Source organism: Nannobrachium achirus, assembly GCF_963921795.1.
Source record: "Nannobrachium achirus genome assembly, chromosome: 8".
In the NCBI taxonomy this organism is placed as follows: domain Eukaryota; kingdom Metazoa; phylum Chordata; class Actinopteri; order Myctophiformes; family Myctophidae; genus Nannobrachium; species Nannobrachium achirus.
Window position 1 is genome coordinate 117,501 of NC_137817.1, and position 110,000 is coordinate 227,500.

The window sequence follows — 110,000 nt, forward strand, 5'->3', positions numbered from 1 at the left end:
AATATATAATAATATAATAATTATATATAATAGCCTAATATATAACAGTAGGCTAATGCCACATTTTTATCCAGATGTACTTGGTTCTTCTCTCTCTCTCTCTCTCTCTCTCTCTCTCTCTCTCTCTCACACACACACACACACACACACACACACACAGTGATGGCTGCTCCAGTCTCGTAGGGAAGGCAGTTCATTCTCTCCCAGTCATTCTGGATGGAGAGGAGAACACAGAACAGATTCATACATCATCAGTAGATTAGATTCATAAATCATCTGCAGGATTGTTTCTATTCTTATAATTTAATGATGCTTGTTGGAGATCTGCTGTGAGGATCCATGTCGATGCAACATGCAGCCTCCGCCGAGGAAGGTGAGTGTGTGTGTGCGTGCGTGCGTGCGTGTGTGTGCACGCGTGTGCTGCTGTGATCAATGTGAAGCCATGCATCTGCAGCAGCATCAGTCTGTTTACAGTACATAATGGGCTAAACGGCGCGTGTGTGTGTGTGTGTGTGTGTGTGTGTGTGTGTGTGTGTGTGTGTGTGTGTGTGTGTGTGTGTGTGTGTGTGTGTGCGCGTGCGTGCGTGCGTGCGTGTGTTCAGCAACGGTTAGCTTGAATAGCATCATAACACCTGCAGATGTTTGTTGTTGTCAATGTGAAGCTGCTAGCCGTTAGCAACATCTGGAGACACAGCAGCAGTGTGTGTGTGTGTGTGTGTGTGTGTGTGTGTGTGTGTGTGTGTGTGTGTGTGTGTGTGTGTGTGTGTGTGTGTGTGTGTGTGCGCGCGTGTGCGTGACAATAGGTGTAAATGACAGAATGAATGAGTCCATCCTGTAGCATCCATGCTAGTGATGCTAATGATAGATGTATAGACCCTCACTGGCTAGATCTGTAGACCCTCGCTGTGTGTGTGTGTGTGTGTGCGTGCGTGTGTGTATGCGTGCTTGTGTGTGTGTACGTACGTGCGTTCGTTCGTGTGATGACAACATAACATAAGTGATTCCTTTCGGCCAGAGCCTTGTATAAAGAGTTCTGCCATCGCATGGTCAGAAACAGCGCCAGTCACTTTCCCCTCATTGACTCCAATGCATTGTGGAAACTGGATTGCACCAGTAAGACTCCCTAATCTGGAGATAAGCGGCGCAGCGTGATTTTAGAGTAAAATATGTAGGAGCAGTGTCCTAAAAAGTGTTTGAAAAAATCTGCCTGATGGTGGCGCTATATTGGAGAGATGCATGATTTTAGGGCAAAATCTGTAGGAGCAAAAATGTTTTTTGCAAGAATCGGCCTCATGGTGGCGCTAGAAGAGGGGCATGTGAGAATTGATGGGGTTGTGGATTGGCAGGCAAGGAGTGTGTGTGCAAAATTTGGCATGGATCGGGGCAATGCTTGCAGAGATATGAGCAGGGCAAAAGTGTGACGTGTGACAGACTGACAGCCGGTGGAGGTTTTGATAGTAACTGCAACTGTCGCAATCAATCACCCTGTAGGTTCATTATAACATCACCTGGTCCTGTAGGTTCACCTGGTCCTGTAGGTTCACTATAACATCACATGGTCCTGTAGGTTCACTATAACATCACCTGGTCCTGTAGGTTCACTATAACATCACCTGGTCCTGTAGGTTCATTATAACATCACCTGGTCCTGTAGGTTCACTATAACATCACCTGGTCATGTAGGTTCACCTGGTCCTGTAGGTTCACTATAACATCACATGGTCCTGTAGGTTCACTATAACATCACCTGGTCCTGTAGGTTCACTATAACATCACATGGTCCTGTAGGTTCACTATAACATCACCTGGTCCTGTAGGTTCACTATAACATCACCTGGTCATGTAGGTTCACCTGGTCCTGTAGGTTCACTATAACATCACATGGTCCTGTAGGTTCACTATAACATCACCTGGTCATGTAGGTTCACCTGGTCCTGTAGGTTCACTATAACATCACCTGGTCCTGTAGGTTCACTATAACATCACCTGGTCCTGTAGGTTCACTATAACATCACCTGGTCCTGTAGGTTCACTATAACATCACCTGGTCCTGTAGGTTCATTATAACATCACCTGGTCCTGTAGGTTCACTATAACATCACCTGGTCCTGTAAGTTCACTATAACATCACCTGGTCCTGTAGGTTCACTCTCCATAACATCAGTAGAATCAGACCCTTCCTCACCCAGGAGGCCCAGCTCCTCATTCAGACATCTGTCTAACTCGGTTATATTGTGAAAATAGCAGATCTACATGCACACAACGCCTCGCAACGCGAGGCGTTGTGAGCATGTAGATCTGCTATTTTCACAAATTCTGCGTCTAATATATGCCAATTTGGCCCATGTTTAATTTGTCATTTTAGAAGTATTAAAAAGTCCTTAAATTGTCACTTTAGAAATGTGCAGATACCCTCTATACACTTGACTGGTTTGTTTACTGTTGAGTGAGAAAACAGTGTTGCACATTAAGCTAATCTTCTGGAGACCCCCCAAAATAATCCATACCTCCAAAACCTGATCAACCCCTACACCCCCACCCGTTCACTTAGATCAGCCAACACAGGGATGCTGACAGAACCCTCGCTAAAAACCCCAGGACAAAAAAACACTCCTTGCTCCCAAACTGTGGAATAAACTCCCTGTCGCACTCAGAACTACAGACTCACTCCCTAGCTTCCATTAGAACTACAGACTCACTCCCTAGCTTCCATTAGAACTACAGACTCACTCCCTAGCTTCCATTAGAACTCACTCCCTAGCTTCCATTAGAACTACAGACTCACTCCCTAGCTTCCATTAGACCAGTGCTCCTCAAGGTGTGGTCTAGACTCTCCGTTAGAGGGCTCTGCTTTAGACCAGTGCTTCTCAAGGTGTGGTCTGGACTCTCCGTTAGAGGGCTCTGCTTTAGACCAGTGCTTCTCAAGGTGTGGTCTGGGGACCTAAAAAACCAGGAACAAATGGAAACAATACTTGGTGAAATGCTAACCTGCCGACGCTGGTGAATGCTAACCTGATCCAGCTAACAGGAGGTTGTCTCCACCTTAGCCTCGGAAACCCAGGCTTCGTTTAGCGATCGGAAGAAAAAGAAGCCTGGGCGATCGCGTTATCATCACTGTTGGAGGAAGTGTCTCGCGGAGAGATTGGCCACGCCCGTCCATCTGCATACAGAAACTGTCTGCGTTGGGTTAGACCGTCTAACCCAACGCAGACAGTTAGACCGTTAGAGTGTCTCCACCTTAACCCTGCGTTGGGTTAGAGCAGTGGTCCTCAACCTTTTCAGGCTGTGACCCCCAAAATAATCATATTTTAACTGGGGACCCCCCCATCCTGACAAGCATTAAGAGTTGAGGCATTACATTTTGTATAACTCGGTTATATTGTGAAAATAGCAGATCTACATGCACACAACGCCTCGCAACGCGAGGCGTTGTGAGCATGTAGATCTGCTATTTTCACAAATTCTGCGTCTAATATATGCCAATTTGGCCCATGTTTAATTTGTCATTTTAGAAGTATTAAAAAGTCCTTAAATTGTCACTTTAGAAATGTGCAGATACCCTCTATACACTTGACTGGTTTGTTTACTGTTGAGTGAGAAAACAGTGTTGCACATTAAGCTAATCTTCTGGAGACCCCCCAAAATAATTTGGGGACCCCCCTGGGGGTCCCGACCCCCAGGTTGAGAACCACTGGGTTAGAGTGTCTCCACCTTAACCCTGCGTTGGGTTAGAGTGTCTCCACCTTAACCCTGCGTTGGGTTAGAGTGTCTCCACCTTAACCCTGTGTTGGGTTAGAGTCTCTCCACCTTAACCCTGTGTTGGGTTAGAGTCTCTCCACCTTAACCCTGTGTTGGGTTAGAGTGTCTCCACCTTAACCCTGTGTTGGGTTAGAGTCTCTCCATCTTAACCCTGCGTTGGGTTAGAGTCTCTCCACCTTAACCCTGTGTTGGGTTAGAGTCTCTCCACCTTAACCCTGCGTTGGGTTAGAGTCTCTCCACCTTAACCCTGCGTTGGGTTAGAGTCTCTCCACCTTAACCCTGCGTTGGGTTAGAGTCTCTCCACCTTAACCCTGCGTTGGGTTGGGTTAGAGTCTCTCCACCTTAACCCTGTGTTGGGTTAGAGTGTCTCCACCTTAACCCCACTGAAAGACCTGCGAAAAATACTCTCCCTCTCCGCTCCCTGCACTGGCTGCTGGTTGCAGGATGTTGTGTTAATGTGTTGTGTATTTTCAGGTGAAACTCACACAGGAAGTGAAGAACAGCCACACAGAGCAGATGAACAGACTGCACTGCAAACACCAGACAGAATGTGACCTTCTGGAGGATATGAGGTAATAGCACCTCCTAGTGGATGATATGAGGTAATAGCACCTCTAGTGGATGATATGAGGTAATAGCACCTCTAGTGGAGGATATGAGGTAATAGCACCTCTAGTGGAGGAAATGAGGTAATAGCACCTCTAGTGAATGATATGAGGTAATAGCACCTCCTAGTGGATGATATGAGGTAATAGCACCTCCTAGTGGATGATATGAGGTAATAGCACCTCTAGTGGATGATATGAGGTAATAGCACCTCTAGTGGAGGAAATGAGGTAATAGCACCTCTAGTGGATGATATGAGGTAATAGCACCTCTAGTGGAGGATATGAGGTAATAGCACATCCTAGTGGATGATATGAGGTAATAGCACCTCTAGTGGATGATATGAGGTAATAGCACCTCTAGTGGATGATATGAGGTAATAGCACCTCTAGTGGAGGATATGAGGTAATAGCACCTCCTAGTGGATGATATGAGGTAATAGCACCTCTAGTGGAGGATATGAGGTAATAGCACCTCTAGTGGATGATATGAGGTAATAGCACCTCCTAGTGATGATATGAGGTACTGCACCCTGTTACCATCTCTAATTTTTAGACTTTCTATTTTGAGGACATTCAAGCTTAGACTGTTTGATTAGAGTTTGTAATAGAGTATATGTAATAGAGTATATGTAATAGAGTATATGTAATAGAGTATGTAATAGAGTATATGTCCCAGGACTCTAAACTAGCTAAAGTAATGCCCCTGCACAAAAAAGGTAGTAAACTCGACCCTGGAAACTACCGCCCCGTTTCCATTCTTAGCTCCATATCCAAAGTCATGGAGAAAATAGTCTACGAACAGATTGCAAGATATCTCGATGAGAATAATCAGATTTATGAGTTCCAATCTGGATTCAGAAAATCTCATTCCACTGACACATGCCTTCTCTATTTGACTGACCAAATCAAACGCAAAACAGACTTGGGCAAATATAGCGGCATGGTCATGATGGACCTCCAGAAGGCATTTGACACCGTAAATCTCTATTCTGATTGTCTGTCTGTGTGTGTGTGTGTGTGTGTGTGTGTGTGTGTGTGTGTGTGTGTGTGTGTGTGTGTGTGTGTGTGTGTGTGTCTACAGGACATACAGTCTGAAGAAGGGACAGCTGGAGAGAGACTACGCACAGGTGAGACACACACACACACACACACACACCCTAACCCAACAGGCTATTAACCCTTCACAGGCTACAACAGGCTATTAACCCTTCACAGGCTACAACAGGCTATTAACCCTTCACAGGCTGCAACAGCGTGTCTGGTATGTCCTGGAAGCATGTCGGGACCATTCACTAAAAAAAATGTTTTTTTTGAAGCGGCCGAAACGGGCGCTTTTGGATAGAGACCATAAGCCTGTTTTAGCAGTGGGGACTATTCTACAGATCTCAGAACAGGGGCAGAAATTAGACATATCAACCTAACCAGGTAAGAACATCTGTGGAAACATTAACATGGTCTGTATTACTCCTTTAACCTCAACTTCCAAGGTGAGTTTGCGCGCGTGTGCGTGTGTGTGTGTGTGTGTGTGTGTGTGTGTGTGTGTGTGTGTGTGTGTGTGTGTGTGTGTGTGTGTGTGTGTGTGTGTGTGTGTGTGTGTGTGTGTTCTGGTTGGAGGTTGATGTTCTGCTTCATTAACTGTTGTTTTATTAATGAGGGCTTAAACACACACACACACACACACACACACACACACACACACACACACACACACACACAAACACACACACACACACACACACACACACACACACACACACACACACACACACACACAGTGCTCCAGTAACACACTGACCCAGTACACTCGTTGTAGAGTCACATGACGTAACACAAAACACAAAACAGAACTCTTTCTCAGTGTCATTTATTTCACCATAGACTGTAAGAATATATGGTTTGAGCAGTGATGGGCAGTATGTGTGATAGGTATATAGGTAGATATATAGGTAGGTAGGTAGGTAGATAGGTAGGTATATAGGTAGATATATAGGTAGGTAGGTAGGTAGGTAGATATATAGGTAGGTAGGTAGGTATATAGGTAGGTATATAGGTAGATATATAGGTAGGTAGGTAGGTAGGTAGGTATATAGGTAGGTATATAGGTAGATATATAGGTAGGTAGGTAGGTAGGTATATAGGTAGATATATAGGTAGGTAGGTAGGTAGGTAGTTGGGCTCATTCATTCAACGAACCTCATCTGTATAGAGAGAAGCGACTAAAGTGAGTCACTTCACCCCGCAACGACGCGGAAGTGTACATAACAGAGAACGTCTGAGTGAGAACAACTGACATACAAGCTCACATCGCGTTGCAAATGCCAACATTGCGAGTTTGTATATCTCCGGGGGCGGAGCATAAATCAGGCTTCAGCCAGAGATGGTCAGTAATCGACCCGAGTACTTGACAGCACACAAGTCAGTGCACTCTTTTGTCCACAGCTAACTAATGACAGTGAAGTGGCAATTTAAGGACATTTTAGACATTTTTAATACCTAAAAAAATATAAATAAAAGACCAAAACTGCATCAAAAGTTATCAACTATAAAAACTGGTCAAACATTGGCCAAATTGACAAATTATAGTAAAAGAGGCACAAAGAAGCTCGAAACGCCTTGTGTTCCGAGGCGTTGTGAGCTTGTAGATCTGCTATTTTCACAATATTTATCGGTGGAACAGAGTGAAACTAAATGTAATGCCACAACTCCTAATTCCAATTGCTTGTCAGGGTGGGGTCCCCAGTTTCAAATAGGATTTTGTTGGGGGGTCACAGCCTGAAAAGGTACACATTTAATTTAAAAAGTAAATGAAAGGATGACACAAAAAGCCAGACATGAGGCTTGTTTACAGTTTTATAATAATCAATCGAACTTGATCATGAAGTTGATAAAAAAAAGTAGCTTTGTTGTAGTAAGCTACTTTTGCCGTGTAGCTTGTAGCCTGCTTTGCTACATTTTCTGTGGGTAGCTTCGTTGTAGCTTAAGCTATATTTCATCAAGAGTAGCTTGTAGCTTAGCTTACTACATTGTCCAAGTAGCTTGCCCATCACTGGGGTTGAGCCAACATAGACATACTATAGATATTATACCAGGTAGTTATTACTATGTGTAGATGTATATTATTAGTGTGGTTGCCCAACAGGGCAACACACTATAGTTGTGGACTCGCTGGAGGCGAGTCCACCTTGTTCTACCCCAGTTTATATTTATGTCGACTTTCAAACTTCCAAGGTTCCCCCCACTTTCTTCGTCCTCCTACTACAACACACTTTGTGCTAGAAACTTCGTTCCAACTTCAACATGTTCAGCTTTCTACAGTGATGTGTGCTTAAATGTTTCTTTTCAAAATATTTCATATTTTTGGAAATATTTAACTTTTAAACTTTTATTTTTCCTCCTTATAATGGGAGTCTATGTAGAAAAGTGCCCACTTTTCTGGCGCACATTCTTTGTGCTCTTATATCTCTTTCATACTTTCACATAAAAACCTCGTTCCAACTTTGAAATGTTCAGCGAGGTTTGAAGTTTCATTGTTGTTTTCGAAATTATTTAAAAGTTTATACTGTTTGAAATATTTAACTTTATTCATAAATCTTTCATCCCATAGAGAATGAATGGGATCTGACTTTCAAATTTCACTTTTTCACAAAACTTTACAAAACTTTATAGCCTCATTACATACTTTTACGTAGGAACGCGATTCAAACTTGAAAAACGCTCACACGCTTTTGGACTTCTTCATGGTTCAAACGGTATTCAAAAACGTCATACCGTTCTTCCACAATCGCAGTCCAAAGGTAGAGTGGTTTGGGGTATTTTGGGGGGTATTTTTGGCGGGAAAACCATTCCTAGAGTGTGGCTAGAGTGGAGGAGATTTTTTGTTGTTCCCAGATTTACTGTGAATGTATTGTCCTCACGGCCAAAATATTCAAAATTTATGCATGTTTTTTGGCACGTTTGTAGCCACGCTCGTCGTGTTTCGTAAAGTGCGACTAAAATAAAACAGAGACTTACAGAATTTCATCTATGGCCTGGGACCTGGGGGTCCCTGGGGCTCCGGGGGCTCCGGGGGTCCTTGGAGGTTGTAGTTTGGCAGGCAAGGAGTGTGTGTGTAAAATCTGGCAAGGATCGGGTCAACGGGTGCGGAGATATAAGCAGGGCAAAAGTGTGACTGACGCACAGACAGCCCGTGGAGGTTTTGGTAGTAAATGCGAAAATGCAAAATGCAAAAATATATATTTTTAAAATTGTATGGTCAGGGTTAGGGTTAGCTAATTTAAATAACATTATTTATCATGATTATTATCATCAGCTGTGTAAGGTTGGGAAGAAAGAGAGAGATCGAAAAACAAAAGTCTCCAGCGTCTATTCTCGTATATTCTCTTCATAAACAACTTTAGAGCTTTTTCATCATTTGTTCTCTGGTGACAAGGCTGTGGACATTTGTACGAGTTATTAAGTGTGCCTGCCATGCAATGGCAAAACACTTATTGTAATCCGCCATACTTAAGTCAGTAAGTCATGTTCTTGCAAATTTCTGCTCGTAATAACTGCCGCACAATTTACGCCACCGCCGCAATATATACATCAAAACGTGCGGCTCGGCCGGGGGAATGGTGTGCTATTACTTTTCTTTCCGATCCGCGTTACCATTGCGACGTAATTCGCAAAAAACGACGCCAAAAAACCCCATTCACTTAGAATGGGGGAAATTTCGGCACGTAATAACTGCCGCACGACTTACGCCACCCCCGCAATATATACATCAAATGTGCGGCTCGGCCGGGAATGGTGTGCTATTACTTTTCTTTCCGATCCGCGATACGATTGCGATGTAATTCGCAAAAAACGACGCCCAAAAACCCCATTGACTTAGAATGGGGGACTCCGAAAAAAACCCAGAAACTTAACGTGATTTAAACTTTAAAATGCACACACAACTTTGGTCTTTTTCCGGCCAATAGGGATGAGCTGTAATTGATTAAGCCCCGCCCCCTCTGTAACAGGAAGTGTCCTTCGCCAAACAGGAAGTGCCTCTATAACTCATGAACCGTTTGTCGTACAGACTCGCGGCTGGTGTCATATTTTTTTTTTTCTCAAATTTTTTTTTTCTCAAAAATTTTTTTTCTCAAATTTTTTATTCTCAAAAAAATAAATTTCTCAATTTTTTTTTTCTCAAAAATTTTTTTTCTCAATTTTTTTTTCTCAAAATTTTTTTTTTCTCAAATAAAATTTTTTTCTCAAAAATTTTTTTTTCTCAAAAAAAACTCAAAAAGGTTTTTTTCTCAAATTTTTTTTTTCTCAAAAAACTTTTTTTTTCTCAAAAAACTTTTTTTTTCTCAAAAAACTTTTTTCTCACAAAACAATTTTTTCTCAAAAAAATGTCGTTAAAGTGCGACCCGTGATAACGGCCAAAAATGCGCCAAAACGCCACTAATTAGTCGAAATGGCTGTGGGTGGTGTCATATGAAGAACCATAATGTTAAAGCTTATGCAAAAAATGCTAATGTTAAAAAATGTAACGCTAATGCTAACACCAACCGCTACACAAGGTTGCACAGACTTAGCGAGCTGCAGGCACACTTAAAATTTCTTGGAAATTTTCTTTTCTAGTTAAGTGTGCCTGCCATGCAATGGCAAAACACTTATTGTACTCCCCCATACTTAATTAATTAAGTGTGCCTGCCATGCAATGGCAAAACACTTATTGTAATCCGCCATACTTAATTAATTAATTAATTAATGATAATGATCCCACAAATTTGGTGCGCTAATAACTGCCGCACAATTTACACGACCGCCGCAATATATACATCAAAACGTGCGGCTCGGCCGGGAATGGTGTGCTATTACTTTTCTAAGAGAAAAGTTGTATCGTTTAATTGATATTAATTTATTAGTGAATTAATTTTACCCATTGACTTATAATGGGAATCGCAAAAACTCACATTCAATATTTTTTTCCTCAAAACTTGGAGAGGAGATTTATAATGATATCAAGGATTAAATAAAAAATAATTTCGTCAGTTGGCCTCATGGTGGCGCTATAACAGTCCACTTTACCTTTCGGCCTGTAACTCTTGAACTGTGGGTCGGAAAATTAAAATTCCTTTTTCCCTGGATTCCTTGGGTCATGACGCATCTCCTCATATAGGCCACGCCCATTTGCGTCAGGATAGATTTTCCGCCATTTTGAATTTTCTTCAAAACACACTTTTTGCTCCTTTTCCTACATATTTTCTCCAAATGTCACAAAAATCAATACACACGATCTATGGACTCATGCGATAAACATATTTAAACGATATTTTGATAGTCCAAACCGTTCTTCCGTAACAGGGTTCCAAAGTTAGCGGGAGGAGCCCGTTTTGTAAGAAGTAGCCATAAATCACAAACGAAACATCCAGTCAACACCAAATTTTAACCACAAGTGGGGGGCGCTATACTGAACATATACCCAAAAGCATTTCCACTTCGACCCATAGGGGGCACCACAAACGTGCAAAACGTAACCGTTTCATGCCAAAACGCGTTTTTCAGGGGGAACGACCCTCTCAAAACGAAACACAAACGATCTCGGGAGCGACGGGACAACGTAATCGCCTTGCGGAACTTGTGGGAGGAGCCTAAAACAAGAAACCATATTGCTAATGCTAACACATGCTAATGCTAACAAATGCTAATGCTAACAAAGATGCTAATGTTAACACATACAAGGTTGCACACACTTAGCGAGCTGCAGGCACACTTAAAATTTCTTCGAAATTTTTCTTTTCTAGTTAAGTGTGCCTGCCATGCAATGGCAAAACACTTATTGTAATCCCCCATACTTAATTAATAATAATGATCCCACAAATTCGGAGCCGTAATAACTGCCGCACGATTTACACCACCACCGCAATATATACATCAAAACGTGCGGCTCGGCCGGGAATGGTGTGCTATTACTTTTCTAAGAGAAAAGTTGTATCGTTTAATTGATATTAATTTATTAGTGAATGAATTTTACCCATTGACTTATAATGGGAATCGCAAAAACTCACATTCAATATTTCTTTTCTCGCAAACCATAGGGGCTACAGTTTCAAAACTTGTAGAGGAGATTTATAATGATATCAAGGATTAAATAAAAAATCATTTCGTCATTTGGCCTCATGGTGGCGCTATAACAGTCCACTTTACCTTTCGGCCTGTAACTCTTGAACCGTGGGTCGGAAAATTAAAATTCCCTTTTCCCTGGATTCCTTGGGTCATGACGCATCTCCTCATATAGGCCACGCCCATTTGCGTCAGGATAGATTTTCCGCCATTTTGAATTTTCTTCAAAACACACTTTTTGCTCCTTTTCCTACATATTTTCTCCAAATGTCACAAAAATCGATACACACAATCTATGGACTCATGCGATAAACATATTTAAACGATATTTTGATAGTCCATACCGTTCTTCCGTAACAGGGTTCCAAAGTTAGCGGGAGGAGCCCGTTTTGTTAGCCTGATTTCAGACTCAGCTCACGCTTTAGTCTGAAACTGTGCTCCATTCTGAGCGATTTACGGGGGACTTTTTTGCGAGCATGCACGCGCGTGTCCGCGCGCGAGTGATCGCGACGCACGGTGATCGAGACGCACGGTGGACGCGACGCACCGTCGGGGAGTGTGTGTGTGATTGTGTGTGTGTCTCTGTCTGTGCCAGTGACTGCTTCCACACAGAACTGCGACCAGAAACTTGTAATCAACATTAAACAGCTTGGTGAAATCAGTGTGCTCGTGCGTGTGTGTGTGTGTGTGCCTTCCTCAGCCTGCCTGTGTGTGTGTGTGTGTGTGTGAACTTCGTTTGAATCGTTTCAACTGCTGCGCGGATTGGATATTCGTTAGACCCACCCCACCCCCACCCCCACCCTGCGCGCTCATTGGACAGCCGAAAATAAAAACCGATTCATGTACTAAGCTCCAGACCAGAGAAAGAGTCCACTCTGAGAGTGGGCGGGGTCTCTGGTCTGGAAGCAGGCTACCGTTTTGTAAGAAGTAGCCATAAATCACAAACGAAACATCCAGTCAACACCAAATTTTAACCACAAGTGGGGGCGCTATACTGAACATATACCCAAAAGCATTTCCACTTCGACCCATAGGGGGCACCACAACCGCACAAAACGTAACCGTTTCATGCCAAAACGTGTTTTTCAGGGGGAACGACCCTCTCAAAACGAAACACAAACGATCTCGGGAGCGACGGGACAACGTAATCGCCTTGCGGAACTTGTGGGAGGAGCCTATTTCTTAAAAACAAGAAACCATATCCTTACTTCAGGAACGCAGGATCCGACCGGCACCTTTTCTAATCGCGCGTCGCACGGCCCCCCACTTCCCAACACGTTACCGGTCTCTAACTCGGTGGGTAGTCCCACAGTCCCAACGGCTAACCGCTAATGCTAATGCTAACAAATGCTAATGCTAACAAATGCTAAAGCTAACACATGCTAATGCTAACAAATATGCTAATGTTAACACATACAAGGTTGCACACACTTAGCGAGCTGCAGGCACACTTAAAATTTCTTAGAAATTTTCTTTTCTAGTTTTCTTTAGCCGGTGGTTCTGTTACGAGCGGCTCTGTTGCGTTTGCTCAGCAACAGATGGCTACGGCTAGCTGCGTTCGTTGTCTCCTGCCCAGAGACGAGCCTGCGGCGTGCATGTGCGCGTGCTTACTGTATGTGCGTGCTCAAAGCGCGAGAGACGGCGAGAGAGCGGCTGCCGCGCAGTGCACTGTGGGATAGCTGAGCTCAAGCCGGCTAAAGTAGTGACCATCGAATGCTCACTGGAAATCCAAATGCATTGTGGGATACTTCAGTACACTATATTATGGTACAAAAATGCTCACTATACATTCGGACACTAGTTCAAAATGGCGGAGCCCCATTTTAGTACACTACATTAGTGAATAGGGTGGATTTCGGACACAGCCAATGTGTTTTCAACTTTTCGTGTTTCCGGGAGAGCGATCAGTTCGTACACTTGCGCTCCCTATTCAAACCAATGGATATGGCCCATATCTTGAACAAACAGTTCTACAGCTTTAATTACAGTGCTGAGTCAGTGGTCTCACATGATTTACAAGCTCACAATAAGTTGCACTGTGTAACTTTGTGAGCTTGTAGATCGGCTATTTATCTGGTTCTCAAAGTGTGGTCCAGGGAACACATGGACACACACACAAACACACACACACACACACACACACACACACACACACACACACACACACACACACACACACACACACACACACACACAGTCACTTCCACATGATTGGTAGATCCAATTCTAAAACCAGTCCCATCCCCATGATTTTTAAATCTAATTCCATCGGCAGTTCCATACCATAATTTGTAGCTCTAAATCCATCCAATCCATCCACATGATTTGTAGATCTAATTCTAAAACCAGTCACATCCACATGATTTGTAGATCTAATTCTAAAACCAGTCCCATCCCCATGATTTGTAGATCTAATTCAATCGGCAGTTCCATACCATAATTTGTAGCTCTAAATCCATCACCTGTCTCATCCACATGATTTGTAGATCTAATTCTAAAACCAGTCACATCCACATGATTTGTAGATCTAATTCTAAAACCAGTCCAATACCCATGATTTGTAGATCTAAATTCCATCTGCAGTTCCATACCATAATTTTTAGCTCTAAATCCATCACCTGTCACATCCACATGATTTGTAGATCTAATTCTAAAACCAGTCACATCCACATGATTTGTAGATCTAATTCTAAAACCAGTCCCATCCCCATGATTTGTAGATCTAATTCAATCGGCAGTTCCATACCATAATTTGTAGCTCTAAATCCATCACCTGTCTCATCCACATGATTTGTAGATCTAATTCTAAAACCAGTCACATCCACATGATTTGTAGATCTAATTCTAAAACCAGTCCCATCCCCATGATTTGTAGATCTAATTCCATCGGCAGTTCCATACCAACTTTTTTTTTTTCAAAAAAACTTTTTTTTTCAAAACATTTTTTTCAAAAAACTTTTTTTTTAACCTTTTTTTTTTTAATCTTTTTTTCAAAAAACTTTTTTTTTTTTTTTTCAAAAAACTTTTTTTTCAAAAAACTTTTTTTTCAAAAAACTTTTTTTTTTCAAAAAACTTTTTTTTCTTCAAAAAACTTTTTTTTTTCAAAAAACTTTTTTTTCAAAAAACTTTTTTTTTTCAAAAAACTTTTTTTTTTCAAAAAACTTTTTTTTACACCCTTGCGCTTAAATGCATTTTCTACTATTACTTCATAACAGTTTCGAGTGAGCCCACGCAGTTTCTGCAGGAACTGCTTTTCTAGTTCTAGGGAAACTTTATTATTCTAGGGTAACCAAAAGTTTGTCCGCCTACTCCTCCCACAGTTTTTGCACCACACACTCGCGCCATATGTCAAATCAACCGGCTTAATCGGGAATCGTGTGCTTGCATTTTGCTAAGAGAAAGGTTGTATCGTTTAATTGATATTAATTTATTAAGTGTGCCTGCTATGCAATAGCAGAAAACTTATTGTAATCCGCCATACTTAAGTCAGTAAGTCATGTTCTTGCAAATTTCTGCTCGTAATAACTGCCGCACAATTTACGCCACCCACGCAATATATACATCAAAACGTGCGGCTCGGCCGGGAATGGTGTGCTATTACTTTTCTTTCCGATCCGCGTTACCATTGCGACGTAATTCGCAAAAAACGACGCCAAAAAACCCCATTGACTTAGAATGGGGGAAACTTCGGCACGTAATAACTGCCGCACGATTTACGCCACCCCCGCAATATATACATCAAAATGTGCGGCTCGGCCGGGAATGGTGTGCTATTACTTTTCTTTCCGATCCGCGATACGATTGCGATGTAATTCGCAAAAAACGACGCCCAAAAACCCCATTGACTTAGAATGGGGGACTCCGAAAAAAAAACAGAAACTTTGGCTTTTTTGATTGATTGAAGACTTTATTAGAAGTTTGCATAGGAAAAGGTACAGTTTCATGACGGTACAGTTCACTGGTACAAGGTCTACTAAAAGGAGATCCATGAAAAGACTAAGCTTATTTCCACTGGAAACCATTGAAGTATCTCATATAACATTGAATGACAGACAGATAGAACACAGTACTATGCAGTAGATATGTAAAGAAAAACAAAACAAAGACAGTAATTCTTAAACAAACAGTATATACAAAGAAGGGGCAGGGGAGGGTAGGGTTGGGGCTAGGTTCATTATTACCAGTTGCGAACGGCTGCTGCCTGTAAGTGGCTTTTCAGGGCAATTTTAAAGGATGCAAGTGATCCACACTCCTTTATGGCCTTCGGTAAGGCTTTCCACATTTTGGTGGTATAGCAGAAAAAAGAGTTTGACCCTTTGTTGGTTTTGACTCTGGGTTGAAAGTGATCTGTGGCGCTGCCTCTGGTGTTGTAATTATGGACATCCTTAATGTTTATAAAGTATTTTGACAGGTACTTGGGTATCATAGTGGTGTAGTGTATCTTGTACACCAGGCCCATTGCAAGCTGCTGTACTCTGTCATCTACTCTGAGCCACCCCACTCTTAATTGGTGAGTAGCGGTGAGGTGAGTCTGATAGGGAAGGCTAAGCAGGACCCTAATTAGTTTATTTTGGGCTGTTTGGAGTTTAGTTTTCAGGGCTTGTGGGGCGTCACGATACCATACGTGGACTCCGTAGTCAAAGAGGGGCTGGATTATTGCACCAGCTATGGTCTTCAGTGTGTTGGAATTGACCATCGGGGCGATCCTCTGTAGGAAACGAGTTCGTTGGTTGATTTTATTTATTACTTTAGAAGTCATCTTTTCACTGGAAAGATTAGCTTCAAGGATACATCCTAAGTAAGAGATTTCGTTTTTTCGTGTTATGACCTTGTCACCCACTTTGATTGTGAAGTTATCAACTTTTTTGAGGTTATGATTTGATCCAAAGAGGATGGACTCTGTTTTACCCAGGTGAATTGATAATTTGTTGTCGTTAAGCCATGTGCAGATCTTACTTAGTTCAGAGTTAAGTGTCTTCTCAACCTGCAAGTGGTCCTTGCCCGAGACTAGGAGAGCCGAGTCATCCGCGAACAGGAACAGGTTGCAGTCACAAGCAGATGCCATGTCGTTCACGTATATTAGGAACAACAGAGGTCCCAGTATGCTACCTTGAGGAACACCACAGTTTACCGGGAGGGGGGGGGACAGGGTACCGTTAATCTCCACCACCTGTTCCCTCCCCACCAGGTAAGACTGCATCCACCTCACTGCTGCGCTGTCAAGACCGATGGCTTTTAGTTTCTCAATCAGAATAGAATGATTTACGGTGTCAAATGCCTTCTGGAGGTCCATCATGACCATGCCGCTATATTTGCCGTCATCCGCTTCGCGTTTGATTTGGTCAGTCAAATAGAGAAGGCATGTGTCAGTGGAATGAGATTTTCTGAATCCAGATTGGAACTCGTAAATCAGATTATTCTCATCGAGATATCTTGCTATCTGTTCGTAGACTATTTTCTCCATGACTTTGGATATGGAGCTAAGAATGGAAACGGGACGGTAGTTTCCAGGGTCTAGTTTGCTACCTTTTTTATGCAGGGGGGTTACTTTTGCTAGTTTGAAGTCCTGTGGGACATGACCCTGTTCGATGGAAAGGTTAATTATGTGGGTAATTATTGGAGCAATGGTGGCGGCTGAATCTCTGAGAAATCTAGCTGGAATTTTATCAAGGCCAGTGGCCTTGTGTTGAGGTAGGGCACTCAGTTTTTTAAACACTTCATCAGTTGTCACTGTGGCAAGTTTAAAACTGTCTTTTCTGACGCCCAGTTTATTGTAGAATTTCTTAACAAATTTTACACCATACCGCCCAGATGGGGCGACCAGTTTTTCAACCAGCGAACGGGCCACGGTGGTAAAGGTTTCGTTAAGATGGGTAGCCACTTCACATTTGTCAGAAATGAGAGCGGTGTCCGTTTTGATGTTTATGCTGTGGCCTATGGTTTTAGGTTTTAAGCCTAATGTGTTGTTAAGCAACTTCCATAGGTCTCGTGGTTTGTTTTTGAATTCGTCGATTTTTTCATCAATGTAGTTTTTTTGGGCGGCTCTAATATAGGCAGTTGTCTGGTTTCTAAGCTTCTTGCACTGAGCAGTAAGATGCTTGATTTGGATATTGAGGTCAGGGTTGAATTTTTTTTTTTTAAGTTTTTTGCAGCACTTACGTTTTTCATCGTACTTTTTGTCTCTGAGTTTAGCTGATTCAGCAATATCTGAGTTATACCATGGCTCTTGGCGGGCTTTAACCCTGGTGGTATTCAAGGGGGCCACGATGTCTAGAGCATCGGTCAATTTGGTTTTAAAACCACACCATGCTCCTTCGACATTTGTACACTGCAGTTCAGAGGAAAAGTCTGTATTCGCTAGAGTGTTATTTAAAGCCTCACTGGAGTAGTTTTTGAGGCTTCTAGCTACAACTGTTTTGTGGCCACTAGCCTTGGGTTTGTGTATTTTACGCGTACAGTAGATCATGTAATGATCACTAAGACCGCATACAATAGCCCCGCTAGCGGTGACTTTTGATTTGTCTGTGGTTACGATGAGATCTATGAGGGTTTGGGAGTGCTCCGTCACCCTAGTGGGCACAGTAACAAGCTGAGTGAGGCCATATTGATCACATAACCCATTAAAGGACTTGAACAGGGGTGCTTCTTTACGTAAAGCATCACAATTAAAGTCGCCCAGAGCGTAGTACTCAATACCGTCCACCTTAGCTAAGCTCTCATCAAACAGCTCAAAGAAATCATTCTGGTCAGGGGGTCTATAGACAGCACATATTAGTATATTTTTAGCATGTTCAAAAATTATCTCGACCCATACAGTTTCAAGAGAGCTGTGGTGTAGGTCTGGGCGAATGATAAAATTTAAATCATTGTGAATATACATGCAAACACCACCTCCTTTCCTGTTCCTATCATTCCTAATGACAGTGTAATTGGCTATTTCAATTCTAGCATCTGAGAATGAGTCATCGAGTTTAGTTTCTGAGAAGGTTAAAATTTGGACCTTACCATCAAAAAACATAACTCTGCCATACTTTTGCCTAGCAACGTGATTTAAACACACACAACTTTGGTCTTTTTCCGGCCAATAGGGATGAGCTGTAATTGATTAAGCCCCGCCCCCTCTGTAACAGGAAGTGTCCTTCGCCAAACAGGAAGTGCCTCTATAACTCATGAACCGTTTGTCGTACAGACTCGCGGCTGGTGTCATAAATTTTTTTTTTCTCAATTTTTTTTTTCTCAATTTTTTTTTTCTCAAATTTTTTTTTTCTCAAAAATTTTTTTTTCTCAAAAAATTTTTTTTCTCAAATTTTTTTTTTCCTCAAAAAAATTTTTTTTCTCAATTTTTTTTTTCTCAGAAATTTTTTTTTTCTCAAAAATATTTTTTTTCCTCAAATTTTTTTTTTCTCAAAGATTTTTTTTTTCTCAAAAAAGTTTTTTTCTCAATTTTTTTTTCTCAAAAATTTTTTTTCTCAAAAAAATCTCAAAAAACTATTTTTTTCTCAAAAAACCTTTTTTTTTTCTCAAAAAACTTTTTTTCTCAAAACTATTTTTTCTCAAAAAAACTTGATACCCGTGATACCGGCCAAAAATGCGCCAAAACGCCACTAATTAGTCGAAATGGCTGTGGGTGGTGTCATATGAAGAACCATAATGTTAAAGCTTATGCAAAAAATGCTAATGTTAAAAAATGTAACGCTAATGCTAACACCAACCGCTACACAAGGTTGCACAGACTTAGCGAGCTGCAGGCACACTTAAAATGTCTTGGAAATTTTCTTTTCTAGTTGGTGAATTAATTTCCCCCATTGACTTATAATGGAAATCACAAAAACTCACATTCATGTATTTTTCTCTCGCAAACCATAGGTTCTACAGTTTCAAAACTTGGAGAGGAGATTTATAATAATTGTAAGAATTAATCAAAAAATAATTACATCAGTCGGCCACATGGTGGCACTATAACACCCCCTTTACGTTTTGCTCTATAACTCTTGAACCGTAGGTCGGAAAATTAAAATTCCTTTTTCCCTGGATGCCTTGGGTCATGACGCATCTCCCTATATAGGCCCCGCCCATTTGCGTCAGGATAGATTTTCCGCCATTTTGAATGTTCTTCAAAACACACCTTTTGCTCCTTTTCCTACATATTTTCTCCAAATGTCACAAACATCAGTACACATGATCTCTGGACCCATGCGATGAACATATTCAAGCGATATTTTGATAGTCCATACCGTTCGTCCGTAACAGGCTTCCAAAGTTAGCGGGAGGTGCCCGTTTCGCAAAAAATAGCCATAAATCACGAACGAAACATCCAGTCAACACCAAATTTTAACCAAGTCACGGGTGGTATAATCAGCGAATCCCCAAAAGCATTTCCACTTCGACCCTTAGGGGGCGCCACAAATCCGCAAAACGTAACCGTTTCATGCCAAAACGCATTTTTCAGGGGGAACAACCCTCTCAAAACGAAACACAAATGATATCGGGAGTGACGCGACAACACAATCGTCTTGCAAAACTTGTGGGAGGAGCCTATTTCTTTAAAACAAGAAACCATATCCTTACATCAAGAACGCAGGATCCCAACGGCACCTTTTCGAATCGCGCGTCGCACGGCCCCGACGGTATCCGTCCTACATCCTCTCCCTCGGGCCCCGGCGTTTTGATCGGGGTCCCGGAGGCGCATCCCCGCCGCTCGCGCCGGGGCGGGGCGGGCAACCACACTCGCAATTTCACAAATTGCAAATGTTCTAGTTATATTATATAATATATAGTATATTATACTACATGTATAGATATATTATTATATTATATAATATATAGTATATTACATAGACATAATATAGATATTACTCACTCTCTCTCTCTCACACACACACACACACACACACACACACACACACACACACACACACACACACACACACACACACAGGGGGGGGGGGGGGTTGGTGGGTCAGCAGGACAGCAAGTATGTATTGAGAGGCACTCTAACCCTAACCCTTTCGTAAGAGAATCGTCGTCAATTGCAAGATATTTAAAAGTTATTTGGGGCCATGATGATTTAACCTCTTCTTCCCACTACTAGACTAAGGATTCATATTGTCTGTGTTATTGTTTACAACCACAATTATTCACGTGTGGCAAGATCGCGGTTCCACTAGTTTTACTAGTAGGTAGGCTTAGAAGCCTTTTCAGAAGTTAATTTAATGTTTTCCATTTCATGATTTCCGGTCGCTTATTTGACCCATAAGTACTGCAACCCCCGCTGCACCCACCCAGTAGTGCTGTTGCACAGCCTCCACGACCACCGCTCAGTTCACACGGGTGTGATTTTTAACTACAGAATGCATTCGAATACACGTTGGATAACCAGGAAATATGTTAAAATCTGGTTTGGCTGGGAGTGAGTTAATGATATTAAATTATATTAAATGTTATTAAATGATATTAAATGTTATTAAATGATATTAAATGATATTAAATGTTATTAAATGATATTAAATGATATTAAATGTTATTAAATGATATCAAATGTGTCTCCAGGCTCTCCAGAAGCTGTCCAGTCAGTATCTGAAGAGAGACTGGCCTGGAATCAGTCCTGAAGACACCAGAACTGACTACAGGTCTGTCTGTCTGTCTGTCTGTCTGTCTGTCTGTCTGTCTGTCTGTCTGTCTGCCTGCCTGCCTGCCTGCCTGCCTGCCTGCCTGCCTGCCTGCCTGCCTGCCTGCCTGTCTGTCTGCCTGCCTGCCTGCCTGCCTGCCTGCCTGCCTGCCTTGTCTGTCTGTCTGTCTGTCTGTCTGTCTGTCTGTCTGTCTGTCTGTCTGTCTGTCTGTCTGTCTGTCTGTCTGTCTGTCTGTCTGTCTTGGAGGTCATATCTTGAAGGGATGGTCCAGTTCTATAATAATATTATTATTCATATTGTTATTCATATTGTTATTATATTCATAGGAATGTGTATGCTGTGTGGAGGTCCTATCTTGAAGGGATGGTCCAGTTGTATAATATTATTATTCATATTATTATTCATATTGTTATTATATTCATAGGAATGTGTATGCTGTGTGGAGGTCGTATCTTGAAGGGATGGTGCAGGTCAGTCAGTCCAGACTCAACGTGTGTGAAAACTACAAGAACCAAATATCTGACCCTGCAAAGACCCTGAGACTCTACAAGGAACAACAGCTGAAGAAGGTACCTTACCTACCTATATATCTATCTATATACTTACCTACCTACCTACCTATATATCTATCTATCTATCTATCTATCTATCTATCTATCTATCTATCTATCTATCTATCTATCTATCTATCTATCTATCTATCTATCTATCTACCTCTACTTACCTACCTACCTACCTACCTATCACACATACCTACGTACCTATATTAAATATCTGACCCTGCAAAGACCCTGAGACTCTACAAGGAACAACAGCTGAAGAAGGTACCTTACCTACCTATATATCTACCTATATACCTACCTACCTAATTACACACCTCTACCACATCTATCTATCTACCTATATACCTATCACACCTACCTACTTACCTACCTACCTATTTATCTAACGATATACCTATCACACGTACCTACCTCTATTAAATATCTGACCCTGCCAAGACCCTGAGACTTTACAAGGAACAACAGCTGAAGAAGGTACCTTACCTACCTATCTATCTACCTACTTACCTATCTACCTACCTACCTACCTACCTACCTACCTACCTACCTACCTACCTACCTACCTACCTATATACCTACCTACCTATCTATCTATCTACACACCTACCTATATTAAATATCTGACCCTGCAAAGACCCTGAGACTCTACAAGGAACAACAGCTGAAGAAGGTACCTAAACACACCTACCTATCTATCTACCTACCTACTTACCTACTTACCTATATATGTACCTATCTACCTCTACCTACCTACTTACCTACCTACCTACCTACCTACCTACCTACCTACCTACCTACCTATCACACATACCTACCTACCTATATACCTACCTATCTATCTATCTATCTACCTACCTCTACCTATATACCTATCACACATACCTACCTATATTAAATATCTGACCCTGCAAAGACCCTACGACTCTACAAGGAACAACAGCTGAAGAAGGTACCTAAACACACCTACCTACTTACCTACTTACCTACCTACCTATATATCTACCTATATACCTATCACACATACCTAGGAGACACTCGGCTGCGCTACGTGTCTCCCTACGCCTCTCAGCCGGTGTAAAATACCAGGTAACCACTCGCCTCTTATGGCTTATTGCTTCAATCTACCTACCTCCTATCTGTCTACCATATCCTTACCACTCTACAAGGAACAACAACTGAAGAACCTAATATTCCCAACTTTGCATAGACAGATTGATATGAGCCAATCAGGTGCTCTGAACCTTTGATTAGACATATTGATATGAGCCAATCAGGTGCTCTGAACCTTTGATTAGACAGATTGATATGAGCCAATCAGGTGCTCTGAACCTTTGATTAGACAGATTGATATGAGCCAATCAGGTGCTCTGAACCTTTGATTAGACAGATTGATATGAGCCAATCAGGTGCTCTGAACCTTTGATTAGACATATTGAAATGAGCCAATCAGGTGCTCTGAACCTTTGATTAGACAGATTGATATGAGCCAATCAGGTGCTCTGAACCTTTGATTAGACAGATTGATATGAGCCAATCAGGTGCTCTGAACCTTTGATTAGACAGATTGATATGAGCCAATCAGGTGCTCTGAACCTTTGATTAGACAGATTGATATGAGCCAATCAGGTGCTCTGAACCTTTGATTAGACATATTGATATGAACCAATCAGGTGCTCTGAACCTTTGATTAGACAGATTGATATCAGCGTCTCCTCCCGGACAGCTGCGAGTGGCGCTAACGCTCCCGTTAGTGCCAGCCGTATCCAGGAAAATCGCGGGGATCCCGCGATGCGAATAAATGTGTTCTCATTCGTGGTTAAACTGTTCTTTTTGGCTCCCAGTCTGCTGTTGTTGGTTGTAGCTCTGGTGGTAGACATTTGTAGGTGTTGTTGGTAGGAAGCACTTTTTAGACTTTTTTTAGACACTTTTTAGATATTTTTTGACACTTTTTAGACTTTTTTTTTAGACTTTTTTAGACACTTTTTAGACTTTTTTTAGACACTTTTATACACTTTTTAGAACTTTTTAGACACTTTTTAGACACTTTTTATATATTTTTTGACACTTTTTAGACTTTTTTTTTGACTTTTTTAGACACTCATTAGACTTTTTTTAGACACTTTTAGACACTTTTTAGACTTTTTTTGGTTGTAGCTCTGGTGGTAGACATGTGTAGGTGTTGTTGGTTGCACACTATAACGTTGGAACTGGGGATGAGCTGGACTGCAAACAAGTTAGAAGTGAACAACTTTCTCTCAAATAGGTAAGACATGCTTTATAATAAAGATGCAGTGCCTCTATGTCTCTCTATGTCTCTCTCTCTCTCTCTCTCTCTCTCTCTCTCTCTCTCTCTCTCTCTCTCTCTCTCTCTCTCTATGTCTCTCTCTCAGACCATCGACCAGCTGAGTGTCATCCAATCAGAGGTTCAGGATTCGGTGAAGGAAGTGACGAAGACCAAGAAGAGATACTCAGAGAGCGAGCAGCTCGCCCAGGCAGTGAGAGAGAAGAGTGAGCTGGAGGCCAAGTAGGGAGTATACCCTATACTATACCCTATACCCTATACTATACCCTATACCCTATACCCTATACTATACCCTATACCCTATACCCTATACTATACCCTATACCCTATACCCTATACTCTTCTCTCTCACTGCCCAGGCAGTGAGAGAGAAGAGTGAGCTGGAGGCCAAGTAGGGAGTATACCCTATACTATACCCTATACCCTATACTATACCCTATACCCTATACTCTTCTCTCTCACTGCCCAGGCAGTGAGAGAGAAGAGTGAGCTGGAGGCCAAGTAGGGAGTATACCCTATACTATACCCTATACCCTATACTCTTCTCTCTCACTGCCCAGGCAGTGAGAGAGAAGAGTGAGCTAGAGGCCAAGTAGGTTACACTCTGTGTCCCCTAGGGAGTATACCCTATACTATACCCTATACTATACCCTATACTCTTCTCTCTCACTGCCCAGGCAGTGAGAGAGAAGAGTGAGCTAGAGGCCAAGTAGGGAGTATACCCTATACCCTATACCCTATACCCTATACTCTTCTCTCTCACTGCCCAGGCAGTGAGAGCGTGCGTGCGTGCGTGCGCGCGCGCTTGCGTCCCCAACCCGCGATCAACCCGGTCAAAGGGCGAAAGTTGGTGAAAGGGCCTTTCTGTGTGGAGTTTGCATGTTCTCCCTGTGTCCCCTAGGGCAGTGGTTCTCAACCTATGGGTCCCCAAATAATTTTGGGTGGTCCCCAGATGATTAACTTAATGTGCAACATTGTTTTCTCACTCAACAGTAAACAAACCAACATAAAGTTTTAGTGTTTAGAGGGTATCTGCACATTTATAAAGTGACAATTTCCATCCATCCATCTTCAACAGCTTATCCAGAATCGGGTTCCAACTGAGACCTCCATATTTCCTTATCCCGAGCAACTTCCTCCACTCCCTCAGGGAGTATACCGAGGCGTTCCCAAGCCAGTTTGGAGATATAATCCTTCCATCTGGTCTTTGGTCTGCCACGGGGTCTCCTCCCAGTGGGACGTGCATCGAGGACCTTCCTAGGAAGGCGCTCGGGGGGCATCCGTACTAGATGCCCCAACCACCTAAGCTGATTTTTAACAACTCTAAAATGACAACTTAAACATTGGATAAATTGTCAAATATGAGAGGCAGAAATTGTGAAAATAGATGGAGGGGAAAAGAACTGGTTGGAATAACGTGTTCCTTCTACGTCCAGCCGGGGAAACTCCCCCCTGTCAGGTGATAAGAAGTGGCTTGGACTCCTCATGCATAGAAGAAAGCATGAGGTCAGTCCGTTGCTCTCCCCAGGTTGGCAGAGGGAGTGTAGCATATCGTCACTGTCGGGCAAAAACCTCGTATCTCCAAGTTTCAAGTTTGTACATTTGTTCGCAAAGTAAAAGCCCTGCTTCATCACAAAAGTAGTGAAAACAGCAGATCTACAAGCACACAACACCTCGCGATGCGAGGCGTTGTGTGCTTTTGTTATAGTAATTTTCTGATCATACTACTGAATACAATATATAAATTTAATTTCCACAAGGTAGAGTGACAATGAATACAATATGTTTATTAACAACAAAGTTAAGAACTCTGAGGCAACACGCATGCTAGTGTCCTCTCATTCTCTGGGCAGTTTCTCATTTATACAAGACAGTGACAAGAATATCTGCAGGGTTTCTACTGTCTACTAAACATTTATACAAGACAGTGACAAGAATATCTGCAGGGTGTCTACTGTCTACTAAACATTTATACAAGACAGTGTGACAAGAACATCTGCAGGCGTGTCTACTGTCTACTAAACATTTATACAAGACAGTGACAAGAACATCTGCAGGCGTGTCTACTGTCTACTAAACATTTATACAAGACAGTGACAAGAATATCTGCAGGGTGTCTACTGTCTACTAAACATTTATACAAGACAGTGACAAGAATATCTGCAGGGTGTCTACTGTCTACTAAACATTTATACAAGACAGTGACAAGAATATCTGCAGGGTTTCTACTGTCTACTAAACATTTATACAAGACAGTTACAAGAATATCTGCAGGGTTTCTACTGTCTACTAAACATTTATACAAGAGAGTGACAAGAATATCTGCAGGGTTTCTACTGTCTACTAAACATTTATACAAGACAGTGACAAGAATATCTGCAGGGTTTCTACTGTCTACTAAACATTTATACAAGACAGTGACAAGAATATCTGCAGGGTTTCTACTGTCTACTAAACATTTATACAAGACAGTGTGACCAGAATATCTGCAGGGTGTCTACTGTCTACTAAACATTTATACAAGAGAGTGACAAGAATATCTGCAGGGTTTCTACTGTCTACTAAACATTTATACAAGACAGTGACAAGAATATCTGCAGGGTTTCTACTGTCTACTAAACATTTATACAAGACAGTGACAAGAATATCTGCAGGGTTTGTACTGTCTACTAAACATTTATACAAGACAGTGTGACCAGAATATCTGCAGGGTGTCTACTGTCTACTAAACATTTATACAAGACAGTGACAAGAATATCTGCAGGGTGTCTACTGTCTACTAAACATTTATACAAGACAGTGACAAGAATATCTGCAGGGTTTCTACTGTCTACTAAACATTTATACAAGACAGTTACAAGAATATCTGCAGGGTTTCTACTGTCTACTAAACATTTATACAAGAGAGTGACAAGAATATCTGCAGGGTTTCTACTGTCTACTAAACATTTATACAAGACAGTGACAAGAATATCTGCAGGGTTTCTACTGTCTACTAAACATTTATACAAGAAAGTGACAAGAATATCTGCAGGGTTTCTACTGTCTACTAAACATTTATACAAGACAGTGACAAGAATATCTGCAGGGTTTCTACTGTCTACTAAACATTTATACAAGACAGTGTGACCAGAATATCTGCAGGCGTGTCTACTGTCTACTAAACATTTATACAAGACAGTGACAAGAATATCTGCAGGGTGTCTACTGTCTACTAAACATTTATACAAGACAGTGACAAGAATATCTGCAAGGTTTCTACTGTCTACTAAACATTTATACAAGACAGTGTGACAAGAATATCTGCAGGGTTTCTACTGTCTACTAAACATTTATACAAGACAGTGACAAGAATATCTGCAGGGTTTCTACTGTCTACTAAACATTTATACAAGACAGTGTGACAAGAATATCTGCAGGGTTTCTACTGTCTACTAAACAGAGTCTAAAGATACAATTCAGTTGTGAAGAGTCTTCCGTTTATGGACTGGTGACGTAGGAGCCAGTCAGCATTTGGCAGCTGTTCGTATCCCAGCTGTTCGTATCACAGCTGTTCGTATCACAGCTGTTCATATCCCAGCTGTTCATATCACAGCTGTTCATATCCCAGCTGTTCGTATCCCAGCTGTTCGTATCCCAGCTGTTCGTATCACAGCTGTTCGTATCACAGCTGTTCATATCCCAGCTGTTCATATCACAGCTGCTGTGGAGTTGGTCTTGTGTGGAAGGTGACTCATCATACAGTAAGTTTGGGAAATACACAATATTACATATTGACAGTCGTATAAATAATTTCTACTACAGCTTGTAGATCTGCTGTTTTCACTAGTTTAATTCATTTTTAAAATGATAAATGCAAAACAAACGGTTTTGGACATACAAGGTTTCCACCGGACAACGACGATATGCAAGCTTGTAGATCTGCAACATTTTGTGCAAGTCTTTGAATCTGTTTGACCCGATTCTATAAATGTCTTCTAAATCAGTGGTTCTCAAACCTTTTCATGTCAAGGACCCCCAGAATTACATGTGTTTTGCCGTGGACCCCCATCTCAAAACCTGTTGCTCCAGGGACCCCCTTCCCCCAGAAGCAAATATTTGAGTTACAAATGTTCGCTTTTAAAAAGATATATTCAAAGACTTCACACGATTTTTCAAAAATAGCAGATCTACAAGCTCGCTGTGAGCTTGTAGATCTGCTATTTTTGAATAGTTAAAACATGAAATAATTCTAGGCCTGAATGGGTTAAAACGGTATAAATTGTAGATGAGAGATTTTCAACAGAACGTCATCTGAGAACGTCTTCTCTCTCACTGCCCAGGCAGTGAGAGAGAAGAGTGAGCTGGAGGCCAAGTAGGGAGTATACCCTATACTATACCCTATACCCTATACTCTTCTCTCTCACTGCCCAGGCAGTGAGAGAGAAGAGTGAGCTAGAGGCCAAGTAGGTTACACTCTGTGTCCCCTAGGGAGTATACCCTATACTATACCCTATACTATACCCTATACTCTTCTCTCTCACTGCCCAGGCAGTGAGAGAGAAGAGTGAGCTAGAGGCCAAGTAGGGAGTATACCCTATACCCTATACCCTATACCCTATACTCTTCTCTCTCACTGCCCAGGCAGTGAGAGCGTGCGTGCGTGCGTGCGCGCGCGCTTGCGTCCCCAACCCGCGATCAACCCGGTCAAAGGGCGAAAGTTGGTGAAAGGGCCTTTCTGTGTGGAGTTTGCATGTTCTCCCTGTGTCCCCTAGGGCAGTGGTTCTCAACCTATGGGTCCCCAAATAATTTTGGGTGGTCCCCAGATGATTAACTTAATGTGCAACATTGTTTTCTCACTCAACAGTAAACAAACCAACATAAAGTTTTAGTGTTTAGAGGGTATCTGCACATTTATAAAGTGACAATTTCCATCCATCCATCTTCAACAGCTTATCCAGAATCGGGTTCCAACTGAGACCTCCATATTTCCTTATCCCGAGCAACTTCCTCCACTCCCTCAGGGAGTATACCGAGGCGTTCCCAAGCCAGTTTGGAGATATAATCCTTCCATCTGGTCTTTGGTCTGCCACGGGGTCTCCTCCCAGTGGGACGTGCATCGAGGACCTTCCTAGGAAGGCGCTCGGGGGGCATCCGTACTAGATGCCCCAACCACCTAAGCTGATTTTTAACAACTCTAAAATGACAACTTAAACATTGGATAAATTGTCAAATATGAGAGGCAGAAATTGTGAAAATAGATGGAGGGGAAAAGAACTGGTTGGAATAACGTGTTCCTTCTACGTCCAGCCGGGGAAACTCCCCCCTGTCAGGTGATAAGAAGTGGCTTGGACTCCTCATGCATAGAAGAAAGCATGAGGTCAGTCCGTTGCTCTCCCCAGGTTGGCAGAGGGAGTGTAGCATATCGTCACTGTCGGGCAAAAACCTCGTATCTCCAAGTTTCAAGTTTGTACATTTGTTCGCAAAGTAAAAGCCCTGCTTCATCACAAAAGTAGTGAAAACAGCAGATCTACAAGCACACAACACCTCGCGATGCGAGGCGTTGTGTGCTTTTGTTATAGTAATTTTCTGATCATACTACTGAATACAATATATAAATTTAATTTCCACAAGGTAGAGTGACAATGAATACAATATGTTTATTAACAACAAAGTTAAGAACTCTGAGGCAACACGCATGCTAGTGTCCTCTCATTCTCTGGGCAGTTTCTCATTTATACAAGACAGTGACAAGAATATCTGCAGGGTTTCTACTGTCTACTAAACATTTATACAAGACAGTGACAAGAATATCTGCAGGGTGTCTACTGTCTACTAAACATTTATACAAGACAGTGTGACAAGAACATCTGCAGGCGTGTCTACTGTCTACTAAACATTTATACAAGACAGTGACAAGAACATCTGCAGGCGTGTCTACTGTCTACTAAACATTTATACAAGACAGTGACAAGAATATCTGCAGGGTGTCTACTGTCTACTAAACATTTATACAAGACAGTGACAAGAATATCTGCAGGGTGTCTACTGTCTACTAAACATTTATACAAGACAGTGACAAGAATATCTGCAGGGTTTCTACTGTCTACTAAACATTTATACAAGACAGTTACAAGAATATCTGCAGGGTTTCTACTGTCTACTAAACATTTATACAAGAGAGTGACAAGAATATCTGCAGGGTTTCTACTGTCTACTAAACATTTATACAAGACAGTGACAAGAATATCTGCAGGGTTTCTACTGTCTACTAAACATTTATACAAGACAGTGACAAGAATATCTGCAGGGTTTCTACTGTCTACTAAACATTTATACAAGACAGTGTGACCAGAATATCTGCAGGGTGTCTACTGTCTACTAAACATTTATACAAGAGAGTGACAAGAATATCTGCAGGGTTTCTACTGTCTACTAAACATTTATACAAGACAGTGACAAGAATATCTGCAGGGTTTCTACTGTCTACTAAACATTTATACAAGACAGTGACAAGAATATCTGCAGGGTTTGTACTGTCTACTAAACATTTATACAAGACAGTGTGACCAGAATATCTGCAGGGTGTCTACTGTCTACTAAACATTTATACAAGACAGTGACAAGAATATCTGCAGGGTGTCTACTGTCTACTAAACATTTATACAAGACAGTGACAAGAATATCTGCAGGGTTTCTACTGTCTACTAAACATTTATACAAGACAGTTACAAGAATATCTGCAGGGTTTCTACTGTCTACTAAACATTTATACAAGAGAGTGACAAGAATATCTGCAGGGTTTCTACTGTCTACTAAACATTTATACAAGACAGTGACAAGAATATCTGCAGGGTTTCTACTGTCTACTAAACATTTATACAAGAAAGTGACAAGAATATCTGCAGGGTTTCTACTGTCTACTAAACATTTATACAAGACAGTGACAAGAATATCTGCAGGGTTTCTACTGTCTACTAAACATTTATACAAGACAGTGTGACCAGAATATCTGCAGGCGTGTCTACTGTCTACTAAACATTTATACAAGACAGTGACAAGAATATCTGCAGGGTGTCTACTGTCTACTAAACATTTATACAAGACAGTGACAAGAATATCTGCAAGGTTTCTACTGTCTACTAAACATTTATACAAGACAGTGTGACAAGAATATCTGCAGGGTTTCTACTGTCTACTAAACATTTATACAAGACAGTGACAAGAATATCTGCAGGGTTTCTACTGTCTACTAAACATTTATACAAGACAGTGTGACAAGAATATCTGCAGGGTTTCTACTGTCTACTAAACAGAGTCTAAAGATACAATTCAGTTGTGAAGAGTCTTCCGTTTATGGACTGGTGACGTAGGAGCCAGTCAGCATTTGGCAGCTGTTAGTATCCCAGCTGTTCGTATCACAGCTGTTCGTATCACAGCTGTTCATATCCCAGCTGTTCATATCACAGCTGTTCATATCCCAGCTGTTCGTATCCCAGCTGTTCGTATCCCAGCTGTTCGTATCACAGCTGTTCGTATCACAGCTGTTCATATCCCAGCTGTTCATATCACAGCTGCTGTGGAGTTGGTCTTGTGTGGAAGGTGACTCATCATACAGTAAGTTTGGGAAATACACAATATTACATATTGACAGTCGTATAAATAATTTCTACTACAGCTTGTAGATCTGCTGTTTTCACTAGTTTAATTCATTTTTAAAATGATAAATGCAAAACAAACGGTTTTGGACATACAAGGTTTCCACCGGACAACGACGATATGCAAGCTTGTAGATCTGCAACATTTTGTGCAAGTCTTTGAATCTGTTTGACCCGATTCTATAAATGTCTTCTAAATCAGTGGTTCTCAAACCTTTTCATGTCAAGGACCCCCAGAATTACATGTGTTTTGCCGTGGACCCCCATCTCAAAACCTGTTGCTCCAGGGACCCCCTTCCCCCAGAAGCAAATATTTGAGTTACAAATGTTCGCTTTTAAAAAGATATATTCAAAGACTTCACACGATTTTTCAAAAATAGCAGATCTACAAGCTCGCTGTGAGCTTGTAGATCTGCTATTTTTGAATAGTTAAAACATGAAATAATTCTAGGCCTGAATGGGTTAAAACGGTATAAATTGTAGATGAGAGATTTTCAACAGAACGTCATCTGAGTGAACAGGATGGATTTTATGATTAATTAAAAAAACACCCGAACTATTCAATATTTATACACTTTATGATCCAAATGCCCGCAGCAGTGTGTGTGTGTGTGTGTGTGTGTGTGTGTGTGTGTGTGTGCGTGTGTGCACGTGGATGGTCAGGTTCATTTCCCCTCCACTCCACAAGGAGGCGCTACAGTGGCTCAGAGCCCAAACGTGTTGGCGTTGGTTTGTTTGTGTGGAAATACTTTGTTGTTGTTGTTGTTGTTGCTGTTGTTGTGTCAGGAGATGTGTTATCTTTTTACTGTAATGATAATGGTGTGTTCAGTGTTGGAGAAGTTAAAGTTACATGTAACTGAGTTACGTAACTAAGTTACATTTTGCTGTAACTTGCTGCTAACTGAGTTACATTCATATTTCTGTAACTCGTCAAGTAACTGAGATAATTTTTGGGCTCAAGTTACAAGTTACAAGAAGTTATAATTTTATATAATTACATAATTTGTATAATTAGATTTGACGATCAAATGTCCTCAACAGATCATACTTTTCTTATGTATATATATATATATATATATATATATATATATATATATATATATATATATACATATATATATATATTACTTTATTTTAGGAACACAGATGTTTACTAAAGAAAATGTCAACCTTTTTTAAATAAAACTCAGTTGAGAGGCATATTTCTGCTGGCATGTGACTTTCTTTTAGGATATTATATTTTGTTCCATGAACACCAAATGTACATTCTCAATTTAACGCTGAAATAAAAAGTAACTCAAGTTACTCAAGTTAATTTTTCTATGTAACTTGAAACTTTATAAGTTACATTTCTCCAGGGCTATAACTTTAACTTGATCAAGTTACTGCCATGGTGAGTTACTTGTAACTGTACAAGTTACTGCCATGGTGAGTTACTTGTAACTGTACAAGTTACTGCCATGGTGAGTTACTTGTAACTGTACAAGTTACGCTTTTAGTAAGTAACTTCCTGAACACTGGGTTTGTTTGTTTTCTGTTTGTTTTCCCAGGTCTAAACTTGGATTGTTTCAATCAAGAATTAGTTTACAGAAAGCTAGTGTGAAGGTGAGACACACACACACACACACACACACACACACACACACACACACACACACACACACACACACACACACACACACATACATACGCACACTAAGGTTGTTCGATATGGCCAAAAAATTAAATCTCGATTATTTTCTCTGAAATCCCGATTTTCGATTTCGATTTCGATTTTTTGTTAAAAGAATAATACATTGTTTCAACTATTTTGTTTTCATTAAAAAAATGCAAGGATTTTTTTTTTTTTTTCATTATTGTTTCATTTTTTGATTTTTTTTATATAGCCAAATAGCAAAATGCAATAAAACAATAAGGGTATTAATAATAATAACTTTAGTTGCGCAACAATCACATACAGAAGTTAAATTAGCGTCCTTAGTGTTTCATTATCAATAGTGAGTGACAAAACAGCCAAAACAAGCCAGCTCTTGGAGGCTGGTGAAACGGGTGAAAAAATAGCTAAGGCCACCCCTGAATTTTGGCTGGCATTTCGCCTACCAAAATGTAATTCCTGGCTACGCCCCTGCCCTGCACCACTCATGCACGGAGATGTTGACTGATTGTAAACGGAGGCGAAGCGCTTCGCTTCCCGACGCAAAATTAACACAGTGACAGGGACAGTAGGAGACTACAGTCAGTAGGTGGGTAACACAGAATTAATAAGCTTCTTTCAAACTACAACAAGAAGTAAGTTTACCAGCTCAGCAGCGTTTTGTTCTGTTTTCTGCTTGAACCATCGCGAGTGAGCGCAGTGCGGTGGTGAACTCTGCTCAGTCTGACGTGCGCTAAACGCGCATCAAAGAAATGACACATCAGAGAGAAAGTAGTATTAATTTGGTGTCGGACCTTGTCGTCCTGCTTTAGGAGGACGGGGCTGTGTACTTTTTGCGCGTGCAAGGCTCCAATGAGTAAGAATTTCCCTAATTAAAGTGAAAATCGATTTTACGATTTCCATTTTTTTAAATCGTCCAAAAGAAAAAAACCGGGTTACGATTAAAAATCGATTAATAGAACAACCCTAACGCACACACACACACACACACACACACACACACACACACACATACGCACACACACACACACACACACACACACACACACACACACACACACACACACACACACACACACACACACGCGCGCGCACACACCCACACACTATTCGACGTTGTTCACCGAAGTCGAATATTCACTTTTTACTTTTTATTATTTTTTATTGTTTCCTCTTTAAAAAATATATAGTTTATAAAGCTTGGCTAGATAGGAAGGCCTTTTTAGGCCGTGACCCCCAAAATAAACATATTTGAACTGAAGTTGGGACCCCCACCTGGCTCATCATTGGCTCTCGGACAATGTCGTCTCAAGCAGTTAGTGCCCCCCCCCCCTCCTCCTCCTCCTCCTGGGCTCTACTCTCTCCCTGTCTGTATTTCTCCACAGCCCAAGTTTTGAGGAAGTAATCTCTACATTATATTGTCCTTTAATTGTAAATATGGGCATATAAAATACATGTGTCCATTCAAATATCTTATTTACATCAATATCCTTCATATCAAGTAGTCTGTTTATGCTTTGGTGAAATAATTAAAATCGCTATTGTATCGCATTGTATTTGAGCACTGCTCCCCGGGTTACAGAGCTCCGCGGCAGCTCCCTCCTCTGTGTCCAAGCAGGCGAGCACAGTGCACTGCTCGCCTCCCCCCTCCTTACCGACACTGTCAGAGCACAGTGCACCGTTCCCCGGTAACAGCTCAGTGAGACACTAGGCTATGTCTTTGTAACAGCACAGTGCACCGTTCCCCGGTAACAGCTCAGTGAGACACTAGGCTATGTCTTTGTAACAGCACAGTGCACCGTTCCCCGGTAACAGCTCAGTGAGACACTAGGCTATGTCTTTGTAACAGCACAGTGCACCGTTCCCCGGTAACAGCTCAGTGAGACACTAGGCTATGTCTTTGCTGTGTCGGAATGGAGGGAGCCCCCCCACACACCCAATGGCATGGGCCAGCGAGCAGAGAGTAAAACGCTATGATAAGAAGTTTTTCTGGAACGTTACCGCGGCGCGGGCGGTCTAAATTGAACTCCGCGAAGGTACATAATGTAACCACAAGGCTCCGGTAATGTATCGTCCCCGGGGTAAGAAAAAACACCCGCGCCTGGGGCTCGGCTCGTATTTTGAACACAATTCACCGCTGAGCCTCTGTAGCTGCCATGGTTGGTTCTGTGTGTGAGTGTCTGTGTCCTGTGTCTTGTGCGAAAGCAACGAAAATGCGAGCACGCACCCGATCCACATTGAAACTGCAACACGCATCTCTCAGTGTGTTGAAGGGGCGGCCGCAGATCTGTAAGTGCGTGCGCATGCGTATGTGTGCGTGCGTGTGTGTGTGTGTGTGTGTGTGTGTGTGTGTGTGGCCACTGGGTCGGGACCATAGTTTGGGAACCGCTGGCCTATAAGGGCTGAAGTGATTGATAATCAAAATCTACAAAGTTACTAGTAACTAAAGCCTCCAAATGATTGTAGTGGAGTCGGAGAGATAAAGTGCATTTGCCTCTGAGATGTAGTGGAGTAGAAGTATAAGAATTGAAAATTGGAAATACTCAAGTAAAGTACAAATACTCAAAATTGTACTCAAGTACATGTAGTTAGTTACTGCACCATACTAATAGAATGAGTGGGAGAGAGAGGCTCCCCTGGTGGTGAATATAAAGTATTTCAGGTGACAGACCTTTTTTCAACAGGGCCCATAAAAGAAAGCTACCACAGCTCCATGGAGTGGATTTTCAAGTTTAAACATTTTAAAACATGTTTTTAGGACCAGGGCAAAGACTTTTATGATTGGTAAAAACAGAATGTCATTTGACCTTTAAAGGAGCTATAGTCAACTTTTTCTTGAAAAACGGTTGCTAAAATAAAAATAATGTTTCGAAAATATTTTATAAAAAAATAAGCTTCATATATGTGTTTCTAAACAAAAATTACCACAAAAAGCGTAAAATAATGATAAAATAATAATTTTGGCCATTGTCAGACCGACACTTTGTTTACATTCTAGTCTATAGACTAGGATGTAAACAAAGTGTCGGCCCTACAATGAAAAAGTTGACTATAGCTCCTTTAATGTTGGATTAAATGCAGTAAAAAATAAATCAGTCGTATCTTGTCATTGGTAGTTAGTAAGTTAAGGACCTAATCTTGACCCTCTTTCTCTCTCTCTCTCTCTCTCTCTCTCTCTCTCTCTCTCTCTCTCTCTCTCTCTCTCTCTCTCTCCAGTTAAAAGCAAAGAGAAGTGATTGTAACTCCAAGGCGACTCAGGCCAGGAATGATTACCTGCTAACGCTAGCAGCTGCTAACGCTCACCATGACCGCTACTATACTACTGATCTACTGAGCTGTATACAGGTAACTATGCTACGCTACGCTATGCTATGCTATGCTATGCTATGCTATGCTACGCTATGCTATGCTACGCTACACTATACAATGCTACTGATCTACTGAGCTGTATACAGGTAACTATGCTACGCTACGCTATGCTACGCTATGCTATGCTACGCTACACTATACTATACTACTGATCTACTGAAGTGTATACAGGTAACCTTCGTTCACAACAGGCCGTTTGGTTTCCGCCTAAAGCGCGGAAACCACTAGAAGAAGGGGCGTCGCTTTGATTTGGTTCCCTCCGTTTGTTTCACTTTTAAAATGCTCCAGTAGCCTAGTCTAGTCTTGCCAGTCGCTAACAGTTGAACTAAAAGATGCATATTACATTACAAGCCCGAAAAGTGAAGTGATCCCAGACTAGTAGCCTATACAGGTAACTAAAGCTAGCTCCATGCTGGGGACTAGCCTCCATGCTAATAATATAATGAGAGTCTCAGTGAATAATAAATATAAAAGACAGAAGGACAGGACCTCAGGCCACACACACACACGCACGCACGCACGCACGCACGCACGCACACACGCACACACACACACACACACACACACACACACACACACACGCACGCACGCACGCACGCACGCACGCACGCACGCACGCACGCACGCACGCACACACGCACACACACACACACACACACACACACACACACACACACACACACAGAAAGAGGGACATGTCTTGAGGCGACCAATCTGCTCATGTGATCTCTGTGTCCTCCTTCAATCATATTTTAATCAGATTACATATTATGAACATAATGTAAAATACCTACATAATGTACATATGAACATAATGTAAAATACCTACATAATGTACATATGAACATAATGTAAAATACCTACATAATGTACATATGAACATAATGTAAAATACCTACATAATGTACATATGAACATAATGTAAAATACCTACATAATGTACATATGAACATAATGTAAAATACCTACATAATGTACATATGTACATAATGCATCCATAACGTACATAGCGTTGAGTGAGGCAAACTTTTAGATCCTAGTCTTCATCAAAAATAGCAGATCTACAAGCTCACAACTTGTCTTGCTGTGAGCTTGTAGATTGGCTAGGGAGTGAGTCTGTTGTTGTTTATCAGGTGGTAAATGGAGGTGTATGTAAACATGACTCTCTGTCTCCCCCTGTAGGTGTTGGATGGAGGTTTATTTAAACATGACTCCGTCTGGATGGAGGTGTATTTAAACATGACTCTCTGTCTCCCCCTGTAGGTGTTGGATGGAGGTTTATTTAAACATGACTCTGTCTGGATGGAGGTGTATTTAAACATGACTCTCTGTCTCCCCCTGTAGGTGTTGGATGGAGGTGTATTTAAACATGACTCTGTGTCTCCCCCTGTAGGTTCTGGATGGAGGTGTATTTAAACATGACTCTCTGTCTCCCCCTGTAGGTGTTGGATGGAGGTGTATTTAAACATGACTCTGTGTCTCCCCCTGTAGGTTCTGGATGGAGGTGTATTTGAACATGTTAAAGACTACCTGGTCTCTTTGTGTCGCACTGAGCTGGAGGCGTTCCAGACAACGCACTCCACCTTCCAGTTCCTATTGGACAAGAGCACCAGGGTAACACACACACACACGCACGCACGCACGCACGCACACACACACACACACGCACACGCACGTGCACGGGGAGCGCTTCGCTGTTACTACATATCATCTGTTGCACACCCTTAGGGTCGTTTCTTACTCTTATAAGGAGCCTAACTAATTTCGTTTCGGGAGGGCTCCCCGACCCCAAATTATTTAAGTTCGGGGGGAGTCCATTCATACTTTTTTTTCCTTTTTTTTAAGATTTGTTTTTTGGGCTTTTGCCTTTATTGATAGGACAGTAGACAGGAAATGGGGAGAGAGACAGGGAATGACATGCGGCAAAGGTCGTCCGGGTCGGGAATCGAACCGGCGACGCCGCGGCAACCATGCCTATGTGGCGGTGCCCATGTGGTATGCGCCTTGACCAGTAGGCCACCAGACGCCCCATTCATACTTTATTAACTGCTTGTGCCGAAGTCGCTAGTAAATATTGGAGGTCCATGGCATGACAACGTTTGTGGCCGATGAATGAGCGTTGCAGGGCGGATACATATCTGACTGGCCCTCGCGCTGCACGCTGAATGACTGGAGGTCCATTGAGTAGCTGCTCCAGCAGGCAGCAGCACCAGTGACCGTCTCTTTTCTCTCTCTCACTCACACTCACAAACGCTCAAGCTCTGTCAAAACATTTAATCTACAAGCTCACATTATAGACGTGCCGCCTCTCTTGCTGCATGCATGTCATCACGCAGTCACAACTCGTCAACACGGAACATTAGCAAAGTTGTGTTTAAGCTTTTCTTTTCTCTTTAAAACGGTCGGCGACTAGCGAGACATGCACCAAAGCTCTCTCTCTGTGTGTGTGTGTGTGTGTGTGTGTGTGTGTGTGTGTTTGTGTGTGTGTGTGTGTGTGTGTGTGTGTGTGTGTGTGTGTGTGTGTGTGTGTGTGTGTGTGTGTGTGTGTGTGTGTGTGTGTGTGTGTGTGTGTGTGTGTGTGTGTGTGTGTGTGTGTGTGTGTGTGTGTCGCGCGCGCCTCCCAGTCCATCACTCTCGTCTCCTGCCAGAGCGAGAACCAGCTGACAATACACGTCCTGCGTGTCTCCCTCCCAAACGACCGCTGTTTCCTTGGCTTCAGAGCCGAAAATATTAAATTGGAGCCGGGCTGAATGAATGAGAAGACACTGCTGAGCACCGAAATTAAGTCGGGATGTCACAACATTTCGGCAGCACCGTGGAGCCGAGTTTAGTCGGTTGACGCCCCCCCGAACCGGGGACGACGACCCATATTTGGGTCTGGCCAGTGCCGAACCGAAATAAGTTAGGCTCTTTATTAGAGTGTCGAACTGGCGGTCGTTCGAAAGAGGGAGATTTCCCCGCGTGCATGCATGCACACAATGTGTTTTATGGTTCAAATGGAGTTTGAAGTTACAATGGGTTTGTATAGGAAGGGGGCGTGGCTGTGCATGTTGTGTAATCTGAAGATTTAAAAATGGAGGTCGCAAAACTACTTGGAAGAGTCAAACATCACTACAGAGTCAATACAAAGACTCTCTCTCTCTCTCTCTCTCTCTCTCTCTCTCTCTCTCTCTCTCTCATTGTGTGTGAATGTCTCTCGTCCAGGTGGTACAGGAGTTCAACCAGCAGCTTTTTATGACAGAAAATCCAGTTTTTCACAAAACACAAGAATTCTACTTCCTGCCGTCGGAGACCGACATGGTGAGACACGCACACGCACGCACGCACGCACGCACGCACGCACGCACGCACACACACGCACGCACGCACGCACGCACGCACGCACGCACGCACATGCACGCACGCACGCACGCACGCACGCACGCACGCACACATGCACACACTAGAGTTCCCAAATTAGTTTATCAGAGTGTCAGTAGTTATAGTTTAGATTAACAGTAGTTTATCACAGTGTCAGTAGTTATAGTTTAGATTAACAGTAGTTTATCACAGTGTCAGTAGTTATAGTTTAGATTGACAGTAGTTTATCAGTGTCAGTAGTTATAGTTTAGATTGACAGTAGTTTATCACAGTGTCAGTAGTTATTGCGACCGTAGGTCGCATTTACTACCAAAACCTCCACCGGCTGTCTGTGAGTGAGTGAGTGAGTGAGTGAGTCAGTGAGTCCGTCACACTTTTGCCCTGCTCATATCTCCACAACCGTTGCCCCCATCCATGCCAAATTTTGCACACACACTCCTTGACTGCCAAACTACAACCTCCAAGGACCCCCGGAGCCCCAGGGACCCCCAGGTCCCTGGGGGACCCCCAGATGTAAAAAATGACCAAATGTGCTCACACGTCACACTTTTTCCCTGCTTATATCTCTGCACCCGTTGACCCGATCCATGCCAGATTTTACACACACACACTCCTTGCCTGCCAAACTACAACCTCCAAGGACCCCCGGAGCCCCAGGGACCTGGGGGTCCCTGGGGGACCCCCAGATGTAAAAAATTACCAAATGTGCAAAAATGACCAAATGACCACCCCAACGGGGCTGCTCACAGGGAATTCCCGGGGACCACCCAATCCTGGTGCTCCAGAACGGATGCAAAAGTGGTGGCGCCCCCAGTGGAGGACCCCCTGCCACTGCAGCGCACATAAAATGCCGTAACTCGGCCTAGGAGCGTCCGGGAGAGCCGGGGCCGGTACCTATTCGTCCGCCAAGGCAACGCGGAGACCCCACCCCTCATTTCTCACATGGCCCTATTCTAGCGCCACCTTCAGGACGATTTTTAAAACACATTTTTGGACACTGCTCCTACAGTTTTTGCCCTAAAATCACAAATATCACTACACAGCATGTCTACACTCATGTCATCAACATGGATCAGGAAGATTTTGGAAAAACACATTTTTGCCCTATTTGTGGAGATAAGCCACCTACGGTCGCTTATCTCCCGATTAGGGAGTCTTACTGGTAGTTTAGATTGATCAGTGTCAGTAGCTTCAGGCTGTGATGTTATTTTAAAAGACAGCAGGCAGTTTAGTTTCACATCTTTGTAATGCGTTTTGCATCAAGAAAAGTACATTGAAAGCAGGACAAACCTGGATATTTTGTCAAGGACTTCCAGTCATCCGTTTTGTGGCAGCAGGGTTTTTATTGTGTCTAAAAATACATTTGTAACAACTTGTACGCAACGCCTGCTCCCAACCAGTGAAATCACAACCATTGAAGGGCTGTTCAGACCAACTCTGTGATTCGCAGTCTAAACGATATTTCTGTGCTCCTCCAGTCTGCGGCGGCTGTTGTCGGATCACTTCCCTTTCAATCACCCCAGAGCCACACCTACACTAGCCTCTACACTAGCCTCGCGTAGCCAGGCTCTCATCTGCCAAGAGAAAAGCCTGGTCGACCATAGGCTGAAACGGTGCTTCCTTCGCCGGGAGAATTTCACAGGATGTTATTGTTTTTTCATATTCCTCGCTGGCGAAAAAAAACAGTTCTACTTCTCCTGACCCATCGGTTGCGCTCGTAATAAACAATATACAAACAAAAACATGGATTCTGACCAAAGGACACCTATTAAGAGTGAGTTAAGAGCTACAATCTTTTTGTAAACAGACTGCAACAGCACTTCCTCCACCTCCGGTGTCTGTAGGTTCATGTGTCTGTAGGTGTCTGTAGGTGTCTGTAGGTTCATGTGTCTGTAGGTGTCTGTAGGTGTCTGTAGGTTCATGTGTCTGTAGGTGTCTGTAGGTTCATGTGTCTGTAGGTGTCTGTAGGTGTCTGTAGGTTCATGTGTCTGTAGGTGTCTGTAGGTTCATGTGTCTGTAGGTGTCTGTAGGTTCATGTGTCTGTAGGTGTCTGTAGGTGTCTGTAGGTTCATGTGTCTGTAGGTGTCTGTAGGTTAATGCTGTTTACATCGGCTATTCTGACCAGGGTGCACCTACACTCAGAGCAGCTCTGCTTTCATTGGCTCACATAGCTGTCAATCACCCCAGAGCCACGCCTACACACAGAACAGCTCTGCTTTCATTGGCTTAGAGCATCTTAGAGCATCTTAGAGCATCTTAGAGCATCTTGGAGCATCAATCACGCACAAGATCTGAATAAAGGTTGATGAACTTCATTCAGATCAGAATGTCCTGTCAGTCCGTCAGACGCGGCACATCAGTGAGAACTTTGCCGTATCGTAGTAGACGGACCGTCACGCATCATGATGTGTGCGTTCACACACACAACACAGAGCTGGTCTGAATGGCTTCACACATGCACACATAAGTACCCTTTTGCATGTGTGTGTGTGTGTGTGTGTGTGTGTGTGTGTGTGTGTGTGTGTGTGTGTGTGTGTGTGATATATATGTGCGTGTGTGTGTGTGTGTGTGTGTGTGTGTGTGTGTGATATATGTGTATGTGTATGTGTATGTGCGTGTGTGTGTGTGTGTGTGTGTGTGTGTGTGTGTGTGTGTGTGTGTGTGTGTGTGTGTGTGTGTGTGTGAGTGTGTGTGTGTGTGTGTGTGTGTGTTTTTTCTTTCTTTCTTTCTTTCTTTCTTTCTTTCTTTCTTTCTTTCTTTCTTTCTTTCTTTCTTTCTTTCTTTGTTTGTTTGTTTGTTTGTTTGTTTGTTTCTTTCAGTGTCTTTCCTTCCTTGTTTGATCCTTTGACCTTTGATAACAACTTTCTCCCTGAACTGTTTTTCTACTAACTCTCAGTGTGTGTGTGTGTGTGTGTGTGTGTGTGTGTGTGTGTGTGTGTGTGTGTGTGTGTGTGTGTGTGTGTGTTTGTGTGTGTGTGTGTGTGTGTGTGTGTGTGTGTGTGTGTGCGTGCGTGTGTGCATGCGTGTCAGACTCTGACCTCGGTACAGAAGTTGGTGGACATCGAGCCTTCGCCCGTCAGCGCCATGAGAATGACCCTGGCACAGGTACTTAATACTAATTAATACTGATTAATACTGATTTATACCATGTTAATTATAGGTATTACATATTTATCATCATGAGAATGACCCTCGCACAGGTACTTAATACTAATTAATACTGATTAATACTAGATAATACTAATTAATACTAATTAATACTAATTAATACGAATTAATACCATGTTAATTATAGTTATTACATATTTATCATAATGAGAATGACCCTGGCACAGGTACTTAATAGTGATTAATACTGATTAATACTAATTAATACTAATTAATACTAATTAATACCATGTTAATTATAGGTATTACAATGACCCTGGCACAGGTAATTAATACTAATCAATACTGATTAATACCATGTTAATTATAGTTAATACATACCAGGTACTGAGTAAGGGATAACATCTGGCTCAGCTGTAATTATGGAGTGATAGCAGACTGACAGGTTGGGAGGTGACATATCAACCCTCTTATTACTATGCTACTTATTACTTATTACTTATTACTTATTACTTATTACTATGCTACTCAATACAATTAATAATTTGACTCAAAAGTAGTATTTCCTTGTTTACAGACGGCTGAAAGTGTTGCGCGGAAGGTCGGCGACTCGGGCGCCCTCGTTAAATCATTAGAGCAAGCCCTGTGGGGTGATTGACAGGGAAGTGATCTGACAGAGTGACTGTCAATCAACAACAGCCGTCGTGGACTGGAGGCGCACATAATGTTCCAGTTTATTCTGTACATCAACCTTTGTGTGTGTGTGTGTGTGTGTGTGTGTGTGTGTGTGTGTGTGTGTGTGTGTGTCTGTGTCTGTGTGTGTGTGTGTGTGTGTGTGTGTGTGTAGAGTCGTCAGTTGGAGTCAGATTCGGGCAGCTCTGAAGAACACAGTCTGAACAAGGAGGCCAGGAAATGGGCCTCGCGAGTCGCCAGAGAACACAAGAACATCGTTCACTATAAGAGAGTAAGTTACTACCTTACCCTTACCATAACCCATAAACCCTAACCCTAACCCTAACCCAGAGAACACAAGAATATAGTTCACTATAAGAGAGTAAGTTACTACCTTACCCTTACCATAACCCATAAACCCTAACCCTAACCCTAACCCAGAGAACACAAGAATATAGTTCACTATAAGAGAGTAAGTTACTACCTTACCCTTACCATAACCCATAAACCCTAACCCTAACCCAGAGAACACAAGAATATAGTTCACTATAAGAGAGTAAGTTACTACCTTACCCTTACCATAACCCATAAACCCTAACCCTAACCCTAACCCTAACCCTAACCCAGAGAACACAAGAATATAGTTCACTATAAGAAGATACACCCTAACCCTCACTTGGTCTTAACTCACACACAACATGTGACATTATGATTCACAGTAGAACAATGATGACCAGTTTGTGAGAGAACTTGAACGTTCTTCTCTGTTTTTGGACCTAAAACAACGTAAGGTCCCCTGGCATGTGGCTGGATCCTACTGTAGCTTCCTAGGATCCTAGGATCCTAGCTTCCTAGGATCCTAGCTTCCTAGGATCCTAGGATCCTAGCTTCCTAGGATCCTAGCTTCCTAGGATCCTAGGATCCTAGCTTCCTAGCTTCAAGAGGAAGCTTAGTGGAAAGCTGGACGGTCACTCTCCCGGTCAGACTGGCTGGACTTAAGGGACAACTTTGTTTTTTTACAACAAGGGTTCATATTTTAGATTGTAATTGTAAATGTAAAGAAAAAAAAAGATCAGTGTTAAAATGTTTTCATTCACTGCTTTCTATTGTTTTAGCCATTTTACCGACTTAGATTTCAGTGGGTGGGGGGGGTGGGGGCATGCGTACAAGTGATTAAATATGTATTTTTAGACAGAATAAGAGGGTGATTTCCTTATTACTATTCACAGTAACACGACTAGCCCACATACGTCACATCTGCCCATGAAAGATTACAGTGCATCTTGGGAATGGACTTTTGGTGTGTAAAAGAGCCACTTGTACGCATGCCCCCACCCACTGAAATGAACATCATTAAAATGGCTAAAACAATAGAAAGCAGTAAATGAAAACATTTTAGCACTCATCTTTTATTTTGTAAAATATGAACCCTTGTTGTAAAAAAACAAAGTTGTCCTTTAAACCATCTGTTCTGCCCGACATGCAATTTGTGACCGTCTGTTTTCCAACTATGAGACTGCACTGGTTTTGTTGATGTCCTTTGGGTTAGGGTTAGGGTTAGTTGTTAGTTGGTTGTTGATGTCCTTTGGGTTAGGGTTAGGGTTAGTTGTTAGTTGGTTGTTGATGTCCTTTGTACAAAGCATTGTTGTACTCTTTTTGAGCGGTGGTCACAACGCTCCTATACGTGGCCGTGTGTGTGGGTATGTCTGTCTGTCTGCGTGTCTGTCTGTCTGTCTGTCTGTCTGTCTGTCTGTAGCCTGCAGTAAACTTTTCTGACCACACATGTTAAGGGAGGGGCGCTGTTGTTCAGGCCAGGCCAGACCAGGCACACACACACACACACACACACACACGCACACACACACACACACACACACACACACACACACACACACACACACACAGGGGGGAAGGGGGGGGGGGAACCACCGCTCAGTTCACACGGGTGTGATTTTTTTTTATTATTATTATTTTTATCACACAATTTTGCAACCCATTTTTCACCCAGTGACAATTGCCTATGTAATCCTGGGCTCTGCTCTCCCTCTGCCGCGCCTGGGGAGAGAACGGACTGACCTCATGCTTCCTTCTATGCATGAGCAGTCCAAGTTGTTTCTTTTCACCTGTCAGGGGGGATTTCTCCGGTTTGGACATAGCACGTGGAAGGAACACGTTATTCCAACCAGTTCCTTTCCACTCCATCAGGCGCCCCGGCTGGCCAGGGGGAGGCAGTATAGAGACCAGGATTACTGCATGTTTTTGTGAGGGTATCAACCCTAGAAGACACAGGGAGAACATGCAAACTCCACACAGAAAGGCCCTTTCACCAACCCCACCTTGTTGTACTCTTTATGTGGACATAAATTAACGTGTGTGTGTGTGTGTGTGTGTGTGTGTGTGTGTGTGTGTGTGTGTGTGTGTGTGTGTGTGTGTGTGTGTGTGCGTGTGTGTGCTTGCGTGTGTGTGTGTGTGTGTGTGTGTGCATCAGTCTCTAGAACAGTGTGAGTCGTTAAGCTCCTCCCAGTCAGAGCAGAGCAGAGCAGATCTGGAGATGAAGATGGAAAACACCAAAGAACACATCCGTAGAGCTGAGGTACACACACACACACACACACACACACACACACACACACACACACACACACACACACACACACACACCAAAGAACACATCCGTAGAGCTGAGGTACACACACACACACACACACACACACACACCAAAGAACACATCCGTAGAGCTGAGGTACACACACGCACGCACGCACGCACGCACGTGTAACGGAGGTGATCCGAACCTCCCCACCCGGCTTCGCACCCGGGTCTCCCACGCAAAAGTCCAATATCTTAACCACTTGACCAAAGAGACATCTCTTTGGTACGGGGGAGATACTAGACTTTTGAGGGTTCAAGGCTGGGGCTGCGACTCTCTCCGTCACACACGCACGCACGCATGCACACCTCAGTCTCTCTCTCTCTCTCTCTCTCTCTCTCTCTCTCTCTCTCTCATGGTCTTGGTGCCCCCTGGTGTCTGTGTGGAGAAAAACAAGTGGTTTTCTGTGATGATACAGAAGGTTTACTGAGGGGCCTTAGTGGAGTGTAGGGTGGGGCTAAGGTGAGTTTTCAGGGCAGTTTTGAAGGATGCCAGCGAGCTACATGTTTTAAAGGTAGTCAAGGCATTCCACACCTGGGTGTCAGTGTTGTAGAAGGAGAATTTACTCATAATTGTCGTATGGGTTTGTGTTATCAGATCATTGTGTTGCTCCCTCTGGTGTTGTCGCTGTGGGTGTCGCTAACGTTTTGGAGATGTTTGGTCAGATATGAGGGTACTGAGAGGATGGAGGGCAGATATGAGGGTACTGAGAGGATGGAGGGCAGATATGAGGGTACTGAGAGGATGGAGGGCAGATATGAGGGTACTGAGGAGATGGAGGGCAGATATGAGGGTACTGAGGATGGAGGGCAGATATGAGGGTACTGAGAGGATGGAGGGCAGATATGAGGGTACTGAGAGGATGGAGGGCAGATATGAGGGTACTGAGGGGATGGAGGGCAGATATGAGGGTACTGAGAGGATGGAGGGCAGATATGAGGGTACTGAGAGGATGGAGGGCAGATATGAGGGTACTGAGGGCAGATATGAGGGTACTGAGAGGATGGAGGGCAGATATGAGGGTACTGAGAGGATGGAGGGCAGATATGAGGGTACTGAGAGGATGGAGGGCAGATATGAGGGTACTGAGAGGATGGAGGGCAGATATGAGGGTACTGAGGAGATGGAGGGCAGATATGAGGGTACTGAGGGGATGGAGGGCAGATATGAGGGTACTGAGAGGATGGAGGGCAGATGTTTATTTTATTTTATTTTGGATCCCCATTAGCTGTTACACCTGGCAACAGCTATTCTTCCTGGGGTCCACAGAAAATAATGTACATACAAAAAAGTAAATGAAATCATGTTTACAAATATCACAGAAAAATATATAATCAAATAAAATACTCTACAGCATAAAAACGCGGTTAGTGCATTCAGATAATGTTACATGGTATACAGTGAATATTATATACATAATTACAATTAATCCGAATGTATGAGAAACTGCTTTAGTCTGTTCTTAAAATGCCTTTTACTGTTAATTGATGTAATACATACTGGTAGAGAGTTCCAAAAAGTCATTGCCCTGTACATGACTTTATTCTTCATTGCATTAGTTCTTGGCTGTACATGACTGTATTCTTCATTGCATCAGTTCTTGGCTGTACATGACTGTATTCTTCATTGCATTAGTTCTTGGCTTAAGTGCTGTAAATCTACCCTTCGCTACATGTCTGGTATTATATTGGTGTCTATTGCTGGTATAATGAATGTTTTTATATAAGCATTTAGGTTTTTTATTTAAACAAATATTCCTAAAAAATACAGCCAGACTAGCAGTTAGTCTCTGTTCCACCAACAGCCATGACAGATTCTGATGAATAGATAGTATATTGGATCGAATGTTGCACTTAAGAGCAAGACGAGCTGCCTTATTCTGGGCTATTTGTAGTTTATGCAGGTCCTTTTTAGCTGCATTGGACCACACACCTGGACAGTAGTCAAGATGGGATATGACTAGTGCCTGGATAACCTGAACAACAGATGTTGGAGTTAAAAACTCAGCACATCGCCTTATCATGGACAAACCCCCTCCCATTTCTTTGTTATATTATCAATGTGAGAAGACCATGTTAGATGACTGTCCAATGTTACACCAAGTAGTTTTGTTTCATCCACCTGCTCAATTTCTAAATCCCTCAGATGCAAATGTAGTTGGGGTTTTGACTTTAGCATGTACTGTGATCCAAATATAATGGATTTTGTCTTTGAGATGTTCAGGACCATCCTATTGTTCACCACCCACTCTGATATGTATTGTAGCTCCTTGTTAAGAGCTACAGACAGGTCCTCTACATTAGTATCAGACATATACAGAGTGGTATCGTCAGAGTACATGGCTATATTGGCCCTGTCTAAGACCAGTGGCATGTCGTTTGTAAATATGGTGAACAACAAGGGACCTAAACAGCTCCCTTGTGGAATTCCACAATGAATGTGTTTAATATCTGAGAGACTCCCGTTGTAAAATACTCTCTGCGATCTGTTGGACAAATAGCTTTTTATCCACCTTACCGCAGATGCATTAAAACCATAACAAGAAAGTTTGTCAAGCAGCAGATTGTGATCAATTATATCAAACGCAGCACTATAATCCAACATTACAGACCCCACTAGTCTCTTAGTATCTGCATACATTAGACAGTCATCTATTAGCTGTGTCAGTGCTGTACATGTTGAATGCCCATCTTTATAGGCATGTTGAAAGTCTGTATTTAATTCATTCTCAGAGAAATATGATTGAATTTGGTTGAAGACAAATTTTTCCATCAATTTAGCAAGAACTGGCAGAATGCTTATGGGGCGGCTGTTATCCCCTGTGATGTTTATTTTTGAATTTTTGGGTATTGGAATAACTTTAGCTTCCTTCCATACTTGTGGACACACATCCCACTTAAGGCTCTGATTAAAAATGTGAGTAATAGGTTTAGTTACTAGGTGTACAGCGATCTTCAGTAACTTGCCATCCAGGTTGTCCAGGCCTGCAGACTTCTCAGAGTGTATTGAAAGTAAATGTTTCTCCACCTCCTCAAAGCTAATAGGTTCACAACTAAACATACAGACCTTATTCTTCATAATTTTGTCTGCTATAGAGGAAGCAAAATGCACATCATTACGAGATACATCATTTCTTAACCTGTCTACTTTACTGGTGAAGAAACCATTAAAGTACTGGGCTATATCATACGGTTTAGTAATAAAAGCCCCATCAACTTCAATGAAGGAGGAAGCCCTATTAGAACCCCTGCCCAAAGCATTGTTAAATGTTTTCCACAGCAGTTTACTGTCAGTTCCTATTTCATTTATTCTTGTTTGATAATAGCATTTCTTTTTCTTTCTATTCATTTTTGTCACATTATTCCTTAATTTACAGTATATCTGCCAGTCAGCCTGACTGCCAGATTCACTTGCCTTTTGCTTAGCACCATTTCTTAAAGCCATGCAGTTCTTAATTTCATTATCAATCCAAGGTGCTCTTACAGATTTAACAGTTTGTTTTCTAATTGGAGCGTGCTTGTCAGCTATTGATACAAATAACTGCATAAACAAATTCAAAGCCAGCTCTGGATTCTCCTCTTCACTTACAGTATGCCATGGTACGTTTTTCAGTTCTTCTAAAAATGAGCCCTCTTTGAAGTTCTTGTAAAATCTCTTGTAGATTACCTTTGGAACCGCTTTTGGAATTTTTGCCTTTCTAGTAAAAGCCACTATGTTGTGGTCCGTGCACCCAAATGCAACTGAAATCGCCTTTGAGCATAGATCAGCTGCATTTGTAAAGATATGATCAATACAGGTAGAGGAGATGCCTTGTATTGTTGTTTGAGTTCTGGTTGGCTGGTTAACCAACTGTGTTAAATTACATGTATTTGCAGTAGCTTGGAGGGTTTTCTTAAGAGAGCATGTTGGAGAGAACCAATTAATATTCATATCTCCCATTATATACAATTCCTTGTTGCTATCTGATGCTCTGTCCACCATTTCACATACAGTGTTTAAGTACTGAGCATTTGAATCAGGTGGTCTGTAACAGCAACACATTAATATAGGTTTAATGTTAGGCAAATGGACTTGTAACCATAGAGCTTCAATGTCATCAATCATAAGGTCTTCCCTCATCTTTACTGGAATATCATTTAAAATATAAAAAGCTACACCCCCACCATAAATATTTCTGTCTTTCCTATAGATATTATACCCATTTACAGTTAATGCCTTATCAAATGTTTCATCTACATGTGTCTCAGATATAGCAAGTATGTGAACATTGTTAGACATCAGCAATTCCTCAATTTCATGCACTTTATTACGAAGACTGCAGATATTAATATGTGCAATCCTTAACCCCTTCCTAGGTAACTTTGTTAAAAGTGACATGGTTTATATGTATAAGACAGTGATTCACATTCCTAAAAATAATTCCTTCCTAATTTTGTTCAGTGTTACCTCCATCTCTTCATGGCCGTGTTGGTGGGTGAGAGATAAGTTTGTCATAGCGGAGATAGGCAATGTCCCCCCTCTCCCTAGCAGCTCTCATGGCTGGCAACAGTTCCCTTCGTTTCTGCCGCACAGCCTCTGGAAAGTCTTCATTCAAATAGATGTTGGTACCTTTCAGTTGTTTTGCCCTCTGCAGTACAGCCTCCCTGTCCTTAAACCTAAGGAATTTGACCACAATTGTACGTGGCCTGGTGTTAGTGGTGTCCTCAGTCGACGTCCTCGGTTTCCCAATTCTATGCACTCGCTCCAGACAGATTTCACTCTCGTCTAGATCTAGCTTCTCTTTAATCATTTGTCTCACTTTTTCTTCAGAGTCTGACCATTTTTCATTGGGAGACTCTGGAATGCCATCCACCACAATGTTATTTCGTCTGAGTTGGCTCTCTAGATAGTCTGATTTTGAATCTATTGTCTGTATAGTTTCAGACAATTTGTGGGTATCCTTTTCATTAGACCCACCATCAGAAGAGAGCTTTTTGCAGGCCAATTTCAAATCATCCACCTCCTTTTGAGTGAATTGGAGGCTAGATTTTAGATCATGTACTTCCTTCATGAGTTCATCTACTCGCTGGTTTGCAGTATTCATGATTATTTGTGTAAAGTTTTTATAACTGGTTTCCTGTTGCTGCATTAGTTCTTTATAGTGCATTGTTTGCTGTTCAAGCATTTCACGCACCTGCTGCATAGAGACAAGGTCCTCATTTATGTTGCTCCTATTCCGAGTCGGCATGGTGGCTGGTTGCTCCTTTGCCTGGCCTGGTGGATAGCTTCTGCCTGGTGATGGCTTTCTACTGCCAGGTGGTGGTTGGCTACTCCTGGGCCTGGCCTGGTAGCCAGCCGCTTGCTGCTGCCCGGTGGTGGTGGCTGGCCTGGTGGCTAGCTGCTTGCTGCTGCCCGGTGGTGGTGGCTGGCCTGGTGGCTAGCTGCTTGCTGCTGCCCGGTGGTGGTGGCTGGCCTGGTGGCTAGCTGCTTGCTGCTGCCCGGTGGTGGTGGCTGGCCTGGTGGCTAGCTGCTTGCTGCTGAAATATAAATGTAAATGCCTCTGCCATTAACCAGAGTGTCAGAGTGTGTGTTCCTGGTTATGAGGGTACTGAGAGGATGGAGGGCAGATATGAGGGTACTGAGGGGATGGAGGGCAGATATGAGGGTACTGAGAGGATGGAGGGCAGATATGAGGGTACTGAGAGGATGGAGGGCAGATATGAGGGTACTGAGAGGATGGAGGGCAGATATGAGGGTACTGAGAGGATGGAGGGCAGATATGAGGGTACTGAGGGGATGGAGGGCAGATATGAGGGTACTGAGAGGATGGAGGGCAGATATGAGGGTACTGAGAGGATGGAGGGCAGATATGAGGGTACTGAGAGGATGGAGGGCAGATATGAGGGTACTGAGGGGATGGAGGGCAGATATGAGGGTACTGAGAGGATGGAGGGCAGATATGAGGGTACTGAGGGGATGGAGGGCAGATATGAGGGTACTGAGAGGATGGAGGGCAGATATGAGGGTACTGAGAGGATGGAGGGCAGATATGAGGGTACTGAGAGGATGGAGGGCAGATATGAGGGTACTGAGGAGATGGAGGGCAGATATCAGGGTACTGAGAGGATGGAGGGCAGATATGAGGGTACTGAGAGGATGGAGGGCAGATATGAGGGTACTGAGGAGATGGAGGGCAGATATGAGGGTACTGAGGAGATGGAGGGCAGATATGAGGGTACTGAGAGGATGGAGGGCAGATATGAGGGTACTGAGAGGATGGAGGGCAGATTTACGTTGACTATTTTGAAAGTCAATCCCATTTTTAGTTGTTTAACCCTGTCTTCAACACTGAGCCAACTTAAGCTAGCAAAATGTGTGGGAGAAACATGGGTCATGACCCCAGGTGGAGAAGTAGCAGAATCACTTTGTTTTGAGAGGTTTGGAGCTTAGTCTTTATAAGTGGCTTTTTATGTTGGAGAACCAGGAGGTGCAAACGTAGTCAAAGATGGACTGAATGAGGACTCCAGCAAGAGTCCTGAGGGCACTGCATAGGAATCTCTCTCTCTCTCTCTCTCTCTCTCTCTCTCTCTCTCTCTCTCTCTCTCACTCTCTCTCTGTAGTAACTATGTCTCTCTACCATACAGACGGTGAAGTTAAAAGCTGAGGCCAGATTGGACCTCCTCCGACAAGTGGGCGTGGCCGTGGACACCTGGCTGAAGAGCTCCATGAACCAGGTAGAGAGACATAGACTTACTATGGAGAGAGAGAGAACCAGGTAGAGAGACATAGACTTACTATGGAGAGAGAGAACCAGGTAGAGAGACATAGACTTACTATGGAGAGAGAGAGAACCATGTAGAGAGACATAGACTTACTATGGAGAGAGAGAGAACCAGGTAGAGAGACATAGACTTACTATGGAGATAGAGAGAGAGAGAGAGAGAGAGAGAGAGAGCTCCGTGAAACTAGGATAAAAAGGAAGGATAGTGCAGAAGGGGCGTGTATCAACATTGCGGGGGTATTTATTGCACATGCTCAGTGTAACTGGAGCTGCCATGGTGGAGTGTTCCAGCAGAGGCGCTAGAGAACAAAGATCATGATCCGTTATCAGTAGAGCGAGGTGTGTGTTTGTTTGGTTCTCTCCTGGTTTCTCTCTCCACTCACCTAAACAGCTGCAGGTTTGTAATTCTCATCCACAACACAGAATAATTGACACAGTAAATAAGGAACAGTGAAAGTGAGAAACACGTAAACAAGTAAACAGTCACACATTACCTCAAACATGTATCAACAATTATACATACTGTATGGTTACAAGACAAAGAAATTAAGAAAACATTCCATAATTATTTCCCCCACACTCCATTCCTAAGATTTTTTTTTAAATCACTTGGCCTTTTGGCATACTTTTAAATACTATTATGATTGTGTAGTTCCATACTAAAACCTCATAGCCTTCTTGTGTTACCTACAGCTAGTTAAAAAACACAATGTAATTGTGATAGCAGAAAAAACTAGAAAAGAAAATTTCTAAGAAATTTTAAGTGTGCCTGCAGCTCGCTAAGTCTGTGCAACCTTGTGTAGCGGTTGGTGTTAGCATTAGCGTTACATTTTTTAACATTAGCATTTTTTGCATAAGCTTTAACATTATGGTTCTTCATATGACACCACCCACATGTCTGTACGACAAACAGATCACGAGATAAAGGGTCACTTCCTGTTTGGTGAGGGGCACTTCCTGTTTGGCAAAATAGGCCCCAATTAAGGTTAAAGGAGTAGTTCACCCCCAAAATGACTTTTTTTCTATTGATTACTCACGCCATGGAGAGTAGAGTTCAATAATATTTTTTGGTTTTTGTCACATTCCTAAGACAAAAATGTGATAACGATAAATGTACCCCCATTCATTCCGGATGGTGACCCGTTTCGAAACGGGTCACCATCCGGAATCAATGGGGGTAAATTTACTCTAATTAAATTTTTGTCTTAGGAATGTGACAAAAACCAAAAAATATTATTGAACTCTACTCTCCATGGCGTGAGTAATCAATAGAAAAAAAGTCATTTTGGGGGTGAACTACTCCTTTAAGGACTCTTAATCAAGTCATTTCACACCACCCGCGCGTCTGCACGACAAACGGTTCACGAGATAAAGGGTCACTTCCTGTTTGGTAAGGGGCACTTCCTGTTTGGCGAAATAGGCCCTAATTAAGGTTAATGACTCTTATTCTTGTCATTTGACGCAACCCGCGCATCTGTACGACAAATGGTTCACGAGATCAAGGGTCACTTCCTGTTTGGTGAAGGGCACTTCCTGTTTGGCGAAATAGGCCCCAATTAAGGTTAAGGACTCTTAATCAAGTCATTTGATGCCATCTACGCGTCTGTACGACAAACGGTTCACGAGGTAAAGGGTCACTTCCTGTTTGGTGAGGGGCACTTCCTGTTTGGCGAAATAGGCCCCAATTAAGGTCATGGACGATTAATGAATTAAAGCTGCAAGCAGCGATGACCGGGCCCTCGCAGCTCTACCCACGTCACAAGGCCAGCAGCCAATCAGAAACCAAACAGGAAGTCAGCCATTTCAACTAATTAGTGGCGTTTTGGCACATTTTTGGCCGTTATCACGGGTCGCACTTTAACGACAGTTTTTTGAGAAAAAATTGTTTTGTGAGAAAAAAAAAGTTTTTTGAGAAAAAAAAACATTTTTGAGAAAAAAAAATTTGAGAAAAAAAAATTTGAGAAAAAAAAAAATTTGAGAAAAAAGAAATTTCAGAAAAAAAGTTTTTTGAGAGAAAAAAACTTTTTGAGAAAAAAATAATTTTTGAGAGAAAAAAAACATTTTTGAGAAATAAAACATTTTTGAGAAAAAAAAATTTGAGAAAAAAAAATTTTGAGAAAAAAAATTTTTTTGAGAAAAAAAAATGTATGACACCAGCTGCGAGTCTGTACGACAAACGGTTCATGAGTTATAGAGGCACTTCCTGTTTGGTGAAGGGCACTTCCTGTTTGGCGAAGGAAGCGTCAATTAAGGTTAAGGACTCTTAATCAAGTCATATGATACCAGCCACAACTCTGTACGATAAACGGTTCATGAGATGTAGAGGCACTTCCTGTTTGGCAAAAGGCACTTCCTGTTATAGAGGGGGCGGGGCTTAATATTGGCTGGAAAAAGACCAAAGTTGTGTGTGCATTTTAAAGTTTAAATCACGTTGCTAGGCAAAAGTATGGCAGAGTTATGTGGCGCCAAAGTTTCTAGTTTTGTCCCCCATTCAAAGTCAATGGGGGTTTTTGAGCGTAGTTTTTTGCGAATTACGTTGCCATGGTAACGCGGATCGGAAAGAAAAGTAATAGCACACCATTCCCGGCCGAGCCGCACATTTTGATGTATATATTGCGTGGGTGGCGTAAATCGTGCGGCAGTTATTACGTGCAGAAATTTGCAAGAACATGACTGACTTACTGACTTAAGTATGGCGGATTACAATAAGTGTTTTGCCATTGCATTGCATGGCAGGCACACTTAATTATGTTCCACAAGGATGAAGGATTTGAAGAATTGATAAAGATTTATTCAAAAAGGCAAAACGATGAGTCTCAGCATTCCAGCCTCCTGGCCTCTCCTATCACAAGCCTTTCTCTGTCTCATTCTGCTCTCATTGGAACAGAGATGCTGTTCTAAACATGCTCTTATAAGGACATGTACTGAACATAAAGCAACTTAGAAACACTTACACAAATAAAGATTTGCTGACAGACTGAGGAGTAAGCATGGGGGAGTTGAGTTGGATTAGCACATGCACTGTGAAAGCTACTTCACAAATGACTCCAATGGAGGGCCAAGCATATGTTTATTAAGTGTGCCTGCCATGCAATGCAATGGCAAAACACTTATTGTAATCCGCCATACTTAATAATAATAATAACTAGAAAAGAAAATTTCTAAGAAATTTTAAGTGTGCCTGCAGCTCGCTAAGTCTGTGCAACCTTGTGTAGCGGTTGGTGTTAGCATTAGCGTTACATTTTTTAACATTAGCATTTTTTGCATAAGCTTTAACATTATGGTTCTTCATATGACACCACCCACATGTCTGTACGACAAACAGATCACGAGATAAAGGGTCACTTCCTGTTTGGTGAGGGGCACTTCCTGTTTGGCGAAATAGGCCCCAATTAAGGTTAATGACTCTTAATCAAGTCATTTGATGACACCCACGCGTCTGTACGACAAACAATTCATGAGATATAGGGTGACATCCTGTTTGGTGAGGGGCACTTCCTGTTTGGCAAAATAGGCCCCAATTAAGGTTAAGGACTCTTAATCAAGTCATTTCACACCACCCGCGCGTCTGCACGACAAACGGTTCACGAGATAAAGGGTCACTTCCTGTTTGGTAAGGGGCACTTCCTGTTTGGCGAAATAGGCCCTAATTAAGGTTAATGACTCTTATTCTTGTCATTTGACGCAACCCGCGCATCTGTACGACAAATGGTTCACGAGATCAAGGGTCACTTCCTGTTTGGCGAAATAGGCCCCAATTAAGGTTAAGGACTCTTAATCAAGTCATTTGATGCCATCTACGCGTCTGTACGACAAACGGTTCACGAGGTAAAGGGTCACTTCCTGTTTGGTGAGGGGCACTTCCTGTTTGGCGAAATAGGCCCCAATTAAGGTCATGGACGATTAATGAATTAAAGCTGCAAGCAGCGATGACCGGGCCCTCGCAGCTCTACCCACATCACAAGGCCAGCAGCCAATCAGAAACCAAACAGGAAGTCAGCCATTTCGACTAATTAGTGGCGTTTTGGCACATTTTTGGCCGTTATCACGGGTCGCACTTTAACGACAGTTTTTTGAGAAAAAATTGTTTTGTGAGAAAAAAAAAGTTTTGAGAAAAAAAAGTTTTTTGAGAAAAAAAAATTTTTGAGAGAAAAAAAAAATTTGAGAAAAAAAAAAATTTGAGAAAAAAAAAATTTTGAGAAAAAAAATGTTTTTGAGAAAAAAGAATTTTGAGAAAAAAAAATTTTTGAGAAAAAAAAGTTTTTTGAGAAAAAAAAGTTTTTTGAGAAAAAAAAAGTTTTTTGAGAGAAAAAAAGTTTTTTGAGAAAAAAAAAACATTTTTGAGAAAAAAACATTTTTTGAGAAAAAAATGTTTTGAGAAAAAAAAAGTTTCTTGAGAAAAAAAAAGTTTTTTGAGAAAAAAAAAGTTTTTTGAGAGAAAAAAAGTTTTTTGAGAAAAAAAAAACATTTTTGAGAAAAAAACATTTTTTGAGAAAAAAAATGTTTTGAGAAAAAAAGTTTCTTGAGAAAAAAAAAGTTTTTTGAGAAAAAAAAAGTTTTTTGAGAAAAAAAAAGTTTTTTGAGAAAAAAAAGTTTTTTGAGAAAAAAAAATGTTTTGAGAAAAAAAAATGTATGACACCAGCCGCGAGTCTGTACGACAAACGGTTAATGAGTTATAGAGGCACTTCCTGTTTGGTGAAGGGCACTTCCTGTTTGGCGAAGGAAGCGTCAATTAAGGTTAATGACTCTTATTCTTGTCATTTGACGCAACCCGCGCATCTGTACGACAAATGGTTCACGAGATCAAGGGTCACTTCCTGTTTGGTGAGGGGCACTTCCTGTTTGGCGAAATAGGCCCCAATTAAGGTTAAGGACTCTTAATCAAGTCATTTGATGCCATCTACGCGTCTGTACGACAAACGGTTCACGAGGTAAAGGGTCACTTCCTGTTTGGTGAGGGGCACTTCCTGTTTGGCGAAATAGGCCCCAATTAAGGTCATGGACGATTAATGAATTAAAGCTGCAAGCAGCGATGACCGGGCCCTCGCAGCTCTACCCACATCACAAGGCCAGCAGCCAATCAGAAACCAAACAGGAAGTCAGCCATTTCGACTAATTAGTGGCGTTTTGGCACATTTTTGGCCGTTATCACGGGTCGCACTTTAACGACAGTTTTTTGAGAAAAAATTGTTTTGTGAGAAAAAAAAAGTTTTTTGAGAAAAAAAAGTTTTTTGAGAAAAAAAAAATTGAGAGAAAAAAAAAATTTGAGAAAAAAAAAAATTTGAGAAAAAAAAAATTTTGAGAAAAAAAATGTTTTTGAGAAAAAAGAATTTTGAGAAAAAAAAATTTTTGAGAAAAAAAAGTTTTTTGAGAAAAAAAAAGTTTTTTGAGAGAAAAAAAGTTTTTTGAGAAAAAAAAAACATTTTTGAGAAAAAAACATTTTTTGAGAAAAAAATGTTTTGAGAAAAAAAAAGTTTCTTGAGAAAAAAAAAGTTTTTTGAGAAAAAAAAAGTTTTTTGAGAGAAAAAAAGTTTTTTGAGAAAAAAAAAACATTTTTGAGAAAAAAACATTTTTTGAGAAAAAAAATGTTTTAAGAAAAAAAGTTTCTTGAGAAAAAAAAAGTTTTTTGAGAAAAAAAAAGTTTTTTGAGAAAAAAAAAGTTTTTTGAGAAAAAAAAGTTTTTTGAGAAAAAAAAATGTTTTGAGAAAAAAAAATGTATGACACCAGCCGCGAGTCTGTACGACAAACGGTTAATGAGTTATAGAGGCACTTCCTGTTTGGTGAAGGGCACTTCCTGTTTGGCGAAGGAAGCGTCAATTAAGGTTAAGGACTCTTAATCAAGTCATATGATACCAGCCACAACTCTGTACGATAAACGGTTCATGAGATGTAGAGGCACTTCCTGTTTGGCAAAGGGCACTTCCTGTTATAGAGGGGGCGGGGCTTAATCAATTACAGCTCATCCCTATTGGCTGGAAAAAGACCAAAGTTGTGTGTGCATTTTAAAGTTTAAATCACGTTGCTAGGCAAAAGTATGGCAGAGTTATGTGGCGCCAAAGTTTCTAGTTTTTTTTCGGAGTCCCCCATTCAAAGTCAATGGGGGTTTTTGAGCGTAGTTTTTTGCGAATTACGTTGCCATGGTAACGCGGATCGGAAAGAAAAGTAATAGCACACCATTCCCGGCCGAGCCGCACATTTTGATGTATATATTGCGGGGGTGGCGTAAATCTTGCGGCAGTTATTACGTGCCGAAATTTCCCCCATTCTAAGTCAATGGGGTTTTTGGGCGTCGTTTTTTGCGAATTACGTCGCCATGGTAACGCGGATCGGAAAGAAAAGTAATAGCAACCTATTCCCGGCCAAGCCGCACGTTTTGATGTATATATTGCGTGGGTGGCGTAAATTGTGCGGCAGTTATTACGTGCAGAAATTTGCAAGAACATGACTGACTGACTTACTTAAGAATGGCGGATTACAATAAGTGTTTTGCCATTGCATTGCATGGCAGGCACACTTAATTAAGTGTGCCTGCCATGCAACGCAATGGCAGAACACTTATTGTAATCCGCCATACTTAATAAAAATAATAATGACGATCCCACAAATTTCGGCACGTAATAACTGCCGATAATATATACATCAAAACGTGCGGCTCGGCCGGGAATGGGGTGCTATTACTTTTCTTTCCGATCCGCGTTACCATTGCGACGTAATTCGCAAAAAACAACGCCAAAAAACCCCATTGACTTAGAATGGGGGAAATTTCGGCACGTAATAACTGCCGCACGATTTACGCCACCGCCGCAATATATACATCAAAATGTGCGGCTCGGCCGGGAATGGTGTGCTATTTATTTTCTTTCCGATCCGCGTTACCATGGCAACGTAATTCGTAAAAAACGACGCACAAAAACCCCCATTGACTTTGAATGGGGGACTCGGTAAAAAACCCAGAAACTTTGGCGCCACATAACTCTGCCATACTTTTGCCTAGCAACGTGATTTAAACTTTAAAATGCACACACAACTTTGGTCTTTTTCCGGCCAATAGAGATGAGCTGTAATTGATTAAGCCCCGCCCCCTCTGTATTCCTATTGGCTGGGCTTTAAACAGCCACTACTCCAGTTCACAGCATGGTACCGTCTTGAAACTTGGTGTCTGGACTTAAACGGCCAATAGGGATTTATTACTTAAGCCCCGCCCCCTCTTAAGCCCCGCCCCTATCTTCCTATTGGCTTAGCTTTAAACAGCTTTATCTCCAGTTTGCAGCAAGGTAACTTGTTGGCACGTAACAACTGCCGCACGATTTACGCCACCCCCGCAATATATACATCAAAATGTGCGGCTCGGCCGGGAATGGTGTGCTATTACTTTTCTTTCCGATCCGCGTTACCATGGCAACGTAATTCGTAAAAAACTTTGTGCAAAAACCCCCATTGCCTCGCGGCTGGTGTCATACATTTTTTTTTTCTCAAAATTATTTTTTTCTCAATTTTTTTTTCTCAAAATCTTTTTTTCTCAAAAAACTTTTTTTCTCTAAAATTTTTTTTTTCTCAAAAAACTTTTCTCAAAAAAAATTTTTTCTCAAATTTTTTTTTTCTCAAAAAATTGTTTTTTCTCAAATTTTTTTTTTCTCAAAACATTTTTTTTTCTCTCAATTTTTTTTTCTCAAAAAACTTTTTTTTTTTCTCAAAAAACTTTTTTTTCTCACAAAACAATTTTTTCTCAAAAAACTGTCGTTAAAGTGCGACCCGTGATAACGGCCAAAAATAGATAGATAGATACCTTTATTATCCCAAGGGGGAAATTTAGTTGTCCAGTAGTAGCACAGCAGTATACAGTTATTTACAAAGTTACAGAGACGTAAGAAAGATAGATAAGAGGGGAAAAAAACAAAACAAAGACAAGAGCAGTACAGTACCAATAAGGAGAAGGTGCATCAATAGAGGGAGCGAATAATATATAAGAATATATACATAAAGTGTCTTGCAAAAGAGACCATAGCAGTCAATGCTAGTTAGTGCAAACAAGTATCTCACTGTCAATGTTAAACAAAGCAAAAATACTCAGAAACTACCAACACTAACAACCTAATAGTGCAGTGTCAAAAATCAGTGCGAAAGAAAAAAGAAGAAACTAGGAAGCGTGTCACCGCAAGGCGCACATGAGCACTCTTCCTGGAAGGTCCTTAGAGGTCAAAGTCAATACAGCAATTGTTCCTTAGAGGTCAAAGTCAATACAGCAATGGTTCCGTAAGTCTAAGTTAGGAAGGGAGACCTTTTCAAGCGTCCGTTATGTGTCTCGTTGTACAGCTTAAGGGCAGCCGGTACAAAAGAATTTCCTAATCTCTCACATCTCCGTACTGGGTAGGTAAAGCGGTCGTTTCCTCTCTTACTCCAGTAACTGGTGATCTCTAGATGGAGGGGGTGGGAGGAGTTCTCCAAGATGGAATCTAGCTTCCTCGCAGTGCGCACCCTGGTTACTTCCTCCACCCCCTGCAGAGAGGCCCCAACGACAGAGCCTGCTTTCTTCACCAGTCTGTTTAGGTTAGACGTGTCACCTGCTCTGTTGTTGCCACCCCAGCATGTTATGCCAAAAAAGAGGACACTTGCCATGACAGACTGATAGAACATCTGTAGCATCCTATTGCACACCCCAAACGATCTCAGTCTTCTCAGGAGGAATAGCCTGCTTTTCCCCTTGCTGTGAATCGCCTGCGCGTTGTCCGACCAGTCCAGTGAACTATTCAGGTGTACTCCGAGGAATTTGTAGTTATCCACAAGCTCAACCACCTCACCGTTAATGGTGCTTGGCACCGGGGGGACTCTCTTGGAGGTGCGGAAGTCCACCACCATCTCCTTAGTCTTGCTTGCGTTGAGCTTGAGATGGTTGTCCTCGCTCCACTGCACAAAGTCTCTAACCACACCATCGTGCTCAGCCGTGTTGTCACCCGAGATCTTGCTGATCACTACGGTATCATCTGAGAACTTCTGCAGATGACAGGTCTTGGAGTTGAAGCGGAAGTCCGATGTATAGAGAGTGAACAGGAAGGGTGAGAGCACAGTTCCTTGAGGGGCCCCCGTGTTGCTCACCAGCACATCGGACCGACAGCCCTGCAGTCTCACAGACTGTGGTCTTTCTGAAAGGTAGTCTGTGATCCATGCCACAAAGCCCTTGTCCACCCCCATCAGCGTAAGCTTCTCCGCAAGCAGAGACGGTTGGATAGTGTTGAAAGCACTGGAGAAGTCAAACGGTGTGCCAAAACGCCACTAATTAGTCGAAATGGCTGACTTCCTGTTTGGTTTCTGATTGGCTGCTGGCCTTGTGACGTGGGTAGAGCTGCGAGGGCCCGGTCATCGCTGCTTGCAGCTTTAATTCATTAATCGTCCATGACCTTAATTGGGGCCTATTTCGCCAAACAGGAAGTGCCCCTCACCAAACAGGAAGTGACCCTTTACCTCGTGAACCGTTTGTCGTACAGACGCGTAGATGGCATCAAATGACTTGATTAAGAGTCCTTAACCTTAATTGGGGCCTATTTCGCCAAACAGGAAGTGCCCCTCACCAAACAGGAAGTGACCCTTGATCTCGTGAACCATTTGTCGTACAGATGCGCGGGTTGCGTCAAATGACAAGAATAAGAGTCCTTAACCTTAATTAGGGCCTATTTCGCCAAACAGGAAGTGCCCCTTACCAAACAGGAAGTGACCCTTTATCTCGTGAACCGTTTGTCGTGCAGACGCGCGGGTGGTGTGAAATGACTTGATTAAGAGTCATTAACCTTAATTGGGGCCTATTTCGCCAAACAGGAAGTGTCCCTCACCAAACAGGAAGTGACCCTTTATCTCGTGATCTGTTTGTCGTACAGACATGTGGGTGGTGTCATATGAAGAACCATAATGTTAAAGCTTATGCAAAAAATGCTAATGTTAAAAAATGTAACGCTAATGCTAACACCAACCGCTACACAAGGTTGCACAGATTTAGCGAGCTGCAGGCACACTTGCGGCTCGGCCGGGAATAGGTTGCTATTACTTTTCTAAGAGAAAAGTTGTATCGTTTAATTGATATTAATTTATTAGTGAATTAATTTTACCCATTGACTTATAATGGGAATCGCAAAAACTCACATTCAATATTCTTTTTCTTGCAAACCATAGGGGCTACAGTTTCAAAACTTGGAGAGGAGATTTATAATGATATCAAGGATTAAATAAAAAATAATTTCATCAGTTGGCCTCATGGTGGCGCTATAACAGTCCACTTTACCTTTCGGCCTGTAACTCTTGAACCGTAGGTCGGAAAATTAAAATTCCTTTTTCCCTGGATTCCTTGGGTCATGATGCATCTCCTCATATAGGCCACGCCCATTTGCGTCAGGATAGATTTTCCACCATTTTGAATTTTCTTCAAAACACACTTTTTGCTCCTTTTCCTACATATTTTCTCCAAATGTCACAAAAATCGATACACACGATCTATGGACTCATGCGATAAACATATTTAAACAATATTTTGATAGTCCATACCGTTCTTCCGTAACAGGGTTCCAAAGTTAGCGGGAGGAGCCCGTTTTGTAAGAAGTAGCCATAAATCACAAACGAAACATCCAGTCAACACCAAATTTTAACCACAAGTGGGGGGCGCTATACTGAAAATATACCCAAAAGCATTTCCACTTCGACCCATAGGGGGCACCACAAACGCGCAAAACGTAACCGTTTCATGCCAAAACGTGTTTTTCAGGGGGAACGACCCTCTCAAAACGAAACACTAACACCAACCGCTACACAAGGTTGCACAGACTTAGCGAGCTGCAGGCACACTTAAAATTTCTTAGAAATTTTCTTTTCTAGTATATATATAACATTAACAAGCATCAACAAGGTTCAGCTGAGTCTACAGTATATAACATTAACGAGCATCAACAAGGTTCAGCTGAGTCTACAGTATATAACATTAACAGTATTAACTGTATATAACATTAACAAGCATCAACAAGGTTCAGCTGGGTCTACAGTATATAACATTAACAGTATTAACTGTATATAACATTAACAAGCATCAACAAGGTTCAGCTGAGTCTACAGTATATAACATTAACAGTATTAACTGTATATAACATTAACAGTATTAACTGTATATAACATTAACGAGCATCAACGAGGTTCAGCTGGGTCTACAGTATATAACATTAACAGTATTAACTGTATATAACATTAACGAGCATCAACGAGGTTCAGCTGGGTCTACAGTATATAACATTAACAGTATTAACTGTATATAACATTAACGAGCATCAACGAGGTTCAGCTGGGTCTACAGTATATAACATTAACAGTATTAACTGTATATAACATTAACGAGCATCAACAAGGTTCAGCTGGGTCTACAGTATATAACATTAACAGTATTAACTCATCTAGTGCCATTCGCGAGATGTCTCGCGAAATGTACTCGAGTATCTGTAGTGCCATTCACGGGATATCTCGGGAAAAGTAATAGATTACTGTAACGGCGAGTACATTACCGAGAAGAATCGCCGGCGGTCCGGAGACGAAATCCGTCGCTGATTTCGCATCATCACGGCTCCACGAGCACAAAATAGTCCCATCCATAACATTGAGTTGGACGGGGGATCTCATCTTTAATGTCCATTATCTCAAAACTACACTTTAGAAGCTAGGATGGAGGCAGATGCTCGCTTATGTTACACAGTTATAAACGCTCCCGGTCGGCCATTACACAACTCCACGTGGACACGGATCGGTTCCGGTGCACGATCCGATGACGTCAGACCGGAAGTGATTGCGCGGTGGACTTCTGGCCTTCAAAATAAGACAACGCAAGTGAATGGGACCTGAAGGAGGCACTTTGGACATTATAATCCGTTATGTCTGGGGCTCTGAATGAGTTAACTGTATATAACATTAACAGTATTAACTGTATATAACATTAACGAGCATCAACGAGGTTCAGCTGGGTGTGTCTCATTTCTCTCCAAAAGCCTTTGATTATTTTATTTCCCATCATTAAATTGGAATATCATTAATGAGTACTGTGATTATCTCACACACACACACACACACACACACACACACACACACACACACACACACACACACACACACACACACACACACACACACATACATAAAAGCATAGCATCAGCTGCTGTAGATGCTACAGATAGAGACATAGCATCAGCTGCTGTAGATGCTACAGATAGAGACATAGCATCAGCTGCTGTAGATGCTACAGATAGAGACATAGCATCAGCTGCTGTAGAGATGCTATTTTACAACATTTCTGAAAAATGTAATAAAGTTTGTAAACATTTCAATCATTTGTGTCCCAGCACCCCCAGCAGCCAGTCATTTTCATTTTTTTCATTTTCATTTTTTCATTTCATTTGAAAGCTGGGGATCATAGCTACAAAATGATATATTGGTTGTGGAGATTGACCCAACAGTTTTGAAGATATGGCTTATAGAATGATGCCATGCTGAAATAGGACTTTTGAGATATTCAAGTTTTAAATAAATTTCTAACCTGCAATGACCTGACTCCGCCACATGGGGAGCAATCTTCAATTCAATCTTCAATTCAAAGAAGCTTTATTGGCATGAGAACACAAACGTTTACACAGTGGTGGAAAAAGTACCAACATTTTATAATTAAGTAAAAGTATCAATTCTGCAATGTAGAATCACTCTGTTACAAGTAAAAGTCCAGAATTAAAAATGTACTTGAGTAAAAGTACAAAAGTATTGGTATCCAAATGTACTTAAAGTACCAAAAGTAAAAGTACAAAATGTTTGAAAATAGCAGATCTACAAGCTCACAACGCGTCGCACCGCAATGCGTTGTGAGCTTGTAGACCGGCTATTTTCAAATAGCCTTGGTATAACATAGGGCTAAAGTGGTTTATGTATGTTTTAAAATGTAGTTATTGCTCTCTAAAAAGATAATGCCACAACAGCATCTCAAGCATTATTGGGCTAAATGTAAAGACGCTACGCTGCGCCAACCGTGAATTCAACACAATCTGCTGTTACGCAGTTTAACCAATTTGCTACATACGTCTACACAAACGGTCAGATTACAAAGATAAATTGCTTATTGAAGGCTCACAGATGTCACCATAGGGTACGCTCCAGCAGGATGTCCCGTAATGATCGTATTATTTAATGAGGAGCATTTTAATCCGATCGGTCGTCGTTTCCTTAAAAAGGTATTAATGTATCTAAGTGCAGTACACCTCGCAACCGATGGGGTCGCATGGCTGAAAAACAACAGAAAATGGCATCTGATCGGATTAAAATGCAGTTTATTAAACAATACGAAAGATACGGGTAATTCTGCTTGAGCGTACCATACTGTGACATCTGTGAGACTTCAGTAAGCACGTTATATTTGAAATATGAAGGTTTTTGTAGACGTACGTAGCAAATAGGATTAACTGCTCAACACGAGGTTGAAGTGAATGTATTACGTGCGCAACAGGGCTAACTGTGCTAAATGTAGCATAATCAGTGTTTGTGTAACTTTAGTCAGAAGGATTATCTGACCTGATAATAAAACACAATCTACAGGCTTAACCGCCTCGCGTTGTGAGCTTGTAGAAGAGAGCAACAATAGAGTTGGGTCACGTTTTATTTGTTTATAGCCTGCAGCTAGCGCTGCAGCTAGCGCTAGCTAACGCTAGCTAGCGTTAGCCGTTAGCCACTCATAGCCAGTCAACCAGAATAGTCTACTCTAAAGTCAACTTTCCGACGGCGAGTGAACGATTGCATTCCATCCATGTTTTCTTGGCTGTCAATTTATTGTCCAAAAAAACAAACGCCCTGAACGTTAGAATTAGATAGTTTAGGACGACACTGATCTATTGCCATACCCAATGCTAAGCTAACTCAGTGACAAAGGAAGCTTCCGCACGCATACGTCACAGACGTCTCCAGGCCGCTCCAGGCAGGAACGGATCATTCACCAGCGTAGAAGAAGAAACAGCGGAAGAACGGCGGAAGAATAATAAATAAAATAATACACTAAATCATACATTACGTGGTTAATAATTGTTCATTTGGAACACACGTGGCATTAAATTAATGGGATAAATACTGTGGGTTGCATCGCTAAGTAATGGAGTCCCGATATTACCGCATTTGGCTACAAACGGCTAACAAAGGCTGGCTAGTTAGCATTTTAGCTAATATAAACTGGGAGGACTAACAGAATTATGTACCGATCTCTCACATTAATTAAAAAAAGTCTTATTTACATGCAGAGTTAAGCTCTGGCGTTTAAGTGAAATGTAGCCTAGATATTATGAGATGCTGTTGTGGCATTATCTTTTTAGAGAGCAAAAAAAAATAAAAAATCATTTTGGCTGTAGGGAATAATGACAGTCCCCGAGATGACTGGCTGCTGGGGGCGCTGGGCCACATTTATGTATGTATTTATTTATTTATTTATTTATTTATTTATTTATTTATTTATTTATTTTTAAAGGTGATGGAAGAACTGGAGAACGAACGCTGGGCAAACTACACTACCCATGATCCTTCACTGTCGGTAACTACACTACCCATGATCCTTCACTGTCGGTAACTACACTACCCATGATCCTTCACTGTGGGTGAGAGCTCACTAACTACACTACCCATGATCCTTCACTGTCGGTGAGACCTCACTAACTACACTACCCATGATCCTTCACTGTGGGTGAGACCTCACTAACTACACTACCCATGATCCTTCACTGTGGGTGAGACCTCACTAACTACACTACCCATGATCCTTCACTGTGGGTGAGACCTCACTAACTACACTACCCATGATCCTTCACTGTGGGTGAGACCTCACTAACTACACTACCCATGATCCTTCACTGTAGGTGTATAGAGGGTATCTGCACATTTCTAAAGAGACAATTTAAGGACTTAAAGTTCAAATCTGGTTGTTTGGGGTTCGTGGCCTGAGAAGGTTGAGGACAACTAGTAGACCTGAGGTCTGTGAAGTCTGTTAGAGTTGTAGACCCACCTTCTAATGAAGGTTACACAACTTGATGTGAAAACATCAAATCTATTGAAGTGACTTTAGTTAATAAAACATATGTTTCATTAGTAAACCTTACTGTATATAACAATAGATTAATAAAACATGTTTCATTATTAAACCTTACTGTATATAACAATAGTTTAATAAAACATGTTTCATTATTAAACCTTACTGTATTTGACAATAGATTAATAAAACATATGTTTCTGTACTCTTTATGACACAACAGTTTACAGTAGATCTACAAGCTCACCTGGTGACAGCTTCCTGTCAACTTGTACATCATCTATTTTTGAACAGTTTGATGAATGTTGAATAATTTACAACCAGGACTCTTTAAGAGCTTTAAGAGTTAAAAAAAAACTCTCAATAGTTTTTATATAACTGCTCACATTTGGACTTTGACACGAACGCACTAACACGCACGCACGCACGCACGCACGCACGCACGCACGCACGCACGCACGCACGCACGCACACACACACACACACACACACACACACACACACACACACAACACACACACTCTTTGGCATTGAGTTTACTGTGTCAACATGGATCTGATGACTCAACTGTTATCAGTCACACAATGACTTTCACACACACACACACACACACACACACACACACACACACACACACACACACACACACATGCTTTTGTCCAGTAGAAGTTTCTCCCAGCTTGCTTGGATCAGGTGACTGACAGGTGTGTTAGCCAATCACATTCCCAGGGGAGAGAGCGAGGGGTATGTGTGTGTGTGTGTGTGTGTGTGTGTGTGTGTGTGTGTGTGTGTGTGTGTGTGTGTGTGTGTGTGTGTGTGTGTGTGTGTGTGTGTGTGTGTGTACAGTAAGGTATACAGTAACCAGTGACAGACAGTAAAAGCTAGTAGAACCAAATCACAGAGCTTTTACAGACAGACAGACAGACAGACAGACAGACAGACAGACAGACAGACAGACGTTTTAAAACCAGCCACCAGATCTACCAGACCACACAGGGTTTGGAAGCATTAGAGTGTGAGTTACATTTATTTATACATCAGCTTGCAGATCTGCTGTTTTTTGGTAAAGAGCTTTGGTGTAGAAGTTGTCCAGTTTACCAAGTTTAAAGGCTTTTAAATGTTTAAATAAGAGTACAATATTTATAGTGTTTGTTCAGTAACAGTGTTAAATAGCTCTATATTGTGACAGTAATCATTGCTATAGAGTGTTCAGTAACAGTGTTAAATAGCTCCGTAGCTCTACTCAGCCCAAAAGTAGTAAGACATCATATTTACTTTAAGATTTGTCTCAAGATATATTGTTGTTAATGTACTGACATATTATCTTGTTTATTATAGTGATGTGTATTACCTGCTTATTGTAAGTAGCTTTGGATTAAAAGTGTCTGCTAAATGCCTAAACTGTAACTGTAAACCTGTTAAATTTGTTCTCCTGCTAACGCCTTACCGAAGGCCTTAAAGATGCAGTGCCATGATTTGTTTTCCCTAAAACATGATTATCAGGTATTATGATTAATTATACTAGAGGGAAATTTTTTTTACAGAAAGAGTTAAAATGATGTTTTATGTGGCCAACAGAAACAGTGGAGAGTGGGGGGGGGGGGGGGGGGGTTCAGCCAAAGCTCTTAATTGCTCCCTTTGAACTTCAAAGGGGGTTGTGCACACCTCGTTAGCATCAAAGACAACGACCTGTTTGATGCCTGTCATAGAGGGGGGGAGGGGAGGGGAGAATGTTTTGTGTACACAAGTCAAACACAACCCCTCCCACCAGATCTCTTGTGATTGGGAATTTCACATTTCAAATCCCCTCCTCTTTGAAATATCTTGTCAATGGGACAATGTCAGACTCAAGCCTAACCCTAACCCTAACCCTAAGGGGACAATGTCAGACTCAAGCCTAACCCTAACCCTAATGGGACAATGTCAGACTCAAGCCTAACCCTAACCCTAACTCTAATGGGACAATGTCAGACTCAACCCTCCCTAACCCTAATGGGACAATGTCAGACTCAAGCCTAACCCTAACCCTAATGGGACAATGTCAGACTCAAGCCTAACCCTAACCCTAATGGGACAATGTCAGACTCAAGCCTAACCCTAACCCTAATCGGACAATGTCAGACTCCAGCTCAGCGCAGAGTCTGAAATCAGGCTAGGAAACTGGATCCTTTCCACTGTAAATACCATTGATTTATTATTTGTTTTCAGTCTTTTGATGACACATTTTATTATTTATCTGTCATTTAATGTTAAGGATTGTTGGGATTTAAACAATCCCAAAAGCTTTCTTGTGGTGTTTATCCTTTTAGTTGAACTTGTACCAGTGAACTGTACTGTCATGTAACTTTTTTTCCTACGTAAACTGACAACCAATCAATCAATCAATCAATCAATCAATCAATCAATCAATCAATCAATCAATCAATCAATCAATTCATATTTACAATAAAGATTTTCTTTGAAAGACATTAAGTGTGTGAGTGTGTGTGTGTGTGTGTGTGTGTGTGTGTGTGTGTGTGTGTGTGTGTGTGTGTGTGTGTGTGTGTGTGTGTGTGTGTGTGTGTGTGTGTGTGTGTGCAGTGTCCGTCAGAAGGGGAGGAGCTTGAAGACAACATGGAGGTTTTTGATGACAGCAGCTCCAGTCCTTCAGGGACCCTGAGGTCATACCCTTTGACCTGTAAGGTCATCTACTCCTATAAGGTAACCCTGAGGTCATACCCACTGACCTGCAAGGTCATCTACTCCTATAAGGTAACCGTTGACCTTTGACCTGCAAGGTCATCTACTACTATAAGGTAACCGTTGACCTTTGACCTGCAAGGTCATCTACTCCTATAAGGTAACATCTGACCTCTGACCTGTAAGGTCATCTACTCCTATAAGGTAACCCTGAGGTCGTACCCTTTGACCTGTAAGGTCATCATACTTCCTAACTTAACTAACCAATCGCTGCCAGGTATTAATTATCTCATTAAGTTTCATGAGTTTAAATTAATTAGATTTGATTAAAAACAATCCGCTGAGCCTGAGTTCCCCAAAGACAGCACTTCCTGTTTGGAACAGGAACTGCATTTATTTTGTGACCACTTCCTGTTCCATTTACTTCCTGGTTCCACACGAGGAGAAGGAGGAGAAGACGTTCAGTGACCACGGCGGCGCCACTCATTATGACACTTTGAGTGGCAAACTTGCACCGGAAGTTCCATGAATAATATTGGAGTCTATGAAAGCCAGCTCATGAAAAAAAAAAAAAAAACATTCTGAACGACTGAGACCTTTGTTGTATAATCGCTCCAGGAATATAAAAGAAGACACATCACAGGTATTTTTTACAATCACTTGCTTTTCGATGTGCACGGTACATAATGTTGTTGAGGCAGCTAAACAGCGGCAAGTATAGTTTCTGTCTCGGAGATATCGCGAGATTTGGATTCCAGACAGGGAATGGTGGAGAATCTCGCGATACTATCTAGTTCAGAAATGTACTTTGTGCTCTTTAGATGCCTCTATAATGTTATACAGGGTTAGGGTTAGGGTCTTTAGATGCCTCTATAATGTTATACAGGGTTAGGGTTAGGGTCTTTAGATGCCTCTATAATGTTATACAGTGTTAGGGTTAGGGTTAGGGTTAGGGTCTTTAGATGCCTCTATAATGTTATACAGACGACACACCCAAAAGCTGTGACATGTCTTCTTTTATATTCCTGAGCTGAGTATTTTATAAAGGTCTCTATCGTTCAGAATGATTGTTTTGTTCATGAGCTGTCCAGCCGCCTCTCATAGACTCTAATGTTATTCATCCAACCTCCGCTGAGAGTTTTGCCACAGAGGGTGTCATGGCTGCTTAGCCGTGGTGTCTCTTCCTTATCTGATCCTCCTTGTTCCACATCAGTAGTTGACTATAGATGTCTTGTCTCTGTCTCTCTCACTGTGTGTCTATGTCTCTCTCTCTCTCTCTCTCTCTCTCTCTCTCTCTCTCTCTCTCTCTCTCTCTCTCTCTCTCTCTGTGTCTCTATGTCTCTCTCCCAGGCCAGTCAACCAGATGAGTTAACTATAGATGAACATGAGATGTTGGAGGTGATTGAGGATGGAGACATGGAGGACTGGGTGAAGGTTGGTTACTGTACCTTCTGTACTTACTGTACTTAGTGTACTTACTGTACTTACTGTACTTACTGTACCCAATGTACCTACTGTACCCTACTGTACTAACTGTACTACCCTACCAACCCTGTAATGGTTTAGGCTGAAAGGAAATGGTGTGGGGTCTCAGCCAGGGATTTCACCTGACAACATGTTAAAACCAATTGAAACAAGGCTGCATATCTCAGACCACCCTCTGCTCTGGGTTCACCCTAAACCTAGACCTAAACCTAAACCTAACAATAAGGTTTAGTTTAACTCTATGGGTTCAGTAACAATAAGGTTTAGTTTAACTCTATGGGTTCAGTAACAACAAGGTTTAGTTTAACTCTATGGGTTCAGTAACAATAAGGTTTAGTTTAACTCTATGGGTTCAGTAACAATAAGGTTTAGTTTAACTCTATGGGTTCAGTAACAATAAGGTTTAGTTTAACTCTATGGGTTCAGTAACAACAAGGTTTAGTTTAACTATCTGGGTTCAGTAACAATAAGGTTTATTTTAACTCTATGGGTTCAGTAACAATAAGGTTTAGTTTAACTCTATGGGTTCAGTAACAATAAGGTTTAGTTTAACTCTATGGGTTCAGTAACAACAAGGTTTAGTTTAACTCTCTGGGTTCAGTAACAATAAGGTTTAGTTTAACTCTATGGGTTCAGTAACAATAAGGTTTAGTTTAACTCTATGGGTTCAGTAACAATAAGGTTTAGTTTAACTCTATGGGTTCAGTAACAATAAGGTTTAGTTTAACTCTATGGGTTCAGTAACAATAAGGTTTAGTTTAACTCTCTGGGTTCAGTAACAATAAGGTTTAGTTTAAAAAGAGAGATATTGATTATTAGGGGGCACGGTGGCGCAGTGGTTAGCGCTTCGTCTCACAGCTAGAAGGTCCTGGGTTCGATTCCCGCCGGGGGACGCTGTGGGCGCTGGGGGCGTGTTCTCTCCTCCGCGTCATCAGCGCCCACACCCTAGGTGGGGTCGGCGATAGGGCCTTTCTGTGTGGAGTTTGCATGTTCTCCCCGTGTCTCCTAGGGTTGATACCCTCACAAAAACATGCAGTTATCCTGGTCTCTATAATGCCTCCCCCTGGCCAGCCGGGGCGCTTGATGGAGGGGAAAGGAACTGGTTGGAATAACGTGTTCCTTCCACGCGCTACGTCCAAACCAGGGAAATCTCCACTGTCAGGTGAAAAGAAACAACTTGGACTCCTCATGCAATGAAGGAAGCATGAGGTCAGTCCGTTGTCTCCCCAGGCGCAGCAGAGGGAGAGCAGAGCCCAGGATTACATAGGCAATTGGCACTGTGTGAAAATGCGTTACAAAATCGTGGGATAAAAATTATACACATTTATTTTTAAAAAGAGAGATATTGAAGGTTCAGTGTACAGAATATCCACAGTTCAGTTTCACATCCCAGTTCTCCCTCAACCCGACAGTTTGCTATGAAGCACGTTGTATAAAGAAAGCCCTCTCCTTGTTTGTGCATGTGTGTGTGTGCGTGTGTGTGTGTGTGTGTGTGTGTGTGTGTGTGTGTGTGTGTGTGTGTGTGTGTGTGTGTGTGTGCATGTGTGTGTGTGTGTGTGTGTGTGTGTGTGTGTGTGTGTGTGTGTGTGTGTGTGTGTGTGTGTGTGTGTGTGCGTGCGTGCGTGCGTGTGTGTGTGTGTGCGTGCGTGCGTGCGTGTGTGTGTGTGCATGTGTGTGTGTGTGTGCATGTGTGTGTGTGTGCGCGTCTCTCTCAGGCTCGTAATAAGAGCGGCAGTGTTGGCTACGTTCCAGAGAAGTATCTCCAGTTCCCCGCCAGCAGCTCTCTACTGAGCGTGCTCAGTTCCCTAGCGGCGCTGGACGCTCGCTCTCACACCTCGTCCAACTCCACCGAACCCGAGATCAGCCTGAACGCTGTGTGTGTTAATGGAGAAATACCCCCACCCAGTGGTAAGAATAAGAACTGAACGCTGTGTGTGTTAATGGAGAATTACCCCCACCCAGTGGTAAGATACTGAACTGAACTCTGTGTGTGTTAATGGAGAAATAAGCCACAAGAGGCCTCTGGTATTTTATAACGGCTGAGAGGCATGTGGTTACCTGGTATTTTATAACAGCTGAGAGGCATGTGATTACCTGGTATTTTATAACGGCTGAGAGGCATGTGGTTACCTGGTATTTTATAACGGCTGAGAGGCATGTGGTTACCTGGTATTTTATAACAGTGAGAGGCATGTTGGTTACCTGGTATTTTATAACAGTGAGAGGCATGTTGGTTACCTGGTATTTTATAACAGTGAGAGGCATGTGGTTACCTGGTATTTTATAACAGTGAGAGGCATGTGGTTACCTGGTATTTTATAACGGTTGAGAGGCATGTGGTTACCTGGTATTTTATAACGGTTGAGAGGCATGTGGTTACCTGGTATTTTATAACGGCTGAGAGGCATGTGGTTACCTGGTATTTTATAACGGCTGAGAGGCATGTGGTTACCTGGTATTTTATAACAGTGAGAGGCATGTTGGTTACCTGGTATTTTATAACAGTGAGAGGCATGTTGGTTACCTGGTATTTTATAACAGTGAGAGGCATGTGGTTACCTGGTATTTTATAACAGTGAGAGGCATGTGGTTACCTGGTATTTTATAACGGTTGAGAGGCATGTGGTTACCTGGTATTTTATAACAACTGAGAGGCATGTGGTTACCTGGTATTTTATAACGGCTGAGAGGCATGTGGTTACCTGGTATTTTATAACGGCTGAGAGGCATGTGGTTACCTGGTATTTTATAACGGTTGAGAGGCATGGTGAGACACGAGGCGAAGCCTATTGTATTTTACTTCAGATTTATTTCAAAACTGTTACTAGTTACTTTGCAGATATAAATTATAATATTATAAACCATACTTTTACTTAAGTGAAAAATGTGAGAACTTTTTCCACCACTTGCAGCAGGCAGCCACACATAGATGAGATACGGCTCATGTTTTTTCATGAAGCAATGAAATGTCTTCAACAGTGTTGCTACGATTATTATTGATTATCTCTCTCTCTCTCTCTCTCTCTCTCCCCCCGGTAGTGCATGTACGTGCGCTGTACTCCTACTCAGCTCAGACAGAGGAAGAACTCAGTTTCCCAGAAGGCTCTGTGATTCGTGTCCTGAGCAGAGACAACCAATCAGACGACGGCTTCTGGGAGGGTGAGCTGAACGGACGCACCGGCGTCTTCCCCTCGCTGCTGGTGGAGGAGCTGAGCCAGAACGGAGACAGCAGCGCCCCCGCTGGCCTGGGGGGCTCACTGCTGGAAACCCAGGCCAGTTCACTTTGGTTTTGTTTTACATCTAACAACTTTGAAAAGATTTCTCCGTCGTAATAAAATCAAGGCGAGTCGCTCCCGTGATTCGGTCGTTACTCAATCGTCAGGTGTGAGGTAGCGGTCCGACTTGATTTTTACCCTGACGTGAGACCCTGATTCTGTTAGGAGAATGTCAAACTGGTTTTATATTTTCACAAATCAGGGCTGAGTCTGAATGAATACAATGACGTAACAACCAAAACAGAACGACGCTTAGTGAGCCAAAAGCCATTAATTCCCCAAGACGCTGAGCTGCCAGCCTGGTCGCCACTATAGTTGTTGGTGCGACTACAACAGCCCTTTATTAGTTATTTCACCGCATATCACAATAGTACATTGTTCCAAACACTCTAAGTTGATATTAAGTTGATATGATCAATCAGAGGAGAGGAGAGAACAAGATAGGGCTGAGGGTGGAGGGCGGAGCTCGGTGAGCACTTAGCCCTGGTACAGACGAAATGACTAGACCAGGATTTCTCTGCCCCTACGAGGGTTAGGGTCAAAATAAACAAAACTACTTCACTACTCACCAAACCAAGGGCAGTTTTGTGTTGTTGAAAGACTATTCACCGTGGTGGGAAACCTCTCAGCACCCACTGTGTAAAATACACTATTTAACCTCTCAACACCCACTCTGTAAAATACACTATTTTAAACCTCTCAGCACCCACTGTGTAAAATACATTATTTAACCTCTCAACACCCACTCTGTAAAATACACTATTTTAAACCTCTCAGCACCCACTCTGTAAAACACATTATTTTTGTCATGAAATAAAACACATCTTATTTCCGGGTTGTGAACCGTTGTGTCTGCGGTGGCCGCCGTGTGGCTCGAGGTGGGTGCGTTTTATTCATTATTTATTCATTATTATTGTTTATTTATTTTATTTCATTATTTATTTCAGTGACCACTCTAGACCAGAGCTAGGTTAAGACTAGCTCTGGTCCATAGCGTTAGTGGAGTTCTCCCTAACGCTATGGACCAGAGCTAGTTTAAAGGACCTACACCATGAATTTTCACTTTTTCTATTTTAAAACCTTTTTTTGGGGTCCCACTGGCACCTTCTATCCTCACAAAGTCCTATTTCTGTACATTGTGTCTTTCTCTGGTTTTGGGAAGACAGAGATGAAAAGCTTTCCACGGGTTCTCAGAACAGTGCTGTTCTGAGAGTTGACGCATGTGACGTCACACGCGTTTCCCGTTTTTTTTTTAGTCAATAAATTTTTTTTTTTTTTTTTTTTTTTCAAAACATTTTTTTCAAAATTCTTTTTTTTTCAAAACTTTTTTTTTTAATTTTTTTACTTTTTTTTCAAAAAAAAAATGTTTTCAAAAACTTTTTTTTTCAAAAACTTTTTTTTTCAAAAAACTTTTTTTTTTAAAAACTTTTTTTCAAAAACTTTTTTTTTAAAAAAAAACTTCTTTTTTTCAAAAAACTTCTTTTTTTTCTGGAAAAACCCCACTAGATGCGCCCCTGAGCAAACAGAGGCCGTTTTGGTATTGCAGCTGGAGAGCCTCATTATAGTAGAGCTAGAACAAACAAAAAGAATGGTCAGAGTGTTTGTTGAGGGTTAAAACCTGTCTAAGACTCAATTTTGAGCATATATTTATACAAAAAATATAGTTTTAAAAGCATGGTGTAGGCCCTTTAAGACTAGCTCTGGTCTATAGCGTTAGTGGAGTTCTCCCTAACGCTATGGTGTAAGACTGGTTTTCATATCATAAACATTAACTTTAACTAAAAGCTTGTGTACAATCCATGTGGTGTCTGTTTACTGTTTACATCTGGATCATGCTCTCCCCCCCCCCCCCTCTCTCTCTCTCTCTCTCTCTCTCTCTCTCTCTCTCTCTCTCTCTTGACTGTTATGGTTACTGGACACTGTACTATTTTGATAGTTGTGCTTAAGGACACTTTATGTATATATTTATATATTATTCGCTCACTCTCTGATGTACCTTGCTCTTTACTGTACTCTGTTCTTGTTTTTTTATTTTTTATTCTTACTTCTCTGTATCTTTGTAAATAACCTTATACTGCTGTGCTGCCTCTGGGCAACTGATTTTCCCCCTTGGGATAATAAAGGTCTCTCTCTCTCTCTCTCTCTCTCTCTCTCTCTCTCTCTCTCTCTCTCTCTCTGTAGTAACTCTATGTCTCTCTCTCTCTCTCTCTCTCTCTCTCTCTCTCATGTAAACAGAAGGCAGCCTTGTTGCCCCTCCCCCTCTATGACCAGCCTCCAACTCCCATGATGCCGTTCACCTCTCAGCCTCCAACTCCCATGATGCCGTTCACCTCGCCAGAGCTCTGCAGCCCGCCGCCCCTCCCCCGCTCGCAATCCACCAATCAGAATGGAGAACACAAGCCCCTCCCACTGCCAGTCCCGGCGCCTCACAGTAAGAAACACACACACACACACACACACACGCACGCACGCACGCACGCACGCACGCACGCACGCACACACACACACACACACACACACACACACACACACACACTCACACTCACACTCACACTCACACTCACACACGTACACTCACAGACATTTTAATTCTTTATATGAATCCAGAAATTACAATGAATGTACAGGGACGCAAATGTAACAGGGTTGATCTAACAGGGTTGACTGTCACATGTGTGGATGTCTCTCTCTCTCTCTCTCGCTCTCTCTCTCTCTCTCTCTCTCTCTCTCTCTCTCTCTCTCATTATGTGTGGATGTCTCTCTCTCATCAGGTCGTAGTCCAGTGTCTCCAGGATTGGCTCCGCCTCTTCTCTTCACCCCAGATGGAGGACCCGCCCCCGGGAAACTGAGACCTGTAATTAATTAATTAATACATATATAATCATTAATATGATAATTAAATCATTCAGTTTACATGACAATGTTAGCCTGCTTCCTGAAGCTTGAGACAGTGATTACAAAGTACTGTAAAGTACATACTAAAGTACATACTTTACAGTAAAGTACAGTAAAGTACATACTTTACTGTGGTCCTTTAGCCACTCCCATTAAAACATATGCTCAGGTGCTTCAGGATCTGGTGACGTCTCAATGGAGAAATAAGGCAGCGCCGGACCGTACCGCACATTCCCAAACATAAACAAACGTGGCGTCGGCAGCCGCGGTAACATGCGATCGTATCGATCTCGCTATGAAACATCAGTAGCAGACATGTTTTACCGTGTTTGATTACTAGTTCGTAGCGCTCCTATTCTGCCAGTTTTCATTGGTTAGCAAGGAGCAACATGTTAGCCAGCCACATAGCGACACCAATAAGGGTCGCTTAACAACAACGTCATCTGCTTTGCTGCGGTTGTGATTGATCAGGCGGTGAACCAATCGCAGAAGACTGCCTCTTTGGCCACGCCCATCCCAGAAACGGCTGCAGCCAGAAGGGCTTTCAGACTGAAACCAAATGAACGTTCAGGCTGAGTGTCAGGCTAGTTGTTCTTAAAGGGGAAGACCACCCATTAGTACCCAAGTGTTACAGTGTCAGGCTAGTTGTTCTTAACTCTTTCAGTGCCCAGAATCACCACTAGAGGGCGCCCAATGGCCATAGAATCCAACATAGACAAGCGCTGTATATGCACAAGCCGTGCGCAGCCATGACGCGCCTGAACACTTTCCTTTGTGCATGAACAGGAACAGGATGAAGTTAGCTTTAAGTTCGCTATTGGCTACCAAGCATTTTAGAAGCCCTATTTTCGGCGATTTAGCCGTAGCCGTGATTAAACCTTGTACACCTCATGGATATGCATGGAACAGAGAAAATGAGCTCTAAAGATCCTGGATTGCATTGGAGTGGATGGTAAATATCGGTGGCGCGACGCTCTCGCGGGCCGTGTAAGCAGATGACGGCCGGCGGCCCGGCTCGAAAATTTAGCCCGGTGCTGTTTTTTTTATTTTTTTTAAGCCGAACTAGTTTGGGATCGGCACCCCGAACGTTAATAAGGTCCAAATAAATCCGAACTAGTTTGGGATCGGCACAATAAGAGTTAAGATTAAATCCAAAAACAAAGCATCAAAAAGTACACAGACCTTCCTGTGCTTGTTTGAGCTGCACGCACACACATAACGTGCGTTCACGCGTCGCGTATCGATCAAACACATCGATATTCACATCGGCCGTTTCAGACGGGGGCGATTAATTAACATATCAAGTTTCAACAGTTGATGTCAGCCTCTCCTCTCCTCTCCTCTCCTCTCCTCTCCTCTCCTCTCCTCTCTGCAGGTTCGAGCGGCCCCTCCCCCTCCTAAGCCCCTCCCCCCGCGCCTACGAGCCAATGAGAAGAGCGACAAGACGGAGGAGGTGGAGATCACCCTGGTGTGACCTGTCAATCACACTCCCTGACAGGAAGACACGCCCCCTCAGTAGCCATGACAACCTCCTCTTTAAGCCCCGCCCACTCTCTGGGGAAGTGAGGGGGCGGAGCCCAGGAAGAAGAATGATGTCACAGGAAGGGGAAACGAAGCTCATTTAAATATGGATATTAATATCTCATTTATTATCGTCTACAGACTCTGAGCTTTTTATTCCAAATAACTTTAATATTTATTAACTATATATTAAGTTAATAAATAACTTCTGGAAGTTTCAACGGAAAGAAAAAAGAATAGAAGAAAATAGAAAAAAAAGAAAAGAAAACGTCTGCGTGCACAGGCGGGACTTTGCCACAGGGAGGTGCCACCTGCAGCTCCAGGTGTTTTAACAGTTCTTTATTAACGGAGGAATTCCTTATAAGGTCAACCTTATTACCTTAACCAATTATTTAATTAATTAATTAATTAATAATTGATTAATTAATCAATAAGGTCAACCTTATTACCTTAATCAATAAGGTCAACCTTATTAATCAATAAGGTCAACCTAATTACCTTAACCAATTAATTAATTCATAATTAATGAATTAATCAATAAGGTCAACCTTCTGCATGAATGAAAACAAGCTGCCAACATTAGGAAAACATTTCACCCCCCCCCCCCCCCCCTCTGAAAACCCCAGAAGAGAAGAAAGGGTTAAATTATGACACTGCTGTGAGCTTGTAAATCTGCTCTTTCTGAATAGCCAACATGTTAAAAAGGTCTTGTAAATCTGATATTTCTGAATAGCCAACATGTTAAAAAGGTCTTGTAAATCTAATATTTCTGAATAGCCAACATGTTAAAAAGGTCTTGTAAATCTAATATTTCTGAATAGCCAACATGTTAAAAAGGTTCCCTGCTTTCGTGGGTTAACGTGATCATGTGACCAAACGGGAAAACACTGTGATGTCACACAACACATTTATATAAAAATATATATATATTTATATAAATCTTAGAAAATATATATATATATACCCAGGGGGCAAACCAGCCTTTTTTTTAGGAAACCTGCATTTGCCCCGACATAAAAGGTTGTCCACCAGAAATATTATCTATGACCCAGTAGGATCACAACCTATATGGACAACCCGGTCAATTTGTACGGCAAAGTTCCAATATGGCCGCCTCAATATTAGCCCCTATTAGTTTTAATGGGGGGTGAATAGGGACATTTTTTAAACTGAGGGATATTTCCACGAAACTTCACAGGTTGATCAATGGTATACATATGAACATTTTTTGTATTGCAAGTTTCCATGAAATCCAATATGGCCGCCACAATATTGCCGCCATAATGTAAGGACCCAGAAAATAGGTTTTGCCTCTAACTTCTGAACCAGATGAGCTAGAAACGCAAACTTGGTGTCTATTTCATGGTGTCTGACCATGGGAGACTCAATGGAATAGCTAATCTTATTATTGGGTGTGTCTGGACCTTTATTGTGCATATTTGCAAGATGGTGGATTCCCAAAATAGAGCTTTAACATAATTTCTACCATGATTGTTGACTGCTTTTGCAAATACAAGCAATATGAATCCATTTGCTAAGATTTATGGCACAGAAGGGACTTATACCTGTATTATTCTTGAGTTTGCATGTTGTCAAAATGGCTGTAAACGAGATATTATATTTCCTGTCCGATTCTACTGTATGTAGTTGTAGCAATGACTTCAGATAAAATCAGAGACCAAAACAATGTATCTTAGAAATTATTTTTTTATTTAAAAAATTAATAAAAAAAAGAGAGAGATTATCTCAATGAAATGAATGCAACTGCCTTTTTGGGTCTTTCACACATAGACATGCACATGCTTTCCAACAACTTCAGCTTCAGGGAAATTATAATGAACACATGATTAAAACAGGCTGCATTATAATGCAAATAATTGCTAGTCACTATCACTGTCATGTGTACCTATCCTGCTGCATCTTGTCTCCAGTCCTTGGCAACGACACCCCAAGTAGCATGCAATTCCCTTCTTCGCACATGAAGTTCAATCACCCGAGAGAGACTTGGAGTAGAACCGCTGCTCCTTCACTTGGAAAGGAGTCAGCTTAGGTGGTTCGGGCATCTAGTACGGATGCCCCCCGAGCGCCTTCCTAGGAAGGTCCTCGATGCACGTCCCACTGGGAGGAGACCCCGTGGCAGACCTAAGACCAGATGGAGAGATTATATCTCCAGACTGGCCTGGGAACGCCTCGGTATACTCCCAGAGGGAGTGGAGGAAGTTACGCAGGATAAGGAAATCTGGAAGTCTCAGTTGGAACCGTTACCCCCGCGACCCGATTCCGGATAAGCGGTTGAAGATGGATGGATGGATGGATGGATGGCACATGAACAGTTTTTCTGGCAGCCTTTGATACAGCTACATGATATTGCCTTGTCCATTGATATAGGCCAGGCTGGCTCTGTAGATGGACAGGGGACTGCCTTCCCATCACTGAGAGACCATCCATATTCAGTGAAGCAAGGGATGTCTGGCTTCGCGATGTGTGCAGTTTTATCTATTATGGCTGCAAGAGCAGCTCTTTTCAGGTGCAGGCCAAAGGCATTTTGTGTAGGTGGCAGCAGCTTCAACAGGGTTGATCGGTTATTTAGGAACTTGTACACTCTGCTTTGCCAGGTCAAAGTCCTCCGAATGGTCAGCTTTTGATGCATATACAGCTATTGTGAGGTCTATATCCTGATTCTTGACATCCTCTGAGAGGGAATAAGAGGAATTTTCACCAAACTCCTGAAGTGCAGGGAGATCTAGACCCATGCTGGTCTTGAACCATGCCTTCTTTCCAGTGAAAAAGGGATAGCTGGTGGTATCTCTGCCACTCAGGCTGTGAATAAAGGGCAGGGCACGACACTGTGCGAGTCCAAGGGCTGAGACCATGTGATGGATAGGAAGATATGCATCCTGCTCTGTTCTCACCCACAGCTCTGGAAGGTCTAGGAGGTGGGTGGCAGCATGATATAGATGCCTATATCATGCTGCCGCCATGGGAAGGCAGTCCCCTGTCCATCTACAGAGCCAGCCTGGCCTATCAATGGACAAGGCAATATCATGTAGCTGTATCAAAGGCTGCCAGAAAAACTGTTCATGTGCGAAGAAGGGAATTGCATGCTACTTGGGGTGTCGTTGCCAAGGACTGGAGACAAGATGCAGCAGGATAGGTACACATGACAGTGATAGTGACTAGCAATTATTTGCATTATAATGCAGCCTGTTTTAATCATGTGTTCATTATAATTTCCCTGAAGCTGAAGTTGTTGGAAAGCATGTGCATGTCTATGTGTGAAAGACCCAAAAAGGCAGTTGCATTCATTTCATTGAGATAATCTCTCTCTTTTTTTATTAATTTTTTTAATAAAAAAAATATTTCTAAGATACATTGTTTTGGTCTCTGATTTTATCTAAGTCATTGCTACAACTACATACAGTAGAATCGGACAGGAAATATAATATCTCGTTTACAGCCATTTTGACAACATGCAAACTCAAGAATAATACAGGTTTAAGTCCCTTCTGTGCCATAAATCTTAGCAAATGGATTCATATTGCTTGTATTTGCAAAAGAAGTCAACAATCATGGTAGAAATTATGTTAAAGCTCTATTTTGGGAGTCCACCATCTTGCAAATATGCACAATAAAGGTCCAGACACACCCTAATAAACCTAAACCTAAACCAGACACCATGAAATAGACACCAAGTTTGCGTTTCTAGCTCATCTGGTTCAGAAGTTAGAGGCAAAACCTATTTTCTGGGTCCTTACATTATGGCGGCCATATTGTGGCGGCCATATTGGATTTCATGGACACTTGCAATACAAAAAATGTTCATATGTATACCATTGATCAACCTGTGAAGTTTCGTGGAAATATCCCTCAGTTTAAAATGTTTCCCTTAAAAACTATTATATAGTTTTTAAAACTAATAGGGGCCCCATTAAAACTAATAGGGGCTAATATTGAGGCGGCCATATTGGAACTTTGCCGTACAAATTGACCGGGTTGTCCATAGAGGTTGTGATCCTACTGGGTCATAGATAATATTTCTGGTGGACAACCTTTTATGTCGGGGCAAATGCAGCACACCTTCCTTTGCCCCCTAATATTAGGGATGCACCAAATATTCGGCCACCGAAAATATTCGGCCAAATAGTGCCAAAAACCCTATATTCGGTTTCGGTTCGGTTTGATATTACGGATGAATAAATATTACCGAATAGTATCGAATACCAAATACAGAATATTACCTACAACCGAATAATGTATAGGCTATTCAATATTTAATTTAATGTAATTTAATGTAATTTAATGTTTTTTAATTTAATTTAATTTAATTTAATTTAATTTAATTTAATTTAAATCTTTACATTGATATTTGTATGGCATATTTGTAGGGCATGTTAAAATGTTGAGACATATTGTCTTTTATTACAAGTTTACTACACAATAGTAAATAAATAATTCTACACAATAAATACATAAATATTTGTTTTAAATAACTCAATTATGGACCTGTAATGTAGCTCTACAACAGAGTCACAGCCATGACAGCAATGGTACAAAATAAATACAATAAAAAGTATATATAATTAAGAATTCGGCTATTCGGTTTTCGGCCAAGAATTTTCCTTTCGGTACATCCCTAATATAAATGTATATATGTATATATAAATGTATATATTTATATATAAATGTATATATGTATATATAAATGTATATATTTATATTTAAATGTATATATGTATATATTTATATATAAATGTATATATGTATATATAAATGTATATATTTATATATAAATGTATATATAAATGTATAAATGTATATATAAAAAAAAAAATATATATATATATATATATATATATATATATATATATATATATAAATGTATATATTTATATATAAATGTGTGTATATATGTATATATATATATATATATATATATATATATTATTATATATATATATATATATATATATATATATATATATATATATATATATATTTATATATAAATGTATATATGTATATATAAATGTATATATAAATGTATATATGTATATATAAATGTATATATAATTGTATATATGTATATATAAATGTATATATTTATATATAAATGTATATATAATTGTATATATGTATATATAAATGTATATATGTATATATAAATGTATATATTCATATATAAATGTATGTATTTATATATAAATGTATATATTTATATATAAATATGTGCAGGGCTGAAGTGGTTAATGTATGTTTTGTAATAATAACTAAAGTGTTTAAATAAATGTAGTGGAGTAAAAGTACAATATTTGCCTCTAAAACGCAGTGGAGTAGAAGTAAAAGTATTGTTAATTGGAAATACTCAAGTAAATTACAAATATATCTCAAAATTGTACTTAAGTAAAGTACTTAAGTAGATGTACTCAGTTACATTACACCACTGCCCTAGTTTCAACGTGACATCACAGGATCTCCCGTTTTGGTCAAATCCCTCCCCTCAAACTCCTCCCACTCTTTCCCATATATGGTCCTTCCTGTAGATGATGCATATCCAGTGTGTATTAATCTGAGTAGAGTTACAGTACATTACTGTTGTTCCTTATATGGACATCCTGTTTCATTATGACAACCATAAATGGACATCCTGTTTCATTATGACGACCATAAATGGACATCCTGTTTCATTATGACAACCATAAATGGACATCCTGTTTTTGATACGTAGTTGTAAATAAATAGAGCATGATGAGAGAGAGGCTGGTCCTCTGCTCTCTCTCCAGGTCTCTCACCCATTACGACCATATATGGTAATACCCGTTACGAACGCCATCTCAAATAACTCACCATTAGACGCTCTTATTGTGTCTTGTGTCTAAAAATACATATTTAGCTACATGGCCTCAACCTGGGGGCATGCATGCAAATCAAAATCGTTAAAATCACTAAAACGACATAAACAAAGTAAATGAAATCATTTTAACACTCATCTTTTCTTTTGTCTAATCTAAAATATGAACCCTTGTTGTAAAAAAAACTAAGTTGTCCTTTCATTACTCCTCCCACCCCAGTCTAACAGGCCACGCCCCCAGGCCACACCCAGTCTAACAGGCCAACAATCTGTACCACTATGATACAATCTGTACCACTATGGTACAATCTGTACCATGATACATACCACCACTATGATACGACCACATGATAAATACCATGATACAATCTGTGTCTTTTCAGTTTGACTGAATTCTGTTTGTTTTTATTTCACACTCTTCTGAAGAGGTGGAGAAAATAACCTGTTTGTTGTTCCTTTTTATTACAAATACAAAATGTTTCATCTTAGTGATGATGATGATGATGATGATGATGATGATGATGATGAAAAACCACAACAGCTTGTAGATCTGTTCTCACACAGGAAGCTGTTTTGCTACATACGTGCTAACCACACAGTTAGCGGTGTTGCTAAACAACAGAGATAGACTCCATCTCCCAGAGTGCATTGGAACAGAGATAGACTCCATCTCCCAGAATGCATTGTAACAGAGATAGACTCCATCTCCCAGAATGCATTGTAAAAGAGATAGACTCCATCTCCCAGAATGCATTGTAACAGAGATAGACTCCATCTCCCAGAATGCATTGTAACAGAGATAGACTCCATCTCCCAGAGTGCATTGTAACAGAGATAGACTCCATCTCCCAGAATGCATTGTAACAGAGATAGACTCCATTTCCCAGAATGCATTGTAACAGAGATAGACTCCATCTCCCAGAATGCATTGTAACAGAGATAGACTCCATCTCCCAGAATGCATTGTAACAGAGATAGACTCCATCTCCCAGAATGCATTCTGACAAGGATAGACTCCATTTCCCAGAATGCATTGTAACAGGGATCGCCTCATCACGTGGATTGGTTTCTGCTTCATCATAATTCACCCTTTGTCAAGTCCCGCCCATTGTCCTGCCCCTCTCCACACCCATTGGTTGCTGTGTCTTGGTGGGACATTCAGTGGGACATTCCATCCACTGCCATGTTAATTCAGTTGCTTCACATTGTTATTCTGTGTGCTCAATTCTAATTTCAAACTTTGTTTCAGTCAATTGGAGCTGCTCAGTGGCAGCATAGTGAATCAGCATGTTTTTAAATGTTTTTATTTCTCCAAGAATTATGCTTTAGCAACATAAAACATAACATAACACAACATAAAAAAGGCGGAACCATGCAGGGCGGGACAAGGCAGATAGAGCCTGCTGGTTGGTCAGTCAGGGACCAACCAGGAGGCTGACAAAGGGTGAATTCATCGTAGGAACTGCCTTTTTTAAGAGTGTAACTGAGACAAGTCAAACAGCAAACTACTTGATTTCTCTGAGATCTCAACTTAAATCATCATTTTTAACAAACTTGTTTTGAAGTTTAAAGGTTTTTTGGTGGCAACAGAAAACAATCTCATTCATTTTTATACATTTTCTATTGTTAGAATTGACCTGAAACTTTCCCCTTCAATGTTTTATTTAGTTTAAATAATGTATTATATTTTTATCCCTTGTTTTTTGGAGAAGCTGCTAATTATAATAATTATTATAATTAATTGATAATAAAGGTATTTGGTGGAACAGCTGTTGCCATGGTTACCGTAATAATGGAAAGATGCTTATTATTATTATTATTATTATTATTATTGGCTGTAAAAATATACAAAAATAAAAGGTTTGTATTTATTGTGTACAAATGTTAATTATTACAACAATATGGAGAAGTTGTTTGTTCTGTGTGTGTGTGTGTGTGTGTGTGTGTGTGTGTGTGTGTGTGTGTGTGTGTGTGTGTGTGTGTGTGTGTGTGTGTGTGTGTGTGTGTGTGTGTGTGCGTGTGTGTGTGTCTGTGTGTGTGTGTGTGTGTGTAACCGCTACTAAGTTAGTATTCAGTGGTTCTTTACCTTTTCAGGTCGCGACCCCCCCCCCTCCCCCAGTTACATTTTGTACAACAGTTCTATTGTGAAAATAGCTGCCTACATGCTCACAACGCCTCGCAAGATCCGCTATTATGTTTAATTTAATTTGTCATTTTATAGGTATTAAAAAGTCCTTAAATTGTCACTTTAGAAATGTGCAGATACCCTCCCAATGTGTTTGTTGTAAAATGACAATCTTTGGGTTAGGGTGTTAAATGTTAATCTTAATTTCTTTCTGATTGGAAGGTTTTCAACCTGAGGACTGAAGCCAACAAAGGAGAAAGTTGGAAAATCAATTGGAACTAGCCCTTAGCCGTTCAAAGATATGAGCTCCAAAATGATGTGCAGTGTGTGGGTTATGGGATGTGCACTGTGCACACAGTATATGAGGGATGGAAAGTAACTTTAACTGGTGCTTGCATGATGTAGGAGCATCAATGTAAGAAACCCGTTTCGTTTAATGGCTACAGAGATACTGTCCCCCACACACACACACACTCACACACACACACACACACACACACACACACACACACACACACACACACACACACACACACACACACACACACACACACACAGAGAGAGCTGGTTAAACATGTTGCCTCATGCTAGATGCAGAATAGATTAGCCTCAAGCTAGATGCAGAATAGATAGTAGATACACCATAAAAATGCTAATATACAGCATACGATTTGTGAAAGTGACAAACGGGCTTCACAGTTATGTTAGGTGTGTTCATATGCTAATTGTGATGCGATTTCAGATCAATTGCTCCAGCCACTGAGGAGAAACGCTGTTTCAGACAGACAGACACTCACTCACTCACTCACTCACTCACTCAGACAGACAGACATTCGCAAAATTATAGTATAGATATGTCCAGTATTATGTGAAATATCACTTGTTGAAAATACAAGAAAAAGTGCACTTATTCCTCAAATAGCTTTATTTACTTAAAACCAACCAATCTTGTTCAGTACACAAACTAAAACTAATACAATCAAGTAATATCTACAGCCAAACTCAACAATCAAAACGTAGTAATTTCTACCGCCAATGAACATCTGTAGAATTTATGTGATCTGCAACTAGCAAGAAGTACACGCCCCTTCCAAAAAGTTTGAACTTTGGAGAAGAAGCAGGAAGAAGCAGAGACCGCCGTCCCCGCCATTACAGAGCTGCGTTTTATAACTTCAAGGTAAGGATTACATTAGCTTACAAGCTTTGCATTTGATTGAGGTTCAGTTCCGCAAGTGTTTTTAGGATGAGCTGGAATGAGGTGTCACGCACTGGCTTAATATTGATATGATGACATCAGGGATCTCCACATATGGGCATAAAAATTGTGATGTCACAACAGATCAGTTATGTGATGTCAGAAGAGTGACAGACAGGATCGGGAGGTTTTCATACTAAGTGGTGACCTAGAGTCTTAAGAGGAACTTACAGGAGATGAACTTTACTACATCAATAATATATAATAAATACAACAATATAAAATATACACTATACTATACTAAATATACATAATAATAATCACTATTTAGAACATAAATTATAATAATATTAAATATACACTAGGCCTATACTGTATATTCAATATTATAACAATATTAAATATACACTATACGAAATATACATTAATAATAATCACTATTTAGAACAGTATTTAATATTATAACAATATTAAATATACACTAGGCCTATACAGTATATACTATACTAAATATACATATAAATATAAAATATTTATATGTAAAAATATAAATATACCTTTTCAGGCCGCGACCCCCAAAACAATCATATTTGAACTGCCCCCCCCCCCCCCCCCCCCCACCCCCCCCCCCCCACCCTGCACAAGCACTTGTTGTAGGAGTTGGCATTTCAGTTAGTTTGACGCGCTCTTTTCCTTTGTGAAAATAGCAGATCTACATGCTCACAACCCCACACGTTGCGAGGCGTTGTGAACATGTAGATCTGCTATTTTCACATTTTCTGTCTCTAATATTTTACAATTTTACCGATGTTTGACCAGAGGTACTAAAAATGCCTTTAAAGTCCTTAAATTGTCACTTTAAAAATGTGCAGATACCCTATATACACATAGGCCTATACTGTGTGTTGGTCTGTTTACTGTTGAGTGAGAAAACAATGTTGCAACATTAAAGGACCAGGTCACCTCTGGGACAACCAGATCTTATTTTATTGTTGTGTGGGACACGATCAACACAATCCTGAATTATTTTTTGTGTTCAATCTGTGTTTTTAGATATGTTAGTATGTCAGCATGCTACAACTGGTCATATGATGCATTATATGATGCATTTTGCATCATATGACCAGTTGTAGCATGCTGAAATCGGCTGAAATACTAAAATATCTCAAAACACAGATTGAACACAAAAAATAACAGAGGTGACCTGGTCCTTTAAGCTAATCATCTGGGGACCCCCTAAAATAATTTGGGGACCCCTCTGGGGGTCTCGACCCACAGGTTGAGAACCACGCTGCACTAGGCCTATACTGTATAGTCTGTGTGTGTTCCACATAGGACCACCAGAGAGCAGTGATGTTTCATAGATGTAACATTAAAACAGAACAGAATGTGTTTTTATAGCAGATTCATCTCTGCTTCCCATCGTGCACGCACCTAGACGCGCGTGCGTGTGAGTAGGCTACACACGTTTCCTTCTGCCCTCCCTGTGTGTGTGTGTGTGTGTGTGTGTGTGTGTGTGTGTGTGTGTGTGTGTGTGTGTGTGTGTGTGTGTGTGTGCGCGTGTGCGTGTGCGTGTGCGCGTGTGTGTGTGTGTGTGTGTGTGTGCTGCGGCTTGTGTGTTAGTTTCCTGGTGGATCTCTCAGTCTAACGGCGGCTGATCCGCTGCCCGGTGGGTCTACAGATCAGATCTACTGCCTCTGGTAGATCTCACAGACCTCTAAAGATCACTATTCAAAGATCTGCCGCTGCGGGATTTAATGAGGAGAGGAGGCGATGCGGCGAGATGAAAGGTAAATACTGTCTGTCTGTCTGTCTGTCTGTCTGTCTGTCTGTCTGTCTGTCTGTCTGTCTGTCTGTCTGTCTGTCTGTCTCGTTGAGGTGATTTGATATAAATCTTATAAATCATTAATCAGAGGTGAATGTTTGTGATTTAACAGAAACGAGAGGTTCTTAAAGCAGCTCTGCGCGCATGTGTGTGTCCGTGCATGTGTTAACTTTAATAATAATAATAATAATAATATGATGATGATGATGATGATGTAAACACTGGAACATTGTTCCGGAGGGGCGGGGTGGACTGGAGACTCATCCCCGGCCAGGACGCCTTCTGCTCGGCCACGATGCAGCAGAAACCCCCCTCCTTCTGGAGCCCCTTTAGCATCTGTTTATGTTCAGTAACACAACACTGTTAAATAGAGTGATCATAATCACAGTGTTAAATACCTCTATATTGTGACAGTAATCATTGCTATAGAGTGTTCAGTAACAGTGTTAAACAGCTCTATATTGTGACAGTAATCATTGCTATAGAGTGTTCAGTAACAGTGTTAAATAGCTCTATATTGTGACAGTAATCATTGCTATAGAGTGTGTGTTCAGTAACAGTGTTAAATAGCTCTATATTGTGACAGTAATCATTGCTATAGAGTGTTCAGTAACAGTGTGTTAAATAGCTCTATATTGTGACAGTAATCATTGCTATAGAGTGTTCAGTAACAGTGTTAAATAGCTCTATATTGTGACAGTAATCATTGCTATAGAGTGTTCAGTAACAGTGTTAAATAGCTCTATATTGTGACAGTAATCATTGCTATAGAGTGTTCAGTAACAGTGTTAAATAGCTCTATATTGTGACAGTAATCATTGCGACCGTAGGTCGCACTTACTACAGAAAGCTGCTCGAGGTGTCCGTCCGTCCGTCCGTCCGTCACACACGTCACACGTCACACTTTTGCCCTGCTCATATCTCCGCAACCGTTGCCCCGATCCATGCCAGATTTTGCACACACACTCCTTACCTGCCAAACTACAACCTCCAAGGACCCCCGGAGCTCCAGGGACCCCCAGCTCCCTCGGGGACCCCCAAGTGTAAAAAATGAGCACATGTGCAAAAATTACCAAATGACCACCCCAACGGGGCTGCTCACGGGGCATTCCCGGGGACCACCCACTCCTGGTGCTCCAGAACGGATGCAAAAGTGGTGGCGCCCCCAGTGGAGGACCCCCTGCCACTGCAGCTCACATAAAATGCCGTAACTCGGGCTAGGAGCGACCGGGAGAGCCGGGGCCGGTACCTATTCGTCCGCCTTGGCGGTGCGGAGACCCCACCCCTCATTTCTCACATGGCCCTCTAGCGCCACCATGAGGCCGATTCAGATTTTGCCCTAAAATCACGAAAATCACTACACAGTATGTCTACACTCATGTCATCAACATGGATCAGGAAGATTTTGGAAAAACACATTTTTGCTCTATTTGTGGAGATAAGTGACCTACGGTCGCTTATCTCCCGATTAGGGAGTCTTACTGGTTGCTATAGAGTGTTCAGTAACAGTGTTAAATAGCTCTATATTGTGACAGTAATCATTGCTATAGAGTGTTCAGTAACAGTGTTAAATAGCTCTATATTGTGACAGTAATCATTGCTATAGAGTGTTCAGTAACAGTGTTAAATAGCTCTATATTGTGACAGTAATCATTGCTATAGAGTGTTCAGTAACAGTGTTAAATAGCTCTATATTGTGACAGTAATCATTGCTATAGTGTTCAGTAACAGTGTTAAATAGCTCTATATTGTGACAGTAATCATTGCTATAGAGTGTTCAGTAACAGTGTTAAACAGCTCTATATTGTGACAGTAATCATTTAGTGTGTTTGTAATGCTCAGAATGTGTACTTAAGTACACTACTCAAGTAAATGTACTCGGATACTTTCCACCACTGTTGTTCTGATGACGTGTTGTTTGTTTGTGTTGCTAGGCAACAGCTGAGCTGTCAATCAACATGAGCCACGCCCACACACTGGACCCTGGCCTGATCCACAGCAGGATTTTACTTTGAAATTCCCTGATCCACTCCAAGCTTTTACTTTGAAATGCCCTGATCCACTCCAGGCTTTTACTTTGAAATGCCCTGATCCACTCTAGCAGATTTTACTCTGAAAGGACCTGATCCGGCCCCCAGGACCTTTACTCTGAAATGCACTGATTAACCAATGGGGGCCAAGCAGACCAAAGGGCAGCACGAGGCCAGCGGCGGCGTCGCAGGTTCGAGTCCCGGTCATGGCTGGAAGCGGGCGTCTCAGAGGGGGGAGGGGCTGGCCTCGCTGCTGAAGACGGCCCCGCCCCCTCCCTACCAGAGACGAATCAGCATGATCCAGGAAATGATGATGATGGCCAAACAAGGAAAACAGGATGAGGCCACAGAGATGTTGAAGACGCTGAGACAGGTAACTCCATATACGGTCATGTCTGAGTCATCATAGTGAACGCTATATATGGTCATGTCTGAGTCTTAGTGAACTCCATATACGGTCATGTCTGAGTCATCATAGTGAACGCTATATATGGTCATGTCTGAGTCTTAGTGAACTCCATATACGGTCATGTCTGAGTCATCATATTGAACGCTATATATGGTCATGTCTGAGTCTTAGTGAACTCCATATACGGTCATGTCTGAGTCATCATAGTGAACGCTATATATGGTCATGTCTGAGTCTTAGTGAACTCCATATACGGTCATGTCTGAGTCATCATAGTGAACGCTATATATGGTCATGTCTGAGTCTTAGTGAACTCCATATATGGTCATGTCTGAGCCTCCATATATGGTCATATAGTATGAGTATAGAATTCCATATATGGTCATGTGTGAGTCATAGTGATCTTTACAAACCCATTGTAAAGAAAAGGTTCATTTGGATAGGAATTAGACACGCCCCTTTCCTGTACAAACCCATTGGATCAGACACGCCCCTTTCCTTTACAAACCCATTGGATAGGAATCAGACACGCCCCTTTCCCGTACAAACCAAGCCCCCAGAACCCTGGGGGCGCCGTGAAACCAAATGGACATGTTGGCCGTTTTGAGGTACTGCAGTTGGGTCTACTCACATGAACGCGCGTCTAGGCTTCTTTGTATTGACGCGCGTTCATACCGGAAGGGCTGGTTCATGAAGCGCGTCCATGAACACAAACTATGACGCAAAACGCGTCACAGTAGACCCACTACGTCACGGTTTTACTAGCCGGAAGGAGGGGTGAAAACGCCTCATGCGCTGGGTGAGCAACTCAATGCAAGTGGACGGGCGGGGATATCTGTGTCCTCTCTATTCTTATTATAACTCTATGGTACAAACCCATTGGATAGGAATTAGACACGCCCCTTTCCTGTACAAACCCATTGGATAGGAATCAGACACGCCCCTTTCCTGTACAAACCCATTGGATAGGAATCAGACACGCCCCTTTCCTGTACAAACCCATTGGATAGGAATAGGCTATATGCATATACGCCATTTTGTTCTACTTCCGGGTGTCTTTCGACTTCCTTCACAGGTGTTACCGATGATACTAATGAAGGGTCCGTTCCATTCTACTCAAACAGAGTCAGGGTGCTGCTATTGTGCATGTTGGCTCACTGGAAACTCTGCTACACCTCTGGTGTCCTTTAGTGGGTTCCAAATGTCCCCATACAGGTGTGTAACTCTGAGAGTGTACAAATGGAAGCAAATGGACCCGCATAGAGCCTATTAGACATATATATATATATATATATATATAAAATACAATAAATTAAAACATGAAAAAAAGGGTCTTCTAGTCGTAGACTAGTCTAGGAGGATTGCATTGAAATGTGTTCTGCGGGGGGGGGGGGGGGGGGGGGGGGGGGGGCGTTGCCACTGTGAACAGCCAATCAAGAAAGGTAGGCGTCGTCCACAGTAGTGGGTGCACCAATAGGAAACCTTCTACCGGGAGGTGGGAGGTTCCTGGATCCTGTAGGTTCGTTGCAATAAAAAATAAACCCAATCTACGTTGAATCACCCCATCCAATCATATCACCCCATTCAAATCACCTTATTCAAATCTAGGCGGTATTGCGTTATGAGGAAAAGTGCTTAGAAAATGAATTTCGTTCCCACGTCTGGGCACTACTCATTCAATGCATTTTTTCATAGACAATACCCTTGTGGACTTTGGGTTAAAAGTTCTCCGCACGAAACCTGCACGACTTTTGTCACCAGCCAGAATTGTATATAAAAGTGAATAGCAAAAAAACGAAACTCTTGTGCTGCTGTTTTTGCTTGTAAAATGTACTATATTGATTTTGGCAACACAAAATCTTTCTCAAATGTCATAAATACATCTACTTAACATCTGAAACAAGTATTTGTGCCTTAGTATTCTCATATATGAATTTAGATCATGAAATATAGCAAATCTGTTGAAGAAAACGCCTCAATGTATGTGATTTGCACTCAGCAAAATGAAACATACACATAGTAGATTTAGCTAAAAGCTTATGTCTCATACATAACACATCTCACAGCCAACTGTGTAATGAAAGGTACCTTGGCCAGAAATGGATGAAAATCAATCAAACTGCTATCACACCCCCCTAAATTGGAAAAAATCCCAAAATGGACAAGACTATAATAAATGCACAAAAGGTCATGTCAGGTATAAAATATGTATTTAAGTACCACAGAGTGTCCCAACATCTGTCATAGTGTAGGCTACATCAAGACACCCCCCAACCAAAACAAAAACGCATACAAATGTTGGCTGCATAAGTAAACGTAAGGCTGTGCTCTGACAAAATACAGCAAATGCTAAGCTTTTTCCTCCCACATGTATGTATTGCATTTAAATGTGATAAAAGCAAATCTTGAAATAAAACGAGTATTTAGCAAATTTTACATGCTGACATGGTGTGTATATTACTCATCCCTATCACTTTCATCCAGGGGTCATCAATATGTCTGTACTACGGACAAAATGTGTCAGTGGCTGAATTTATATCTTATAATGTCTTTGATCATAAGACCCAATTACTGAATTCGAAGTCGACAGGTTTTCTTCAGAATATCTATGGACATTGTGACATTTTGGCATATTAGGAGTCCAACCAGTACTAGTACGCCTTAACTCTGAGATTGTACAAATGGAACCAAATGGTTCTCAGAGTTACACACATGTTATGGTAATGCAGGGCTTGCTCTTCTATGTGTTTCTGGTATATATTATTGTCCACTCATTTAGTAAGTCTGTGGCAAAAAAGATATTTCGACATAAATCTCCACCAAAAGCCAGCATGGTGATGAATGACCCTTGCTTATTCAGAGTCATCATCCCATAAAGCTTGTTTCTTTTGAAACATTCTCACAGTTCTGGCAATCCGTTTCCGACCTGTTCTGGCACTGAAATATATCAGTACAAGACAGTCTTGCAGCCATACTGTACAGGTTTGCTTGTCTTCAACTATAGTGAACAACATGCAAAACACTTGACTGTGGAATAAGCACACTGTCCTGTAGATATGTTAAGCAAGGGTGATGTGGTCACTGTAGATGGGTTAGTATCCACTGCTGACATGGTGTGGGTTGGAGGGGTGGAGGTGGAGCATAGACTTGAGCTCTGCAGAGACAGGGCTGAGTGTATATGCCATCCAGACCGCTTGCTTCCTTGGCATCAGCATTGTATGTCTGTTCCAGTAGCATGTCAAAAGAAACACTACTGTTGTGGCTGCCATCTGCTCGTCAGCCAACAATACACCTGCCATCAGTGCTACATGTACCTCTGAAGCTGTTTCCAGTAATTTCTTCATCTAAGGCAAATACAAAGGTAAGGATTGCTGCCCGTACTTGTAGTGGCCTACTGAAGTGAGGTAGGGTAGCATTCTTGCTGATTCACAGAGATGTCCTGTCCAGTCACCTTCCCCCTCATAGTAGATAAACCTTTGGAGAATATCTGACATCTCCAGGAAGTTTGCCCAGAGGACTGCAGTTGATTGCCCATTGAATGATTCCTGAAAAGCAGCAGCTGATCTCCTAAGACTGCTATCTCTTGATGCCTTGTCATTTCTAACTTCTGCCAGTTATCTCTTTTTCAAACAGGACTTTGACGGCATGTAAAGTTTGGTAGTATTATGTCTTTTCAACAAACATCTTCTTGACAGTTCCTTCTCGACAAAGACTTGCTGCAACAAGCAGATCATCTGCCCCTGCCATCCCTGATAATCTTGCAAATAGCCTTCATGTTCAGTAGTAGTGAGCTTGGTGGAAGCCTCCCAGCAACAGGACTACATTGCCAATCTCATCTTGGTGTTGCCTGATCTCCAGTGATAATGGTGTACTTATGTAGTGAAGAGTCGTTTCATCTCTTTTCTGAGGACAGAAGGATCAGTTGTCGATGCTGGGATGAGTGGAAGGTAGCCAATAATGCTAGCCTGTGGGTGAAGGTTTACGCAGAATGCTGAAAAGCCAGGTAAACCTGGAATTCAGCAACTGTGATGTTGGAAGCTATTCTACCTACAGTAGGTGCCACACAAGTAAAAGGTCTTCAGCCAGGCTATCTGATGAAGTCTCTAGAATCTCCAACTTCCCAGTGCTCAGGAGACCTGGACTTCTGTATGTCTTTGCTTGCTGACAAGAAACACTTGGGAGTAGGTGGTTCAGCAATGTGATGAATTAAAAATGTCATCTCCAAGATACATTTAGCTGTATGTATGTTTTCTCTGATTTTTCTCCACAATCATCCCCACAACTCTTGATAGAATCTGAGGTAAAACTGACCAAATGTGTTCATATTGCTTTTGTCATAACAGCCAGCTGTCACTGTAAAAGTCATAGTAAAGCTCATTTTCGGGTGGCGTCTATCTTGGAAATATGTAAATTATAGATCCAGACACACCCAATCATAAGATAAGTATTCCATTGAGTTTCTCTTGATGTGAAACCATGAAATAGACACCAAGTTTACTTGTCATTATAACAAAATTACAGTCACTGACAATCACTTACATTGAAGCGTTTCCTTCAACAAATTTACTACATTACATGATCTAAATATGCATATGAGTATACTAAGGCACCAATACTTGTTTCAGATGTTAGGTAGATGTATTTATGACATTTGAGAAAGATTTTGTGTTGCCAAAATCAATATAGCAAATTTTACAAGCAAAAACAGCAGCACAAGATTTTCATTTTTTTGTTATTCCCATTAAATACATTTCTTGCTGGTGACAAAGATTGTGCAAGTGACACACAGAGAACTTTTTGTTTCTTACTTAGTATCAATAGATCTTTCTAATGAAGCAAAGTTTATGTAGTGCCCATGGGGCGGGAACGAAACCGAACGATACCAGCCACGCAATACAGCCTAATCACCACATTCTAATCACCACATTCAAATCACCACATTCTAATCACCACATTCTAATCACCACATTCTAATCACCACATTCTAATCACCCCATCCAATCATATCACCACATTCTAATCACCACATTCTAATCACCACATTCTAATCACCCCATTCAAATCACCCCATCCAATCATTCCCCCATTCTAATCATAATACATGTTGGAAATATCACCCCATTCATATCACCCCATCCAATCATATCACCCCATTCATATCACCCCATCCAATCATATCACCCCATTCTAATCACCTTATTCAAATCACCCCATCCAATCATATCACCCCATTCAAATCACCCCATCCAATCATATCACCCCATTCAAATCACCCCATCCAATCATAATACATGTTGGAAATATCACCCCATCCAATCATAATACATGTTGGGAATAGGAATCTTATAATGAAGGGTCAACGATTTCAATTAATGTTGTTTGTGTGGTGGTGTGTGTAGTGGTTTGTGTGTGTGGTTGTTTGTGTGGTGGTTTGTGTGGTGGTGTGTGTGTGTGGGGGTTTGTGTGGTGGTCAGCTGGAAAGGACCTCTGGGAAGTCAGATTGAGTGACTCTTGGTGGTGCATTTGGCTGCAAGATCGCCACCATAGATTACACTATCATGTTGTCCTAGACTACTGCATGTATGTTAGGGTGTATGTAACCAAATATACATAAAGCTCACCTTATTGTGTCAGCATAGCCTGGTTCCAGCACATAGCCCCACCCACTCTCAGAGAATTGTGTTCATAATAAGTGATTTCTGGAGCCGAAATGACAGCTCCTCCAATTAGCGCAGGGGGTGGAGGTGGGTTTAACAAATAACCAGTCCGTGCCGTCAAAGTCCCTCCCCTCCAGAAATGGCTCAAACAGGACACAAAGTCAGACTCAAGCTTCAGCTGAGTCTGAAATCAGGCTAGTGTCAGCCAGCAGTGCTACCGAGTATCGACAGTCGTTAATGCATTAATCCCGACATTAGCATAATAAACTGCCGTCTGTGATTGTGGAGCAGCAGTTAATCTGAGTTCCCAGAATAAGCAGCAGTCGAACACGATGGAAAGATGAGGTGAAAATAGCCTGCATCAAGTCTCGGCAGGAGTTAGTGTCTTAATGTAAGGCTACATCAAAACACCACCAAAGTCTCATGAATCAGGCATCCAGTAGGATGAGGAGGATATGACTTTACTGGTTGAGTTGTTTTACAGATCTATGATAGCATACATGGGCAACTGGCGGCCCGGGGGCCACATGCGGCCCCCACTTTCACTTAATGCGGCCCTCTGGTTAATACCGGAATACTGATGATATATTATTGATTTCAGCTGTTACAATTCTTAGTAGCTATATTACTAGTAGTAGTATTAAAATGTATGTTTTTATGTCCAACATATTTGTATTTAGGTTCATAAAGTTAACATGAGTATATAACTAAATGCGTTTGAAATTAAATCAAAGCTCTGCGATGCGCTTTGAGCTTGTAGATCTGCTATTTTTGCTTCTTTTGAATGAGATACTAGAACGTGTGGAGGGGGGAAGGGGGAGGGGGGAGCAGGATGCGTTGCAGGGCAGGCTGTGTTCTCGGCTGCAGTGAATGGGCCGGTTATGCTGCGCATGCGTTAATTGCGTTAAATATTTTAGCGCAATTAATCCCAAAAATTAATTACCGACGATGTAACGCGATAATTTTGACACCTATAATTATAATGTAATATATTATAATGTAATATATTGTAATGTAATGTATTGTATTGTAATCTAATTACAGGATCTAGGCATGGAGTCCACCTCATTGGATGATGTTCTCTCTCTATTATAATGTAATATATTATAATGTAATATATTGTAATGTAATATATTATAATGTAATATATTATAATGTAATATATTGTAATTAATGTAATATATTGTAATGTGATGTATTATATTGTAATCTAATTACAGGATCTGGGCATGGAGTCCACCTCATTGGATGACGTTCTTTATCTATTATAATGTAATATATTATAATGTAATATATTATAATGTAATATATTATAATGTAATATATTGTAATGTAATATATTGTAATGTAATATATTGTAATGTAATATATTGTAATGTAATATATTATAATGTAATACATTATAATGTAATATATCATAATGTAATATATTATAATATAATATATTATAATGTAATATATGTGTCCCAGCACCCCCAGCAGCTAGTCATCTCGGGGACTGTCATTATTCCCTGTAGCCAAAATGATTTTTTTTTTTTTTTTTGCTCTTTTTTTTTTATGCCACAACAGCATCTCATAATATCTAGGCTACATTTCACTTAAACGCCAGAGCTTAACTCTGCATGTAAATAAGACTTTTTTTAATTAATGTGAGAGATCGGTACATAATTCTGTTAGTCCTCCCAGTTTATATTAGCTAAAATGCTAACTAGCCAGCCTTTGTTAGCCGTTTGTAGCCAAATGCGGTAATATCGGGACTCCATTACTTAGCGAAGCAACCCACAGTATTTATCCCATTAATTTAATGCCACGTGTGTTCCAAATGAACAATTATTAACCACGTAATGTATGATTTTGTGTATTATTATTTATTATTCTTCCGCCGTTCTTGACTTCCGCTGTTTCTTCTTCTACGCTGGTGAAATGATCCTGGAGCGGCCTGGAGACGTCTGTGACGTATGCTCCGGTGCGGAAGCTTCCTTTGTCACTGAGTTAGCTTAGCATTGAATAGATCAGTGTCGTCCTAAACTATCTAATTCTAACGTTCAGGGTGTTTGTTTTTTTGGACAATAAATTGACAGCCAAGAAAACATGGATGGAATGCAATCGTTCACTCGCCGTCGGAAAGTTGACTTTAGAGTAGACTATTCTGGTTGACTGGCTATGAGTGGCTAACGGCTAACGCTAGCTAGCGTTAGCTAGCGCTAGCTGCAGCGCTAGCTGCAGGCTATAAACAAATAAAACGTGACCCAACTCTATTGTTGCTCTCTTCTACAAGCTCACAACGCGAGGCGGTTAAGCCTGTAGATTGTGTTTTATTATCAGGTCAAATAATCCTTCTGGCTGAAGTTACACAAACACTGATTATGCTACATTTAGCACAGTTAGCCCTGTTGCACACGTAATAGGTTCACTTCAACCTCGTGTTGAGCAGTTAATCCTATTTGCTACGTACGTCTACAAAAACCTTCATATTTCAAAGATAACGTGCTTACTGAAGTCTCACAGATGTCACAGTATGGTACGCTCAAGCAGAATTACCCGTATCTTTCGTATTGTTTAATAAACTGCATTTTAATCCGATCAGATGCCATTTTCTGTTGTTTTTCAGCCATGCGACCCCATCGGTTGCGAGGTGTACTGCACTTAGATACATTAATACCTTTTTAAGGAAACGACGACCGATCGGATTAAAATGCTCCTCATTAAATAATACGATCATTACGGGACATTCTGCTGGAGCGTACCCTATGGTGACATCTGTGAGCCTTCACTAAGCAATTTATCTTTGTAATCTGACCGTTTGTGTAGACGTATGTAGCAAATTGGTTAAACTGCTTCACGGTTGGCGCACTGTAGCGTCTTTACATTTAGCCCAATAATGCTTGAGATGCTGTTGTGGCATTATCTTTTTAGAGAGCAATAACTAAAGTTTAAAACATACATAAACCACTTTAGCCCTATGTTATACCAAGGCTATTTGAAAATAGACGATCTACAAGCTCACAACGCATTGCGGTGCGACGCGTTGTGAGCTTGTAGATCTGCTATTTTCAAACATTTTGTACTTTTACTTTTGGTACTTTAAGTACATTTGGATACCAATACTTTTGTACTTTTACTCAAGTACATTTTTTATTCTGGACTTTTACTTGTAACAGAGTGATTCTACATTGCAGAATTGATACTTTACTTTATTATAAAATGTTGGTACTTTTTCCACCACTGTGTAAACGTTTGTGTTCTCATGCCAATAAAGCTTCTTTGAATTGAAGATTGAATTGAAGATTGCTCCCCATGTGGCGGAGTCAGGTCATTGCAGGTTAGAAATTTATTTAAAACTTGAATATCTCAAAAGTACTATTTCAGCATGGCATCATTCTATAAGCCATATCTTCAAAACTGTTGGGTCAATCTCCACAACCAATATATCATTTTGTAGCTATGATCCCCAGCTTTCAAATGAAATGAAAAAATGAAAATGAAAAAAATTGCAATGACTGGCTCCTGGGGAGATTGGGACACATATTATAATGTAATATATTATAATGTAATCTGATTACAGGATCTGGGCATGGAGTCCACCTCATTGGATGATGTTCTTTATCTATTATAATGTAATATATTATAATGTAATATATTATAATGTAATATATTACAGGATCTGGGCATGGAGTCCACCTCATTGGACGATGTTCTTTATCTATTATAATGTAATATATTATAATGTAATATATAATGTAATCTAATTACAGGACTTAGGCATGGAGTCCACCTCATTGGATGATGTTCTCTATCTATTATAATGTAATATATTATAATGTAATATTATAATGTAATATATAATGTAATCTGATTACAGGACTTAGGCATGGAGTCCACCTCATTGGATGATGTTCTTTATCTATTATAATGTAATATATTGTAATGTAATCTATTACAGGACTTAGGCATGGAGTCCACCTCATTGGATGATGTTCTGTATCTATTATAATGTAATATATTATAATGTAATATATTATAATGTAATATATAATGTAATCTATTACAGGACTTAGGCATGGAGTCCACCTCATTGGATGATGTTCTTTATCTATTATAATGTAATATATTATAATGTAATATATTATAATGTAATATATAATGTAATCTGATTACAGGACTTAGGCATGGAGTCCACCTCATTGGATGATGTTCTTTATCATCTATATGTAATATATTATAATGTAATATATAATGTAATCTATTACAGGACTTAGGCATGGAGTCCACCTCATTGGACGATGTTCTTTATCTATTATAATGTAATATATTATAATGTAATATATTATAATGTAATATATTATAATGTAATATAGTATAATGTAATCTGATTACAGGATCTGGGCATGGAGTCCACCTCATTGGACGATGTTCTTTATCTATTATAATGTAATATATTATAATGTAATATATAATGTAATCTAATTACAGGATCTAGGTATGGAGTCCACCTCATTGGATGATGTTCTTTATCGCTACGCGTCCTTCAGGAATCTGGTGGATCCCATCACTCATGATCTGTTGATCAGCCTGGCTCGATACGTGCACTGTCCCAAGACGGTAACACACACACACACACACACACACACACACACACACACACACACACACACACACACACACACGATACGTGCACTGTCCCAAGACGGTAACACACACACACACACACACACACACACACACACACACACACACACACACACACACACACACACACGATACGTGCACTGTCCCAAGACGGTAACACACACACACACACACACACACACACACACACACACACACACACACACACACACACACACACAGTGTGTCATGGCTCCCACAGTGATAATCCTGAGTCGTGTCTCTAAGGTTTGATCATGTGATCAACTTCCTGTTAGCAGACTGTCTGATAATCACTGTCTATTCACTATTCACTATCTAATCACTATTCACTATCTATTCACTATTCACTATCTAATCACTATTCACTATCTATTCACTATTCACTATCTAATCACTATTCACTGTCTATTCACTATTCACTGTCTATTCACTATTCACTATCTAATCACTATTCACTATCTAATCACTATTCACTATCTAATCACTATTCACTGTCTATTCACTATTCACTATCTAATCACTATTCACTATCTAATCACTATTCACTATCTAATCACTATTCACTATCTAATCACTATTCACTATCTAATCACTATTCTGTAGAAAGCAGGGAATCCACTGGAACCAAATGGACCCTTCAGACCAGGGGTCTTCAACAGGGGGTCCGGGACCCCTAGGGGGTCCTCCAAATCTTTGTGTGACAGAAGCTTATTTTTCCCTCCTTTTTTATATGAACAACTTGAACCCTAGCTTCCATATTCTTTATATTAACAACTTGAACCCTAGCGTCCATATTCAGAGAACTTTAGTAAGAAATAGCAGATCTACAAGCTCAGGGTTAGCGTTCTCTATAGTTTATAAAGCTTGGCTAAATAGGAAGTCATAAGAATGAGTTGTCAATGCCCCTGGTGGATGAATGTGTTAACCCTTGCAATACACACAATACAGTACAAACATTACTCTATTACAATACACACGATACAGTACAAACATTACTCTATTACAATACACACAATACAGTACAAACATTACTCTATTACAATACACACAATACAGTACAAACATTACTCTATTACAATACACACAATACATGCAGTACAAACATTACTCTATTACAATAAACACAATACATGCAGTACAAACATTACTCTATTACAATACACACAATACAGTACAAACATTACTCTATTACAATACACACGATACAGTACAAACATTACTCTATTACAATACACACAATACAGTACAAACATTACTATATTACAATACACACAATACAGTACAAACATTACTCTATTACAATACACACAATACAGTACAAACATTACTCTATTACAATACACACAATACATGCAGTACAAACATTACTCTATTACAATACACACAATACAGTACAAACATTACTCTATTACAATACACACAATACAGTACAAACATTACTCTATTACAATACACACAATACAGTACAAACATTACTCTATTACAATACACACAATACAGTACAAACATTACTCTATTACAATACACACAATACATGCAGTACAAACATTACTCTATTACAATACACACGATACAGTACAAACATTACTCTATTACAATACACACAATACAGTACAAACATTACTATATTACAATACACACGATACAGTACAAACATTACTCTATTACAATACACACAATACAGTACAAACATTACTCTATTACAATACACACAATACAGTACAAACATTACTATATTACAATACACACGATACAGTACAAACATTACTCTATTACAATACACACAATACAGTACAAACATTACTCTATTACAATACACACAATACAGTACAAACATTACTCTATTACAATACACCAGTTTAATGTTGTCGTCTAAGACTAAGACTAAAAGATTACAAGATGTTTATATTTTGTCAATAAGACTAGACTATACTAAAACTGTTTCAGAAGACTAAGACAAAGACTGATATTTGTGTTATTCAAAAGACTAAGACTAACTCTAAGTCTAAGACTAATGGTTGTAAAAACTAACACTGGTATGTACAGTAAACTAACACTGGTATGTACAGTAAACTAACACTGGTATGTACAGTAATTGTGCAATGAAATGAAAGCCAAACACATGTTTTATGTTTGGTTTAGTTTGACCAAAAGGCAGTAGAAGAGCATGACTTGTTTAGAATGATGAGGTTGTATTACAATACTCAGAATACATGCAGTACCAACATTACTCAACCATTACTCTGTTACAACCCATTCACTGGATGAATTATACTCTATTACAACCCATTGACTGAATACATGCAGTACAAACATGACTCTATTACAACCCATTCACTGAATACATGCAGTACAAACATTACTCTGTTACAACCCATTGACAGGATGCATTATACTCTGTTACAACCCATTCACTGAATACATGCAGTACAAACATGACTCTATTACAACCCATTCACTGAATACATGCAGTACAAACATGACTCTATTACAACCCATTCACTGAATACATGCAGTACAAACATGACACTATTACAACCCATTGACTGAATACATGCAGTACAAACATGACTCTATTACAACCCAATTCACTGAATACATGCAGTACAAACATGACTCTATTACAACCCATTGACTGAATACATGCAGTACAAACATGACTCTATTACAACCCATTCACTGAATACATGCAGTACAAACATGACTCTATTACAACCCATTCACTGAATACATGCAGTACAAACATTACTCTGTTACAACCCATTCACTGGATGAATTATACTCTATTACAACCCATTCACAGGATGAATTATACTCTATTACAACCCATTGACAGGATGCATTATACTCTGTTACAACCCATTCACTGAATACATGCAGTACAAACATTACTCTGTTACAACCCATTGACAGGATGCATTATACTCTGTTACAACCCATTCACAGGATGAATTATACTCTATTACAACCCATTCACAGGATGAATTATACTCTATTACAAACCATTCACAGGATGAATTATACTCTATTACAACCCATTCACAGGATGAATTATACTCTATTACAAACCATTCACAGGATGAATTATACTCTATTACAACCCATTCACAGGATGAATTATAGATGAAGGAGACGATGACGGGCAAGCAGAAGCAGGAAGAGTAAAGATAGAATCTTTAAAGATATTAAAAGAGGTCATGGATGGAAGGGAGCTGGGAAGATTGTTGCAATCATTGTTGCTTTATGTTTAAAAGCATGTCGACCTTCTTTACTGATTTTGGTGGAGAATGAAATTACTGTCTCTCTGCATTCTATGATCCTATAGTTTACTGAGACGCTACGCTGTCTCTCTGCGTTCTATGATACTATAGTTTACTGAGACGCTACGCTGTCTCTCTGCGTTCTATGATACTATAGTTTACTGAGACGCTACGCTGTCTCTCTGCGTTCTATGATCCTCTAGTTTACTGAGACGCTACGCTGTCTCTCTGCGTTCTATGATCCTATAGTTTACTGAGACGCTACGCTGTCTCTCTGCGTTCTATGATCCTATAGTTTACTGAGACGCTACGCTGTCTCTCTGCGTTCTATGATACTATAGTTTACTGAGACGCTACGCTGTCTCTCTGCGTTCTATGATACTATAGTTTACTGAGACGCTACGCTGTCTCTCTGCGTTCTATGATCCTATAGTTTACTGAGACGCTACGCTGTCTCTCTGCGTTCTATGATCCTCTAGTTTACTGAGACGCTACGCTGTCTCTCTGCGTTCTATGATCCTCTAGTTTACTGAGACGCTACGCTGTCTCTCTGCGTTCTATGATACTATAGTTTACTGAGACGCTACGCTGTCTCTCTGCATTCTATGATCCTATAGTTTACTGAGACGCTACGCTGTCTCTCTGCGTTCTATGATCCTATAGTTTACTGAGACGCTACGCTGTCTCTCTGCGTTCTATGATCCTCTAGTTTACTGAGACGCTACGCTGTCTCTCTGCGTTCTATGATACTATAGTTTACTGAGACGCTACGCTGTCTCTCTGCGTTCTATGATCCTCTAGTTTACTGAGACGCTACGCTGTCTCTCTGCGTTCTATGATACTATAGTTTACTGAGACGCTACGCTGTCTCTCTGCATTCTATGATCCTATAGTTTACTGAGACGCTACGCTGTCTCTCTGCGTTCTATGATCCTCTAGTTTACTGAGACGCTACGCTGTCTCTCTGCGTTCTATGATACTATAGTTTACTGAGACGCTACGCTGTCTCTCTGCGTTCTATGATCCTATAGTTTACTGAGACGCTACGCTGTCTCTCTGCGTTCTATGATACTATAGTTTACTGAGACGCTACGCTGTCTCTCTGCGTTCTATGATACTATAGTTTACTGAGACGCTACGCTGTCTCTCTGCGTTCTATGATACTATAGTTTACTGAGACGCTACGCTGTCTCTCTGCGTTCTATGATCCTATAGTTTACTGAGACGCTACGCTGTCTCTCTGCGTTCTATGATACTATAGTTTACTGAGACGCTACGCTGTCTCTCTGCATTCTATGATCCTATAGTTTACTGAGACGCTACGCTGTCTCTCTGCGTTCTATGATCCTCTAGTTTACTGAGACGCTACGCTGTCTCTCTGCGTTCTATGATCCTCTAGTTTACTGAGACGCTACGCTGTCTCTCTGCGTTCTATGATCCTATAGTTTACTGAGACGCTACGCTGTCTCTCTGCGTTCTATGATCCTATAGTTTACTGAGACGCTACGCTGTCTCTCTGCATTCTATGATCCTATAGTTTACTGAGACGCTACGCTGTCTCTCTGCGTTCTATGATCCTCTAGTTTACTGAGACGCTACGCTGTCTCTCTGCGTTCTATGATCCTATAGTTTACTGAGACGCTACGCTGTCTCTCTGCGTTCTATGATCCTATAGTTTACTGAGACGCTACGCTGTCTCTCTGCGTTCTATGATCCTATAGTTTACTGAGACGCTACGCTGTCTCTCTGCGTTCTATGATCCTCTAGTTTACTGAGACGCTACGCTGTCTCTCTGCGTTCTATGATACTATAGTTTACTGAGACGCTACGCTGTCTCTCTGCGTTCTATGATACTATAGTTTACTGAGACGCTACGCTGTCTCTCTGCGTTCTATGATACTATAGTTTACTGAGACGCTACGCTGTCTCTCTGCGTTCTATGATCCTATAGTTTACTGAGACGCTACGCTGTCTCTCTGCGTTCTATGATCCTATAGTTTACTGAGACGCTACGCTGTCTCTCTGCGTTCTATGATACTATAGTTTACTGAGACGCTACGCTGTCTCTCTGCGTTCTATGATACTATAGTTTACTGAGACGCTACGCTGTCTCTCTGCGTTCTACGATCCTATAGTTTACTGAGACGCTACGCTGTCTCTCTGCGTTCTATGATACTATAGTTTACTGAGACGCTACGCTGTCTCTCTGCGTTCTACGATCCTATAGTTTACTGAGACGCTACGCTGTCTCTCTGCGTTCTATGATCCTCTAGTTTACTGAGACGCTACGCTGTCTCTCTGCGTTCTATGATACTATAGTTTACTGAGACGCTACGCTGTCTCTCTGCGTTCTATGATACTATAGTTTACTGAGACGCTACGCTGTCTCTCTGCGTTCTATGATCCTATAGTTTACTGAGACGCTACGCTGTCTCTCTGCGTTCTATGATCCTATAGTTTACTGAGACGCTACGCTGTCTCTCTGCGTTCTATGATCCTATAGTTTACTGAGACGCTACGCTGTCTCTCTGCGTTCTATGATCCTCTAGTTTACTGAGACGCTACGCTGTCTCTCTGCGTTCTATGATACTATAGTTTACTGAGACGCTACGCTGTCTCTCTGCGTTCTATGATACTATAGTTTACTGAGACGCTACGCTGTCTCTCTGCGTTCTATGATACTATAGTTTACTGAGACGCTACGCTGTCTCTCTGCGTTCTATGATCCTATAGTTTACTGAGACGCTACGCTGTCTCTCTGCGTTCTATGATCCTATAGTTTACTGAGACGCTACGCTGTCTCTCTGCGTTCTATGATCCTATAGTTTACTGAGACGCTACGCTGTCTCTCTGCGTTCTATGATCCTATAGTTTACTGAGACGCTACGCTGTCTCTCTGCGTTCTATGATCCT

General features: G+C 41.2%; 2 protein-coding genes across 2 annotated transcripts in view; both read left to right on the top strand.

The window, feature by feature from the left end:
• The first annotated feature begins 234 nt into the window (after window positions 1-234).
• fchsd2 (FCH and double SH3 domains 2) lies at window positions 235-81,525 on the top strand. Its single transcript, XM_080730896.1, has 22 exons — window positions 235-373; window positions 4,234-4,331; window positions 5,449-5,494; window positions 21,012-21,091; window positions 21,516-21,660; window positions 24,045-24,178; window positions 33,144-33,198; window positions 36,464-36,592; window positions 38,108-38,230; window positions 39,821-39,916; window positions 43,007-43,081; window positions 43,932-44,048; window positions 46,245-46,349; window positions 53,030-53,119; window positions 67,679-67,741; window positions 70,814-70,933; window positions 72,263-72,346; window positions 74,113-74,305; window positions 75,437-75,669; window positions 77,908-78,103; window positions 78,444-78,526; window positions 79,943-81,525. The coding sequence occupies exons 1-22, from the start codon at window positions 353-355 to the stop codon at window positions 80,039-80,041; spliced, it is 2,385 nt and encodes a 794-aa protein (XP_080587022.1). The 5' UTR covers window positions 235-352; the 3' UTR covers window positions 80,042-81,525.
• Window positions 81,526-93,379: 11,854 nt separating this feature from the next.
• The window catches only part of lrrc75a (leucine rich repeat containing 75A), a gene marked incomplete at its 3' end in the record, with an annotated part of 30,414 nt that continues 13,793 nt past the window's right edge, over window positions 93,380-110,000 (top strand). The window contains exons 1-2 of the mRNA XM_080731115.1: window positions 93,380-93,484; window positions 103,651-103,779. Coding sequence (XP_080587241.1) covers window positions 93,407-93,484; window positions 103,651-103,779 — 207 coding nt within the window. The 5' untranslated portion in view covers window positions 93,380-93,406. The remainder of the gene's footprint in view (window positions 93,485-103,650; window positions 103,780-110,000) is intronic.

Excerpts from the sequence above, each read along its gene's own strand:
- fchsd2 (XM_080730896.1), top strand. The coding sequence starts at position 353 with ATGCAGCCTCCGCCGAGGAAG. Across the intron at positions 36,593-38,107 it reads ATCTACTGAGCTGTATACAG|GTTCTGGATGGAGGTGTATT; the intron begins GTAACTATGCTA and ends CTCCCCCTGTAG. Across the intron at positions 53,120-67,678 it reads TGAAGAGCTCCATGAACCAG|GTGATGGAAGAACTGGAGAA; the intron begins GTAGAGAGACAT and ends TTATTTTTAAAG.